We start from the raw sequence: 144179 nt of genomic DNA, 5'->3' as shown, positions 1-144179 counted from the left end.
TTTGGAACACATTCACACTCTTCCAGAGTGGATATAGAGAACATCTGCTTTTTGGTTCCTTTTAACGCTTTACCAAGAGGCACATTGAAATGCTAAAGCACTTTGTTAAGAAGAAAGCCATAGAATGTCAAAAACGTCTGTTACCCAACATTAGAAGCATCTCTTTCACCAAGTCTCAAAATGTCAATGAGTCCTTGCAATACATCCATTCTAAACAAATCTTGATTGAAGAATACAAAATCTAGTATTTGAGTCTCTAGTTTTATGTATACATCAACCGAATACTGTTGAAATAATCTTCCACTATGTAGAAGTTCATCTTCATCATCGCTTCTCATCTAAAATTTATAACAATAGTATTCTCGAACTGAAACTGCATCTCTCTTTCGTTTTCCTTTTTGTAGAACTTGATCTTCCATATCCAGGTATCCATCAACAGAAGTGAAATTTTTGATATTCGGTAACTGTTCAGACTCATACAAAACATGTTTTCTGCGAATATTTTCGGTACTGTGGAACTTCTTAATACCACAGTGCCATCCACTTTGTCCATATGGATACAATAGAGGATATTGTAAAGGATCATAGCATCCGAAATAATAGTTCACTCTTTGTGTTCTGTTACTGTGGGTATAAACTTGAACATGCGGTACATGAATAGCACCACCATCATTTTCGTCAACCCATATCGCTGCGACCTCAGTAGTACTTGGCAGATTAAATACTCGTTGATCCAATCCAGAGTCACATTTCAATGCGATGTGATGGTTCTGTAAGTTTGGAATCTCAGATAAAGTTCATAAAAATATCAAATATGGATTAACTCTTAGTATATCCATCAATTCCCTCACTATTGATTCATCTATTTTATCGGAGCAAGCCATTCTATTCGCAACCTCATTGTTGTTATCATAAAAATACAACTGCAAGTTTCTCGGCCCTCTCTCTGCAGGATATAAATCATCTATAAAGTGATGCATTTGCCCTTGAACTCTGAATGTATATACACTGCGATTTCTTTTGGTCAGATCTTTATCATAGCTAACACCAAGTGAGGTAAAAGCGAGCAGATTGTTATATGTTCTGATGTACGTTTGGAAATGCTTAAATTCTGCACAAGTTCCTACATATAAATTTCTCAGTGCAGGTGGCATAGGATGAGAAGTCAACTTAATTGTACCGCTACAAAACAAAATCCAACTGATTCATATTCAAACTTTTTCACCGAGCAGAATTCACAATTTGGAACATTTTTTAACGGAAAATAATCAGAGTGTAATTGAATAATATTAGTCATATTTCTCTTATTCTTTACTTGACCTGCATATGTCAAACAACTTTAAGAAACTGAAAAAGGAAGAAACAAGGAACAAGTTAGGCGAAGTTTTATGTTTGTACTAACCGGCTGTTGAAAGCCTTTCAAAGCTTGGAGCATGTGACTGATTTGAGCCGCCCGATATTGAACCTGATTCAGCACAATGTTCGAGTAAATCTGTATGCATAATAAACGCAGAAATGTAAATGATCAATGCGGATTAACAAGCTTACCTTTTTCAAAAACTCGGAAAGCATAGGCTACAATTTTTCCCTTTTGAAGCACATTTGGTGCCGTAAAAACGTCGCACGCAGTGACTACTATCACAGAAGTGTCTGTAAGAGAGACGCAAATAAAGCAAAAAGCAATTAACGAATTTAATGTCCTAACCAGTTTTTGAAATAGAAGAAGAGCATCCAACATCAGGATTATCCTGAGTAACACATGTTGGTTCAACAGGATTGACTGAATTTGTATTTGGAAGAAGTCGCTTAGTTGTTGCCTCTCTTCTTTGCAAGCGCCGATATAGCAAAAGTGTTCTTTTCAGCTACAGGCATATCGCGATATATTTCACGGCGTTTGACATTCTTGTCACAAGTCTCACCCGTTGTGCGAGGATTTTTTCTTTCTCTGTCCAGGATCCATTGATAAAGAAACCTGTTTTTAGAAGTGTCAGTACTCCAAACGCTTGAGCAACCTACACTGCAGTATAGATGTTTTTAAATGGGCGGAAGCAAAGATCAAAGATAGCGTAAATAAGCATCCAGCACATAGCAAAACATGAAGAGTGGAGACATGCAATTTCAGTTGTTTTCAGGCAGCACTGAAATTGGAGCGTAGGCAAAATCTCATCTAGTATAAAATACATTAACGATTTCTGATATTAGTTTTCATTTTGTTACTATAGGTAAAGTCAGTTTTTGTTGTGATTAGTAGGCCGTATACAAGCAATGAGATTCAAATATTTAAGAACTACAAAATGTATAGTACTTCTAAGTATTAAGCAAAGTCGGTTTAAGGATTGGGTAGTGAAGCATATCTCATCCAAAACACAGTTATCACATTTACCAACTTCTTTTTTTCTTTTTTTTTTTTTGCTCGCTACAAAAGATTAAGTTGTCCCTTTTGCTTTTTTCTTTCTGGTGTAAAGAGAACCTCACAGAAGATGCTCTATTGTTGAGGTTTTAGGTTCTGTCTAGGACTTCAGGTCTGTTTACTTTCTAAGTTTACACTTGAAATATGGTTTCAGTACAACCTATGTATTGTTTTGGATATTAAATATACATACATGTTATAATTTCAGGATCCCATATGAATCAAATTCTTACCCCAAGAAAACCAAAAACAAATGCTGTAGAAAATTTACAGCAAATATCCATTAGGATATGCATCCAAAAACCCACGAAGGAAATTGGCTGTATCTTTGATTTTCCCTTCCAAAAAGGAAAGAGTTAGTAAAATAGACGTTGAATGAAGTCATAATATTAAACATGTTAGAAACAGCGGAATCCAAACAGAAAGAACACAACAGAACTAGCCGGAGAAATTCGAAGAGTTATGAAATTTAACAAGGCCAGAGAAAGCAAAACAGATGAGCCAAACCAGAGGAGAAATTTGAAGAGTAAACACCTGTGAAAGTCGGGGAAAACGTGCCCTGTTGTTGCTAGGGTGGGAGTGGAGGAGATAAAACCAATTTTAAGATTAGAAGGGAATTAAATTAGATAACCCAAATCCCGAAAGTACCCCTACGACCGGAAGCAGCTGTCGTTAGCTGCTTCTATATAAGAGAAATAGTCAAACCTCTCTATAACAACATCGCTGGGTCTGAAATTTTTCAGCTGTTATGGAGAATGGTTGTTATATACCTATAACTGCATTGACATTTAAATAATATTTCGTTGTTATAGGAAAAAATGATGCATAAAATCTAATTTTTATTTTTAATTGTCAAAATCTAAGTATAATCACACTTTGTATAATGAAAGAAAATCGTTTAATGATGAATATATATATATATATTCATATAATATTTTTTTTGGTGTAATAGTGTATTAGATGATCAAATATTTGGTCAAAATCTCTATACTTATTATTGGTAATCATAAATATTCTATTTTTATGAAGATGGTTAATTATTACATTACCAAAAAAAGAAGATAGTTGTTATATGGGCGGTAATTTTACAAAGAGCGTACTGTTATAAAGTTGATTGTTGCTATTACAGGTGAAATGTTGTTATAGAGAAGTAAAATATAACATAAAAAATCGGTTCCGAAAAAAGTTGGTTGCCATCGAGAGGTGTTGTAATCGTGATACAGAGGTCTGACTGTAGTAGAATTTCCAACAAGATACTATATCACCCAGTTGAATACAGATTGTCAAATGAACTTGCAGATCTAAGAGCTTCGACAATGTCGTGTTTGGTGGTCGTCATAACCTCCACCGCCGGCATCAACTAGACTGGCGGCTTTTTCGGCTGACCTTGCTCGCTGTATTTTGTTTCTCGTAATTCTCAGATCTCGCCAGATTTGAGTGTATTTTGCATTTTTTAAGGTAATTGCAGTATACTTTTTGTATTTTCGCATGTATTTTATGTATTCCGAATGAGATTTTTTTCGCTAAATCCCTATATTATTTGAATATACTGAGTTAAATACAGTGTATAAGTAGCTACAGATAATACACTGTATTCATGTATTTTTTGAATTTTTGTTGTTTGAATACAACTCAATTGAATACAGTGTAAAAGTAGCTACAAATGAATACTGTGAATTGTATACAACCGAATTGGATATAGTGAACTGAATCCGAATACAACTGAATACATCCGATGGAAAACACTTTATAGCTACGAGCGGTAATTAATGAAACTATAGCTACACCTTGCAAGCAGCGTCCGAACTAGCTACGCTTATTTTTTTGAATACAACCGAATTGACTACAATTTGAAAGTAGCTAGGAATGAATACTGTGGATTGAATATAGCCGAATTGAATATAGTGAACTGAATACAGTCATGCAGTAAAGTGAATATGGCCGAATTAAATATAACCGAATACACATGACGGCAAACACTTTATAGCTACGAACGGTAATTATAGATACGCCTTGCAAACGTTCAAACTAGCTACGAATGAATATTGTGAGTTGAATATAGCCGAATTAAATACAGTGATTTGAATAAAGCCGAATACACCTGATGGCAAACACTTTATAGCTACGAATGCTAATTAACCAAACTATAGCTACTCCTTGCAAACAACGTCCAAACTATAGTCATTTGTGAAAATTTCTCAACTTTTTACTATTCCAAATTCCAATTTGCCATGTTTCAATGTTTGTTACTTTGCATTATAAAAGGAAGTGCGTGAAAGCAGAACTTATCATGAAATAAAGGTTGAATTACCAAAATAATCCATCAAAAGTTGATGGACTATTTTACACTTTATCATTAAAAAGAATTATCCCTTATTAAATGTTAAATTATTACTGTAAAAAACATTATTAATTGGTTTCCTATTAATTAAATATAGGAACTCTGATGTTTGAGGAGACAGTAATGCTATCTTTTATCAAGTGCTACGACTTTTCACCAACTCTACTTAATCTGCACTAAAGTTGTGCATATGACAGAATTTTTAATAATCTTAGCTAGAAAATGCTTGAAGATGGCATAGTGCCATGATTTTGGAAAATGCATATAGCAAAGTGAACTGCTAAAGAGTTTGAATGGAAATATGATGACCATAAAGTATGAAAAGTCAACTGAAATAAACCTTTAGATTGGTTAAGGTTAATCTTTATATTTATTGTTATAGTTTACTATTCGTTGTTACTAAATAATTTTTCTATCTTGCCAAACTGGCTTATAATGAGATTCACAGGTGTTGGAGATAGCCAATTTGGTTCTTAAGCTTGCTAGGGAGCATTTCAATTTTCCATTAGACGATGAACGACTGAAGGTAATTTACAGTTTTCATTCCACCTCTTCTTACTGTCATTACTTCACACTGCTCACCTTTCAATTTTGTGTTTCAGGTACATATTAGAGCTGATCTATATGTTGAAGATGATCATAGATCCATTCTGTCCAGTGTATCAGCAAAAATCGACATTCTCATTGTTGATGTGGCAGAACTGAGGTAAATGAGCCTATTATATTCACCATACATTTCTTCTTAATGTCTTTTCTTCTTCTCCTTCTTACCTTCTTCTGTAGCTACTCTTCAACTTTTTCTCTTGTTCATTTACATCGGAGGTACACAAGTACACGTGTATGCTTAAATACAGTTTAGCTCATTGAGCTTCCGTGATAAATATTCCCCTATTTCCAAAGCCCCCTAACAAGCTGCAGTTACCTACTGCACAACTATTACAGAGTAAATTTGTGAAGGATGAATTACATTGCTGAGGAGGAAGGGTGACCTTTGGCAATATCTGTCATCCATCGAGTTCCATTTCCTAAAAAAGAATGCATCATAATTTTGGTTTTGCTAGTACTGATACATATTTCTACTATTGTGAAATAAAGATTTCAACCAACCCATTGCAATCACTGAATCAAGAATCTGAATTTAAGATGTTATTTGCATCTCAGTAAATTGATCGTTAACATCTGAAACAAATTTAATCCTCAAGCTTAAGCTCATCATCTCTTAAAACAACTTTAGTGCTCTTCCCACTTCTTCTTTGCCAAAGCTTGAAAAAGGAAAAAGGACAGAAGCACTATCACCACAAGGGCAAGGTATACAATGAGTTATCGTTGACCCAGGTGTTACTGCTGGATGCAGCATGAGTATCTTTTCTGTCCCATTTTTGGGATCTGTATAATCACCTGAAAAGCCTGTGATGTATTAATGAGAAAAGGAGAAGTAGAGAAGAAAAGGAAATGATCTCCCTATAGAGATCAGGCCGCTCGTCTCTCTCTTTGTCTATTTGCTCTGCTTTTCTCTCTAAGGTTTTTTTTTCCCTTTTTCTGTCACTATTGTTAGGATTTGAATCCCAAATCCGACCTTTGTAAGCAGGTTTCCAGGAAAGATTGGAGGGTCACAGCTGGACCACTTAAATACCAACCTCCTTAGACAGAACCTACTTACGCCGTGATGTAAGCGAAGAATAAATAGCACACACAGATTTATAGTGGTTCACCCTCAATGTGAGAGCTACGTCCACGTTGCTGCTGCAGATTTTATTAAAGAAGAAATATTACAAGTGTTTACAACACTCAACCTCACAACCCCAATCCCAATTACACTCAAGAATTTTACCACAGAAAATTCTCTCAAAGACCTTCTCTTACTTAAGCCTTTCACTAAGAGTATTTCTCTTAGATTTTTTCTCTCTTGGGATGTATATAGCAAATGATCTTAATGATGTCTTACAATTGAACCATAAGCTACCTATTTATAGGAATGAATTTCCTATGATGAGGTAAGCGCTTACATCACAACTATTATGAGGTAAGCGCTTACATCACGACTATGTGAACAAAAGAATTGACTTGTTTGGCCAATTCCACACCTAACAAATCTCCCACTTGAAGACTAATTTTAATTTGTCTTCACACTTTGATCGATGCAGCAGCTCTTTCCTACTTTCATACTTCGTGCAGGCCAACTGAAGTTGAGCATAGCTTCAGTTTTTCTATCGTCACTGCCTTTGTCAGCATGTCTGCTGGATTCTGACTCCCTGCGATCTTCTCAAGCACTAGCGCTCCATCTTCCAAAGCTGATCTAATGAAATGGTACCGGAGTTGTATGTGCTTCGTTTCGAGCATGGTAGACCGGGTTCTTTGCCAAATGAATGACACTTTGGCTATCATAATATAGCACACTTCCCTCGTGGTCCTGATCCAATTCCTGCAGAAAAGATTGTAGCCACATCATTTCCTTTGTGGCCTCCGTCACAGCAACGTACTCAGTCTCACAACTAGAGAGAGCTACTATCTTTTGCAACTTGGAAACCCAAGAGATTGCAGTACCTCCGAAGGTGTAAACATACCCGGATGTGCTCTTTCTGCTATCAATATCACCACCGTTGTCAGCATCAACATACCCTTGCAATCCTGTTTTTGATTTTCGGAAATACAGAGCTGAACTCGAGCTGCCTTTCAGATATCTGAATATCCACTTCACAGCCTCCCAGTGTTGCTTTCCGGATTGCTCATAAATCGGCTGACAACTCCCACTGCCTGTGCAATGTCTGGCCTTGTACATATCATTGCATACATGCATAAGGTATCTTGTCCATCTGCTTCTTCTCATCCTCGGTTGTCGGCGACTGATCCTTTGACAACCGAAAGTGTCCAGCCAAGGGAGTGTTGACTGGCTTGGCATCATGCATGTTAAACCTTTTGATAACTTTCCTCACATATTCTTCTTGTGAGAGTTTGATGCCCTCCTTGCTTCGGTCGATTCTCATCCCAAGGATTTGCTTTGCAGCTCTCAAATCCTTCATTGCAAACTCTTCCGATAACCCTTTTTTCAACCGATCAATCTCCTGTAGGTTTGCTCCTACGATTAGCATGTCGTCGACATAGAGTAGCAGTATCATGTACGAGTCTTCAAATTTTTTGAAGTAACAACAGTGATCTGCCTCGCACCTTGAAAAATCAGCTTTCTTCATAAAGCTGTCAAACTTTAAATACCACTGTCTTGGAGTCTGTTTTAGTCCGTACAGACTCTTTTGAAGTTTGCACACCAGATTCTCCTTTCCTTTGATTTTGAATCCCTCCGGCTGTCGCATGTAGATTTCCTCGTCTAGATCACCGTGAAGAAATGCAGTTTTCACGTCCATCTGTTGCAGATGTAGATTTTCCTTTGCTACCAGCCCAAGAACAGTTCTGATAGTCACCATCTTGACTACGGGAGAGAAGATCTCCGTATAGTCAATGCCTTCTTTCTGTTGAAATCCCTTTGCAACCAGCCTTGCTTTATAACGCTTGCTTCCATTGGGTTCTTCCTTCATCCGATAAACCCATTTGTTTTGCAATGCCTTTTTATCCTTTGGCAACTCGGATAATTCCCATGTATGATTTGCCGATAGTGAATCCATTTCATCCTTCATTGCCAGCTCCCACTTAGTTGATTCATCGACTTGCATTGCTTCTTCATAACATTCCGGCTCCCCTCTATCAGTGAGTAGAATGTAGTTGAGGGATGGAGAGTACCTGTGAAGCGGCTTCCTGATCCTGGATGATCTACGCAGCTCTGTGATTGGCGTCTGTTCATTTGTTTCAGAATCAGCACTTTCATCAGCACCTTCTCGGATTGTTTGTTCCTCTGCCTCGGTTGTACCTGGCTGCGGCTCAGGTGCCGGAAAGTCCCTCAAATCGACTATTTCCGATTCCTTGTCCTGACATTCTGAATTCTTTTGCAGCTTGTCTTTGTACAGTACCTCTTCGTTAAAGACAACATTCCTGCTTCGGATGATCTTCCGATTTTGTTCATCCCAAAATCGGTACCTAAGCTCGGTGTCACCATATCCAATAAAGTAACACTTCTTTGATTTTGGATCAAGCTTGCTTATAGCCGTATCATCATTATGAACATATGATAAGCAACCGAACACTTTCAGAAATGAAAGATTTACCTTCTTGCCACTCCAGACTTCTTCTGGAATTCTGAAATCCAAGGGAACTGACGGTCCTCGGTTAATTAAGAAGGCCGCGGTATTGACTGCATCTGCCCAGAATGTCTTGGGCAGTCCAGAGTGTATTCTCATACTCCGAGCACGCTCGTTCAACGTTCGGTTCATTCTTTCGGCTACTCCATTTTGTTGCGGCGTTCCAGGAATAGTCTTCATCATCTTGATCCCATTATCGGCACAGTACCGTTTGAAATCACCATCGGTGTATTCTCCGTCGTTGTCGGACCTCAAACACTTCAACTTGAGGTTTGTTTCATTCTCGACCATGGCTTTCCATCTTTTGAATACACTAAACACATCGGATTTATTTTTCATAAAATAAACCCATACCTTCCTGGTTGAATCATCAATGAAGGTCACGCAGTAGTGTAATCCTCCAAGGGAGGGTACAGTGGTAGGTCCCCACACGTCTGTGTGCACCAATTCCAGCTTTTCGACCTTCAACTCTCTGCCTGCACTTGAGAAGCTTACTCGCTTTTGTTTTCCGAGAATGCAGCTCTCACACGTATGAAGGTCCACCGTCTTCAGCTCCAGAATTAAGCCATTTGTCACCAACAGCTTCATCCCCTTCTGGCTGATATGCCCCAGCCGACAATGCCACAAATCTGTCTTCTTTGTGTTGTCAACCACAGCAACAGTATCACGACAGCTAGTCGTCATGTAGAGAGTGCCAATCTTCTTTCCTCGGCCAACTACCATAGCACCTTTCGCCACCTTCCAAGACCCATTACCAAAATTGAGATCATATCCCTCATCATCAAGCTGACCTACTGAGATCAGGTTTCGCATCAGCTTTGGAACATGTCTAACTTTTGTAATCTTCCACGAGGATCCATTTGACATCTTCAAATTAATGTCTCTCGTGCCAACAACATCTAGCGGCTCTCCATCGGCTAAATAAACTTTGCCGAGATTCCCAGCCACGTAGTTTGTCATTATATCATGATGTGGGGTGGTATGAAAGGACGCTCCTGAGTCAAGCACCCAAGAGTCTATCGGGCTGTCAACCGATAGCAACAACGCATCGCCAATGTCTTCCATAGCAGCGTTGATTCCAGCCCCCTTGTTGTCCTCCTTCTTTGGCGCCCTGCAGTTCTTCTTGAAGTGACCTGGTTTTCCACAGTTCCAACACTCATGTGTTCGTCCTGGTCTGGATTGACCCCTGCCATTCCTTGACTTCGATCTGCCCCTATTTCGGTTGTAGTTTCTGTCATAATTTCTGCTTCTGTTTTCAACATTAAAAGCAGAACTCGTCGATGCCTCTCCAGAATCTGTCCTGCGCACCTCCTCAGCAAGGATACGATCCCTAACATCGTTGAACTTTAGTTTGTCACTACCGACAGAATTACTAACCGCTGCTCTCATTGGCTCCCAGCTATTTGGTAGGGATGCCAACAAAATTAGAGCTTGCACTTCATCATCGAAATCAATTTTTACCGATGACAATTGATTTACAATGGTATTGAATTCATTTACGTGTGCAGCAACATGAGCATTTTCCATCATCTTTAGATGAAATAGTTTCTTCATGAGAAATACCTTATTATTTGCCGAAGGTTTCTCATACATGTCAGACAATACCTTCATCATATCTGCGGTGGTCTTCTCCTTTGCCACGTTGTGAGCAACGTTCTTCGACAGCGTCAGCCGAATGACTCCCAGAACTTGTCTGTCGAGGAGATTCCAATCTGCTTGCTTCATCTCCTCTGGTTTCGGACTCAGAGGTTCATGAAGCTTTCTGCCATATAAATAATCTTCAATTTGCATTCTCCAGAACGCAAAGTCTGTACCATCGAATTTACCGATGCCGTGCGTCGTACCATCTTCGCCTCCCATCGTTTCTAAATCACAACACAACCTGTTGCTCTGATACCAGTTGTTAGGATTTGAATCCCAAATCCGACCTTTGTAAGCAGGTTCCCAGGAAAGATTGGAGGGTCACAGCTGGACCACTTAAATACCAACCTCCTTAGACAGAACCTACTTACGCCGTGATGTAAGCGAAGAATAAATAGCACACACAGATTTATAGTGGTTCACCCTCAATGTGAAAGCTACGTCCACGTTGCTGCTGCAGATCTTATTAAAGAAGAAATATTACAAGTGTTTACAACACTCAACCTCACAACCCCAATCCCAATTACACTCAAGAATTTTACCACAGAAAATTCTCTCAAAGACCTTCTCTTACTTAAGCCTTTCACTAAGAGTATTTCTCTTAGATTTTTTCTCTCTTGGGATGTGTATAGCAAATGATCTTAATGATGTCTTACAAATGAACCATAAGCTACCTATTTATAGGAATGAATTTCCTATGATGAGGTAAGCGCTTACATCACAACTATTATGAGGTAAGCGCTTACATCACGACTATGTGAACAAAAGAATTGACTTGTTTGGCCAATTCCACACCTAACAACTATAAAACTCCTGTTCTCTCTATGATAATATCGCTCTCTTGCTGCCTCACTCTAGAACTTTTTTCTCTTGTTGGCAGGGACTATTTTGATCATTTTAGGTGTCCTCATCGATATAAGAAAGCCTTTTCTTCGGGCAGGGAAAGATGCTCTTTTTGGTCAAGGCTTATTAGTTCTAAATTTGAAAACAAAAGAACATACCCGCAAGACTCATTCTACTCCATCCTAAAGTCGGTGAGAATTTTTGACCTTTTTTTCTAAGCTATTTGTTCTGTTCACCCAAGCTATTTTTCAAGAGTTGCATGTTATTTTGCATTTTATTGTTGATGGCAAAATTAGCTGTTTGCACAAATATGAGTTGCCATATGATTTTAAAATTCGCTTACCTACCTGACCAAAATGTGTTCTTTCTCTAGGTATTTCCTCAGGTTTACCACCTTCAGCTGGAGGAAGATAATGAAGTTATCTGTGCTCTAAAGATGAGGACTGACAGAGCACGTACTGTGGCCAATGGATTACTTGACGCGTCTGAACAAGTTTCCAGTTTCTTGAACCTAGAAAACGCCATGGGCCAAAAGATAATGGAACTCTTGAAGAGCATCAAAAGTTTAAGAGGATTTTATGCCATCAGTGATGATTTTTAGGCAGATTATGATCTTACTATTTGTTTATATTTTATATTTTAAACTTCATTTTGGATATGTATACCATTGGTCTTGTCAAAAGTAATGACTTCATTTGAATTCTTGATCTGCCTTTGTCTCTTTATTGTGGAGAACAAATCTTTATTGTGGAGAACAAAGCAGTTGGGTATTGTCTCTTTTGTTTATAGTGTATATCTTTAACAACATAAAGTCTCTAATTCCACATAATAATATTATTGCTATTTAGTGTTTTAAAAGGCGTTTTCGGGGCGAGCCTCAGGGCGAGCCCTGGGGCGGGGCGTACCAAAAATGCCCCGGGGCGATGGGTCGGGGCGAAAGTCTCCAAAGGCGTACGCCCAACAATTCGGGGCGTACGCCCGAGCGTTTGGGGCGAGTTTTTTTTGTTGGGGCGTAAGCCCAGAAAACTTCTTCAAACTAAAACAAAATTTGTTAAATAAGTCCTTAATATAATGCCCAAATTCTCAAAAGTCAACATGTAATTACTCAAATGTTTTAAAAAGGAATTGAAACATTAAATTTAAAAGTCAAGTCCTTTTTTTTATTGCTAGAATGCCTAATATATATTCTTTTCCAATTATTTATCTTGTTTTCTACTATCTCAAAAAATTAACGAGCAGTCACTTGAACTTGTAAGTAGCGTATAATAGATTGTTCTAATTAGTTTTTTTGTGGAGGTGGAGCATATATATATATATATATTACTTATTTATAGTTTTCTTCAATTTTTTACGCTATTTCACCTATTTAAAAATATTTATTATAATTATATCATTTTATAAAATACTAAAAATTAAAACCCCATGGGGCTTAAGCCCCTTGCCTCGGGGCTTACGCCTCACTGAGGCAGACATAAAACGCCCCGCCTTACGCCCTTGCCTTTTAAAACACTGTTGCTATTATTTAAATCAGTAAGGATTAATTCAAGTTAATAAGATGTTAACCATGTGTTTGCAATAAAATCTGTAGGATATTGTTGTATAAAATTAATTTACTAATATGAAAATGTGAGTAGTCTAATGCAAAATTCTAAAATATTTTTACAATAAAAGTAGACAATTTTTCTTTTTCTTTTTCACTTTTTTATTTTTATACAAACTACAATATTGTCTAAGCGAAGATTAAAATCATGAACTTGACAATTAATTAAAAAAAATAAAATTGGAGCCTCAAATTTTTAGGGTCCTAAAGCGAAAGTTTCACTAGTCTCCCCATTGAGCCACTTCTGAAGTGAACAAATGGATAAATCACTATAACGACATCATAATTTAGAAAAATGCAGTTCAAGTATTAAATTACAACTCTCCTTGATGAGCTTCTATTTTTTGAAACATATCCATAACAAACTCATTAAAAATATTGCTAAATACTTCTTCCTTTTTTAATAAATCACAAAGCAACTACTCCGAAGATAATCAAAGACAATAACTTATAAATCATTATAATGACATCATCATTTAGAAAAACACAATTCAAGTATAAAATTACAACTCTCCTCGATGAGCTTCTATTTTTATTGAAACGTATCAATAATAAACTCATTGAAAATATTTCTAACTACCTTTTTTATACAAGTCACAAAACAACCACTCAGAAGCTCATTTTTTGGCAGCCATACAAACGTGATGTATGTTGATTTACTTGGTTTAGAAACTCTGTTTTTGGGTAGGCACCAAAAGATCAAGATCTGATGCCTTTAGTAAATTTTCCAAACAATGCTAAAAAGAATTTAAACAGTCATTAGGCTGACCAGATTCGAACACTCGACCTCAATAGTAAAACTAAAGGCCTAAACTAGAGCGCCAACGGAAGCGTACTTTCATCAATTAGTGTCATTTTATTAATATATCATCGGTGTATGTTTTGGTTCGCCAGGTTATTTACATACATATAAATAAAAAATATTTCCAGCCAAGCGATGTCGGGTGACAGTGTGACACCCCCTAGTGTCACGTGCCTCCACCCTGTAGCTAGGAATTAACACAAACCAACAACATTGACATGAAAATATATAGTACAACAAATTATCAAAATATATGTCGGTTACTCTTCTCTTTCACGGATCTTCTCCTTTACAATTCCAAAGTAATTGACAAAGATGTTTCACTTACTTATTAGTATATTTTTGATAAGGTAAATATTTTATGTATGTATAATGAGAATTGTCATTGATACCGTAAGCAAATATCACAACTTGTCAGTCATTTCCTACAGATTTCATCACTCAAGTTAATAAGTAGTAGTAGTACATTTGCTTAGAAAATGAACTACAAAAAGGCATATACATGTTAGATTGACTTCAAACTGACCAAAATTGCATGACTTGGAGTAATAGAGGAAAACATAGGTTGTAGATGCAATAGTCTTGAATTCATCACGTCTTCACTCATATCCCACAACTTTCTTGCATTTCACAATGACATAGTTGAAAGAAGAAGCATGAACTACTGACCTCATCCTTCTTTTCTTTTTTGGATAAGTAGGATCCCCAGTGGCGGACCCAGGATTCTAAAGTCCTGGTTGCTCGCCTTTAACACAAATGACGGTCATCTAAAAATGACAAATTGGCCATAAAAAATTTATTGTGTTCAAGTTAGGGAACCGAAGAGGAGCAGGGGCGGATTTAGAGGCTACCCGGGGTGTTAACCCGAACATTCTCGGCAAAAAATTACAGTGTATGTATAGAGTAGATTTTTTGTGTTTATGTACATATATCAACTTTTGAATATTCTGAACAAATGCAAAAGATTAGCTCAAGTGATCTAGGGTGTTCAAAATGGAATCTAACATCCTAAGTTCGATTCCCAGTACCAACATTATTTGTTATATTTAGCTTTTGTTATTTTTTTCAAATCCCATGAGTCAAAATTCTGGATCCGACACTGAAGAGGAGGCAAAGGTTCAAAACTTATATCGACGCAATGCAAGTGATACATCTTCTTCCTTTTTTTTTTTTTTTTTTTTTTTTGCCACGATGAAGTTGACTAATTATAAAGGAACAAAAGTAAATAACTCAAAACACAACTTTTGATGTATGAAAATTGTATTTCTCGCTCAAGGCTTAAAAATTTTCGCTCAAAATGTTGTGTATGAAAACTGTATGAAATACGTATATCCGCTCAAAGCTTAGAATTTCGGTCATAATTTCGTGCATGAAAACTGTATAAAATCTGTTTGAAGTATGTATATAACTGTATAAAGTTCATGTTAGGTTTTTGAAAATTTAATATAACTACAACAACATTGTATACAACTTTCACACAATATTTATACAAACTTAATACAGACAATACAACATACAAAACTTAAAGTTCAATTTCCATACAAACTCACACTACAAGAAAGAAAACATTTGGCAGGAAAAAAAAATTTGTTGTCATAGTATTGACTATTGTTGCAAAAAGAACTTTTGGCAACAACATTTTTTTGTTGTTGCATAAACTTTTCTCATCGACTGTTATTGCAACGACATGCAACAATTTTTTTTATTGTTGCCAAAAGTATTTTTTGCAACAATAGTCAATAAATGGCAACAAACAAAAATTCATTTTTAAAAGTTTCATCATATATGCCAATAATAGAACTAAGTTATTGCCAAATTTTGAATTTTGCCAACAATGTTATTTTTGCTACCAAAGAGTTGTTGCCATCTTATAGTGTCAACATACAATTATCATACAACCTTAATACAATTTTGAATCGCACTTCACAATTTTGAAAATTTTAAACCTTTCAAAGGGAAATCCTTCTTCTCAAATCTTCCAATAATCTCACCAACCTGAAACATTATATTAGTATTAACGCTTCAATTCATTCCAATTCTTTTGCCTCTGAGTTCAAAATGCTAGATCTACAATATCTAGGAATAGTGACAAACAAAACATAGATGCTCTTTAAGAACGAATTACATCAAATAGCTAGGAATAACACCAGTGTAGCTTAGCAGAAGAAAAGAAAAAGAAAAGAAAAGAAACATAATTACACCAAATTCGAATCGAAGCCATAAGTTACAGCTGCCAAATCGACGATGCTCGTGTTTGCATGTCGATTAAGTTCAAAGATGAGTTGCCGGATTAATTCGTCGGATTTATCTACCGCACATATAAGTATCATAAATTTTTAATACAATTTTGAATCTCGTTTCGAAATTCAAAAAAAAAAAAAATCACGTTTCGAATCTCGATTATTGCAAGGATATCACGTTGTGTGAACAAAATGGAAATCTATGGTGGTGGGTCGTGTGAGCTACAGTGAAGGCAAAAAGAAAACATGTTGCTCTTTGTTTCTTCTCACTCCGAGTGCAGGAATCTTTCTCTCCCTATTTTCCAAAGATGTTGCGTGAATAGAAGGGGAGGGAAGGGTTTGGCTTTGTATTTTTCCAAATTCGTTATATTTTATAATTAAGTTGGTATGTTTTGTAAATAACAAAAAAATATCCTTATGTTTTGTAACATATTGTCTTAAGTAGTATTATTAGGTCGCTTTTTCTTTTAAAATTATTTCCTGATTGTTTGTTAAGGGTCTGTTTGGAAAGTCACATGGTAATTGAAATTGGTGTAATTACTAGAGTAGTAATTACACAGTATTATAATTACAATGACTTTTTTTTAATCATAATGTAATTACAGTGTAATTATAAGTGTGTTGTTTAGTTGCACAAGTGTAATTACACAGTTAGTTTAATTTAAAATAAAAAAATTAGAATTAATATTTAAAGATATGTGCCTTTATAAATGATAGTAAATTAGTTATTTAATAACACATTGTTTCTTGAAAATAAGTAAATTAATAATCATATATTTGTAAGTAATATTGTAAAAAACAATTGATATCTATTTTTCAAATTAATAATATTTTAATTTTAATTAATTATAAAACTTAAAAGCTGACTTTTAAAAATAGTATTCATAAATATAATGCCATAACATTATTCAAATGTTAAAAAAAAAATCTATCAATTGTAAGAGAAAAAAAAAGCATGCAATCTAAAATAACAAGTCAATAGTACTAAAGCAAATAAATTAAAATCGAAAATATAACCTAAATTCAAAATCCAAAAGATTTTTTTTTTAACATAATACTCTTATGTCAAATTCCAACATTATATAAGTAAGTTCTAACGTAACTTAAGTAAATATAATTCAAAGAAAAGGGAAAATATAAGTCTATAATCTCATTCACAACGAAATTCTACTTTAATAACGTCGCTCAGTATATGCCAAGTTTGTTAATGACTCATTCTTTCTAATTTTAAGAGGTGTAGTTTCAAAAATTAGAATAATAACACAGTTATGCTAAATGAATAAAATAATTAAAAATATACGAGCAATTACATGGAACTACAAAAATTTAAGGTTGGCAACGAGAAAAAAGGAAATGAAAGATAAATAATATAAAAAAATATATATTTTAAAAAAATAAAAATAATTAAAAAGTAAAAATAAAAAAGAAATGAAATTAAAATAAAACTAAATAGAAAGAAACTAAAAATGTAACCCTGTAATTATAGGGTGTAATTACACCCAATTCTCAGCCCCCCTTGAGAATTGGAGAATGTAATACACCCTTTCAATTACACTCAATTCCCACCTAACTGTGTAATTACTTGGTCAAATAAACAGGCCAAACTGTGTAATTACACCAAATTCCAATTACCTGGTGGCTTTCAAAACAGGTCCTAAAAGATATTTACAAACGTGGGTAGAAGTTCAGTAGTTAGTTGTTTTTTGTGGATTTGCATATTATTTTTGTATTTTTAAATCAGAAAAGGGCCAAATATATCCCTCGTTATACTTTGGGTTCAAATATACCCCTGCTGTTATACTTTGAGTCCAAACATACCCTTCCTCCGTTAAAATTGTCTAAGGTGGATATAAATCTGACGTGACACTGACAACTCGGTGAGGTGGGTCCACCTCACCGGCTATCACACTTGTGTCTCCATTCGAGTATGGAAAAATTAAATCATTTAAACCACCAAACAACATCTAGCTAGCTACACCCACCCACTCCGACTTGTTAGAAGTGCATATATTTGCAGAAATTTGCCGGTTTGCTTATCTTATACACAATTAATATGAGAATTACAGTTTGCTTTACTAGAATCCCTCTAATGAAGACTACAATCATTAATTTTATAATGACTTCCATTACAAATAAATCAAATTTGGACTAGAAAAGACTAAAAGATAAACTAATCTTGTCACGACCCAATCTAGCTAAGTTGCGTGGACACCTACCTTTCCCACCTCGGTAAGCAAACCCTTATCCCAACAATTGCAAAGTCATAAACAAACAATAAACAAGCGGAAGGGATGAAAATCACATAAGTCTGACGATAATCATATAGAAATGTGCGGAAGTAAGGAAATACATCAAATCCACCCAGAGTCTGGTCTAACCATACAAGAGCAACTAACTAGATACTACAATTCTGAAAGTAAGAAAATACATCAAAAGTCTAAATTTGTCTCAGAATATGAAATAAGACATAGATAAAGGAAGAATCTTCAAGGCGGCGAACGTCCTCGTGCTCACCCTGTAGACTCTAAACAACAACTCTCGGAACGACTATCAGCCACGAGAAACAGAGGTCAATCCCACCTGAAATTCTGCATTCACAAAAGAATGCAGCAAGTGTAGGTCAGTACAAACAATAGTACTGGTAGGTTTCATAGGCCGACTAGACCAGTGGACATATATAAAGACAATGAGGTAAGAGGAAAAATAAACCATAGAGTACAAGTCACGCTTCCAAGAAATCGACTCACATAATCAAGCCTTGATGTAACAACTAGCCCCAAGTGAAACAAATATCCAAGTATACCGAAAACCAAGTCCCATCAAGACAAATCAACACGTAGCCCATATCAAATACAATCCAAGAATATGACCAACATAGTATCCAAATTGTAAGCAACCACGAAGTATAATCAAGCAATGAAATATGAGATATGAATGCAATGCAATGCCTGTACTCTTGTACTCCGACAGCGGAATGCCACTACGCCTCGGCAGCACAACCCATGGGGGACCCGCGAAGTCCAAGCACCGTCACTCCGCACACAACTCAGAGGACCCAATTATCTACAAGCGTCGCAATGTTGGTATTCATTATCAACCCCTCCGCACAGAGCTCAGAGGTGACTTACCATGTTCCATAATCATCAATGTTCCTTCTCATTTCCATCAATAGTGCTAGTCACACAGCATAATAAGATGATATAAAATGAATATGGAACGATGCAAATACAAAGAATGAATAATATCAAGTTCAAGTTGTGCCACACATAGCACATCAATATCATCAACAAGTGATCCACACAGTAATCATAATGAATCTCCAATTTCCATAACAATACGAGCCAACTATCCCAAAATGGCTATACCAATAATGAGGCGTACACTAAGTACCAATATCAATATCAAGTAATTTCATCTTTCTGATTTACTCCCAATTCACAAACAATTCACCAATTTATATACAACGTACCAAATAGGGTCCTATGAAGTCTACATGCCACTAGCCCAATCAAACAAGTCACAAGCAATACCAAACCCTAAGACAACATCCAACCCAACTTCATACCCGAAGGTTTACATGAAATCTCCAAAAATATCATCCAAATATACGCTTCGCTAGTCGAAGTCTCTCCACAGGGGTAAATCGTAACCTACCTGGAAGGCCGAACAACAATAACACCAATAATCACTCCTTAGACTTCCCTTTCCTCTGAGCCTCGAGATAAAGAAAGTCTAGGTACATTCTAATCAAGAAATTAGAATCAAGAAGAACATCAAACGAACCCTACTTTTATTCAAGACCCAAATCCCCAACCTATGGAATGGGTTTTATGAACTAGAAGGGTTAAAATAGGAATCCAAAGGTTTCAGCATGAAATTAAAGCTCTAGGTGGTCAATTCCTATCAATAGCAAGCTCGAATAATCAACAATTTGCTCAAATTCGAATTCAAGGCAAAACCCCCAAATTTGGGAATAGTTCTAACTTCCGATTCCATAAATTAGCCACTAATTAGGAAGAGTTATGAAATAAAGGATTCTAATCATCAATTCAATGCTTAAAGAAGCTAACTCAACCAACAAATCATAATTTAGAAGCCTAGAAAGAATAACTCATTAAACCCACTTTTAATCTTCAATCACTTAATGAACTATCAAGATAAATGGATTCTACGGTGATTAAGAACAATGGAATAGTAAAGGGATTAGAAGAGCTTATCACCAAGAATTTCCTCTAAGAATACCCTAGAATTGCTCCCAATAGCTCATATTTCAGAATGGTAATAAATGAGGGATTAAGGGCTTTTAATACACAATTAATGAAATAACCATGCCCGATACTGTTTCGATGAGCAGCGGTCCCGCCTCGACGGTCACTTAGACCGCCGTGACGATTAGCCCTCAAAACACTTGGCCGCTGTGGTGGCCCATCCCGCCGCTATAGCGGTACCGCTGAGGCAGTAAGGGTGTTGCCTAAGAGGACACCAGCACTAGATTTCCCCCAAAAATAATCACAATCTCAATTCGAAATCCCACATAATATTTGAGGCCATCTGCTCGCAAACCACATACACAGACAAATAAAAAAAAGGCTACGAATGCACTCGTGGCCTCGGAATTCCCAACCGAGGTCTCGTTGACCAAGTCAACCCCCGATTCCTCAATTGCAACTTCCCAACCCAAGTCCCAAAATGCACCCGAGTGCATTGGGGACCGAACCAGATATGCACACGAGTTCTAAATGACTATCCAGACCTCTCAGAATCGACAGATTTTTAAAAAAAGTCCGTTTACACAAAAGTCAACTTGAGTCAACTTTTTTTCGCTTAAAGCCATTTTTTCCAAAAAGTCACCCAGATCAACCCCGAACACCTCGAAAAACGTGTCAACGATCCCTTCGAATCAAAAGTGAGCTAACAAGCTCGGGGCAGGGTCAGAAAGTGCCAAAAAGACTATAACGACCAAGCGAGTCGTTAAAAATCTTAAACAAAATCGGTTCAAATGTCATATTTTATTTCTTCTTAACAGTCAAACCCAAATTAACAGATACACAGTAGGATGCAATAAGTCCCATATTTTCTTCAGATCCACCCTAAATTAAACTTCCGTAATAAGAGAATGTTTTTAAGTGGAAATGGAAGAGGAAGATGAAGGTGAAGAAGTGGAAATTGGGGAAATTAACAATGGGATGGTGAGGTGGCATGTCACGGGGTTTTCACCACACCGAGTTGTTAGAGACATGTCAGATTTGATGTCCTCCCTGGATAATTCTAATGGGGGGCTATATTTGGACTCAAAGTATAATGGCAGGAATATATTTGAAGTATAAAGAGGGATATATTTGGCCCTTTTCCGATAGTACATGGGTATATTTGGCCCTTTTCCGTTTTTAAATTGAAAGCTCTAGATGGGACAACAACAACATACCCAGTGAAATCCCATAATGTGGGGTCTGGGGAGGGTAAAGTGTACGCAGACCTTACCTCTATCTTGGAAGGTAGAAAGGTTGTTTTCGAAAGACCCCCGACTCAAGAGAAAACTTGACAAAAAAGGTTAGATACAGACAATTAGATCAAAGCAATACTAAAATGAAAATAACGAGATAAACAAATGATAAAACAAGCCTAAAAAGGGGCAGTAGTAACCACGGATAAATATGGTAAAAAACATGATATAGCATTATGAAAAAAGGCAGTAACTACAATCGATACACAAATGAACTAATTGCAGTACAAGAAATAACAGAATGTAAAAGAAGTCGAAGGGTAAGAAACTATACAAGTAATACTATTACTACTACTATGGACCTACTACATAGGGTAACACATGGCTACCTACCCCCCTTCTACCCTAATATGTGTCCTTCATAGCCTCCTATCTAAGTTCATGTCCTCAGTAAGCTGTACCTTCACCATGTTTTATCTAATCACCTTTCACAAATATTTGTTCGGCCTACCTCTACCTCTCTTGAAACAGTCCATAGCCAACCTTCCACACCTCTGAACTGGGGCATCCGTGCATCTCCTCTGCATATTACCAAACCATCTCAACCTCATTTTTCGCATATTATCATCCACCGAGGCCACTCCCACTTTGTCCCTGATATCTTCATTTCTAATATTATCTCTCATAGTATGCCCGCACATCCATCGCAATATCCTCATTTTCGCAACTTTAATCTTCTGAACATTGGGACATAAATTAATATAGGAATATTATTGATATTATTGTTATTATTTTATCATATATCATATTTCATATATATAATAAGTCTCGCTCTTGGACTTTCCTCGAGCTTTTCGGTTGGTGGTAGTAAACTCGACTTTCCCGAAGAGGGAGAAACACTTAGTAACTTTTCGTAGTTCACGGGCTAAGACTTAGATAGACTATTTGCTCCTCAGGAAGAATGATAAGGGTTTGTGTAAGGATTTCAAGGTTATTCCGAGCGAGGGTCTTACGACCTAACATAAGCTCTTAGCGATAGATTTGGAGATCAAGAGGAAGAAGACAAAGAAAAGGGGTGCAGGTGACCAGCCTAGGATCAAATGGGCCAGCTTGACGGCGATCAGTACACTGTAGATGAGGAAGAAGTTGATGGCTATAGGGGCTTTGGGTAGGGGGGAGGGTAGTGGAGATGTGAACATGATGTGGGATATGACTGGTAGTTGCATTAGGGAAGCAACTAGAAAGGTGCTAGGGGTCTCGAGAGGTAGATTTGGTAGGCATTAAGGGGACTGATGGTGGAATGAAGAAGTCCAAGGGAAGGTAGAGGCGAAAAGGTAGAGTATGCAAAGTTGGTTAAAAGTAAGGACGAGGAGGAAAATCGAACGAATAGGGAAGGGTGTAAGATAGCGAAGAAGGAGGAGAAGTTAGCGGTTATGGCGAAAAAAATGGTAGCTTTTGAATGCATGTATGTTGAAGTTGTGGTAAAAAAAGAGTATAAGAGGTTGTATAGGCTGGACAAAAGATGAGAGAAAGGAAGGACCATGACCTGGATCAAGTGCAATGCATCAAGGAAGAGGACGACAAAGTACTGCTGGAGGAGGCACTCATTAGACGAAAATGGCAGTCTTACTTCCATAAACTCTTGAACGAAGAGGGGGATAGAGACATTGTGTTAGGGGATTTGGAGAACTTAGAGAGGAGTAGCAATTTTGGGTATGTTAGGTGTATTAAGCTTGAGAAGTTTAACGGGGATATTCATAGGATGCACAGGTGAGAGCACCCGGGCCTGATGAGATTCCTGTGAAATTTTGAAAGAGTGCAGGCATGCCAGGTTCAGAGTGGCTGACTCGGCTGTTTAACGTCATTTTTAAAACAACAAAGATTCTCGAAGAATGAAGGTGGATTAAGATTATTCTGTTGTAGAATAACAAGGGTGACATTCACAGTTGCAATAACTATAGGGATATCAAGCTGCTAAGCCATACTATGAAAGTTTGGGAGAGAGTGATGACGATGAGGGTGAGGAGGGGCGTGACTATTTTATTGAACCAGTTGGGGCACTCAACAACAGAAGCCATTCATTTTGTAAGGAGACTGGTGGAGCAGTACAAGGAGAGGAAGAAGGAACTTCACATGGTGTTCATTGACCTTGAAAAGGCTTACGACAAAGCTCTTAGGGAGGTTATATAGAAGTGCGTAGAGGCTAGTGGTGTGCCTGTGGAGTACATTAGGGCGATCAAGGACATATACGAGGGAGCCAAGACCCGGGTAAGGAGAGTGGGATGTGACTCGGAGTACTTCCAGTCGTGATGGAATTGCACTAGGGATCAACTCTTATTTTTATTTGTCGTAGTGATGGATGTTTTGACGTGGCATATCCAAGGAGAGGTACCATGGTGCTTGTTCCTTGTGGATGAGATAGTGCTAATTGATGAGATCAACAACGGAGTTAACGATAAGTTGGAGTTTTGGAGACAGACCTTAGAGTCTGAAGGGTTCAGGTTGTGTAGGACCAAGACTGAATATTTGGAGGGTAAGTTCAGCAGCTTGACCCATGCAGCTGGCGTGGAAGTAAGGCTTGACTCACATGTCATCCAAAATAAAGAAAGTTTCAAGTATCTTGGGTCTATTATCCAAGGTAATAGAGAAATTGACGATAATGTCACATATCATATTTGTGCGGGGTGGATGAAATGGAGGCTAGCATCTGAAGTCTTGTGTGATAAGAAGGCGACACCAACACTTAAAGGAAAGTTCTGTAGATGTGGTTAAACCAACTATGCTATATGGGGCAGAGTGTTGGCCAGTAAAGAACTCTCACTTTCAGAAGATGAAAGTTGTGAAAATGAGGATGCTGCGGTAGATGTGTGGGCATACTAGGATAGATAAGATTTGAAATATAGATATGTAGGAAAAGGTGGGAGTGTCCTCGATTGAGGACAAGATGCGGGAAGCAAGGCTGAGATGGTTCGGGCATGTGAAGAAGAGATGTGTGGATGCCCAGTGCGGAGGTGTGAGAGATTGGCTATGGATGTCTTCAGGAGAGGTAGAGGTAGGCTAAATAAGTATTAGGGAGAAGTGATTAGGCAGGACATGGCGTAATTACAGCTTACTGAGGACATGACCTTAGATAGGAGGTTATGGAGGACGCAAATTAGGGTAGAAGGTTCGTAGGTAGTAGAGCGTGTCTCGTGTGACCTTCCGTACAAGTAGGCATAGTATTACCTTTGTCATTTCTTGTCTTCGATTTGTTGCTACTATCTGATATCTCTGGTACTTCGATTATCGTATTAGTTTACTGCATTTACTATTACTTTTCTGCATAAGTGCTTATCTATACTATTTTACCATGACTTCTTTACTTTCTTCAATCTTTGTCTAACCTTTTTGTCATGCCTTATCTTGAGTCGATGGTCTTTAGAAACAGCCGGTAGGGGTAAGGTCTGCATGTAAGGTTTGCATACACTTTACCCTCCCCAGAGCCTACTTGTGGGATTACACTGGGTATCACTACTAAAAAAACAGGTTTTACCGACCTCAAAAAATGGTCATTTCCGACCTCATGAGGTCGGTTTTGGCCAAAAACCGACCTCAAAATCAGTTCAGAAAATAGTGGGTCGGAATTATTACCGACCTCATGAGGTCGCAAAAAACCGACCTCATGAGGTCGGTAAAGTTTTTTTAGCCGGGTATTAATTAAATAAAATACCGACCTCATTAGGTCGGTAAATTATATTAATAATATAATGATATGAGTTTACCGACCTCCTGAGGTCGGTAATTTATATGAATATATGATATATTTTGCATAAAACCGACCTTATGAGGTCGGTAATTTGCAATTTCTAGATAATTTTGCAGAAAACCGACCTCATGAGGTCGGTAATTTGCAATTTCTGGGAATATTTTGCAGAAAACCGACCTCATGAGGTCGGTATTCTAGAAAAAAATTGGTAGAATCTAACTACTATTCCAGCTGCCCCTGTCAAGATGAAAACAATTTTATATTCAACTAAATCCAACTCAAATAGCAGCCAATAATTCACCAAACTACTACAAATACATAAAACATTAAGCTACTTCAACAAACACATATACTACAACCACCAATACATCAAATTCAATTCGAAAATACGTCAAAGTTGAATCAAAACGTCATTCAAATATTCAAAAGAGACATTAAACTACTTCAACCTTTGCAAACATCCACAAAACATTAAACTAATCTACACTAAGTTAGTCTACAACACTAGACTACTTCACGCGGCTGCCATTCTTGTAAATCTTAAATGTTGGTACTGTTCTAACATTTTCTGTTGTAGCGATCGCTGGGCTCTCTTCCACATCCACCTTCAGTAGAAAACAAAAGGCAAATGTAAATTAATGAGTTTACTTCATTCCCCTGCTTGTGCAGGTAAAATCATTGAAAATGACAAAAACGGTCCTTTATATTTGGGAGTAAGTTCAAAATAGTCCCTAAAGTATGGTCTGATTGGTCCTTTAAGTTTGCCAAAAGTTAAACTTTTTTGGTCTCCGTCAAATATTTAACGAACTCTGTCCGTTAGATTTGACGAAAATTGTGAAAAAAAAAGATTTAATGAGAAAAAATAGAAAAGTCCCATCAAATCCTCGAAATTGCAAAAAACTGTACTAGACACCAAAAAGTAGACCAAAAAAAGCAAAATTTGCACAAAAAAAATGCACCAAACTCTAGAAAGAGACCAAAAATAGTTGAAACTCTAAAAACTGTACCTCCAGATGTAAGTTCCCGGTAAATCTTTTTATTTTTTATTCCATAGTGCCCATCAAATCTAAGTTTGATAAATATTTAATGGAGGTCAAAAGTGTTTACTTTTGACCCTCTTAAAGGACCAAAACTGTTCAAAGCATACTTTAGGTACCATTTTTGTTATTGCCTATGATTGTTTACCTTGAGAAAACTTATTAAAGGATACCTTCAGAAGACAATAAGGTAGCCAACCACGAAAGCATAGGAGTCAATATAAAGTATAGGGGTAGTATGAGAATTTCCACAATCACACACATGACACACATCAAGGAATTCCTCAGATTAGGTTTTTTCGTAAAATGTATGTAGCTTCTATATGTCATCATGGTACTAACAAGTGCAAACATGGATACCATTCCCCTAAATAAATGGCTTAACAACTTCTATTGTTTTTTCATTAGTGGCAATTTTTTTCTTATATTTGAAGTAACTGTAAGAGGATCCAATCACTTTAACTAGTGTAATCCGGGAAGGATACTAGCCAAATAAAATGCAAGAGGGGCCAGAAAAACCATCTGTTAGTCATTTAGACAGCTTTGGCTACTTAGATACTGTATTACCTAGAAGCGTTGAGCTACAACCATCAAGACCATCACTACTCTGTTTGCAAGGATAAAAACTATAGAAGCTAATGAATTCAACAAGAGTTTTACTTGTTATGGAACAACAATTGAGTTCCACCAATTAAAATTCAGCTATGAGTATATCTGTTCGCGGCCCGGAACTGCTCAAGACCTGAAACCAACTCCACCTCCCCACCAAATTTCATATTGCTTACATCTTCTCCGCGTGACTTTTTCAATGCAACTTGGGCATGGAATAATGATTCAGCAACCAGGGGAGGACCCATGTGTAAAGTTTGGGTGCTCCGGCACCCATTAAACTTAATCACGGAGTGTATAATTGTATAGAAAATATAAAGGAAACAGATATAAATAGTTAATAGAGCACCCCCGAACTCAAAATTCCTGAGTCCAGCACCCCCGAACTCAAAATCCTGGATCCGCCTCTGTCAGCAACCTCATTGTCATATGGAAGTTCCCTCCGTAAAACCTCGTAATCCCTCACAGCTTCAGCCCATCTTTTCTAGCTGTAATCCATTGAATTCAGTCAAATACATGATTTTTTTCTCAAACAGCAGCAACTAGCAAGAATAAATAAAAAGAACTCTTCTTGGAAAATATAGTAGCACTAATTAAGATTTAAAGGTGGCATGTCACCTTGGCATTTGAGGCAGCTCTTCGAAGAAGAGCTTTAGTATAATTTGGCTGAATAAGAAGAGCTTGGTTGCAATCATCCAGAGATTTTTCCCACTGTTCGAGTTTATACCAGCAAGCTGCTCTATTGCAGTAGAGAACTAGATTCAAAGAACCAAGCCCGAGCCCTTCACCATAAGCAGCACAAGCTTCTGTATATCTTTCAGATTTAAATAAATCGTGGCCACGAGCTCGAGCTCGCCCCACCAGCCTCACGTTTTTTAGTAAAAGAGAAACTTCAGCACTTCGAGGGTCAACTTGTGCAGCTCTCTCAATGGCGGTAAGTGCATTTTCAAACCTGCAGATATTCAGTGATCGGTTCTCTCATACACATGCTAAACCTCTTTTATTTCTACATTACTCCCACCGGTCCAAAATAATTGATGTTTTAGCCTCTAATAGTTGATCCAAAATAATTGATGATTTACAAATATCAAGAAAGTATTTAATTATTTTTTGCAAATTTGCCCTTGAATCATTGTAATTATATCAGCCTAAAAAGAAAAGAAAATCATAATTAAGGGCGTTTTAGTCAAAATCTCTTAATTTTTAGGAGTAAGTAAATGCCTTAATCTATGTGGCCAAGCCTAAAACACCTATTATTTTGGACCGGAGGAAGTAGAACCTATGCAGTGATAAACTCACCTTCAAATAAGCTTCCGCTCTACATGCAAATAGTTGTGAATTCAATATCAGCAATTCAGCACCAGCATTCGAATTTTCAAACTGACCATTAGAGATGCTTTATTACCTGAGGAGATACCTCGACTCCAGCAGTTGCTGCCTCGGCTTCTTTTAATGTACTCGTCCAATCTCCAAGTTTCCGGGCAGCAGTGCATTCACTGATATGTTTCTCCACTGCTTGCAACTTCTGTAACTTGGCTTGATCTGGCTTATGACCAAGGGAAAAAAAGTGACTCCTTGCACTTTCGACCTGTCCTAAACTGCAAGTTTTACAGGAGTGAGATTGCGCTGACAGTTCTAGGCAAAATAAGCAAGGCAAACTCCAATAATGGAAGGTTTAATTACAATCCGTAAAGAAACTAGGAGGCTTAATAATAGAACTTATGGTGGAAAGCTATTAATAATAAAGAGGGGAAAGGAAAGAAAGGGAAAATACTAACTTCTCGGAGCACAATTGAACTAAAAGAACTAGAAAACACCCTGTTCCACCTGCAATATAGACATAACGTTGAACTAGGATGTCTCCACCTAAGTTATTTGTCAACCATTACTTACGAGTCAAAGAGACAAAGACAGTCCACCAAGCCACAAAAGCAAGCCAATGCAGAAGTCACCCTAGAAGCTGAATGCAAATTGGTGTTCCGACAGGCTAAAAACAGAGTACTAGGAAATATAAAATGGGAAATGGGAAACAAAAATAATATATACGGAAATACAGCCCTATATACAAACAGACAAACACAGCGAACAAACCGAAGGAAACAATGACCACAAAAATCCGAAGACAAAACCATTAACTTTAAATTGTCCAAAATAATCAGATCGCTTTGATGGTAAAGTGCATCACATTGGCACCAATCAGCACAATTGTACCAATCAAGAAAGTTTTACAATAGCAAATAACAAGGCAATAAAAATAACACGTTTCCTGTAGTATCTAATATAACCTTCAGAGATTTCACCACATTCCCAACATTGGTGGTCAACAAACAAGCATATAGATACTAAAGATTTGAACTTTTTATATCACTTACCTAAGTAACAAAGATCCTAACCGCTGGTGTGCTCTAACATACGATGGATCCAACCGAATCGCTTCTTCACATTCCCTCACTGCTTCCCCTAATCTCTTCAGACCAATCAACGCAGCAGCTCGATTACAATGCAATGCAGCATTGCCCGGCGAAATCGCTATAGCTTTATCATAAAGATTCAAAGCTTCAACAAAATTACCCTTCTTGTAATTCTCATTCCCTATTCTCTTCAACTCCTCCGGATCATTTCTCAATTATTTTCTTTTTATATTTCTTTTTTTGTCAAAGTCCTACACGAACTTTACTAATATGACAAAATGGTCTACTGTTTTGGCCAGTTAATGATGCCATCATGCTCCAAATAAAGTTGTACAAAACAATGGAAGACAAAAGACAGTAAGATAACAATTACAGTGTTTCTAATTCCAAATTACATGATAAAAGACAGCAAGATAACAATTACGGTGTTTCTAATTCCAAATTACATGACGAAAGACGGCAAGATAACAGTTATAGTGTTTCTAATTCCAAATTACATTAAGCATCAATTCAACAATTAAAATAGAGAAAGCACATTTTGAGATAGGAAAATACACACCAGAAAGATTAAGGAGGCTGTCTACTAATCGTCAAAGCTGTCAATAGAGGCAGCAGCACAATGATCTCCTAAATCAAGCACAAACAACTGAGAAAAGAAAAGGAAAAAAAATAAGGGAAAAACTGGGTCAATTCCAGCCAAGGCTTTAACATTTTAGTTAGAGTAACAAAAAAAGGGGAAGTAACTTTGGGAATTAAAATGAGAAAGGAAATTAGTGAATCAAAGGAGAAATTAGGGCTTACCTAGAAGATGGAAAATGAAGGTGGAGAGCATTGGAAGAAGAGAAGGGCGTGAGACATGGGGAAAATGAAGTGAAGAAAGTTTGAGAACGTAGAAAATGGGGGAGAGATCTGCAAGAAGTAGTTACGGCGTGGGGTGACCGGCAGGAATGGCGGTGAAGTCGCCGGAGTTACTAGGGTGAGAGAGAGAGAGGGGGAGAGAGAAGTGAGAGGAGAGATGCAGAGAAATGGGAACGAGTTTAACTGGGTCTGGGTTTATTTTATTTGACTGATTATACCGACCTCACGAGGTTGGTATATTTAATAATTTTATTTTTTATTTAAAATAATACCGACCTTGTGAGGTCGGTATTCTTTTAAATTAAAAATAAAGTTATAATATTTATCATCAAATAAACTCCCGACCTAGTGAGGTCGGTATTTTATTTTTTCAAATTTTGGTATAATATTACCGACCTCATGAGGTCGGTTTATTTTAAAAAAAAATAAAAAAAAATATTACGACTTTACCGACCTCATGAGGTCGATTTTTTTCCGACCTCAACTGAGGTCGGTTTTTTGAGGTCGGTAAAACCTGTTTTTTTAGTAGTGTATGTTGTTGTTAATATAAGAAGAAATTACAACTATAATTGTGAGTCCAAAAATACGTACAATCCACAAAAGAACAGGATACCTAGTCCAAAAGCTCAAGTGTCTTCTTCCAAATGATGACTTTTTGTATAATTATGTATTTTGTAAAAACATTTTTGATTGAGAAATTAGAGTTGGTGAAGACCGTGATATTCTTTTCCTTGAGGGTTTCCACGTAAAATTTGTGTTATTTCTATTTCGTTATCAATGTTATAATTCTCATTGTCCCATAACACATTCAGCATTCCATGTTGAAATCTTCGTCCTAAACGGGCTTCAATTGCCTTTTACTAAGAATTTCTACGCTCTGATAGTAGAAACAGTCATTGGTATTAGTAAATCTCATTTCCACCCAAACAAATATAAAACGTTACGCAAATTTATTGAATGATTGCATGTTCTTACTAACTGTGACGGAACATCCTTCCATACACAACATATATCGTGAAGTCAACACGGCTGCACACAAATTAACTTGCTATGATAGTACCTGATGCTCACATGGACTAGCTATAGATGAAGATGCTTACTGGGATAGACTTCCTTTATTTGTTGCTTTACTTCTATGCAAAAACTCCTTAAGAATTGAAATCGCAGAGATCAATCCCCATTTTGTAATAACTCTTTAAACTCTCCTTATATTGCTTTAATAACTCTTTAAACTCTCCTTTTATTGCTTTAATTTTTAAGTTCTTCAGTTCAGCCAAAAAATAAGAAAAACGTGACTAGCAACATGGTCCCTTCAGCCAAAAAATAAGAAAAACGTGACTAGCAACATGGTCCCTTCAGCCAAAAAATAAGAAAAACGTGACTAGCAACATGGTCCCTACATAATTGGATATTGTTGACCACTATTCTTAAGGAAATTTTACAAATGGCCTACTTATAGCCTCTTAGCGAGTAAGCGAATATCAATAGAACTTGTGACGGTGATTCCTACACGTCATACTGCCTATTTGATATTTTTTAGATTTTAATCTGATGTTGATATTTATATTGAAATCTGATTAAATTTAATTTACATCGGAAAGACTCTTATTGAATGATGAGACGCTCTCTAATAAAGGTGGTTTTGTATCTAGCACGGCTTGAACTCGAGACCTGAAGAATACCTCTAATTAAGAATTAAGAAGTACTTACACTATTAAAAAAAAATCCTATTTTTCCACTCAAGTTCCTCACCGAAGAAGGTTATATTTTCGTACAAAAAAAGTACAAAGTTTTCTAGCATTTCAATGAAATGTATTTCTCATCATACATTTTCTCAATGAATTAATTTAGTAAAAATAAGGTGGCAAAATCATATTTAACACTAATTCCCAAAAAATCTCTGTTTAGTGGTGTTATCACTCCATCACAACCCTTACTTGGTCTGCCTATTTAATTTGCATGTACAGTCTTTCCTACCAAAGATAAAAGTAATGAAAAACAACAGAAGCATCAACTGGAGCTCATAGCAGGATCAGAAGGCAGGAAATCCAAGAAAAGAAACTCATATAAGCTTTCTTTAAGCAAGTTAGCCATCTTTCTCTTTTGCACTCTTTTTGTTTTTGCCTTGCTACTTCTTTCAGTGTGTTGTTAATTAATTATCTTCACTAGCTTAAAATTATTTTGTCATTAATTTCACTCTCAAGGTCTAATCACTTCATTTTCCCTTTTCCTCCTGGAATATTGACTTAGATCTATATGAGTTTTGTGAAGTATAGCTGACTACTAAAGAATTGTGGTAGGTAGACCAACGTTAAAATTGTCTTTTAACTCTAGTGAATCTGATGAATATCGAATTAGCATAGAGTAGAATAGATACAGAGGATTCATATAGTTGACTCCAACGAATCTGGAATTTAGGTGTAGTTATCAATTGAGTGGCTTTCAATTGGAATCTTGTTTTAGTGGGACTAATATATAAGTGGCCTTTCTTCTACTGATTGTTCTGTTCTGCTGGAAATGGAAATAGAATTTGATAGTATTGATCAATTTTACTAAAATTCTAGTGATTGGCGCGCTCCTTTTGACATGAAAACTATGTATCACAAGTACATCATCCCTGAAAGTGTAACATTTAGCTCATAATTCTTACTGTCCGACGATGTTTAGTGCAATGACAATCTATTCCATCTTTTCTGAAATTTAGTCTGCTCGTTACTCTTCTTAAGCTTAACTTTCTACCTATTCAATGTTACCAATGTTCTTGTCTTATTTTCCCCACGCATGTTGTGAAAAAGGAGCGTTTCGCTTCTTGCTTTAAGCGAAGCGGCCCTTGATGCTTTTTTCCGCTACGCGCTTCCAGAAACATTGATTTTCCCCTATTTTTCAGTGTGGATTGCACAAATAGCAGTAGCAGCATTAGTTGGATTTCTGGGATGGGCTTATGTGGCATTAATTATGCCACCTCCTCCAAAAGTTTGTGGCACACTGAATGGTCCTCCTGTGACTTCACCAAGGATCAAACTCAGAGATGGGAGATATTTGGCCTATAAAGAAAGAGGCATTGACAAGGAGAATGCTAAGTGCAAGATCATCATTGTTCATGGCTTTGATAGCTCCAAAGATGAAAACCTGCCTATTTCCCAAGTATGAAAACATTGTCAACGAAATTTTGAATCTGTTATTTTGTTACTCCCTCTGTAAGATTTTGACTTAGGGGTTAAAAAATGAAGAAGTAAATACACGAAGAAGTCAAGGGGTTCAGCATCTACGATATACACATAAAAAAATAATTTTAACCTTATATATACAAAGTAATTTTTCGCCGACGGGGTTCGGATGAACACCCTGGAGCCTACCCAGCTCCGCCCCTACCTCCGTCCCAAAGTAATTCTCACCTTTTTCTTCTCGAGAATTAGTTTAACTAATATGCAGAACTAGATTGGATTAAATTAATTTAATATTGAGATATTTGGAAACTATAATTACTATAAGTTGCAATTATTCTCATATTAATATGGTAAAAAATTACATCTTAAAATATTTGTCAAAGTTCATGTAGTTTGGGATTTCAGGAAGTAAAAAGTGACAAGTATTTTGGACCAGAAGGGATTGTTATTACTCCCTCTGTCATTTTTTATTTTGCTTAAAAAAGAATAAAACCTTCTTAAATTTAGAAATAACTTCAACTTTTTCATTTTATCCTCAATGGCATGATTTAGAAAAAAAATAAAAAAAAATAATGAAACCTTCTGGTCTATTGTAGAACTCTTAAATTTTGAGTTAAACAGCTCTGACTACTATATTTAGGCAAGACAACTTGACGAACAATGTTTTTCAGTGAGACAATTGATCATTCAATCTATTCTTTTTTTCGCACCTTGACTAATTTCAGGAGATACTTGTTATCTCCCACCCGTACAGGTACCTTTGTCCACCAAACATTGGACACATGGAAGAAACCACCTAGTGTTTTCTATTGCATATACCATTATATATACTATTTGTACAATCAAGATATGAATTAACAAAGTGACTCTTGGTTCTATGGTGTTTGGATGTTATATTTCTTTCTACTGGTTCTCATTTGTTAAGTTCTCAGGACATCATAGAAGAGTTCCAAATATATCTCCTATCGTTTGATCGTGCTGGATATGGAGAGAGCGATCCTAATCCAAAACGTTCAGTGAAGAATGACGCATTGGATATTGGGGAGCTAGCTAACAAATTGCAACTTGGAACTAAGTTCTATGTTGTTGGCTTGTCCATGGGAGCTTACCCTGTTTGGGGTTGCCTGTATTACATACCACACAGGTATATTTTCTTTGTACGTATGGTAACTGAATTTTATCCACAATGAAAGTAAAAGTCAATAAACTATTTTTTTCATCAAACTAAAATAATTGAACTGTATTTGAATTGCTCAGAAAATATAAATAACCGAAAGGTTAAATTTTCAATGTCTGGTTTTGACACGTCACTCCTCCATATCAAGCGCTTTCAACACTCTTTGAATTTAAGGTAAAGAAAATGAGAAAATGTTGTCGTGTAAAAATTGAACCCTTGATGATTTTTTTTAAATGAAACATAGAAAAAACGACCACAACACAGAAATCGTTCAATTCTACCAATATTTCAACCTCCGCAAATTACCCGTTTTCTTTTTTTAGCGTAATGTCTTTTGTCTAAATTATCTCAGTAGTCATGGAACTTCAGACATGGAATTAATAGTCTCAAAGCGTTGACATGGCATGTGACATGTCATAACACAAGGTCGGATGCTTGTGACCTTCCGATGCTGTATTTTATATTTTTTGAACAATTTATGTGTAGTGTAGTTTAATATAATACTTCTTTTTTTTTTTGTGATTTTACTGATTCTTGAAACTTTTACGGAAAATACTTATCACGAATACTGTAGGGAATTCTTCAACAATTTCATACCTTGAGGCATGTCAATTAAGATATTGTCCTTAAGGATATTTCACCCGGTTAAGGTGTATCCCCCAAAATTCAACGAGCTCTTCTAGTACAAAACTAGAAGTCAGAATCTAATAAAGATTTCTTTTGATATATAAAACCTAGCACAATAATATGGGAGGAAGAATATGTGAAATATTAAAATTAATTTTTTGGAAGAATAAATATCATAGATATTTAGAAGATAATCTAGAAGGTTATATTGGAATATCTTAGATATTTAGTTTACTTAGGAAAAATCTAAATGCTCTAGAATCTTAGATATTTGTAGTTGAGGATAGAATTATCTAGAATAGTCTAGTGTAGGATCTTGAATAATTATCCTAAAGAAAAATCTAGATATTCTAGAGTAGTGGTAGGAGATAAAGATGATTAGATTTTTCTTATGGATGGATCTAGAATAATATCTAGAAGCATCCCTAAACAAGTATAAATAGGGGTGACATTAGGCATTTGTAACCAACTCCAAACAAACCCAATTGTAAGTCATTCAAGCCAATTCAAGAAAGTCTTTCTTCCATAACCAAATTCTCCTTTCATAGCTTCCTCTTCTTTAGTTGAATCTTCCGATCTTAGTTAACGATCTTGGGCTAGCAGAAGGTTTCCCCGATTTACTTTTCTTCTGCTATATTTCTCTACATGGTATTAGAGCCTTACCCATAGCCGTAGTTGGCTTCTGGATTTTATTTCAAGATCGGGTTAGTGGTAGATTCAACTGGTTTCTCTATATGGATTTAAGCGGCCGTGTTAATGGACTGGGGATGGAGTTGTTGAATCAGTCCAATTACAAGGTATGGAAGACATGTATGGAGTCATACCTTGTGGGAGAGGATTTGTGGGATGTTGTTAATGGTAGTTACACAAGTCCTCCTATTGACGGACCGAAAAATAGCGACGCATGCAAGAAGTGGAAGCAAATTAATGCGAAAGCGGAGTTCATCCTGAAGAGGTCCATTTCTCACAACTTGTTTGATCATATTATTAGGTGCAAATCAGCTCATGAGATATGGAGAACCCTCGATCGGCTGTTCAACAAAAAGGATGAAGCGCGGCTACAGATCTTGCAGAATGAATTGGCTAACACCATTCAAGGTAATCTTTCTATTGCCGAATATTTTTTGAAGATTAAGAACTTATGTTCAGAGATCTCATTATTAAATCCGGATGAGGCTATCTCTGCAGCACGATGAGAAGAATTATCATTCGTGGTTTGAAGAAAGAATATATTCCTTTTGTTACATCAATCCAAGGATGGGCTCAACAACCATCCTTGGAGGAGTTTGAGAATTTGTTGTCATCACAGGAGCTACTAGCTAAACAGATGGCTAGTGTGTCTATCAAAGAAGGGGAAGGAAATGCTCTTGTAGCTGACAAGAGGAATTTTAAAGGAAGACAAAAGCGAAGTGGCTCAAGAGAGATGACACATTCTCAATTCCATGAGGGGTCAAGCTCGCCAAGACAGAAGGAAGAGTCTTCTAATAATGGTAAGAAGACTATTAAATGTTATCGATGTGGTGAAGTAGGACACATAAAAAGATTTTGCCGATCCAAGGAAAGCTACATGGCTCAAACTGAGAGAGCTCCTGAAGAAGAAGATTGAGGAAGGTGCTTTGTAGCTGAGACTCGAGTAGTAGATGCCTTGGCTTCTCTCAATTTCAAAAGAGGCTGGATCGTGGATTCAGGATGTGGGCACCATCTCACTGAAGATGAATCTAAATTTTTCAACTTCCAAGAAAACAATGGTTGTGATGTCATTGTGACAGCAGATAATACGGTCCATCCGTGGAGAAGGAAGACACTCAGGGGCGGATCTATTAAGGGTCGGGGGGGTGCCACGCCACCCGCAAGCCTCACCCGAAACTCTATGTATATATATGTAATATACAGAAGCTATGTACAAATATTTAAAGTGGCACCCCCACTACAAAGTAACCTGCTGGTGTCAGTGGACAGAGGCTTTAATTTCTGCTCTCTGGTCGCGGGATCGAGCCCCAGCGGCTGCATAATTTTTTATTTTTTTTAACCCGTGTTGCAGTGCTGCTCAACAGACACAATGAGCAGTAGCAATCTTTATTAACTTAATTTAATTTATTAATCCTTGACTTGTTTATTTCTTAAAGTTAAAAATAGAACTTTCCCTCTCTTCCTTCTCATTAAAAAAAAAGACACAAACCCTCTCTCTCTCTTCTCAATTCTCATAAAAGAAACAAACCCTCTCTTCTTAATCAAACCCTTTTCATTGCTCCAAAGCCAATCCCATTCGACAGCTTCCTCCGTTGACCCATTGTAAGGATCTTTTCATCTTTCTTTCTTGATTTCTTTTGAGTTTTTTTTCTTACAAAAATGCTTTTTTGTGTTAAAATTGTAATCTTGCTTGTGAGTTTTGTACATTTATGTATAAAAGTTGTCATTTTGCTTGTGGGTTTTGTACATTTACGTATAAAATTTGTAATCTTGATTGTGGGTTTTGTACATTTATGTATAAAAGTTGTAATTTTTCTTGTGGGTGTGTACTGTTTTATAGAAAAGTTGTAATCTTGCTTGTGCTTTTTGTAGAGTTATGTATAAAAGTGTAATTTTGCTTGTGGGTATGTACATTTTTGTAAAGAAATTGGCTTTGATGTAGTGAGTAGTGATTTGCTTCTTGGGATGGGTAGCTTGAATCCTATCAATTCTTTTGCTAATTTTGATAAAGGTAGAATCATGACTTTAGCAAAGTGTTACCCAGATGAGTTTGATGAACTACATATTCGAGATTTGAGTTACCAACTCGATACTTTCATATTTCATATGCGAAGTGGTCCAACTTGCAAGGAATTCGTGATTTGGCAAAAGCATTAGTTGAGGCAAATCTTGTGGATACTTATTCACTTGTTTATTTACTTGTGAAATTAATTCTGATCTTACCTGTTGCTACCGCAACTGTGGAGAGAGCATTCTCATCCATGAAGCGGATCAAAAATGAAGTGCGAAATAGCATTGATGATCAATATTTGAATGATTGTTTAGTTTGTTACACAGAGCGTGATGTATTCACAAATGTAAGTAATGATGTCGTCATTGATCATTTTCAGAAGATGAAACCTCGTCGAGGACAATTGTAAATGAATGATGGATATTTATGATATTAGTAATATTATTAAAAGTTTTATGCTTTTCTCTTCTGTATATTGCTATAAATAAATGTTTCATCGGAAAAGACGAATAACCCGAATCAAAGTTCGAAAAGACGAATAATCCGACCCGAAGCCCAAATTGATTGAATGACGCATGGCACCCAGAAACTTCAAATCCTGGATCCGCCTCTGAAGACACTGGTGTCATCAACAAGAAGCAAGAAAATTCTAAAGACGTTCAGACTAGTGACGTGGTAGCTGCTATCGAGGAAATCAATGAAGCAGATCCTAAAATTAGTAATAAAAGTCTGGACGTGGAGGATGTTGAAGTAGAACCTGAGCATGAAGGTTCTGAAACTATATATGAAAATGGTGACCATTCTAGAGAAAGCATTGAGGGAGTCGTAGTGGAAGTTGAGGTCTCTGGCCAATCATCTGTCATATCAGAGTCAATCACTAGCTCAGATCAAATACTGGAAGCAGATGGAGAAGCCGACGATCAAATAAATGAAGAGGTTGACGTTGAAGGCTCAATTTCATATGGAGAGACAGATAATATGGTTCTCGGATGCTCTGAAGCTGACAAACAGTTCATTGAGGAGCTGAAAAAGGAATCTGGTGGTGGATCCTACGGTAGTGCTGAGTCTTCGCAGGAAAGTAATGGTCAGATCGTCACCGACTCAGGTATTTCTCCATATAACACAATCTTCAAGGAGCTAAGAGAAAAAGGGAGTCTGGAAACTCAAGAATGTGAAACTCAGCATGAAGATGATTCACACGGTTCGCAAAGGGCAAAAAGAAATATTGTCAAGTTTGACTATAATAGAGATGAAAATTTTATCAAGACGTATTCATGTTTCTTTGGAGGCCCAATTATTAGCGGAAAATCATCATCATTTGAAGAAGGAAGAAGTGTCGAGAAAATGTTGTTGAGATCTTCACCATGGCACGCTCAAAAGCTTCGTTTGAGTTCTTCCACGACAAGCTCAGGATAGCTTCCAAAAAATTACTTTAAGGGGGAGTGTGAAATATTAAAGTTAATTTTTTGGAAGAATAAATATCATAGATATTTAGAAGATAATCTAGAAGGTTATATTGGAATATCGTAGATATTTAGTTTACTTAGGAAAAATCTAGATGCTCTAGAATCTTAGATATTTGTAGTTGAGGATAGAATTATCTAGAATAGTCTAGTGTAGGATCTTGGATAATTATCCTAAAGAAAAATCTAGATATTCTAGAGTAGTGGTAGGAGATAAAGATGATTAGATTTTTCTTATGGATGGATCTAGAATAATATCTAGAAGGATCCCTAAACAAGTATAAATAGGGGTGACATTAGGCATTTGTAACCAACCCCAAACAAACCCAATTGTAAGTCATTCAAGCCGATTCAAGAAAGTCTTTCTTCCATAACCAAATTCTCCTTTCATAGCTTCCTCTTCTTTAGTTGAATCTTCCGATCTTAGTTAACGATCTTGGGCTAGCAGAAGGTTTCCCCGATTTACTTTTCTTCTGCTATATTTCTCTACAGAATAGTCTTCAGAGATATCATATTTACCAAAAGAAAAAGTACTTAGATATGTATGGAGAATTAATCATTTTTTGAAGCAAGGGCCAATGAAGAAAATATACAGGGAACGAAGAGGTCATCTGGTGATATGAAAACTCCACAATATTGGATTGTGCTAAAAGCCATAAAGGCTCTTAAAATGTAATCAATTGTCTGTTACAACTTACCACACAAAACAGACGTTGGTATTGGTTTGAACCGATAATCATATATATATAAAAGCAGGCAAAGGGTCGGTGACGTGGTACTCTATCAAGCCAGCATTTGCCTTTATCTTTTTTTAAACTTTTTCTCCTGAAAAGATGCAAAAAAATGTGTTTCATTGGGACATAAAATGAACAGTCATCTCCTTCCGTTAAAAAGAGACACTCACCCTTTAAATTCCTCAAGACAAAAAATGAACAATCACTTCCTCTGCTCTAAAAGAAACGCTCTTTAAATATTAAACCGCCGGCCACTTAAATCTCTTTTAATTAGGGCTCTTCTATTCATCTTCCTTCCAAGTCTCCTCTTTAGTTTACTGCATGTAACACCTTCTTCTATTCCTCTTATTCCACAGGTTAATTTCTTCATTTGATCATAAATATTTTACATTCTTCCATACCTTTTTTTCTTCCACTTCTTTTTATTACTCGCCCGAGGTTAATCTCCTTCCTCTGATTTAGTGTTTTGTTAATTTCTCTCATGTTTAGTACACGTTTCAGGACAGCAAAATCTGGAGATAAGTACAAAGTGATTAGATTAATCTCAACAGTTCTGGCAATTGAACCTTCTTGTTAGGATTTAAATCCCAAATCCGACCTTTGTAAGCAGGTTCCCAGGAAAGATTGGAGGGTCACAGCTGGACCACTTAAATACCAACCTCCTTAGACAGAACCTACTTACGCCGTGATGTAAGCGAAGAATAAATAGCACACACAGATTTATAGTGGTTCACCCTCAATGTGAGAGCTACGTCCACGTTGCTACTGCAGATCTTATTAAAGAAGAAATATTACAAGTGTTTACAACACTCAACTTCACAACCCGAATCCCAATTACACTCAAGAATTTTACCACAGAAAATTCTCTCAAAGACCTTCTCTTACTTAGGCCTTTCACTAAGAGTATTTCTCTTAGATTTTTTCTCTCTTGGGATGTGTATAGCAAATGATCTTAATGATATCTTACAAATGAACCATAAGCTACCTATTTATAGGAATGAATTTCCTATGATGAGGTAAGCGCTTACATCACGACTATTATGAGGTAAGCGCTTACATCACGACTATGTGAACAAAAGAATTGACTTGTTTGGCTAATTCCACACCTAACAAATCTCCCACTTGAAGACTAATTTTAATTTGTCTTCACACTTTGATCGATGCAGCAACTCTTTCCTACTTTCATACTTCGTGCAGGCCAACTGAAGTTGAGCATAGCTTCAGTTTGTCTATCGTCACTGCCTTTGTCAGCATGTCTGCTGGATTCTGACTCCCTGCGATCTTCTCAAGCACCAGCGCTCCATCTTCCAAAGCTGATCTAATGAAATGGTACCGGAGTTGTATGTGCTTCGTTCGAGCATGGTAAACCGGGTTCTTTGCCAAATGAATGGCGCTTTGGCTATCACAATATAGCACACTTCCCTCGTGGTCCTGATCCAATTCCCGCAGAAAAGATTGTAGCCACATCATTTCCTTTGTGGCCTCCGTCACAGCAACGTACTCAGCCTCACAACTAGAGAGAGCTACTATCTTTTGCAACTTGGAAACCCAAGAGATTGCAGTACCTCCGAATGTGTAAACATACCCGGATGTGCTCTTTCTGCTATCAATATCACCACCGTTGTCAGCATCAACATACCCTTGCAATCCTGTTTTTGATTTTCGGAAATACAGAGCTGAACTCGAGCTGCCTTTCAGATATCTGAATATCCACTTCACAGCCTCCCAGTGTTGCTTTCCCGGATTGCTCATAAATCGGCTGACAACTCCCACTGCATGTGCAATGTCTGGCCTTGTACATATCATTGCATACATAAGACTACCGATTGTAGATGCATAAGGTATCTTGTCCATCTGCTTCTTCTCATCCTCGGTTGTCGGCGACTGATCCTTTGACAACCGAAAGTGTCCAGCCAAGGGAGTGCTGACTGGCTTGGCATCATGCATGTTAAACCTTTTGATAACTTTCCTCACATATTCTTCTTGTGAGAGTTTGATGCCCTCCTTGCTTCGGTCGATTCTCATCCTAAGGATTTGCTTTGCAGCTCCCAAATCCTTCATTGCAAACTCTTCCGATAACCCTTTTTTCAACCGATCAATCTCCTGTAGGTTTGCTCCTACGATTAGCATGTCGTCGACATAGAGTAGCAATATCATGTACGAGTCTTCAAATTTTTTGAAGTAACAGCAGTGATCTGCCTCGCACCTTGAAAAATCAGCTTTCTTCATAAAGCTGTCAAACTTTAAATACCACTGTCTTGGAGCCTGTTTTAGTCCGTACAGACTCTTTTGAAGTTTGCACACCAGATTCTCCTTTCCTTTGATTTTGAATCCCTCCGGCTGTCGCATGTAGATTTTCTCATCTAGATCACCGTGAAGAAATGCAGTTTTCACGTCCATCTGTTGCAGATGTAGATTTTCCTTTGCTACCAGCCCAAGAACAGTTCTGATAGTCACCATCTTGACTACGGGAGAGAAGATCTCCGTATAGTCAATGCCTTCTTTCTGTTGAAATCCCTTTGCAACCAGCCTTGCTTTATAACGCTTGCTTCCATTGGGTTCTTCCTTTATCCGATAAACCCATTTGTTTTGCAATGCCTTCTTATCCTTTGGCAACTCGGATAATTCCCATGTATGATTTGCCGATAGTGAATCCATCTCATCCTTCATTGCCAGCTCCCACTTAGTCGATTCATCGACTTGCATTGCTTCTTCATAACATTCCGGCTCCCCTCTATCAGTGAGTAGAATGTAGTTGAGGGATGGAGAGTACCTGTGAAGCGGCTTCCTGATCCTGGATGATCTACGCAGTTCTGTGATTGGCGTCTGTTCATTTGTTTCAGAATCAGCACTTTCATCAGCACCTTCTCGGATTGTTTGTTCCTCTGCCTCGGCTGTACCTGGCTGCGGCTCAGGTGTCGGGAAGTCCCTCAAATCGACTATTTCTGATTCCTTGTCCTGACATTCTGAATTTTTTTGCAACTTGTCTTTGTACAACACCTCTTCGTTGAAGACAACATTCCTGCTTCGGATGATCTTCCGATTTTGTTCATCCCAAAATCGGTACCCAAGCTCGGTGTCACCATAGCCAATAAAGTAACACTTCTTTGATTTTGGATCAAGCTTGCTTCTAGCCGTATCATCATTATGAACATATGATAAGCAACCGAACACTTTCAGAAATGAAAGATTTACCTTCTTGCCACTCCAGACTTCTTCTGGAATTCTGAAATCCAAGGGAACTGATGGTCCTCGATTAATTAAGAAGGCCGCGGTATTGACTGCATCTGCCCAGAATGTCTTGGGCAGTCCAGAGTGTATTCTCATACTCCGAGCACGCTCGTTCAACGTTCGGTTCATTCTTTCGGCTACTCCATTCTGTTGCGGCGTTCCAGGAATAGTCTTCATCATCTTGATCCCATTATCGGCACAGTACCGTTTGAAATCACCATCAGTGTATTCTCCGCCGTTGTCGGACCTCAAACACTTCAACTTGAGGTTTGTTTCATTCTCGACCATGGCTTTCCATCTTTTGAATACACTAAACACATCGGATTTATTTTTCATAAAATAAACCCATACCTTCCTGGTTGAATCATCAATGAAGGTCACGTAGTAGTGTGATCCTCCAAGGGAGGGTACAGTGGTAGGTCCCCACACGTCTGTGTGCACCAATTCCAGCTTTTCGACCTTCAACTCTCTGCCTGCACTTGAGAAGCTTACTCGCTTTTGTTTTCCGAGAATGCAGCTCTCACACGTATGAAGGTCCACCGTCTTCAGCTCCGGAATTAAGTCATTTGTCACCAACAGCTTCATCCCCTTCTGGCTGATATGCCCAAGCCGACAATGCCACAAATCTGTCTTCTTTGTGTTGTCAACCACAACAACAATATCACGACAGCTATCCGTCATGTAGAGAGTGCCAATCTTCTTTCCTCGGCCAACTACGATAGCACCTTTCGCCACCTTCCAAGACCCATTACCAAAGTTGAGATCATATCCCTCATCATCAAGCTGACCTACTGAAATCAGGTTTCGCATCAGCTTTGGAACATGTCTAACTTTTGTAATCTTCCACGAGGATCCATTTGACATCTTCAAATTAATGTCTCCCGTGCCAACAACGTCTAGTGGCTCTCCATCGGCTAAATAAACTTTGCCGAGATTCCCAGCCACGTAGTTTGTCATTATATCATGATGTGGGGTGGTATGAAAGGACGCTCCTGAGTCAAGCACCCAAGAGTCTATCGGGCTGTCAACCGATAGCAACAACGCATCGCCAATGTCTTCCGTAGCAGCGTTGATTCCAGCCCCCTTGTTGTCCTCCTTCTTTGGCGCCCTGCAGTTCTTCTTGAAGTGACCTGGTTTTCCACAGTTCCAACACTCAAATGTTCGTCCTGGTCTGGATTGACCCCTGCCATTCCTTGACTTCGATCTGCCCCTATTTCGGTTGTAGTTTCTGTCATAATTTCTGCTTCTGTTTTCAACATTAAAAGCAGAACTCGTCGATGCCTCTCCAGAATCTGTCCTGCGCACTTCCTCAGCAAGGATACGATCCCTAACATCGTTGAACTTTAGTTTTTCACTACCGACAGAATTACTAACCGCTGCTCTCATTGGCTCCCAGCTATTTGGTAGGGATGCCAACAAAATTAGAGCTTGCACTTCATCATCGAAGTCAATTTTTACCAATGACAATTGATTTACAATGGTATTGAATTCACTTACGTGTGCAGCAACATGAGCATTTTCCATCATCTTTAGATGAAATAGTTTCTTCATGAGAAATACCTTATTATTTGCCGAAGGTTTCTCATACATGTCAGACAATACCTTCATCATATCAACGGTGGTCTTCTCCTTTGCCACGTTGTGAGCAACGTTCTTCGACAGCGTCAGCCGAATGACTCCCAGAACTTGTCTGTCGAGGAGATTCCAATCTGCTTGCTTCATCTCCTCTGGTTTCGGACTCAGAGGTTCATGAAGCTTTCTGCCATATAAATAATCTTCAATTTGCATTCTCCAGAACGCAAAGTCTGTACCATCGAATTTACCGATGCCGTGCGTCGTACCATCTTCGCCTCCCATCGTTTCTAAATCACAACACAACCTGTTGCTCTGATACCAGTTGTTAGGATTTGAATCCCAAATCCGACCTTTGTAAGCAGGTTCCCAGGAAAGATTGGAGGGTCACAGCTGGACCACTTAAATACCAACCTCCTTAGACAGAACCTACTTACGCCGTGATGTAAGCGAAGAATAAATAGCACACACAGATTTATAGTGGTTCACCCTCAATGTGAAAGCTACGTCCACGTTGCTGCTGCAGATCTTATTAAAGAAGAAATATTACAAGTGTTTACAACACTCAACCTCACAACCCCAATCCCAATTACACTCAAGAATTTTACCACAGAAAATTCTCTCAAAGACCTTCTCTTACTTAAGCCTTTCACTAAGAGTATTTCTCTTAGATTTTTTCTCTCTTGGGATGTGTATAGCAAATGATCTTAATGATGTCTTACAAATGAACCATAAGCTACCTATTTATAGGAATGAATTTCCTATGATGAGGTAAGCGCTTACATCACAACTATTATGAGGTAAGCGCTTACATCACGACTATGTGAACAAAAGAATTGACTTGTTTGGCCAATTCCACACCTAACACTTCTTTCTTCAGTTTCACTCTTTTACTTTTCATTTTTGGTTCTTTTATTCTAATTGTTGGAAATTTTTTAAGTAATATTCTAGAATCTGTTGGAGTGTTTTGTTGAGGAGATTATTACAAAGCAGACTTTGGTATATATCACAATGAATACCATTAATCTCTTGACATGGTTATTCTTTTCTTAAACTTTAAACGATTATTATGCTATGTTATACAGTTAACAAAACAATACTACATAGTTTTTCCCTTGATTATTACTATAAGACCTTTATATGCTTTTTGATGTTAAAATATGCATCTACAAATTGTGTAAGCAATCTACTCTTAATAAGGACAAGTGCAAGCAAAAGTCGTTTTCCTATTTGTATTTGAAGTAAGGCACTTAAATCTTTCTGAGATACCATGAGAATCGAGCGTTTCTTTTTATTAGTATTATTTTTTGCTTCTTCTTTCTTCATGATTTTGCTGAATATAACATTGATAGCAAGTGTTTAAGAGGAGGCGTAAACCTCTCTTTCTGGTTTAGTTCGTTCTTTGTGCTACGATTTTAGTTTTTTATAAATAGTTTTGATATATTTCTCTTTTAAATGTATGATTTGCAATGTCACTGATTTTTCTTAAAAATCTTTTGTATAAAGCTCCTAACTTCTACGAGTAGCTATGACATGATTGCTTTTGTTAAACATTCTCTTCTTAGGTTTGCCAGTATACACTTCATCATAGGTCAGTAAAGAGTGAACTTCAATTTGGTGCGACCTTACATCATCATATCTATGTGAATGATTTTCCTTGCCTCCTTTAAGCAAGAAGAAAATTATAAAACATTAAGTTGAACATTCTGATAATAGGGGTAACTAAAAAAAAAAAATACCTATATGCATATGGCGTGTACTTAAAGTACATTGATAAAAATCATGTTATAAAATTTGTCAAATATATAACCAAACAGATTTATTTTTCTTCAGAATCTTTCATTCTTTGTATGTTTTCAAGGGGAAAAAAAACAAAGTTTAAAACCTCAACGTTGAGGTGTATAATTTCCTGGAATACATAAAGTCCAAAGGCTAAAACTTTTATGTATGTTAACATATACTTGAATACATGTTGAATTGAAGTGTGTAAGTCCTTTTTTTCCTCGAATACATAAAGTCCAAAGGCTAAAACTTTTGTCTTAATTTTCATGTTATTTAACTTTACACATATAGTTAAATTTATCTTGTACTATTGATTATTGGAAGGAAAAGCAGTAGACCAAATAGTGAAAAGATGAGAATAAGACTAAGGGGAGATTCGAGGATAGGGACAAAGGCGTCCTTATAAAATGGTCACTTGATTTAAATTTATTCGACAAAAATCTATTTAATTATGACATCTTCACCACATTCAACATGTTAACTTTTTTTTACTTTGGATACTTAAATGGCTTAATTTTACTCCATATAATTGATTTTTATGTAACAAAAAAAATATAAGTAATTGTTAATTTTTCTTCCATCCATAACTAAAATGAACATCTCTTACAAATATGCTTCAGTTACAATTAATGTTATTAATGTATTTCAAATTTACTAATTAAAGCAAAATACTTTTCCTCTTCTCCCTTTTCTCAGATTTTCTGTATTTCTTACTAAATTTTACAAATATGTTCATCCCATTTCTAACTTCCCTTTATTGCTTTTCTGTCACGGCTAACATTCATGTCCACGTGGATATTTTCTTGACGCAATTCGAATTGATGCCTTTGTGTATTTAAACATCATGAGAATTTTCAAGAAACTTTGATGGACTTTAAAAAATTACTCCGTATTACTTTAGTTATTAGAGTGAGAAGAGTATTATTTTGTAGTGTGCCTTTATTTTTCTCTTTTTATTTTGTTAATCGACGATTTTCGTGAGTTTTATATCAAACTTATTCCCCCAAAGAGATTTGAAACTTACATACGTGTGGTATATTCTTATTCACTATTTCTTTCCCTTTTCTCCTCATATTTCTTCCTTTTAAGTGAAACAAAAAATTTTATGCTTCATAATATCTTAGTTATGTTTTTTGTGCATTTATTATACGATACAAGCTTTATTCCCTTGATGCAAACAAATATTTTTAGTTAAATATAGGGATTAATGTTTGTACCTTCATTTTACTTATCTACATCAGTTTTTTTTTTGTATTTTTCATTTTTCTTTCATTAAATTTATGTTTTTTGTATTTTTAAGAAAGAAATTTCACGACCGCACGAAGCGCAGGTAACTATACTAGTTTCTTATAATTATCCATTAAGGCTATTTAAGATATTAGCCATTTAAGGTTATTCAAGATTAATATCAAAGATGATAATTATCCTTTTGAGGTATTAACATTATTTTTTCACCACTGCTATAGTAGATGAAGTTAAGTTTTTCTTTCGTAAAATTAACTCGAGCAGGTTGGCTGGAGTTGCTATTGTAGGTCCATCCGCGAACTACTGGTGGACATGTTATCCTACTAAACTATCAAAAGAAGCTTTGGAAATGATAGTTCCACAAGACAAGAGGACATTTCAAATTGCACACTATGCCCCTTGGCTGTTTAATTGGTGGATGAATCAAAAGTGGTTCCGTTCTTTAAGTGTTATGGAAGGTAATATGGCTATTTTCAGCAAAACAGATTTGGAGATAGTGAAACAGTTGTCTGAAGCCCCTAGTCTTGGTCAGGTAAATGGTTTTCTCCCTTTTTTTTCTTCTTCTCATTTCATCTATAGAACTTGTATGCATTTGCCTAAATTTATTAACTTATCCATTTGTGCTATCTGATCTAAATGCATCTTTTCTGTGGTTGTGTCAAATTGAATCTCTGGTTGCCTGTTGCATAGTTATGAACTAGAGATTACAAACGGACTAGTTGGATCAAAATTGGGCAGGTCAAAACGGATATTAAACTAATAAACAGGTGACAACCCATTTCACTCCAAGTTTGCTTGGGTTGACATGCGTAAAGTCAAGATGGGTCAAATGACGGTTCATATCCCAAATCGCACAACATGATCCGACCTCCCATCATTTTTGAATTCGCCTTTTTGAAAAGAAGAAGTGAAAGTTCACGTATTTTAATTTTCTTAAATATTAACTTGATTTTGGATGTCCGGATTTGGGTTGCATTTTGACATTTGGGTTATAATATTTTAACCCAATTGTTTGGTAGGTCATTTCGAGTTCAATTTGTTAGGTCAAGTCAGTAACAAGTCATAATCCAATCTGTTAAACTCGAGTTGGTTATAAAAAAGGGTTAATTTTTGCTAGTTCTCATTTAAGAATATGAAGAAAAAAAAATAACATTATATCAAATGTTATGTGTACTCTCTCTTTGGAAAGAATTCCCCCAAAATCTGTCCAATTTTTGATTGTGAAGATAAGCATGTTTTCCCATTCTGTTCTTCTTTTTGTGTATATGCAGGGGAAGGCGGGTAACATTGTGAATGAAATTGTTATAGAAGATATATATGCTCCATTTACATTTCACCCGTTAAATCGTACAACTCTCTTATCTAAAAGTTTAAATTATTACTTAATTATATTATATATCTCAGCACGTTTCTTCACGAGGGGACTTGATTCCTTTTAACAGGTCAGATACAAGGAACTATCTTTTTTCCCTTTTAGATGGTTGTGAGATTTGAATCCTCGGCCTCTTGCCTGTGCTGATACCATATTGAATTATGTGACCTTCACATCTAAAGATTTAACTTGTCGGATAAACTACACTTCTAGTCATTAAACTATACTATGAACTCGTTTGGATTGGCTTATAAGTTGCTCAAACCAGTTTATAAGCCATTTTTAACTTATTTGGGTGTTTGGTAAAATAGAAAATAATTTAAATTAAGTTAAAAAGTGCTTAAGATAAAGTCAAAACCAAGAAGTTGCTCAACCCAACTTTTATTTTTTTGTGCTTAAAAGCCATTTTGATTTGACCAACAATTTTACGCTTTTATCCCTTATATTTTATATTAATTCCAATACTACTTTTACTTCTAAAAATTCTTTAAGCATTTTTATCCAAACACGTAACTGCTTATTTATAAAAAAAAAAAACTTTCAGCACTTAAAAAGTACTTTAAGCACTTATACTTAAAAAACACTTTTTTCCAGCTAATCCAGACGGGCTTTCTGTCTCAATATTACTGTTACGAGTCTGAAAGTTTTTGTTTCTCCCTGTAGGAGAATGTAACACAGCAGGGGAAGTTCGAATCTTTGTACCGGGACCTGATAGTAGGATTCGGCAAATGGGAATTTGATCCAACACAAGTTCCTAATCCTTTCCCAGAGAATCATGAGGGTACTGTCCATCTTTGGCAAGGTTATGAGGACAGAATTGTACCAAGAAAACTCAATCAATATTTAGCAGATAAGCTTGGTTGGATTAAATATCATGAAGTTCCTGATGCTGGGCATTTCTTATTTTACAATCCTACTATATGTGAAACCATCTTGAGGAAACTTGTGAATGGATGAGTAGAAAACTTTATGATGAAAAATGTGCTCCCTATGTTTATATAGGTGGATGATTTTAATTTTCAACAAGCAGGTTGATGGGAGAAACTGTAATACTAATATTTGTAAAAATTCACTAGCTTTTGTGATAAATCAAAATAAAAAAGCTAGTACAACATTATCTACTATATTTCCTGGATATATGTGTTTCTTTGGATCACCTACTCTTTTTCCCTCCTTCCATTCAATTCTCTTTGATGTTTCCTTTTCATAATGCATTTGAATGATCACATTTAAATATAAATGAACTATGGCTAATTTTGGTTGCTTTAAGTTTGATACTACGATACCCTTTAAACCTTTTGGGGTTGGAAAACAATACCTCTTAGTTTCATTGGAGAAGAGAATCTCACTTAAGGTCTCACTTCTTGTTCATGGAAGTCTAATTTCTATTATAAATATTGGATTTCATTACCAAAGCTCCGAGTGCAATTTAATAACGCTTATTCCCCTGTATTGCCAACGGTGCAGAACTGCTGCCAAAGCTTAACCTTTCCATACAGGTGCAAGAAAGGGAAGTTTGATAGATCCTGGAAGAAAACTTCTACAAGGTATAAATACTAGGAATTAGCAGCAAAAAAAAAAAAAAAAGGAAGAAGAAGGGAAAAACAGGAGACCGGGGCGGGGGGAGGAATTTGTTTTTATGTCTTAGAAACTATATCAAAACTTGTAATTATATGGTTGCAACATTTTTAGACCATGTAATTCTCCTGTCCCATCTCTTTTGCTGGTGCCAAATCATTTGTGCTAGTGTTGGTAATGTAGTCTTCACAATAAGGTATTATAAAGCATTAATATTTGTTTGGCAGCAAGAAATATTTACTCTCATTGCTAGTTGAGTCTTTACTGAAGTTGGTTCTTTAATTGGTGGACTAATCAAAATGAGATGATTTCAATAAGCACTTGTTCTAAAGCTAGTATTTGACTATATAAGTTAATAAAGTTAGCATGTGTGCCTAGGTAATTCTAAAGCTGTTGCTGGCTACTTCTAAGAAATGCTTCTAGTCATTATAATTAGTATTTGTATCCAAAGTCTAATTCCAACAGAGGATTAGTTTTAGTATATATATATATATATACAGTCATTCCCCTCCCCTTGTACATCAGAGGTTAGGTTTAGGCTATTGAGTAGAAAGCTTTGGAGCTTTATATCTTGAGTGTTCGTATCTTTATCTTGAAGGTAAATACCTTCTCTTGTTGCAAAAATTTATGTATTCTTTTAGGTAAGCAATCCTAGAGATGCTTTAAAAGGTTTGAAACAAAAGTTGAATTAACTTGGAATTACTTGCTCAAAGAACATCAACAATGGAGATTAGGCTTAACATATGTTGTTTCAAGTTTCAACTATTTAGATATCGATGATTATGTTGAAGTACCATCTCATCTAAAAATCTATGCTGTCGGAGAGAGTACGCTATTATTTACCATTCTATGAAATGGACCTTGGATCTAACTCAACTCCAAAAACTAGTTCATCAGGAGAAGATTGTCCAAAACTAAATACGGAGACAAATAATCCCATCTCACACTGATGTGAGACTCTTTAACATATTATAAATACTTCATATAATAGGAATCTGTCTAAGGACACTCTTAACTTATTGTAATTAGTTTTATGAAACAGTACATAATTTGTTCTTCCACAGCTAGATTATTTAGAGAGCAGAGCAGAAACAAGTCATACAATCTTGCTAATAACAAAAAACTAGTCTCTGGTACCATGAGCAATGAAAGAATCCATCTCCATCCTAGAAACAGCACCATCCATCATGGATTCTCTAACTTTTTTACCAAGTTCCATGGCTCTCATCCTCATTTCATCTCCCTCTGGTGAATTCATCAATTTCCTTACACAATTTTCAACTATTGTTGAAGTAACCAAATCGTCACGATGCTCCCAATCCTTCACAACAATGCCAATTTTAAGAACATTTGTCACTAACACTGCATTTCTAGGCTGATCAAAACTCATAGGCCATGAAGCTATTGGGACTCCCATAGTAATACTCTCCATGCAAGAATTCCATCCGCAATGACTCATAAAACCGCCTGTCGATGAATGTCCTAAGATCTCAAATTGGGGTGCCCAATCTTTTATAATAATCCCTCTTTCTTGTATTGTTTCTTCATATCCATTAGGGATTTTGACCTTTTCACCTTCTTCTAACAAAGCATCTCTCACTACCCAAATGAACTTCTGGTCACTTTTTTCTAATCCCATTGCTAACTCTTTGATTTGATCACTAGATAAAGAACTTGTTGTTCCAAATGAAACTAACAACACAGAATTTGGTTTTTGTTTATCAAGCCATCTCAAACATTTGTGACAATGATCTTTTGAATCCTTTTGTATTTTGATTGGATTAAAAGGACCAAGAGCCCATTGGTTGCCTCTTCTTAGTAACCTATGCAATTTTGCAAGAATTTGAAGATATGGCCCCTCAACAACTTTGCATGTATCAAATAAATTTCCAGAGCAAATATTGTGATGCTTATCTTGCATGCTAATAAAATCCAAGAATTCATGTGTGAAACTACTCCCAAGGGATGGAAGTTCTTGTGGAATTTTAAGAAGTTCCCTTGCAAATTTCCCAAGAAATGTAGGGAGATGGAGAAAATTTTCTATGCCTTCCCATATAATGGAACTTGTGGTAAAAGCAGAGACTGCATGGAAACAATATGCCTCAACATTTGGCATAGAAACTATATCTTGAACCACAAAAGCCATTAAGCTATCATAAACAATAACCACTCTACTAGTTGTGGTAGAGAGTTCATTTAGAAATGCAATTAATGGCTCTCTCAAGGTTAAGGATAAATCAAGTGTTGATGCTATGACTTTTGACATGTTTGAGCAAGGAGATCGTACATTATAAGATGAAGGTAAATGTATTTCTTTGAATAAGATGTTAGGATGAGTGGTATCGGTGACAGGATCCCAACCATGGATGCGTAATTTTGCTTGTCTGATAAAAGCATTAAATCCAACATAATGGACTTGTAAATTGTACGATGACACGAGACGAGAGAGATGGAGGAGCTGATTTAGATGTCCTTGAGCTGGAAAGGGCACCATCACCATTACAACATCTTCTTGTTTGGTGCCATTTTGGCCATGGTTTGCTAGAGAAGTAGCATTTGTGGCCATTGCAAGAATTTTATGAGAACCTCATCTTTTGTTCGTTGTTGTTTCAGTATGACTTCAATAAAATGTAAGCTAGGTCTTGTTATACTAATCAGTAAAAAAGTGCAATAATAAGAATTCATATGTATCACATTGCATGAGTAAAAATTTACATGAAACACTGAAAAGCAAATCTCTAAATGCATATGAGATAATTAGATTATGCATGTTTTAATCATGTCTATATTGCATGATTACATCAGGAAGATATGGAAGTCTCGTCATATTGTTGACAATATGCTTAAAACATGTGTCAATGTAACTTTGCAAGTGCAATTATTTGGTACTTGTGTACAGGGGTGGGCGTTCGTTTTTTTCAAACTTCAATTCAGCTATTTCGGTTTCGATTTTTTGAAGGTGGACACCAAACACCAAAACAAACTAGTTCGGTTCGGTTATTTCGGTTTCGGTTTTTTCCATTCGGTTTTTTTGATATGATATTAGAAGCGATTCCATTTACACTAATTCATATTCTCAAAAGCAATAAAACATAAAACTGATAAATTGAAATCAAAATCAAACAAACAAGATACATAAGAACAGAAGACCATAACCATGATATAGGAGTACTAGGTGTTATATACAAACAGTAAGAATAATTAAGAAAACACATAAAGGACATACATTATCCTAAAGACACATCCTAGTCACCTTCCTTTGTTAAGGATATTACAATTGGATTTTTTTGGGCTTGTTACAATTGTTTTTTTTTTTTTTGCTTAAACTTAATGGGCCTGGACTATTTTAATTTTTTTGGGTAATCCATTAAATTTCGGTTTAAACCGAAACACCGAAGAACCGAACTCTAAAAACTGAACACCGAAGTTTCTAAAAACATAAACCGAAACTGAACCGAAAAATTGAAAATCGAATTAATTCGATTCGGTTTTCGGTATTTATGCCCAGCCCTACTTGTGTATACAGTACTCCCTCTTTCCGTGTCGATGTAAATCAATATATTTGATAGTTTAATAATTTGAAATTTATGATTTTAAATATTTGCTAATATTTGTGTGGCTATAATTTTTTTTTTAATTAAGGGTAAAAGGATCAATTTAAAATTAAGTTATTTCAATTTTTCTTTTGATATTCTTTTTTGGAACGAATTAAGAAAGAAATAAGAAATACATAAACTGAAATTGGAGTAATTATTAACATATATATGGTAACATATACTTTGGAATGTTCTAGTACAGTACATTAATCTAAAATATTACGTAGCACCGATTTAAGATCTGGATTAATTATAAAATATTTTGTTTCCTTTTATTCTTATTTTTCTTGTATATTAGTACCAATGTATTCTCTTATTATTGAATCAATGAGTTGAGATATTCCTCTGTGAAAATAAATAAGAATAAGAAGTTATTTTGAAGAAAAACGAAAACGGACAAATCTTTATTAGATCCTTAATTAGATGTTACGAGACTGTTCTGTGGAAATCAAGAACGGCACAACTTGCACATTCTGATTTCCGTCATAGAGATACACTCAAAAACTCCCAACTCCAATTTTCTGTATATCCTTGTTAATTATCCAGTTAATTAATCTCATATTACTTCCATTATTTGATTTGTCCAAGGTAAGAAAACTATCTTTTCACCAAAAGAACTTAACAAGAGCTACATAATTGTATCACAACTAACCTGGTCAAATTTGCTACGTATCTGCAGTGCTACGTACTTTTTGTCAAAAAACAGCATATAAAGCGTGTCATATTTTCTTAGTGAGGCAAAAGCAAAAAGTAAGATAACTACTATGGGCTACATTGAATATCAAACGCAATGTTTAGCATGGGGGGAGTTAGATACCGGAAGGCGGTTCCTTCGAACTTCCATAGTTGAAAAATTATATTATATATACAAGAATAAAATTATTTTTTAGACATATATAATAGATGTTGAATCCCCTTTATTCTTTCTTATATTATTTTGAATCTCCTGAAAATCATGATGGCGATACGTGATGCTCTTCTTCTTGCCACACTCAGCATCGGCCCTTTGATGCTCTAGTAGTATATTTGTTTTGTACGCTGGACAAGATTAAAAAATAATTACATTCTATCAAAAGTCTTGTCACTTAAATCTGTCAAGAGAAGAAACTTCATATCTTTGAGCGCATTTCCCCAATTATTAGATCTTCGTCATGCTTGTGCCTTTCGTTTGCTAAGAAGTCGGCACATTGATTCACCTCTCTCCACTTGTATTTAATAGAGGGCTTGCCGATATTCAACAAATGTCTACCATCTTCAACTAATGGCGTTATGTGAACATCATAATCTCCAGTTGCCTCATAAATGTTGAGCCCAAGTTTCAGAAAACTCCAGAGGTGTTCGGATTTGAGACGGATCTAGAATTTAAATTTAATGTGTTCAATAACTGTTTTTAAGGTTCTTTGCACGGATCAACTTAATGTTATTAGAATTTTATCAGTTCAGATTTTAATATTCGTTAAATTTTTAGTGGGCTCCAGTCTCCACATATATACTGAAATACAAAATTCGTTTAAACCCACACGTCAAGCAGATCCTTCATTTTATTTGACTAGAGGGTGTATGCCCGTGCTGCGCACAGGCCCAACACTTTGAATTATAATGTATTTATATATATGTAATTGTGTATAATTGTAAAAATTTATGTATTGAATAATGTTAAAAAAAAGTGAGCCCCACCCATATATCATATAGAACAAATAATGTTAAAAACAAATATTGTTGGCCTCATAATTCTATGGTGTGTATATATATATATCCATTCCAATTTAAGAAAAAACTTTGTGGGCCCCATAATTTTAATATGTATATAATATATGTATATATAAAAAATTGTGGGCCTCATAATTCTATGGTGTATATATATATAAAGTTTTAGATACGGAGCACAAACTTTAATGTTATATTAAACGTGTTTTGAACATAATATATGTATATTTAAAGAAATTGTGAGCCTCATAATTCTATGGTATATATATATCCATTCCAATTTTAAAAAAATTGTGGGCCCCATAATTCTAATATATATATATATATATATATATAATAAAGTTTTAGATACGGAGTTGTGGGCCTCATAATTCTATGGTGTATATATATATATCCATTCCATTCCAATATATATCCTTTATTATATATATATATATATATATAATAAAGTTTTAGATACGGAGCACAAACTATAATGTTATAATAAACGTGTTTTGAACATAATATATGTGTATATAAAGAAACTGTGGGCCTCATAATTCTATGGTATATGTATATATATCCATTCCAATTTTAAAAAAAAAATTGTGGGCCCCATAATTCTAATATATATATATAAAGTTTTAGATACAGAGCACAAACTACAATGTTATATTAATCGTATTTTGAACAAAATATATGTATCTATATTATATGCATAAAAATAGTACAAACTAATAATGTCCAAAAACAAAAACTGCACCCCATAAAGGGTGGACCTCATACTAAACAACATGAAGCAATATTAAAAAAAAAGGACAAAAAAAAGTGGAACCCACCATCTCCAAACTCACTGTAAAAAAAGTGCTCATACTAAACAACATCAAGCAATTTAAAAAAAAAAAAAAAAAAGTGGAACCCACCATCTCCAAACTCACTGTAAAAAAAAAGTGGACCCCATATTAACAAAATCAAGCAATATTAAAAAAAAAAGTGAACTCCATATTAAAAAAAAAAACTAATGTAAAAAAAAATGCAGACTTTGTATTCGTAGTAAACACTAATATAATAAATTTTATAGTATAATAAAGTTTTAAATACGGAGCACAAACTACAATATTATATTAATCGTGTTTTGAACATAGTATCCCATATTAACAAAATCAAGCGATATATAAAAAAAAACAAAAATTAGCCCAATCGGCTCTTCTTAATAGTAGAAATATAATAAAGTTTTAAACACGGAGCACAAACTACAATGTTATATTAATCGTGTTTTGAACATAGTATCTTATATTGACAACATCAAGTAATATATATATAAAAAATTGTGGGCCCCATAATTCTAATATATATATATATATATATATATATATAAGTTTTAGATATGAAACACAAACTACAATGTTATATTAATCGGAACACAGTATATGTATATATATTATATGCATAAAAATAGTGCAAACTAATAATGTCCAAAAAAAAAAAAAAAAAAACTGCACCCTATAAAGGGTGGACCTCATACTATACAACATCAAGCAAATTAAAAAAAAAAAAAAAAGTGAAACCAACCATCTCCAAACTCACTGTAAAAAAAAAAAAAAAAAAAAAAAAAGTGGACCCCATATTAACAAAATCAAGCAATATAAAAAAAAGTGAACCCCATATTAAAAAAAAAACTAATGTAAAAAAAAGTGTAGACTTTATATTCGTAGTTGTCACGCCCCGAACCATGGCCTGGACGTAACACGGCACTCGGTGCCTGACTGCATGTGACCGAGCGAACCACATGGCTTGCTGAACTATCATGAGGCATAACATAAGCGGAATATAACGTGAATGCATAATGAGCCTTTATAAAACATGATAAGTCGTAATACTTAATAAAAATACTTGTTTAAACATGAGTGCAGAAATAACATGAATGAACCAAAAATGGTTATACGACTCCGAATGTCTGACATAACATAACTGACTTGTCTAGTCTATGAAACCTCTATCATGATCTGACTAGAAAACATACTTACTGGGACAAGCCCCCCAGCATACCTTAGATACATAACTAAGCATAAAACAAAAGTTGACTAAACCCCGAATGAGATGGGGCTCACCAATAAGCTGATACGAATGTTGTCTTACTGAGCAGATGTGTCGTCCTGTATATCAGTACCTGCATCGTGAAATGCAGGCCCCCGGGCAATAAAAAGGGGACGTCAGCACATTGAATGTACTGGTATGTAAAACAACTGAAAGAAATAACATGGGACATAGAATAACATGATAAGAACTGCAACTGAAAACCTGGGCATGAACCTGAGCATGAGCATGAGCATGAATACATATATATATATAAAACATGATAAAAATATCATAAGTAGGGAGAGCATTTCATAAACCGACATATCATAACACCACGTGGGAACGTGGAGTCTGGTACCTCGCCGGACCAGCTGAGCCCCTATACCTTGCCAGGGTATAAGGTAGTAACGTACCTGATGGAACCATTCAGTGTAAAATTAAGGTATCGTCCTAACTAGGCGGAGCGATCCTTGTCCTATGGTAGCTACATAGTTTTAGGCTATCTGAGCCTTCTCGGTAATGCGTGCAACTCCCAAAAACATGAACATAACATAGTTGGCTAAGAAGCCCATGATTTTCGTGAATTAACTTGTAATCATGATTCCACGAAATAACTTGTAACATAGTTTCATGAAATAGCTTGTAAACATGGTTTCATGAAATAGCTTGTAAATATGGTTTCAGAAAATAACTTGTAAATATGATTTCAGGAATAACTTGTAAACATGATTTCATGAAATAACTTGTAAATATGGTTTCATGAAATAGCTTGTAAATATGGTTTCAGGAAATAGCTTGTAAACATGATTTCATGAAATAGCTTGTAAATATGGTTTCATGAAATAGCTTGTAAACATATTCTTGATTCATGAGTAATAACAATAGTTCATAATCATATATGTGTAATTGACTTGAAAACATGCTTGTAACTTGCAAAATAAAATCATTAAGTTTCATATGAACATAATGAGAACACATGAGGAAGAATTCATGATTCATGGATTAAGCTAGGATTCCTAATATCCGTAATGGAAGGTTAGGAATACAACAACGAATATAGATACAAAATTCATGTACATAAATACTTAAATATGGGCTACCAATATGTTGGGTTTAATGCCCTAAGATTTTAACTTCATGGATATCAAGGAAACGAAGCATGGGGAAGAACATAGAGATTCCCTCATGTGGATGGAAGTTCTACATACCTTAGTTGTTCCAAAACTTGAATTAAAGACTTGGATTTTGAAGAAGATTTCCTAAATCTTGATTCTTGAATCTTGAGATGGGTTTTCTTGAAAACCCTAGATTAGGAATGATGATTTCTTGTTTAGATTACAAGGATATATGTTAGAATTGAGTTGGAATAATTAGAATTGACTTACCTTGGTGTTCTTGATGTTGGAGGAGAGTAGGAAGTCGTTTTAGGGTTTGAGGGAGTGAAAAAATAATGAGTTGAACTGATATGGACGAATATATAGTGTTCTGGAACATTGCAATTTACGTCCAGCAAAATACTGGCCGTATTTCAGTTTACGGGTCGTAAACTGACTTTACGGGCCGTATTTTGCCCCATGGACTGCACTGCATCTCTTCAGTAAAATGGCCATAACTCTTTGTACAGATGTCCGTTTGACCCCCGTAAGATACCGTTGGAAAGGTATTTCAATGCTCTACAACTTTCATCAAGGAAGTTTTCCCAAATTCCAAACACGGTTTGCAATACGGGCCGTAAAGTGAAATACGGTCCGTATTTAACCCTATGACCTCAAAATGTCAAATTCCAGAATGTTCAGAAATTCTTGGTTTCAGTTCACGACTTGGTTTACGGCCCGTAAAGTGAAATACGACCACTGTTCATGGGCGTAAACCACCATATCACGACTGAACGGAAAACATTCAATTCCCACATTCTTTATCTGATTTTCTAAGTTTAGGATCGTGGTCAAAACTTTCGTTAAAGGCACGGGGTGTTACAGTAGTAAACACTAATATACTAAAGTTTTAAATACGGAGTACAAACTACAATGTTATATTAATCGTGTTTCGAACATAGATGTGTGTGTATATATATATATGCATAAAAATAGTGCAAATTAATAATGTTAAAAAAAAGTGCGCTTCATATTAAAAAATCAAACAATATTCATGTAATTTTCAAAGTATCTCATTAAGTCGATAATGATGGATTCATTGCGACGTGCGTGTCAACCCATTAGTAGGAGCAAATGAAATTACTTTCCTTGAAAAAGTTAAGAAGTCAAATATTTATATTTTAAAATAAGATAAAACTTAATTACTTTTTTATTTTTATTCTTAGTATAATAAATGTGAAAAGAGATTAACGTCGTAAAAAATATATAAAATGGAGATCAAATAATGAATAAGGTAAATTAGTCAAATTATAATTCTAATCGACGTTTTCTTAAAAAACCATCCAAAAGACAACATTTGACAAGTAAAATGAGCTAAACCGAGAATATTTACCAAAAATTAAAAAATAGTATTTCTTCATTTAAATAGAAAATCAATTTTTATTTTGTTTCGTTTTAAACATGTAAAATTAGTTTAATAATTGGAATTACAATTATCCAAATCAAAATTTGATAAAAAATAATAAGTATTTTACACCTTTAAATTAATCGAATTAAAATTGAAAGTATCAACTGATGCTTAAATATTGCTATTGGTTTATCTCAAAGAGAAAAAAATAGTTTCCTTTTAAACAAGTTTTCTCTTTTAAAAAATATTAATAAATTTTCCGATTTTGTATTCGTAGCAAACATTAATATAATAAAATTTTAGATACGAAGCACAAACTATAATGTTATATTAATCGTGTTTTGAACATAATATATAGTGTATATATATATATATATAATCACTATTTAAAGACAACTACTTACACATAGTTGCACTATGTTTATGCATATAATATATATATATATATATATATATATATATATATATATATATATACATGGGACACTATGTTCAAAACACAATTAATATAACATTGTAGTTTGTGCTCCGTATTTAAAACTTTATTATATTAGTGTTTGCTACGAATACGCACGTGGCAATGAATCCATCATTATTGACTTAATGAGATACTTTGGAAATTACATGAAACACGATTAATATAACATTGTAGTTTGTGCTCCGTATTTAAAACTTTATTATATTAGTGTTTGCTACGAATACGAATCCATCATTATTGACTTAATGAGATACTTTGGAAATTACATGAATATTGTTTGATTTTGTAATATGGGGTGCACTTTTTTTTGGACATTATTAATCAATTTGTTTTTAAATTGGAACGGATATATATATATACCATAGAATTATGGGGCCCACAATTTTTTTTTGTTCAAAACACGATTAATATAATATTGTAGTTTGTGCTCCGTATTTAAAACTTTATTATATTAGTGTTTGCTACGAATACGCACGTGGCAATGAATCCATCATTATTGACTTAATGTGATACTTTAAAATTTACATGAATATTGTTTTATTTTTTAATATGGGGTGCACTTTTTTTTTTACATTATTAATTTACACTATTTTTTTAATATTAGTTGTTGTTTAATATATATGGGGCCCACAACTTTTAAAAAAAAATTGGAACAAATATATATATACCATAGAATTATGGGGCCCACAATTATATATACCATAGAATTATGGGGCCCACATTTTTTTATATTAGTTGTTTTGTTTAATATATATGGGTGGGGCCCACATTTTTTTTTAATTAATTTGGAAATGGACGACGAAAGTGAGTTGGACGTTATTGCCGTTTAGGATTTAAGTCACATTTTAGGTGAATGAAATTGTGCAAGTAAAGGGTAGCTACACAGGCGATATTGTAAGTAACAATAAATCCTGAAAAAGATAATGTCTAGGGATTTCCTAAAAGATGAAAGTGAATAAATATGAAGGTAAGCATCTAATGAGAAATGATAGTTAGATAAACATAATATTGCAGGCCAAACTCACCAACCAAGGTTCTTCAGACAAACTTTTTTAGCGGGTTTAAGATATCTTTGAAAGAAATGAGAAGTTCAAGCAAATCTTTGATCAATTTATGCTCTTCCCAAAACCAACGTAAAAATCGTTCACTTTGACAATATTTAGGGATGATTTAAAATATCCAACAATAAGAAGATTATTGTAAGTAATGAGGTAAGATAGTATAAGACAACTAAAATAAGTTTGCACTGTTTATGCATATATACATTTGTCTATTACATTGATGATTGCACTGTCATATATACATCATTTATACTACATATTTACAGAAAAAGTACTTAGTGGTTATCCTGCATGTCGTAGTTGTGCAACGCCATGGTTGACAAAATACCTGTAGAAATTTGTTGTTAAAATTAATGCACGTTTTCAAGTGATGGATGTAGAGAGTGTAGTAGTAGTGCAATTCAGCTAGTTGTGTCATGTACCTTTTTAAAGCAGGGGGCGTCACATATGGTTGTAATGTAGCTTTTCAAAAAGGCAGTCTTGAAGCAAAAAGATAGTAGCTTGACAGTGCATTGACAAAAAGATGTGCTCCAAAAACTTGTTGGCAAAACCTGATAACAAAATGATGCTAGGTTTGGTTAGGAATGTAGATGTTGAAAGTATACAAATTACCCATGTACCCAGAATAACCTAAAACTTCAAAAACTGAAACATCATTTCTCCCAAAAAAAACTACCAATTACAGTTTTAAAAAAAATGGAACTTTAAAGTGACCTCTTGAGTAATAGAATCCTGTTACTTAAATGTGCAGAACTTAGTTTGTGCATAGTTTTTGTTTGTATGATTTGATATCATCCCACATCAAGGCACGACCAACTTCAAAGATATTTCACAAATTTCATTTCTTAAGCTATGAAATTAAGTTCTTTATGTTCTATTTCAATCCCCAAAACTGAAATTTGAACAAACTCAAAATCATCACGGACTGGTATATATCAGTATAACTTAAAGATTGTCGAATAAGCAGTCAGATTTACCAACAGCTTGAAGATCCATCCGAGAATCAACATTCATAAGGAACTTTTGACCAAGGTTTTGATTCACTATATGGGTATCTCTGTTTTGAAACTAATGAAGGAAAGCATATTCAGCAAATCTCTCATTTTGGGATCCAAATTATAAGTCTTTAATGTCTCTAGTTGTTCAAGTAATGAAAGAAGTTAGTTTTCTATATGCACTGCACAATACAACATAAAACTTACTATCTACTCTACAGCTCTTCGTAGGAACATTAATGTATCATTAATGGGCTAAACTGTACGTATCTAAATCAGCCAATTCTTGAAACAGAGAGCAGTAAAGAGTAATCCCTTGGTTTCCAAATATGCAACATTTTAGAGGCCAAACATATGCTCTTGTTCGGAACATATAACTTGTTGTAATAATAACCATTCAAGTTTCTACGAATTCATTATTGAGCTTCAATAACTTGCGAGTTCTTCAGTATTTTATGATCAATTTCGCATGTAAATTCGCATGGCTAAAAGACTCTTTCACTCTTGTGATACCATAAACATCCCTTAAACTTTAAAGTGATCATCTTGTCCATGAATTAGAAGAAGAAGAAGAAGAAAAATATATACCCATCAAACTTTCCAATGTTAACAAACTGATACAACATAACTCAAATTAACACAGAGATTTAGAAAGAACAAAAAAAATGAAGATGAAGAGAAGTGGAAGAAATTTGGGCAAATATTAAGAGAAAGGATGTTGAAATAGCAGCAGTAATTTCCAGAAATAGCATGACAATTGTCATATAGACCAATAGCTTAATCTAACAATAGTGTAAGAACATCTCTTTACGTCTATTCAGAACTTATATCAGTGTGTTTTTCATAAAAATATATGGAATTCAAAAATGGCAAATGTATGGTACACTGCCCTTATACTAAAACCTTCTGAGCCAACACTAATTACTCAGATAAACCATATGCCAACTAAAACAACACAAAGTATCGCTGTTTTTCCACAGGTTTTCTATCTTGCACATATGTTCCAGATGTACCATAGAGATCCATCAACACATCAAATTGCAACTTTAAAATTAGAGTGTTGTTTTTAGCGAATGAAAAGCATCTGTTATGTATTTCTGTTGGCCATTGCCAACTTGTTTTTATCAAGTTTCTATTAGTATAGCAAAAAATAAACAACCAAATAATGGTAACTTTAATAATGGTAATAAGTAAGGAGAAGATTCAGCTGTGTGTGAAATTGTAAGACTTACATTTCCAGTAGCTTTCACTCCTTTTTGAGAGGAGTCTTGGTTTCTGTTTTCTGTCTAGTGCTGGAAGGTGTGTCTTTGGGCAGGTTCTGCTGATTCGTTCGGTCAAAGCTAATCTCCATAGCCTTGCGCTTGCTTGTTTCAGCAGTGCTGGTCATTGGTGCAGTTGGTGATGGTTGGTTTATAAGTTCTTTTTCCTCATAATTCATGATAGCTAGCCTATCTTGATTTTTGGAAAATAATCTTTTCATTTGGATTCTGAAAGTCTTTCGTCCCAATTGTTTATGTGCATTGTCAAGAAGCAGCGCTTTTCTCTGCAGCGAGAAAAAGTTAGTTAGTCATGATGATTGTCATAAGTTTATAAATTCGATGATATAAAATACCTGTGCATGGCAGATGTCATAAATCTCTTGTACAGTGAGGTTCAACATCTTCGTTGCTGATTGATTCGAGATGGAGGCTACTGTGCTACCAGTGTGATCCATGACCATAACTTCAAATTGGATTCTGTCATAAAGTTAAAAAAAAAAAACAATTTCAAGTTTAATAAGTGGCACCACGGGCCCAAAATATGTTAATCATTTTATTTTTATGCACTAATAAGGCTTCTCGAACATGTGTAAACATCATTTGAACGATCATATTCCAAGCTTAAAACGCGATAATCTTTACAACTTTAGATATATAAACTTAAAAATATTTCTAGGAAATAATAAATGAAGTTCGGGAAATGTTCGTAGAGTAGTATAGTCTTTAAAATTTCATATATATAAATGGTAATTATATATAAGAAACAAAGACCCACTTCATTAGAAATAAAAATCATTCAATACATCACTACAAAAATAATGTAAGTGTAAACGTCTTTTAGTATTTCTTTAAAGGTTGAATATTTGTCGATGCTATGTTTATCAGTAATACCTGGGAATAAGTTGGGTGGATCTTCCACATTGGATGCAATAGATTGGCCTTGGTGTAGTAGTTCTTAAAAATGGCAATTTACAATCTGAGCACGCCATGGAGCAGAAATGTTGGTCTTCATTTATCAGTGAAAGTTGACCGTCAATATAGAATATTTGTCCCTGTAAATTAACAAATTGATTTAGTTTTTGTTGAGTGAAAAAATAGTGGCAAAGAACTTCACTACTGCTTTATACAAATTGATTTAGCTATGTTAGAAACTTTTAAATTCTCATGCAAACGATCAAGAATTGTCATCCTAGTATGCCGACACATAAAAATATAAGTTCTGACCTAGTTTATTATAACCAAAATGAAGACAGATCATTTCAAAAGCTCAATTGTGCCCCCTTTTTTCCTGTCTAATGAAGGCAATTTAAAACCTTACAACATAGTTATTCCAGTGAGCCAACAGATGAAGTTAAATATCAATGCCTTTTTACACCAAAATGAACAATAGGGTTTTTTTTTTCAATTCTAAAATATATTATTTCCTTTCTTTAGAAAACAAATATGTAATAAATAATCTCTGAATAAGAAATGTTTCAAATGGAAATAATAAACAACTTAGTAATTTTTATATTGATACTATTGATCTTAAAAGTTTTGCACCCCCTGTTAAAGTTTTAAACAGAATGTACCTGTGGCTGTATTTGGATATCGGATATGAATATTGATTCTTCTTCAAAGGGAACAAAAAGAAGAGTGCCTTCGGGGGACATGCTTCTAGCTGTGTACTCAATGAGTTGTCGTTGAATTGTTTTGGCCCTGCAAAAAATGTAGTTTCAAAAATGTTGTTGTGTCTGAGTTGAATCCTGTAAAATTAAGACAGTTGTGCATATTTTTGAAGAGTCTAAATAAGTTATCGGAAACAATTGTTATAAAAATTGTATTGTCAGTACCATGCAACTAATGTGGTAGCCTGTGGATATGTGGGATGTAAGAGTATTGTTGTGTTGTATCTGCTCCATATCCCTGCATGGATATGGATATTTATTTTTGGTTAATTGTTAAGTGTTTAGGGGGAAAAAAACCATAATTCTTCATGTATTTTACCTGATGATGATTTTACCACTCTTCTAGCCAGAAAGACGGGATAGTGTTTCACTTTCTCTGAAAGTTCATTTCCATAATGTTCGACAGAGTCCTCCCAAAGTGTTAGCTTTTTAGGCCTTTTTCTGTGGATGATACAAAGCAGATGTTTAACCATTTGAATTGATGTAAACTTCATCAAAACAAATTAACTATAGTAAAGAGAAAGTTCTATTCATGATCAACTAATCTTTTTTTTCTTTATATAGTAAAATATACACATTTGACAATTATGTGAACCGTAATTCGGTCAGTCCCAATTATCTATTTCAAAACTCTGAAATCTGATTTCAATTTTATTGTGTGGAACAGATGTTTTTGCAAATAATTGCTACCATGAGAATATAAAATGATGTAAAAACAAGTGAATATTGAAATTAGTTAGTTGGGCAATAGTCAAGATAGTATAGACTTACTGAGTATCCATAATGATGAATTCCTGAAATTTCTTCCCATTTGATGCGTTACTTGCAAGTCCAGCATTAATAAGTAGTCCAAGGACATCTTTAGATAAAAAAAAACACAATAAATGAATAAGTAAAAAATAGAGTGTGAATTTGCAAATGAGATATTGAAGGTATTTTAGTTACCAAATTCAAAATCTTTCATTTGATGCTCAATAGCCTCAAAAGGGGTGATAGCCAATCGTGTTGGCGGTGGTAGTGGATTATCTGGAGGAATGACTTTTTCAATTGGTTCAACAATAGTATTTCTGTCAATTGTCCAAATGTATTTGTTGAACGGATTAGCATATGCAGGATTCAGTTCTTTTACTTGTGCAACTGACACCAGGTATGTTTGGAATGGTTTGAAATACTTGTCAAATTGCATTATATCAACATTCCAATTGATGGCTTGAATTTGATTTTCCTGTAATCAAATAGCACATAAGATTATGATTAAATTGTGGAAACATGTATAGTTTGTAGAGTGTAAAAGCGATAAAGGTACCTCTTCGTCTTGCAAAAGCATCAGTTGGTATTTTCCACTTTTATCTTTCTTGTCTCTGGGAGGATATTTATCTACTACTTGAATTTTGCATATCCAATCTTCAGTTTTTGGAGTGATTGACTTGATAGTAGATTTAACTGCCATCTCAATCTATTTTGCAATTACATAACAAACAGATGTCAATACAATATATGTTATATTAACAAATGATAGCAATGACAATGTTCTATACACTACCAAAAAGTAAATAACAACTATTGTGTTGTACCAAATGATAGGCTCAATCCACAGAAAAAGCCTTTTCAATCACTTCATCATAGACTACATTATAAGTAGAGTGATCGCCGTTGTCCTCAGCTGTAGATGGTCTAATTAATACTTTGACACAGTTAGAATTTTTGGCTCGTGATAAAGCGACATATAATTGACCATGGGAAAATGGTGGCTCACATAGGTAAATACCAACAAAATCTAACGTTTGACCTTGCGCTTTATTTATAGTCATGGCGTAACATAATCGTATTGGAAATTGTGTTCTTTTAAACTGAAGAGGTAATTTTTCATCTTGCGATGTTAGGAGAGGGATTCGTGGAATGAATACATGTTTGTTTTTAAAATCACCACTTGATATTGTTGCACTGATGATATGACTTTTGAAATCGTTACATATTAATCTAGTTCCATTACATAGACCATCACAAGGATTTAGATTACGTAATAACATAATTGGACAATTTTTTTGTAATGTCAACTTGTACGGAGGTAAACTTACAGGATTTAAACTGTGCATGAAATCTTCATATTCGCTTTGATCTTTTGGATCAATTGTTTCATCAATAGCCAAATAAATTTTTGGAGGGGTTGGGTATTGTGTTATTAACATATTGTTAATTTCATCAACAAAGTCATTTTTTGTTGTTAAAACAGCGCGAGAAGTAATAAATGAAGCATCTGAATGATGTACATGTAAGTTGGGATAAGTAACTCTAAATAAAAGTTGCAAGGATTCTTGTTCGGAAGTAAATGGAATAATTAAAGAATGAGGAATTGTAATTTTTCCTTGAGTATTTTTCTTTTCGCTTCCATTACCAATTCTCATTAGGTATTCACAGAAAGCAGGATCTGTTTTTGCACGCATATTTTCTGTTAATTGCAATTTTTCAAGTTGATTCCAAATATCAGAGCACAATAAACTCTCACGAATAAAATCTTCTTTTTTCCCACTACGTACAACGGGAAGGGTCTGTCTAAAATCACCGCTAAAAACAACTACTTTTCCACCAAATAGTATATTTATCTCCATTAAATCTTTTAAAAGTAAATCTAAAGCCTCAACCATTTTCTTTTTTGCCATTGAGATTTCATCCCATACAATTAACTTAGCGTCTCGAACCAAAGAAGCTAATGAACTTTGTTTGCTTATATTACAATTAAAATTTTCTTCAATGTCAATAGGTATTTTAAAGCGTGAGTGAGCAGTTCGACCACCGGGAAGGAGTGAAGCTGCAACACCTGAGCTTGCTGTAGCTAAAGCTATGAACCCGCTATGTCTAACAATAGCTAATAAAGCACGATATAAGAAGCTTTTGCCTGTTCCACCGGGGTCATCAATAAAGAAAGCACCCTATTTGATTGAAAATATTCTTTCAAGTATGACATGGTAAGCTCTTTTTTGCTCGTTATTTAATTTTTTTTCTAATAATAAATCTTGTTCACTAACTTTAATACTTCTTTCGAAATGAACATCTTTAGCTTCTTTTTCTATCTCAGGGGGTTTTATCATTTCTGGTATAAGTTGGAATTCGTTGATATCATGACCCATTGAATGTAAAATATCATTAATATGATTTAATACTCTAAAACGTATATCTCGTGTGCCTAAGTTGGTATATTTATAAAAATCCTCAGACAATGGTTTCTCAAATTTTTCCCACAATTCTCTTGGATTAGTAGGATTGCAATAAATTAATAATGTAGCAAATAAATGCCTCAGACTGTATGGCATTCGATAGCTTATAGCTTCAGACATACATTCTATCAAATTGTTATCGCAAAGTAAGAATCCTCTTTTTTCAGCTGATTCTCGAAATGTATTGTATAATATTCTATTTACAGTTCGCAAATCTTCGTAAGATTTTGGTCCTCTAACATTCATTAGTAGAAGTCTAAGATAATATCTTTCTTCTTCTGTTGGATGACATGTTACAACACGACCAATAACTTTTCCTTGCTTGCGACGGGACCATGTTTTATCTGTTGACCACACAAAGTATTCTGGAAATTCTCGATATAGTAAATTAAGGTTTTTAGCATCTTCATCTTTAGCATTCATCAAGAAGAATTTTGTCAACATTGTTTTTCCGATCGTAGGATTATTTAGAATTTTAGTAATGTTATCAGTACTTTTGAAGGAAACAAATTGTTGTCCTTCTAAATGTACTTGAAGGTGATATACACTTGGAATCATTTCACTGATATGAAAAGCAAATATACGCCATGTAGCTTCTGGTGGCGATACCCATCTAGCAGATTGATATTCTTTTATTTCATCAATTTCTATATTTGTATCATTTGAATGTACATTAAACGCAATTTTATCATGTCCTTTGCAGATGTACTTATAAATGTATTTAATAACTTTTATATCTGAACAAATCTCTACATTTATATGACAGCTAAATTTACAAAGTAAATATGGATTATAAGGAACAACCCATGAATTATCAATTAGATGTTCTCTAATTTGTACACTCTTTCCGGTATTTCGTCTTTTATAAATTGGATATGAATTTTTTCCCTTGGTTGTTTGTTCAGCAAACTCTTTTGGATACTTAAATTTGCAGTACCCTTTCTTTCTAGTACACATACTTGCTGGATTTAATGCACCACAAGGACCGTGAATCATATGTTTTGTAACAAGTGCATATAATTCAGGGTTGGTATCAGGATTTGGTAATTCAGCACAAACATATTTGTCGTATGCTTCAGGAGTTAATAACTTGTATTTTTCATCTAATATGATGAGAAAATGAGCATGTGGAAGTCCTCTTTTTTGGAATTCTACAGTATACATAAATGCCGCAACTTTACCAAATATATTTCTTCTTAAGATGTCCTTTTTTAACTCTTCTAGTTTTGCATGAAATATTCGACTAACTAAATCCGGTCTATTTTGTACTTCATCTGTTTGTAAGATATTAGCTTTTATTTCAGGCCATGTAGGATTACATGTCATAGTCAAAAATATATCAGGTTTTCCAAAACGTTGCACCAATGCAATAGCATCCATATATCGACGACGCATGTCTCGTGGTCCTCCTGTAAAGCTGTGGGGAAGATATCTATTTCTACCTATTTGCGAAGCTTCTCTTTCGCCATGACGTAGCATATCTAAGAGTCCTTCTAACATATCTATTCTAAATAAATCTTGATTAAGCGAAGCGAAATCTAATCGCTGGCTTTCAATTTTAATCCATTCATCTACTACATATTGTTGAAATAATCTTCCAGAATGCAAAATTATATTTTCATCATTTCTTATTTGTAGTTTGTAACAATAATACTCACGGCAAGAAACTGTATTTCTTTTGCGTTTTCCTTTTTGCATGTTTTCAGCTTCCATATGAAGAAAACCATCTATTGAACACATATTTTTTACATTGGGCAATTCTTCGTGTTCACAATACATTAGGTTGTTGGGTCTCACATTTGAAGGTTTTATTTTTTTAATGCCACAGTGCCATCCATTTTGACCATAAGGCAATAGTAATGGATATTGTAATGAATCATAACAACCATAATAGTAATTTACTATTTGACTTCTATTACTTTCTGTATATATGCGAATATGTGGTGCAGATACACAATTATTATTATCATTTTCTACCCATATCCCACCAACTTCTGAAACTGTTGGTAAGTTGTAGATTCGTTGATCTAGACCAGCATCACATCTAAGGGCAATGTAGAAATTAGACAATTGCGAGATGTTTATTAAAGATTTCAAAAATTTAGAGTAAGGATTGTAAGACTTTAAGATGTCCATCAAAGATTTCACAATTTTTTCATTAAGCTTGTTTGAACATGCCATTCGATTTTGCAGTTCGTTTTCACTGTCAAAGAAATACAATTGTAAGTTCTTAGCCCTTTGATTAGTTGGAACCAAATCATTTATAAAATGGTACATTTGTCCTTGGACTTTGAAGGTATAAACTCCATTAGTTCGTTTTGCTAAATTTTTATCATAAGTTACTCCGAGTGAAGTGAAAGCGAATGTGTTATTGTATGTTCTAATGTAAGATCGAAATTCCTTTGATTCCTCAGTGTTTCCTAAATACAAATTTCTTAACTCTTGTGGCATTTGATATGAAATTAAGTGAATCGAACCATTACTACAACAAAATGCAGGCGGTTCATATTCAAACTTTTTGGCTCCACAAAATTCACAATTCGGAACATCTTTCAAGCTAATATAGCTGGTTTTTTCTTCTGCGCTACTTAAGGTACCAACTTGATTTGTAGTCATGACTGGATTTTTACCATGATGTATAAGCTTTGTGCCTGACGACGATCCTGTTTATTCAATAAACAAATTTTTTTAGCTTAAGTTATTTTTTTAACTCTTTCTGCATATTAAACTTTAACATAAGCACAAAATAATAGGCAATTTAAGCAATGTATGACAATTATTATTTTTAGTGAAACGGTTGGAACCAACCATGATTTGTAGTGATCACTGACTTTTTACCATGATGTGTAGGCTTTGTGCCTGACGACGATCCTGTTTATTCAATAAACAAAACTTTTTAGCTTAAGTTATTTTTTTAATTAAATTCAGAAATTGTAGAAAAACTGCTTAACCTGTTTCACCAAGAAGCAGTGACCGTCTTACAACAGACGAAGCCTGCTCTGCGAAAGAAGTGCTAACTTCAAAAGATGATGGATTAACTGAATTGGCTAGAACTGAATTGTCATGCAGACATTGCTTTTTTATTTCATCTTTGTTTCCTCGTTGCCGAGCTAAACATCTCTCCTTTCTTTCAAGTGTCATTAGCTTATATAACTCTCGTCGTCGAGCTAAGCATGCCTCCTTTTTTTCGGGCGCCATTAACTTATATAACTCCCGTCGTCGGGCTAAACATGCTTCCTTTTTTTCAGGTGACATTAGTTTATATGACTCCCGTTCCCTAGCTCTTCTCTTAGCATTTATGGTTTCAGGGGTTTGATCTTTTCTACATTTATCGTCTGACATTGCTGCAATTTTTGTAATATTTTTTGTAAAACAGTTTAATGAGTGCGATATATTTAGTTTGACGGTATAATTTTATGAAAACAACTCAAACGAATGTAGAGTACATATTTTCTATACTCAAATTAAATAAACAACAAATAAAGAGACAACCAAATCCCGTAACGACAAAATAAATTGAAGAAGCAATTTGACAATAATCTAACAATGCAGAAGAGTGACACTTACTTAAATTAAAGAGGCTGAACACACATATGTACACAGTCACTGCAACACAAAGTTAAACCTACAGCAAATAAGATCAAACAAAATATAGCAATCCAACTATTAGTAATATATAAAACTTATTATTATTTTTTAAAAGGCAGAAATAATTTAAGATGAAAAATTTACCTAAAATCCAATCAAGAAATTTCACCAACACATTCAACCAACTTTGTCAATAACATAAAGAAAGTTCCAACTTTATAGTAATGGCAGAAATCAAACAACATTAACACTATTATGTTTCATCGCTGTTCAATCTTTCTTCGACTCTATTCTCTACCCATATTCCTTATCCAAATGCTTCTAAAAAAGGTGCTCTGTAAAATGAGCTTTGGGTTATTATCAATTTTCATGGAAGGCTGGAGTGAAATCTAAGCTATATAAAGTACCCACTATCTCTTTTCTTTCAATTTCCAGCCTTTTGTCAATTTTTCATTCGATTGAGTTCATTTTTTTTTTGTTTCAACTTTGCTGTTTTGTGGGCACTTTGAATGCCGCAGCCCTCTTAGTCTTCCCTACCCTTGCTCTTAACCCTATAATTTCATGGTGTAATTACACCCTCTCAATTAAACTCAATTCCCACCTAACTGTATAATTACTTAGTCAAATAAATAGGTCAAACTATGTAATTATACCCAATTATAATTACTTGGGCGGCTTTCCAAACAGGCTCTCAGTTCCTTTTATCTTTCCCATTTCATTTCCATTACATGACCTTCCTAAGTCCGAAAGATAAAACAAAACTAAACAGAAGAAAAAACTTTCTCACCTACCACACCCCCAAATCTCCTGTATCAACAACAAAAAGGCAAAACCCAAAAAAAAATGGACTTTTGCAAAAGATTCAAAATCCACTAAACTAACAATATTCCCAAATTAATCCAACAAACTCTTCACCTGTAACTATAAGTACCCTATCATTTCTTTTCCATAATTTCGTTTATTTTACATTAGAAAGTTGAAGAAGCTTTAAAAAATTGGATCAAATAAGGATTTTCCTCACTTTTAGTAGTTGCCATGCTTAGCAATGTAAAAAATATATCAAACACGAACTAAGAAGTTTAACCATGAAACAGGGTTTTGCATTTTACAAATGGTGAAGAAGCTTGAAGAAGCTTTAAAAAATGCTATCAAAAGAAGAAACGATGCTCAAATTAGAAGAGTTCAAAAATTAATACCTGATATATGGATTCTGGATTGAAGGTAATTAATATTTCTACCCTTTAGAAGTGAAAGCAGCTGAAGTGGGTATTCTACCCTTTAGAAGTGAATCCTTTAGAAGTGTATTAAAAAGGGGGTCATTGAAAAATAAAAATATGTGAGAAGTTTCTGGATTGAAAAAGCAGATCAATAAAAAATATGTGAGCCCATAATATTTTTGGGCTCACAAACGGACGACGAAGGTTCTCTTAAACTGGCTCTTCTAAAGAGTGTAAATGTATCAAACGGGTACACATACAATCTGTCGTGGGCTCCATTCTTATATAGTTTACTCACTCTATCCTAATTTATGTGATATTTTTTTTAGTCAGTAAAAAAGGAATGGCACATTCGTATACTTAGTAATAATTTATTTTATAAATTTTTCATTTTACTTTTAATGAGATGATTTATAGTCAGATAAATATTCATGACTTGTTTTATACCATAGTCTCAAAAAATTTCATTCCATTTCATTTCGTAAACTCTGTGTTCAGTTAAATACCATCATATATATTGCGACAGAGGAGTACAAGAATTAAGTCATCGCCCACCTCGGGATCCATTTTTTGAGAGCTGGCTTCAGTTAATAATTCTTCTCTTCCATATGTAACGAGATCTTTAAGATATATAAAATTAAGATATCGTATGGAACAATAAGTGTTCTTTAAATATATCATCAATAATTTATGGGTTAAGACAATCTTCTTGTTATTTTATTCAACTAGAAATATAATGACACACGTAAACAGATGTTGGAATCATTTAAATAAACCTATATAAGAACGTCGTATCAACTAATAAGTGAGAAACAATAAAAGTAGATGAATTGTATAACAACGTTCTGGTTTTAACAATATAATGATCAATTATTATGCAATTATGAGCTTAAATTCATTTCAGTTCATCTATCGAATTGGTTGTTTTCTTTCTCAGGAAAGCTGAGGGACAAAATGTATAAGATACTAAAATCTAAATAATATAATAGCCTTGTATACAAGGTCTTAGTATGTTCTTGATTTCTAGAAAATGCAACATTTCAAAAAAGTTGTCCAGTATTTGCCAAGTTGTGCTGGCGTTTGGCTGATAAATCTACAAAAAATTCCAGCCAACCAGTTGATAATAAGTCTTTTAGAATTAGGCTACGTGATGGAAGATATTTGGCTTACAGGGAAACTGGAGTTCCAAAGTAACATGTCCAGTTACAATGTGATTGTTGCTCATGGCATTGGCGATTCCAAGGAAATCAACTATCCAGAATACCAAGTACGTACTTAATCATCTTACAAATTACAGAATTATTGTCAGCTAAGTATCTCTGTATTTTACGTTGTTTAATTGTTTGACTACCTTATTTGAAAGTTATTAGAGAAGGTGCACCTTTATTTACTTAATTATGTTTTCAACACACTTCTCATAGATTTGATTTTTTAGTGAGAACGGATCAGGTGTGTTAGCCTCTAAAAAGTGATTTTAGGATTCTCAATTGAATTTGTTTGTTTAGTAGGAAAAACAAGTGAATCATATCCGATCACATGCTATTTTGAATATAGTGGTGTGATACCGAAGACTACAAGCTATAATGACAATGAAAATAAACTGTTCGGAGATAGTGTATGTAAGGATTTGTGATAAAAGCTTGAGAACACAATGGATGTTTTACAAGTTCTCCTTGAGAGAAAAGTTGTTAGAGTTATAAGTCTCAAAGATGAGATGACATGGTTCATTCCCCTGGAAGGTATATTTAACAAAGCTAAAATTAGACTTTTCAATTCTAAAGTACGGATGATGGGATGTTCACATAGTGCCAATGTTCTTTCATGTTGCGGAGCGCAATCCGAGGCTGACAGATGTGTCGTTGGTTGGTGGAAATGGAAGCCAGCGTGACAAGCTTCCGGACCCTAGTGTTTTTTTTTCCTCGGACCCTTATGTGTTCGCTCTGATGTTCCTACCAAACCATGACTCCCTCCGAACGGTACTCCCAAGATCGTGCTTCATTCTCCATGTGGCGCGTCTCGATAAACTACCATCTGTCTATGATTTTCCCAATACAAGGTGGGTTTGGATTTCAATAAATGAGCGGGTTTTAATTTAATCCTAAATTTAAAATGTGGCAAGCTGAGATGACGACATGTGGCTATTTTAAAAATTCAAATTTGATCCAGGCTAGTCTGTTATTTTCAGGCGTATTTTTGAGCCCAAAACAAAAGTTAAGGGTACATTTTGAGACCAAACGATTGACAGAGGATATTTGTGATTCATTTTCAATAGATTAGAGATAATTTTTTATTCATTTCCGATATTATTAAATCAGGTGATAATGTGACTCGATCCTAGGACCTTTTCTCAAAACCGATATTGAATTGTGTGATATCTAAAAGTTTAAGATGTAATGAAGGCACACTTTATTTTTGGTTATTTGAGTAAGCTTGTGAGATTGATTGACCACCTTATGAGTATTTTTTTAAAATTATCTATAAGTTTGCTAATTGATAAACACAAAAAGAGTACTTTATGAGCCGAAATAAGTTATAATCCATAAGTTAGTTATATACAAGTTTTTTCGATCAAGTATTTTACTATTTTATCCATAATATTTGTGTACTCTCCTAAATATCCTTTCACAAATAACTTCTTTTCTTTTCCATTTTCGTTGTTTGTCATTATTCAGGTAAAGATCAATACGTTCAAATTTATATTTTTGTTAATAACTTTAAGGATATTTCCGTCATCTTGCCAAAAAGTATTTATTGACACTTTTTTTTTAACGAACATGCCATATATTTATTACTAATTTCAGCAATTTTATCTAAACGTGTATGTATAAAATCAGGTTTAGCTGTTGATACATCAACTACTTCATTTAATTATGTTTCCTATGAACTAAGAGATGAAATAGGAATATACATGGTCCAATATGATCGACCCAGATATGGAGAGAGCGATCCGAATCCAAACCGCTCATCCAAAAATGAAGCTACTGCTATTGAAGATTAGCTGATCAACTAGAACTGGGACCCAAGTTTTACATGATTGGGATCTCTCCAGGATGTACTCAGCTTGGAGTTGCCTCAAACACATACCACATAGGTGGAACATTTATTTTTTCCCCAAAACTTTTGTCTAAGAAATGGTCACATTATTTTGATAAAGTAATGTTTACTGACCACTTTTTGGTGTTGTCTTAAAATTAGTCACTGTCATGAAGCTTCAATTGTGGAATTTGAAGTTTTATGACTATTTTTCAATTACATAAACGGAAAAGTGTCTACTTATGAATTTTAACCCAGTATTTTGGGTAATGATGTTTGCCCAAGCTTCTGAGAAGCCAAATGTATTTGGTCAAGCTTTTGAGGAAAAATGAATGTTTTTGAGTTGTAACAGAATTTGTTTTTCAAAAGCTAAAAAAAATAATAATTCTTCAGAAATACTTTTGGAACATTGGTCAAGCACAAAGTATTATTCTTTCTATTAGCAAAAGTGTCTTTCAAATTAATTATACAAATACAAACAACTACTTAACCGTATTTATTGGCATAGCAGGCTAGCAGGAGTGTCTCTTGTGGTGCCACCAATCAATTACACATGGCCTTCACTTCCTAATAATCTTATAAAGGACGACCCTAAAAGGAAAATGGCTAGAAAAGTGGTCTGGTTGGGAAGCAATGCTCCTCGACTATTTTACTTCATGCATATTATTTTGATGTCTTGGCCTAATGGTAATGGTCAAGACACAAAGCATCTCACCAAACATGAAATTGTGGTTTTGAAAAGTCGAGCAGAGCATTGGTTGGTCGGTCAGGTAAGAGTTTCTAGCTAGTACTTAAGTTGTGTTACTACTTTTTTTGGGATTCAACTTAGTAAATTTTCTAAAAGTAGATATATACACACAACCCAACAACACTTTGCATAGCCAATTAATGCATGCACTTTGACAAAACACTTACAACATACAATATGTCAGGTCACTCATAGGAAGATTGGGTTTTCTTGCGATTGTGAATTTTGGCTTCAATTTAAAAATGTTCTCGGGGCTTACTTCCCAAATGAGTGTCCAGAACGTTGTGTCTTACCCCTACGTGAACGCCCCGAATATTGGGACTTATAGATTATGTTACTCGCTACAACAAATGTGATATTTAGCTACGAAATCATTAGCTACAACATAAAATTTGTCACTAATTTTTCACTTTTTGTGACAAAAATTACATTTTGTCTTTAAATACATGTATAGGAACCAGAAAGACGATACCGTAGAACAATGTGGTAACGACAAGGGCAGCTCAATAAAATTTATGGCCTAAAGCCAAATCTTAATTAGAGACCATAAACATAATTTTTAACAAAATTCATATATACTTTTATTTGAATTTATTCTTCTAATTTTTGAGATAGAAAGTCATTAATTATTTTAATCAAATATATAATTAAAATCAATGACAATATATTCAGTACAATTAATATATCTTTATTTGAGAAATTGTTGATATTAGGTAAGACATTATTAATTTTAATTTTAAAATATTGGTTTCTATTGTGTCAACAATATACAAAATTGTACTGTAAACAAATTGTACAGATCAACAATTCGCTGATATTATACAAACAAATACTTTGATTCTATAATCTCAAAGGACTTGCTGCCACACCCTAATCCTGATAGAGTGTGATGGGCACCCGACCCCACACTCGGAGCTGAGCGAACCCGCTGACTCTTATTACACACACACTTGCTTGGACTTCTAACTCAAATTAAATGAAATACATAATAAGAGCTTTCAGAATCATTCTTTTTATCGTTCTCAAATCAATCAAAGTCTGTAACTATATGGAGTCTGTAACATAATATATAAAAACACATCGACTGGTGAAGCCGCTTACAAGACTGACATCCTATACCCTCGACTCTGTCTGCAAAGTCTCTAACTTCGAACAAACATCATAGCATAATACTCTGACCCGGCAACACTCCAGGGCAAATGGAGCTTGCCAACTCCGCTAGAATATCTTCTATAATGGCTTCTACTCATCTGGGTGTACCTGCGCGGCATGAAACGCAGCCCCCGAAGAAAGGGGGCCAGTACGGAGTATGTACTGAGCATGTAAGGCATGGAATACAGAAAAGAGAATCATAGCTGAAACAGAGATTTATCAAAATCAAGTATGACCTTTTAAAATATCAAAGCACTTGCCTTTTGAAATGAAAATCATGTATGTCATCATAAATCATAAATGAGAATCATGTATGCCATCATCATATATCATATATCATATAACGTGCCCCGGCCCTCTAGTGAGGGACGCGGTGAGTAAGTTCATGCATGTCATCACCATATATCATTTATACATAGAACGTACCCCGGCCCTCCATTGAGGGACGCAGTGAATGAAATCATGTATGTCAATGTCATGTATCATATATGCATGTAACGTGCCCCGGCCCTCTATTGCGGGACGCGGTGAATAAAGTCATCATATGTCATCCTGGTCACCACCCCGTCATCATGTCATCATATCATATATAACCGGCCCGCAAGTGAGAGGGACGCGGTGAACAATGCAGTGGAGTACGCACGAGAACATAGCCTGGCCCGGGACGTAGTGGAGGATACATTAAGGCATGCACGAGCAGAGTCGTGAGAAAACTATATGCATGTAAAACAAATTTTAAGACTCGACGGGTACGTACATAAATCAACACTTGAGAGTCATAAACACGTTTCAAGTCAATCCGAGTTAGTATGAAAAAGTTATGGACGTTTTAGTACAGAACCTTCTACGAACGTTTCAGAAGCCATTTTTGGAAAATCAAAGCAACAATCATGTTAGGTACCTTTCGAATATCGTTATGGATCAAATCAAATAGAGCTTTTGGAACCATATGTACGTATCAAAATATATCAAAGACTCAATGGAATAATCAAACGTGCTATCATTTGAAAATCAAGACATTAGTCATATCAATTAGCTTTCGAATGCCATTCGGAAACATATCAAATAGATCTTCGGACATCATAGATATGCATCAAAACCATATGAAATAGCTTATGGAAGTCAAGAATATTAGCCATCCTAGTGGTTCTAAGAATAGGAATTTCTTTGAAATCATACATATACGTCATCTGCTCGTTTCATAAGGATCATGCCAAAAGAAAGAAAGGGTAAGCCTTACATACCTGTTCCACGCCCTATTAGCTACGCTTATTCATCCAAGCTTGCTAGTCTACATTCAAGAAGATTTACATAATCATTAGATTCATTGTCATACACTTGCCTTAGCTTCTCAAATAAATTCACTTATAGTCTGCCGGAATTTCGGCAGCATTTCCCCTGTAAATACAACCAACCCCGGGAATTCAATTCGGCCAAATCATCAACAACAATACCAACAATCATATTTCCAACTCCAACAATCAATTCAAAGTGCATTCTAACACTGGCAACCCTTTCTACACAATTCGACGGCATTTCATTTACAATCAATTCAACCACATATAGTCAAGCTAACACCAATGATTCCATATTCAAGTATTAATCCGAAATCATTCTAACATGATTCAAGAACACTTCGAACAATTTACATAATATTCAAAACAATCCAACCAACATATCACTTTACCCGAAATCTTCCAAATTCAACAAGAACAATAACAACACATTTCCTTTCCTTCCAAATTCATAAACTACACCAACAATCTATACATCAACATCTTCATTCTCATAATTATGAGAAATCATACTAATGTCACATTAACTTCTTCAACAATCCCACAACAATTACAACTTCATTTCAAGCCATCAAATCTTCATTTCTATCATGGAATTCACAACAACAATAATCAAATTACTAAATAAAATCAATTCATCTTTTCTACACAATACAATCCCATTCGGCCACCACCAATATACACATATTTCATGAATTTCATCCGTTTCTACATGCTACAATACTCACAAATCATCCATAACACAAGTAAAAGAAGATTGAACACATACCTTTTCTCCACACATCTTCTTCCTCGGCTAGAGTCCACAACTCGCACAACGAATACTTTGCTTACTCCAACAATTTCTCCATGTTAAAGAGGACCTTCCAATTAGTTGGAATACTAGAAGAAAATAATTTTTCTTGATCAATTTCCATGGGCTCAATTTTGGGAGCCATGGCCGAATACCCTTCTCTTTTTTTTTTTTTTTTTCTCCAAGGTTCTAGAGTTAGAAAAAAAATGACTAATAAGTCATATATATATATATATATATATGGCCAAGGCCCACTTCAACTTGGACGGCCACATGGCTATTTCAAGAACTTTTTTGAAGTTTTGTAAAATTCCCATTTTGCCCCTAGCCTTCCACAATATTACCATGAACCACTTTGTGAATTTCCCTTTTTACCCTTGGCCTTTCTCAATATTTCCATACTAATAAACAACTTGTATATTAAAATAATTTTGGAAAATAGTCTTACCCTTAACTTACCACGACTTCCTCGAAATATCCGAATGTACAAAATACGGGCTATAACACTTACTCTCTGGCTTATGAATAAATCCAATGTAACAAAGAAAAGTACTTGATTAAAAAAAATTGAAACTAGAAATTGAACTCATTTTAAATGGGATAAACGAATGGATCTATGTGGAGGATTGAGAAAAAAAGAGAAGTAAATGCACTAATTAATAAAAGATAAAAAATTATTTTAATTTTCTCACTTACTCAAAAAATTTAAACCAAATCCAACCAAAAAAAAACATAAAGTTTAAAACCTTCTAATATTAATAAATAGATTAATATAAAAATTTGGGGCCTAAAGCTAAAGCTTTAGCGGCTTTATGCTTTGGCTGACCCTGAGTAACGACATCTACATTTTATGATAAGGCAAGTGTCAAGGCAAACATAAAACATAATGTAAGGCGGGGTTGTGATTCCACGAAGAGAAATTATTCGAAGATAACATGGACTTGCAATCCTATACTTGGTAAAGGTGTTTAATGTTTTATGTATCTTTAATTAAATATTTACCACCAATGTGAAAATCGAAATATATCAAAAAATGAAAGCACTGATGAAAGAAATTAACACCCTATGATTTCAAATAATTATGATAAAGGCACTATAGTTGTCAAAAACTGTACATACGGAAGTGTAATTTTAATCTTTTCAGCATCGGTGGATTCTCAAGATCCACTACAAATTTCATTACCACCAAATTCCTCTCGAACTTCAGACTGAGGATATAGCGAAGCATAACCTCCCATAGGCAGAGTAGATGAAAAAGATGTTCAAAGTATTCCAGACTAAAATATAATAGAACACTGAACTATAAGAAAGAGACCAGACCCTGACGAAGATCCAACCGTACATCCACAAGTGACGACACACAAAGAGCATGACTATGTCGACAATGCCATCAATCAGCATTTACACCCCTATATTATGGGAATCCTGCACTTACACCCTCTGTAAGATATATTCAAAACTAAGTGTATTGAAATATAATTATTAAAAGATAAATTAGAATTATAAATAGAAACTTTTTTTAATGTAATTTTAAGATAATTTTGAAGTGAAAGAACAAATATACAAACTAAAATAAAAATCATATAATAAAATATTATAATTAATAAAGATACAAATAACTTACATGTTAAAGTGCGAAAAAATTGTTACTATTAATAGTCGGTATATCTTTTAAGTAATTAATTTGTGTTCATTCCTTATTTATAAAGATACATGTTTCAAAAACATCTTTATTATAATCAAATGTGTGAATAAAGATATCCATTTTTTTTTATCTTCTTTATGAATCATAAATTTAAAGGCATAAAACTTCTTATTTTATAATTTTACTTTGCTTTTGAATATTATATTTAATTTATGGATATCAGTGTAAGTGTAGGATTACTATAGTATCAGGCCTAACAGTGTTTAATTTTTAAATGTGTATCCAAAACTGAGTAATATTATAAGAATGTTTAGTGTAGTTAGCCTTATTATTTATAAAATAAATAATTATTTCAATGTCCCTTTTGTGTTTTTACTCTTTTTCAGATTAGCACTAATATTAAGGTGGTAAAGTTCCCTCTTTTTTCTTTTCCCAAATCCCTCTTTTAATATTCAAATAGTACCGCCTTCCCCCATTTTCTCCCCCATAATCTCCACTGCCTATCTAATTTACATAATATTAACCTCCAATGTTTACCTCTATTTAATACTACTTCTTTTCATTATATTTCAGCATGGGATGCACAAGACTATACCGTCATAGTAAGATAAAATCCTCCTTCTCTTTACTTTTTGAAATTAAGAAAAAAAAATTGAAGGTGGTTTTTTTTTTTTTTTTTGGGTGCAGTATATGCAAAGGAATGCAAAAGTGCAGAGTTTTGTTCTATCAACACCCATTTCGAATTCATTCATTGGGATTGAATTTTCAAAAAAGTGTGAAGTATTTTTCGGGCGGGCAATCGCTGCGCGGAGGGGTGTCTCATACAAGAAGATTTTCAATTGAATGTTGAAAAGATGAATAATCTGCTATTTTTTTTTTTTAGATCATGATATCAAAAATTGCACTAACATCATCTATTCTTTCCTTTTCACACAGGTACATGAAGGTGGAAACTAATTCAAGAGTAACAATTTTAGATGAGTGAAGCTACATGAGCAAGCAACATATTTGGTCTTTTAGTTTATCAATATTCATGTATTGCAATTACAGTTTCATGTTGAATAGATTTAATTTCATTATTATTTTTTAAATGTAAGGAATTTGCAATGAGATATTATCTCAATATAATTTTAGTCATTCTTAATGAATTTTTTTTAGTACCTTGCACGTTATATTGTGTTATCCTCATTTTGTATATTAAAGAATAAAATATATATTTGCTTAGTTGACTTAATATCTTTATACAATGGATTCTATTTTTATTTTTAAATCCTTAAGGGATTAATTTTGACATAATGAATAAATTAGTACCATTTTTAGGAGAATCATGTTTTCGTCACCAACAAATTAGTTCGTAGTAAATGATTATATTTGGTGACAATAATTTATCCTGAGATTATCACTAACAATCACAATTTACAGTGACAATTTTGTTTTGTTGGTGAAAGCAATATTTTTAGCGACGACATGATAATTTTCAACTACAAGATTTTTTTGTCACCAATTTGTATATTTAATGACGAAATATTTTTTGTAGATAAAAGATAGCTTTTAGTGACAAAAGTACTGTTTTTCCACTACAAATACATATGACTTTAAAGACAACCGTGATTGTCTCTAATTAAAATAAAAGTTAGTGACAAGGTTGTTTCGTCGGTATTAATTGCCTTTTTAATGACAAAAACACACTATCAACCACAATTTTTTATATATTTTTTTTTGTGTTCGTCATAAATAGTATGCCTTTGGAGACAAAATGGAATTTTGTAGTTGATCCAACTTCATTTAGAGACGAACACTAAGTTGTCTCTGCATACATTTAGCGATCCACATTTAGGGACGAATGGTTGACGAATTTTTTTTCGTCGCGAAAGGTTTTTGGTGACGAAATATGAATCTTTAGCGACAAAATAACTTGTCCCTGATAATTAAATTTGTTGTAATGAGTATTTCTCTGTGCTCTTTTTGTGCCCCTCGATCGCCCCAGAATCACCACGAAAACGCCTTTTAAAATACTGATATTTAATACTACTCCCTCCGTCTCAATTTATGTGGCATTGTTTGACTTGACATAAAGTTTAAGAAAGAAAAAAAAGACTTTTGAAACTTTTATGATCTAAAACAAACTTTAGATATTTGTGTGGCTATAAATCATTTCATTAAGAATAAAATGGGAATTTTAAAGTTAAATTATTTCTAATTATAGAAAGGTGACATTCTTTTTATGACATACTAAAAAAAAGGGTGTCACATAAATTGAAACAGAAGAAGTATAATTTTTCGACAAAAAGTGTTCAACCGACCACCTTTCGGCACATGTAGTTACGTCTCTGTACTGAAGGGATTTGAACCCACAACTCCGAAAGAAAAGGTCACCAAGAGCTAACCCTCATCCCTAGTATTTTGTGAGATACTAAAATCAAAATCATATAGCTTTGGCTATAAAATAATTAGTAGATTTAATTTTGGGAAACTTACCAATACACACGATTCGTCCAAACATATTTACCAATATGGACGAAATATACACAACCTATACATTGATTATGTATATTATATGTATAAATATACAAAATCTATAGATTTGGTCATATTTTGTAAACTAGATCACTCAAAGGCATTAGATTGTAATTTTCCCTATAATTTTTGCAGGAGCGTATGAGGAGGAAGGATTTTGACTCGGTTGTTGGTGACATTGTTATGACTTTTGGAAAATGGGATTTTGATCCATTGGCACTGACAAATCCTTTCTCACAAGATGGAAATTGTGTTCACATTTGGCAAGGCTATGAAGACAGGTTTGTGCCTTTCCAAATGCAGAGTTATGTTGCCAAAAAAACTGCCATGGATAAGGTACCATGAAATTCCTTATGGAGGTCACTTTCTATTGTATGATAAAAACTTTGGGAAGCTATTTTGAGGTCTCTACTGCTTGGTGATGGTTCTAATTAATTGCATGCCCTCAAACTAGATGACTAGCTAAACTAATTTAGTTAGTGAAAATCAGACGAAGCAGGTTTCTTTAGTTTCTCTTTAGACTTCTTTTGTGATATCCAATACTCTTTTTTTTTTTTTTTTGGGTTGGGGCAGGGGGTGGTCGATGTTGTACACAGTAATATTATAATGAATTTTTATAATATTAATGTTATTTAACATATTAAAGTAGGTTACTCCTTTTTTTTTTTTTTTTTAAGTGACATTGAATTGTAATGCAGGTACTTTAACTATTTAACATATGACTCTTTTAGTATAGTTTTTTTTGTTGTCGTATCACCGTTTAAGTTTGCGATTATTAGTGCATGACTTTCTGATTATTTCAATCCCAATATGGAGGAGGTTGTCCCCCTACCAAAGTGGTCATGAAAAGTGTTGAGGCTCAAGTCATGTCTAGGCTAGGTTTAGGGCTTTTCCTCGAGAGTTTTCCCGATTTTGGACAATTCAAAATGTTGTTATTTTGGTCCAACCATTTCTCACTAATAGGCCTAAGCTATTTTTTATTTATTTATTTTATTATTATTATTATTATTTTACTTGCAAGAAAGTATTGAGTTTTTAGGAGTTTTTCACTACATAGCATTCCAACAAAGCCCACAATAAAAAATAACTTTAGCCTTTACATTTTATAAATTTTAACCGATATACAATATATAATCACTATATAATTAGTGTGTATACATTATATGTTGGGCTACACATTTGTTATATACGCAACGACTATAAGCTATTACACCTGGGTGGGTAGAAATTCTTTTAGGCGACTTGATAAAAATATTAAGATCCCATAAATAATTATTCGGCATGCACTGGTATTCGATGACTGGAATTTATAGCATATAGGCGGACGTACTATATGTAAATGCCTTTGTCTTCTTACTCATATATCCAAATAGTTTTAACCTAACTAAGACATTGTGCAAACTGCAATTTATCATGAATTAAATGATAATATTATATTGGAGCTATACTTTTGAGAATTTACTAGTTGATTCATGACTATTTGACAAGCAAGCTTAGATTTTATCGAAAAGAGTTATTAGACTCATGGAAAATGCTTTCTACAAACTAGTAGGGGTGTTAATGGTTTGGTTTGAGTCGGTTATTCTCTAAAGATGACCAAATAATTGTTAACACCCAATTTTGTCCCGCCTCTCCTCCGAAATACCTATTTACGCTTCTAATATTTTTTGAAAAAAAAAATATATATATTATATTTACTATGATTATTAGCCTTTTATCAAAGCCGGTGTTTCATTATTATTACAGTTACTAATTATTATTATTATTATTATTATTATTATTATTATTATTATTATTATTATTATTATTATTATTATTATCATTTCGGCATTTTTACCAGCTTACGCACACGCATCGCATTTATCTTTGCATAATTAAATAATAGTATTTATTTCACTGTGGATTTTCAAAAATATTGTTGTACTGCTATTATAACACCATATGACTTTATTACCCGAGTCCTAATAATCACACATTTTGTATTAAGCAATATTTTGTCATCCTCGGTATATCATTAATTAAAATGGGTCTTTTATTCAAATTCAGAAGCCAAACTATTTCATGCGCTCAGTCCGTATTTTGACTTACCGGGCCCCAAATCAAAGTCCGATCAACTCCTAAATATTTTTGGACTAGCCCATATCTCTTATCTCAATTTTTAGAATAATCTGTGTTTCAATTTATTAGTCTATTCTTTTAATACCCGGTCTAAAAATTGACCCAGTCCATAAATGGACCGGGTCTGACCCGTTTCGCACAAAATAAGGGTAAAGGGTTTCCCCTCATTTTCTCACCCCGCCTCCTTCTTCGTTCCTTTCTTCTCTCTTTTCCTCCATCTCCGCCTCCCTTCTCTTCTCCACCTCCCCATCGCCACCACCTCTACACCACCATCTCCTCACTTCTCATCGCCACCCACCGTTTCTCCCTCCATCGCACACACCCCTCACATTCTTCTTCTACCTCTGACGCCTCCATGCTCCCACGTTATCATCCACTTCATCTCTGACACCTCCCACGCCTCTCCCATACCGCTGCCATTTCCACTACTCCACGCTCACTGTCACCCCACTTAATTTTGTCCCCCACCACGTTACACCACATTCCTTCACTCGTCTGACACCATCTCCACCTTCTGTTGTTCCCCGCTCCCTTTCCCTTTATTCAACACAAAATACATGGTAGATCTATAAATGGAGAGGAAAAACCCCCACCCCTTGGCCCGGGGAAAAGAGAGTCTGAAAACCCCCTAAGAATCGAAGTGCTTGAATCGCCAAATTTCTCTAAAAGATACGAGTCTTTAATTGTTCTAGTTCCCCTGTTAAAACCTCGGCTTTCGATTTGCTCGATATCGTCATAAATATTAGATCCTATTCTTTTTTTTTTGCTGTGGATATTCGTCCGAATCCGAACATACACGAGTTCGAATTTCAAAGTGTTCGAGCATAGATCGAAAGCCCGTACTCACTTCGCTGCACACAAAAGAGGTAAACCCCAATACATTTTTTTACTCATAGTCCTTAATCTCTGTTTTGGTTAATATTTAGTGTATTCTGCTATATGTTTAGTCGGTTATGTAATTTCTTTGCCTTCGCGTTATTTTTGATGTTTGGGAGCTGTTAGGATAGGATATCAATCGGTAATTGAATTTGAAAGATGACTATTGTAGTTCGGATGTTTAAGATTGAATTTACAAGACTCAGGACACACTCAAAATCGAATATACATGGGATATACAGTGGGTTAACAAGATAAGAAAAGATATACATTCGATATACACCAGATACACACCTCCTGATATGTATATTTTAGGTATATTGTATATATGTTTAAAACAGTTCTGAACTATCCCTCTTTACTCTATTTGTTCTAAGTAATGTACCCTGCGACGAATGTAATCTGCTTAGATTTAAATACGAGAAAGTGATTATACAACCTGTCGATGTTGGTTGCTGAAATCTGTTTGGTCTTGTTCTTTTTCATCATTTTCCAATTTGGTGGATAGTGTACGTGTTTAGTTCAGTTGTCATTGGAGTTAAGGGATTAGTTTGCTCCTCCTTCATATTTTAGAAATAAGGCTTGTATGAAATTTATGATTCTGTTTTAGTTGTGTAAGGATTAAATTCAGATGATGTTGTGCGTGTTTCCCAGCTGGTTTCTTTCTCTGATTAAGTTGTGATGAAATACGGGGGTGTGAACTTAGATGCTTATTTTCAGTATTGCTTTTCTTATTCAGCCTCCACTATGTTGTCAAATAAGATTAAGCATAAAACTGATACAAATTATTAGTCAATATATGTGCACTAATCTGATTCATGATATGTCAATGGCAGTTTAAAGTCTGGCCTGTGCCTAAGTGATGTTGGAACTGCTTTATACTTGTTTGACTGTTCAGTAGCTCACTTAAGGCTAAACATTTGAGTCTTATGAGTTGAATGCTTACCCTGTTTAATCTACCATTATTTTAGTTTAGCAGTTTGGTTATGGGCAGTATGGGTCATACTAATATGGTAGTATTAATGTCAGCAAGTCTTAATAGGATTAATAAGAATGTGAATTCAACTTCAATCAGTGCATAAATATATAGGGTCCCTGATTTAAAAGATTTGAGCTCGGAATGTTTTCTGTTTGTGCCTCTGTCTGCACCTTGTTTCATCTGAACTTACTCTTAATGAACACCTATTCCTTTGCATATAGTATGACTTCATTCGCATCATAATCTGGGTACAGTTGGTTAGCATGTGTATCTTACTTTGCTTCACTTCATATATATACTAGATACTTTCCCATCTGTTTTGCACCCTTCACGCAATGTCTTGACTTCATGGCCTATTTTGCTTGCTGGAATCATCCCTCGATATATTACTGTGTGTTGATATGCTCTCTAATGTGACCTTGCCTATATCTGCCATACCGACTTAAGATTCAGCATGACCTCTGATTTGGGGTGTTTGCCTAAATCCTGTGCACACATGATCTCTGTGAGGACTCTTGTTCTTGGAGAGATATCTGGAAGGTCATGCTTTGGCTTGGGACAACCATTGATATAGACTACCAGGATGTCCTTATTTTGTCTCTTCATAGTAACTCAGTTCTCCACCAATCATAGCCTGTTATTGCATTTCATGCTGAAAGTATCTTACCTGATGATTTCAACTAAGTTTAGTATGTTTCTCCTGCATTGCTTATAGCTGCATGTCTTCTTTGATTTTGTCTGTTGCATGCCTATGCATTTCTGAGCCTAAGTGTGCCTTAATTCCGGACTGCTATCATTTTAATTGGGATTGCATCTATTTATTTGACTGTTTTGTTCGGTATCTCGGTTTCACTGCCCATTTCATTCGTTTCAAGTGTTATCAGTTCGATGGCCAGCTCTCTGTTTTTGAGTTGAATGTTTCATTTGTACATGAATATTTTGTCTTTAAGTTTCCCATGCGTGATGATCGTGCACTAATCCTTTTCCTTTTCATTTGTTGCATGATCATCGCATACGAGTCCGAGAGACTCGTCCACTTCCGCATCCGATGTTGGGCTAAAGCCCAACGAAATCCTCTCTCTGTGTCAGCCCAATCCGTGGCCTGCAGAAGAAAAAAAAAAGAACTGGGCCGAAGCCCACAGCAACAGCAGTCTCAAAAAATGGGCTGGGCCCATTCGATATAATTAGCTTTTTTATTTTTATGTGTTTAATATGTATCATGCGACTAACTTTTTATTTTGTCTTTATCCTGTCGACTTAGATGAACCTTAGCGGGTTAGTTCGATATAATGGGTAGTCAACTTCAGGAAAACTAACTATTAATTTCGTAGGTTTCGTGCTCGTTTCTTTTATTTTATTCGTCTTTACGTCAAGACTATCTAAATACTCATAATATTTATTTTAAGAATAATTGATTTTTTTTCAAAATAGCCTGACCCTATATTTTGAATCAACAAATCATACTTTATTATACTAGGCGTTTTAAACGCTATTAACACGCAAAAAATAGAAAATTAAAGGATATTTCACAAATATGTCTTTAAGTTTAGTTCGAATTATGCACACCTTTAGCCGAATGTAGTTAATAAAACATAATCTTGTTTATACACCTCAAATGCAAAGTCAATTAACACTCCATTGTTTAGTTCGTTCAAATATTTATCGTGTAAGTTCGCATCTTCTTCTATTTTTAGGTAGCATCATATTTTGCAAACTTCATCTTCATGCCACTTCCTTTGAAACTATTATTAACGATTATAAATTTTATTTAAAAAAATAGCATCCTAAGATTCCCTTTTATACAAATATTAATCTTGTTTTCAATAGTCTCTCATATTAAGTCTTAATAACCTTTATAAGTCTTATTCTAAAAGGCATTTAAAGTTTTTTTATACAATTTATTATATCTTTTCTGTAAATATTATTTCAACTAACATCATTTTATTTTAAAAAAAATAAAAAAAAAAACTCCAGCAATATCTTAAAGTCATTTTCTAAATTTTAAACCTCATATTTAATCTCAATTAATTAACCTAAGTTTGGTCGGATAACCGTAAGTTAACGGATTCTAAAGGATGCCTAACCCCTTCCCTTTAGGATAATATAGAGCCCTTACCTAGAATCACACTGGTTAAGCAGACTATTAATTAAGGTTTAGTTTTGACCTGGCCTTAAGTTAACCTCTAGGTGTCCTAATTCACCGTTAAATTAATTAGGTGGCGACTCATTTAAACAAATAAATAGGAATCACCAATACGTCATACTCTTAATTTCAACCCGGTTAAAATGGGGTGTGACAATAATCTTAGTAGATTTTTCAAATGTTAGAATCAAATCAAATCAATTAAGTCGGTTTTTCATTGCTTTGGTTTTTTCGGGTTTTTCGGTTTTTTATCAGTTTTTATTTAAATATATGACAATATACGTCCAAGCACATATTAAATTGATTATTTTCTAGCATAACACTACCAAATCAATTACTCCTATTTGAGAAAAGAAAGAAATATAAACCTAATCAAGTTATATATGGAAAGAAAAATCAAGTTATATGTGTACTTTCTCCAAATTTTGTATGCATCATCTAAGAATTTAGCCATTTTCAAGGAACATAAAAAAAAAAAAAAAATTCTTACAATGAATTTGTTTTTGTGCAATAAATTAAAGATCTAGTTGTGATATATCAAGATATCTTGATGAATAATTAAAGGACTCAAAAATAAGTTATTTTGAACAAGAAATAGATTCTTCGAATTATCAAAATTAAAATAACAAATCAACTACAAAGTAAATACAAAAAATGGATTACTATAAAGGCAAAAACATAGAATATGAATCAAGAGTGCAAAAGATTAATATCGTAAAATTTCAATCTTTTCTATAAAAGTGTAAATATATATATATATATATTTATATTATCGATTTGGTGCGGTTAAGTTTTGCTTAAAATCAAAATCAATTCAACTTTTGTTAATGAAAAACCAAAATCAAATCAAACTAAAAAGTATTGGGTTTTTTTCTTCGATTTGATTCGATTCGATTTTGGATTTGATTTGATTTTTCGGTTTTCCGTGAACACCCCTGCTACAAAGGGTGTGTTTGCTTACGTTTATCTATTTGTTGTACCTCTTCTAGTTGTCCAATAACAAAAAGTATTTTGTGATCATATATTTCATGTGGTGGGACAAGCTAAGTTTTTCTCCTGGCCCGACATTCTAACTGTGACCCATTTCATCACACAAACGAAGACGCCAAAGAATATTCTTATAGTGGTATTTAGGTATAAAGTATAAACCAATTACAGGATTCGAATAATTAACAAAACAATTATTTGTGTAGTGGCATATACGTTTATACCATGTGGGGCGGTTTAACAAAGCCGATGACCTAAAGCAAAATTATATGAAGGGGCCTTAATTTCTTTCTAAATGTCTTTCATATCTATTTTTATTTAAAGTTTATATATTTTAGTTTTTTTTTTTTTAGAAATAAAGTTGTTAACAACTTTTTAAAATCAATTTATTCTAGTTTTTTTTTCAACTGACGATATAACTAATCAATCACATGACTAAAATTTTCTCTTGTTATTTTTTTTCAAAATCTTGCAACTTTTATCTTAAAATATTAATCTCTTCATTATGTGTCTTATAAGTTAGTACTATTTAGAGGCTCAAACATATTTTCTTGATCATGACTTTTCAAGTACTATTTATATATTTCGAATCGTTCACTATTGTGTATTTATAATACTTTTTATATAATTTTTAAATATGAAAACGTTATTTTCAAAAAATTGAAAATTTTATATCCGAATTGAACATTAATTAATTTGATCCTTGTATTCCAAAATCAAGCCACATAAATGAAATCATGAGGAGTAAATTGTTTTTCAAGAAAATTAGCCATAACACCTACAATCATTTTTTTTTTTTTGAAAAAAAAAGGGGGCCCCAAAAATTTGGGGGCCTCAAGCCTTTGCCTTATTGGCTTTAGGCTAGAACCGGCACTGTGTGCAAGATGAATCAAACTAATCTAACTTGGATGTACGTGTTTTGTAAGTTACATATGGAATTATTGAGATGAATTAAAGAGTTGTTGTCAACAGCTTTCTTGACCAATTCAAATTTAAATTCTCATACCAATATTTATTGCTCTTTGAAAAAAACATACAATTTGTTGGACAAAGATAACATATAATTCGCTGGTTAAAAGAAACGGACAATATTTTGTACATCTTTGTCATAACAGGAAAAATCCTATATAAACCGTACCAAACCATAGTTAACTAATAGAATAAGATTAAAATATATATTAATTAACCAATATATGATTAAGTGATAAAAGTGCATGTAGAATACACATGCCCCGTTATTAATTGGTTTGATTTGAACGTCAAGTACATATTACGTTACTCTCCTTTTATGCAATTGGCCTATTGCATATGTTATTTGGTTGTGATTATATTTACAGTAGATCGGTAAAATGTAATGAATGAGATCAGTAAATAAAATATATGAGATCTTTATAGGATTGTTATTTTTATTCAAATGTGTTAACTGATTATCGGAGATCATTCCCTCCCACATTTTACCTTTTCTTTCCCTTTAAAGCGAATATATTAATTATGATATACTACTTTTTCTTGTAAACTTGTCTGCAATTTTGCATCAAGAGCTATTACATGTAATTCCAGGGTAAGGTTGAATATGCGTTTGAAACGATGATATACATGATCAGAGCTTGTTAAATAGTTAATAGATAAAGGTGACACAAATATAAGACCGACAGGCAATATCTAATTAAACAACCGAATTCTCTAACGGCATTTTTTCACAAATAAATATATAGGTTACTGATATGCTTGAAATTTAGGTTCCTAAAGTTTTACATGTTATTTGGGTGGGGGGAGGGGGTTTCTGTTGGCTGAATACATTGACAATTCCTTATATTTGTCATTTTCAGTTAGATATTTGAATTATAGCATGTTCCGATTGAACACCTGAACACGAGATAAAGTGTTCCTATTAAATACACTTCCGACTCAAGATTTTGAAAAAGCTTCTGCGCTTGTTCTCAAGTGTCTATTACGAAGATAAGTTAACCACTTAAAATATATCACCTCCTTTAGTTATACACGTTGTCTCAACAAGCCGTAAAACCCCAGGCTCGTTTCAATTGACGTTGTATAATTAAAGGAGGAGACATATTTTATATGATTAACTTATCTACGTAATTGACGTTTAAGAACACGCGCAAAAACTTTTTCAATGAGTCAGAAGTGTCTAATAGAAACATTTTATCATATGTTCGGTGCTCAATTGAAATATATATAGTGTGTATATATATATATATATATATAAAATTTAAATATTTAAATAAAATTTATTGATAAATTTAAGGAGTTAACAATGTATTCAATCAAATCTGTTTATCAGTTGCAATAGCAATGCTACTATAAACAGTAAGCAAGATCATAAACACAGCTAGCTACTCAATTATAAAGGACAGCTAGTCCCACATGATAGCATATCATTGAATCCAGCATGTCCAAAATTGGCTGCCAGTGAGATCCCTAAAAGGGGACATAAACCAACAAATATTTCCCTCAATTAATACCACATATTCAAGTAGGCGTTGACATGAATAGTTTGGTAAAATTAAAAAAAAAAATAGTATTTGAAGCTAAGTTGAAAAAGGATTGTGTTTAGACTTTCGACATGTATTTTACTTGAAAAAGATATTGAAATATTGTGAGCAAATTTTTTATAATTGAAAAAATGGTTAGAATTAATTTTTCAAACTTGAAAAACTTAACTTCAAGTTAGAGTGATTATTTAACTGCAATATATTACCAAAGTAGGCAGTTTTGAAAGTAAAGCTCAAAAAATTCAATAAAACATTTGTTAGAGAAATTGAAAAAGAAGAAGTTAAAACTAAAAGCAAAATTCACCATTTTGGCCTAGAAACGATTGTAATAACAGTACTTGGACTTCTCTTTTATAAGATGTTCAAAATGATAACTGATTTTTGAACTTCTAATATTAATTGAAATGAGAACAGTTGGTGGGAAAAAAATGGCGAAAAAAGATGAACGAATTTGTTAATCTTTAATAGAACTGTAGGGGCAATATAATAATTCAATTTGAAGGTAAAAACTTCTCACTTTTAGTATAAAATAAAATATGATTAGATATAAGTAAATATTTTTTGGACAAGAGAAGTCTTAATGCTTAGTGCAAAATTCATTGGAGATGCAATCTTTCAAGTTAAGATACCTGTCTCTCCAAGTTGAAAACCAAATTAAGCAGCAAGTTGAATCTTCCCTTAGAAACATTGAAAATCAGTTTAGAAGTTTCCAATCAATAGATGCAGAGTATACTTCAGTCTGCATCCATCAAATTTATACACAAGCATGTACATGTACATGTACATTTTCTTTTAAAATTTAAAGCAATGTGCCGCGTGCACATCTTTATGAAAAGTTACGCACCCCTCGAATTTAAAAAGAAGGGCAAAGGTGCAAATGTATTCCTCAACTTTGTCATTTATATCAGATATAAGTTGACATAATGAGATAGTCTCCATAAGGAATATGCCTCATCTGGAAACCCGAAGTGAGTAGAATGATCGTCGAACGAATCGTGTCAAGTTCAATTACTATCGATTAGGCGATCACAGAAAAGCTATAAGATCATACCCAGTTATGTGTCATAAGGGTAGTGCCATTGCACAAGACTCTAATCTTTAAGGTGCTCGCAAAAGACTTAGCGTACAACCGTACTATGAGTATTTTAGGACGAATCTAAAAAAAAAAAAATCAAGTATGGGAAGTACAACTCATGATTTAGGTAGACGAGAACTAAGGTGAAAGAATTTCATTCCTCGTTAAAAAGGTGGTACATATATACTTTTATCGTTACACAAATGGTGTAAATATACTCTTTTCGCTGACATAATTTTTTTAAAAATCATTTAGCTTATTTTTAAATTAAAAAAAAAACACGTGGCTTTAAAAAAATAAGTCTATCCTTTTTTGTAGTAGACTTAATTTTTTTAAAGCCACGTGGTAATTTTTCTTTCTGGTGGGTTGGGTCTGGTTGGTTTAAAAAAATGGGTAGACTTTTTTTTTAACAGCCACAGAGATATTTTATTAAACGAATCAGACAGGACCCACCAGAAAAAATTACCACGTGACTTTATAAAACTAAGTTTAACAAAAATATGGGTAGACTTATTTTTTAAAAAGCCATGTGATATTTTTAAAATTAAAAAATAAACTAATTTTTTTTTTAAATCTATCAGCGAAAAGGGCATATTTGCATCATTGTGTAACAGTAGGGGTATATATGTACTACTTTTTTCATAAGGGGCATATCTATTTTAAATGACAAAGTTGAAGGGTATATTTACACTTTTGCCTTAAAAAGAAATGGACAAGGATAAAAAGTATTAGAAATGACTGGTACATATCCTCCTACCATCTATTGAATCAAATTTAACCCTCTTTCCATCTATTTGGTCAAACTTTTGATGTAATACGTTAAGAGCATTTCACCAATTTAAGTTTTGGAATATGCTTTAGGATCTTTTTGTAAAAATTAGGATAGCGAACTTGTTTTTAATGCTCATTTACTATTAGAAGAAAAACACACACACACACAAAAAAAAACAAAAAAAAAAAAAACAAACAAATATCATTCTCATATACTTTCTGTATTTCAAAATGTTTATCTGGTTCTGATTTGACACGAAATTTAAGAAAGTAGAGAACTCTTTTAAATCTTGTGATCTTAAATTAAAAATATGTAGAATGTACTTAAATGCTCCTTAATCTTATGGTCTTAAATATGCCGTGTGAAAAGTTGGAATAAAAGAATTACCAAAAAAAATAATAATTTTAAACGCACTAAAAAGAAAAGTAAGATAAGCATTTTGAAACAAAGGGAGTATATTTTTTTGGTACATTGGAAAAGGGAAAAAAAACATTACATTGGAAAAGGAAAAAAAAATATTTTCATGTACTCCCTCTGTTCACTTTTACTTGTCCATTATATTAAAAATAAATTTTCATTTTTATTTGTGCATATCAAGAAAAGACAAACTTTTGTTCTTATTTTATCTTTAACATTAATTACTAATTTCAAATAATTCTCTGAGTCTAATGAGATTGTACACTAATTAATATAAATATTATAATAAAATATATATTTTATTTATTAATTTTTAAGAAATGTACAAAATTAAAAAAATATAAATAACAGTGAACAGAGGGAGCACGGAGACACACACCCCAAATGAGATCAGCATCCTCTATATTTTAAAAGATTATTCAAAACTTGAAAAGACAAGGCTTAGCAAAACATTCAGATGTAAATTACCCGTGCACAACTCCATTTGCACATGCTCTGTCCCCATTGTCCAGCAAACATATTACTTTCAAGAACTCAACTTCCATTCAGAGAATAAAAAGTTAAAGACCCAAATTTGGATTTTCAAGAATCTAACCAATGAGCAGCCAAGGCTAGTATTAAAGTCTTGATTCTTCAGAGCAGTTTTTATTCTTCTTTGGTAAGTTCAAGTCAACCCCATTAATTGAAAGGAAGTTCCATATTTGGCTGGTCGGTCAAAAAAAATTACATTCGTTAGCCAAATATACAAAAAAGAATTACACTATTATGTATAAGAAATGTACTATGGAGTATATTTTTTTTTATATATATATTATATATACGTTATATTATTTTTGTGGGCTGCTATTTATGTCAGCTTCTCTTAATTGAATTCATGTGTTGAACTCGATTTTGACTTTGATTTTTGCAGAAAATGGTTTTCAGAAGAATTCTTGTTCTGATGATGGGTTGTTTAGGATGTGCTGATCAGCAAACAGAACCAAATGAAAATAATATGGAATCCAAGTCATCAGTTGTAGATGAAACTGCTATTACTACTCCTAGAGTTAGACTTAGTGATGGGAGATACTTGGCTTACAGAGAAAGAGGAGTACCAAAGAACAAGTGCAAATATAGTATCATTATTGTTCATGGCTTTGGCAGCTCCAAAGATATGAGCTTTATGGCTTCTGATGTAAGCACAAATAACTCTCTCTATCTTTCTCTCTCTCTCTCTCTGAATTTTGAATTCATTATTTTCTAAAGAGGTTAGTAAAGTATCAAACTGATATATATTTGAGAATTGGGTGTTCAATATCTTGAAATTGTCATGACCCTTAAAAAGATTCTTAAAATCGAAGAGAAAGGGTTGAAATAAAAAGATCTAGAAGTGTTTAATAGTTCGTCAAAGAAAAACAACTCCTTACGTCTCAATTTACGTGAAGATGTTTGACTGAGCACAGAGTTTAACAGAAAAATGTAGACTTTTGAGACTTGTGGTATAAAATAAGTCATAGGAATTTTAGGGTAAAATGAGAAGTTTAAAGTTAAATTATTACTACTAGATATAGAAAAATGTTATTCTTTTTGGGAGGGATACAAAAGTAAAGAGTGTCACATAAATTGGGACAAAGAGAATATAAGCTTTTGAGCTACCCTGTTAGGAAAGTTGCTTCCATTTGATAACTTGAGTTGACTTCAGGACAAGAAATTATTCAAAATGTTGGTTGATGAAAGGGATGCAATCAACCAGTGCTAATGCAACGATCCCATGAGAACTGCGAAGTTTAGCGTGTTTGGATAAGAGTAGTAATAGGATGGATGAGCCACTAGGAGTCCTCCCCTGTTGACATCAATTATTTTGAGATTGAAGTGTAGTTGATCCATTTTCTTTTTGGGAAATTGACATAAATAGCCGCCCACCAAAATAATTACTGGCATATGTATATTTTTTTTTGTATATTAATGCATAATATACCTACTTTATACATAACTAGTATATATTTTTTTTTGTATATTTGGCTAGAGGCTGTAATTATTTTCGGCCGAGTGGCCAATTTTTATCGGTGTTGTTTAGCGTTTGAAATTCCTTCTTTTGGTTAGGATTTCCAGCAGCAAGCTAGAAAGTGTTCTCTTTTTTCTTTCTGTTTTGTCCTGAAGGAATGTGATTCTTAATTTGCATAATTCTTTTGAGAATGCTCTAATAGTACTTTAGTTCTCAGGAACTCCTGGATGGAATGGGGATATACCTTCTGATTTATGACAGAGCTGGATATGGAGAGAGCGATCCAAATCCAAAGCGCTCGGTTAAAAGTGAAGCATCTGATATCGAAGAATTAGCTGATCAATTGCAATTAGGATCTAAGTACTATGTTATTGGCGTATCGTTGGGATGTTACCCTGCTTGGAGCTGCATCAAACGCATTCCTCAAAAGTAAAATAAAACTCACTTCAGAAACTTTTAGCTTTCTGTTTTTTTCTTTTTCTTTTCTATAGTTTAGGCCTAAGAAAGGATGGAATTAGCTACCAACTTTATCGCTAATCCGTCGCTAAATTGCTCGTAACTAACAGACGTTTTTTTGATAATCCGTTGCTAAATAGAATTAGCGTCGGATTTTGCTGTTTAGCTACAAAATTTGTCCTCCCTAATTTCTGTTTTTTTTAGTAGTTATATTGCTTAGGATTGAAAAATATGCTGCTGCAGGCTTGCAGGAGTGGCTCTAGTAGTCCCGTTTGTCAATTATAAATGGCATTCACTACCTGATGATCAAACAAAGGATGATTACAGGAAACAACTCTGCCGGTTGGCGCTTTTGCTCACACGCCATACTCCAGGGCTATTACATTGGTGGTTCACTCAAAAACTGTTCCCATCAGCTACTGCTCTTGAAGCAAATCCGACATTTTTTTGTGATAAAGATTTGGATGTCTTGAAGAATACACCAGGATATCAATTGTTCACTCAGGTAAACTTCATCAGCTATGCCCAAAAAGAGAAAAGGAAATAACGTACACACACAATCGACTTTCTTAACTCAAATTGGATCAAGTTATACTTGTTCAAGTTGACTCAGTAGTGATATGAATAAACCTTATTTGGCCACTCTTGTGAGCTTTACCAATATGGTTAATCAATTCACTATAAAAAAACTAGAATTAGCTACGAACTTCGTCGCTAATCCGTAGCTAAATTGCATGTGGTTAACGGAATTTTTGGGGAATCTGTCTCTAAATAGGATTAGCGACGGATTTTGTTGTTTAACTATAGAACTTGTCCGCGGCTAATCCCGGCTTTTTTAGTAGTGATATTCCATAATGAGTAATATTGTTATACCCACTCCAGCTCCCCCCGCTCCCCCTTAATATATAGTCCGATTGTTCTGTTCCAATGGTTTCATCTCTACAGGAATCAATACGAAATAAGAAGTATCTCAACGGATCCGAAATACTCTGATATCTGGTTTGTGACTAGTTTTACTTGTATTAACAGGACGGGCTAAGGAAACGGAGGGTATTCGACTCCCTTCGTCGCGACTTTATTGTGGCGTTTAGCAAGTGGGATTTTGATCCACTGGAGCTAAGTAACCCGTACCCACAAAACGAAAGCTCTGTTCATATCTGGCAAGGTTACGAGGACAAGGTTGTGCCTGTTCAATTACAAAGATACGTCTCGCAAAGGCTCCCTTGGATTCGGTATCATGAAGTTCCTGATGGTGGTCACTTGCTTGTATATGATAATGTTGTGTGTGAAGCTGTCTTAAAATCACTTTTGCTTGGTCAAGATCCCTCATTGTACAGGCCTAAATTAGCTGACTGAGTATTAGTTCATTCATTGTACCCAAAGATGATCTTGTAAGTTAATTGATTTCTAGAAATTGATAAAAGTGTGATTGGTTGCATTTTTTACTATAGTGTATAGAACTTTTATATTAACAATGCAATATTGCCCCGGATATATCAAGTCATTACTTTATTTCTCAGACTAATGTATCTGGCTTGCCTTGAGTTACTTTTTGTTGTAGATCAACTTAATGTGATGGGATAAAAAACTTATATACCGTCGAGCAAGCTACCATTGATTTGTTTATTCTTTGCTGCCCTATCAACAACTACAAACAGTTGTTTAAAATGCTAGCCGATATCAAAGTTTGTTTTCTAACTTATTATGCAGTGGAATATGCGCCTCTATGGGGACATCCCATAAAATTGGAACAATACACAAAAGATTAACATGACTGTTATGAAAGACTGACATGCACAGATCAAGAAATGGTCCAAATATATACAACTGGATATACGGATCTCAAGACTAGAATTCAAATTCCATTTCCTGGCATAGCTATGGCCAGTGGCAGAGCTAGGATTTTACTAAGAAGGTTCCAAATTATAACAAAGTAAACACACGAAGAAACAAGGTTTGTTGGGCGGGGGGGGGGGGGGGGGGGGGTGGTGTTTCAACATCTACTTTATATACATAAAAATAATTTTAATCTTATATATATAGTGTAATTTTTCGCTGAAGGTGGTTCGGACCCTTACTGGCTCCGCCTCTGCCTATGACCTATGATGCTTGAAACATTCTAATATTTTTGTCTCAACTCCACAGAGAATAATGCCAGAAAAGGAACTTGACTGGTCTTCTTCAATGACAGATGTGTTCTTGATTCTCCTTTATTATGACATATTTAATCAAGTAGTGGACTTCCATCTTTAGGTAAGAAGACATGCTGCCCACAAGTGCAAGAGATTTCCCTTTGTGACAAAATGAATTTGCTATGTAAAAGAAAGGCGATAAGTAACTTCTTTTCCTGGTAGAAAATACATGGAGAACATGTGCCATTTTGTCCTTGGAATTTCCTCCTTGTATCCTTCCACCATGATTGTGCCCATCCTGGAACATTTCAAGCAGGAAGGGATCGTTTGATTCAAAGACAAGTTACGAAGGAATTAATAATGTATGGATTAATAATGCCACCCAACCTCTTAAACTAAATATAGCCGCCATACGTATAGTATATGTATAATCCATGTATAATATATATATAACCAAGTATAATCCGTGTATAATCTATTCATACCTGCTAGAAAAAGTAAATAGTGAAACTGGCGGGCTATTTTTGTAAAGATCAAATTAATTCTATTGAATTTTGAATTTGTTGTATAATTTTTGAAATAACAACGGAACATTTGATTAAAAATTTTAATACATGAAGTTTTGTTCTGCAGATTAGATATAGGTGTCACACCTTAAAACTGGAAGGATAGACCAGCACACGATACCTTAAACTCTTCATCGAGCAAACCACTAGACATGACCTTCTAGATGAATCTCAATGCTATGCTTTGAAATAATATAACCATGCGAGACCTCAAATGAAATGACAAATAATATCACTAGACCCCCTACATCTATGGAACCTCTATGACATGATGGTTAAAGACTGTTGGTCATAGGGGCCCCGCCATATATATCCAAATTTATACATAGAAAACTGTCAAATGTCTAGATTGCATGGTATAAAGTGACTAAGTGAGGCTCACTAAATGTTCAGAATATGCGGGGGAGCCTAGCAGGGAGTAAGCTCGTTCAACAGATCAACACATGCGATTACAACATGATTGAAGGTCCCCGAGAAGGGAAGCGAGTACGATGATAAAAATTGTATCACTGACTCCCTCACAAAAGGATGGATGATACGAAATACATAAAAAGTTAAATCATATATAACTTTTTTTTTAACAATAATCATATATAACTACATGAAAAATATTTAATAAGTTTAAACTTAAACATTTTCATCGACATGATAATATATCTCAATAACTAAGGAATACATAAGCTAACTGACTCAAACTGTCCAGTCTTGGGTATTGGATCGACTGGACATTATATCTTGTTCTGGTTGTATTGGGTTCATCTCTCAGTTAGTTTCTTGAATGCATAAAAAACCTCAATGATGCCAGTTTATTTATATTAATATACGCACTTAGCCACACTCTGATTTACACTCTGGGATATAAGGTTATTCGTAATGGTATACAACAACAAATATATATATATATATATATATATATATATATATATATAAACTCATTGGTGTCTGCTTATTCATGTTGATATACATAATTATTCATTCTCTGATATTCACCTAGGGGCCAGGGGTACAAGGTTATTAGTAATGATATACAACAACACATGTAAGAAAATTTAATTGATGCAGGTTTCATCATGTTGATATACACATTTATTAACTCTTTTGATATATGCAGTGGATACACGCCAAAATCATGTTGATATACACATTTATTAACTCTTTTGATATACACAATTCAAATTTGTATTGAAATCATGTATTATCATTCACCTTTACTGTTATACATTAGCGGATACACGCCAAAATCTAGATTTTTTTTTTCAACTCAATGTATACACGAAAATTCATATCATTGTGTAGCAATGTTGGTGCAAAATTCTCGTCAACCTTGTAATGAATTTCTAACGAATTAACTCCGATATCCACCCTCAATTGTTTTGCTATTGTATTTGTTTACCCCTTAAGAAGGTAACAATTGAATTTATACGCGGTTAAAGAATATGTGGTGTAATCTGTTGATCAAATAATGCAACATGTAATGACAATCAAGGATATGTAATGAACAAGAAAAGGAATAGCCTTAATCGTCAGTTGATGGACACCGTGAATTGATCCGGTTCAGAGCAATGGGCTTGATGCCAGAGCCAAATCTTATCAATAACTTAAGAACTTGAGTGGTTACAGAGTAAGAATGTAAGAGTCATGAGAATCAGATGCCCCAATGAGAGGATTCACCTCTATATATATAGTACAAGAGTTAGAGCTCTAAATGGTAACTAAATTTGTTAAGGAGATAGTGATCCCAACGATCTCGGGCGCCTCAACAATTGATAGCGTGACGACCGACGCAACGGGCGGCGAGAAATTCGTTACAAGTCGGATTTCTAGCGTTCGTGTCAACTAGCGTCCCTCCGGTTTATGATCCCTCGGGCTTTATTCTATCTGACTGGTTGAACCCGAACCACTGTTACATGTCAAAGCCAACTCTCATACCTTGCTCCGATCTTCTGTCAACGGACCCAAACATTTTATCCCGGTTTATACCGTATACAGATGGTCCCTCCATTTCCCGGTGGAAAGCATTAACTCCGGGGAATGGATTTGAACCAGAAACGAAACCGATCCATGGTGGCAACACCGAAGGTCCAACTCCGCCGCCTGAAAAGACATTCTTTAGTTCTGCACTCCCCGCTGCCTGAAAAGACATTCTTCAGTTCTGCACTCTGTGTCACACCCCTACGAGGAGTATGACGGGCTCCGACCCGCAGGCCGGGAACCACCTGACTTATCTGTCACTTTGAACATTATAAACTATAACTCAAAGAACACCTGCACGGAGAAAAGGCCCAACATAGAAATATCTGATCATTCAGCATATATGTTCATATGCGGACCGACAAGGTCGCCACAACATAATGTATATCATAAAGTCGGCAAGGCTAACAGTAAAGTATCAAGAGCTCCAAAATAAGGCCGACAAGGCCACCAATATATTATACAACAATATGAACCGGTGGAGCTATAAAACATCTAAATGTACACACACGTCTACGAGCCTCTACATAGAATACAAATGATCATAAAGACAACTCCAAATAGACTGCAACTCTGAAATAAGTGGAGTGCTTCTGAGAATCTGCTGATAGAACACCTACGGGTCTGGTCCGTCTCCCTGCCTACCTGCGGGCATGAACGCAGCGTCCACAAGAAGGGAGGTCAGTACGAAAAATGTACTGAGTATGTAAGGCATGAATAACAACATAATATAGATATGGAAGGTAACATGAAATAAGAGAGATAACTTGTACATCTGGATGCCTCATCAGGCGGATGTCATGCATGCTCAACTTTAAAAAAAAAACTTTTCTTACATACATATATATAATATCATCATCATAACGTACCCGGCCTTTTCAGGACTCGGTGTGTAACTACCCGGCCCTTTCGGGACTTGGTGTGTAACGTACCCGACCTTTTCGGGACTCGGTGTGTAATACCAACTGATCAGTGGTTGCACAATAGGTGTCGTACCCGGCCGACTATAGTGCGGCTCGGTGTAGTAAAATATACATATATATATATATATATGTATATATATATATATATATATATATATATATATATATATATATATATATATATATATATATATATATGTATGTATGTATAAAGCATGCATGAGAGCCAAATAAAAGCTATAACTACTTCGGAGTGACATAAGGTCGGTAACCTCCGATTTTCATTATGGAATTATCATCATCGCTATATCTCACCTTGAAGGAACAATTATTATAAGGTGAAATCAACAACAATGAATAAAATCGACAAAATCATGAAATAATCTCAATAATCTCATAATAGTATTAACATCATAAGCTTTGGAATTTCTAGAATTAAAATCATCATCATCATAATCACCATAGAAACATTCTCATCTTTAACATCGTCATTCATATTGTAAAAACATGTCCGTTGTTGTTGTCATAAAATCTTATAGAATCATAAATCTTTGACTCGGAAAATAGGGACATTTTGGAAAATATTTATAGATTATCAAGAAAGAAGTCATGCCTTTGAATCATGAACTCTATGAATCATGAATTTCTAGCTTTTGAGAATAAGAATATTCTTGGAAAACATTTATGGATTCACATAAAGTGATCATGGGACATTTGGAAAACACCTATTGGATTCATAAGAAAGGAATCATGCCTTTAGAAGAAAGGGACTAGCCTTAACATACCTGGAAGATAACTTCTTGACTCCAACTTACTTTCTGTCTTGCAATTCACTTAAGATCATTCGTAGCCTCGTAATCTACATATACATCCATTCATACTATTGTTAGGCTCATCGTCATACGCTCGTCTTAAACCCTTAATTTAAATCCATTTAGAATCTGCCGAAATTCGGGCAACATCTCTCTTGTTTATATGCCTAGCCCGAAATCACAATCCAATAACTAACAACAACAACAACAATACCAACATCACAACAACATTATCAACACCAATAGGCTCCATAAAACATCTCACACGATGTTTTCCAAGTTTCTCAACTATCCAACTTATTATACGACTATGTAATAACTTTATCTCCGTAAATAAACTGAAATTAATATTAATAAGGAGAGATTCATACCTTATTATTTCTAGAGCAGCAATATGTTCAATATTTACTTTGAATCCTAGCCAATTTCGCCGCAAGACAATACTATAATCACAACTGCACGTTACTTGGACCTCGATTAATACTCCGTCACTTGAAATTACTCAAAATCCTCACTTTTGTGATGTATATTTGCTCTCTTATACTTGCTGATTTTTCTGGAATATTTGAGAGATTTTTATGACCAAAAAGAGGGATTTTAACCCTTTTATAAGTGGGTAAAGTCGGTGGCACTGTAGCAGCGCTGTTTCTGCTATGTCTCTGAATTTGTAACATCCATAATTCTCTACTCCGATGTCGTATCGACGAGCGGTTTATTGCGTTGGAAACTAGACTCGACGAAATTCATTTTAGGCTTTTGAAACACCTTAAAGTTCCCCATATACCTAGAGATATACCCCTCCAAAGTTGACCCAAAATTCTGTCCTTAATTCTGCCAACTTGTTTCAAATTTTCGACAAACTTATTTTCATTGATTTGCTTGGTCCTGGAATCTTCTACAACTCCCCTTGCATGATATTTATCACTAATCATACTTGATAATGGTCATGTCCTTGTGTTTCAAGATTGTCCTTCTCGGTTACGACTTACGAAATCGTAATTCATCCTTTACTTCATTGTTACGTACATCCCATGGCTTGTACCTTCCAAAACTTCATGATACGTCTCTGATACTCCATTACTACGATGAAGTACGTGGCATGCTCATGCTCTGAAAGTGCGGGGTATAACACTCTGCACTAGGTTGATTGCTCATTATTACACCACTGTAGCGATCAACCTTGGAAACCGTTTGACATCAGGACTTCTAACCCTTCAACTTCAAAATTTTTGTGTATAAAAGGTATGCGCTTCATTCTTATTTAGCCATGCACTTATTTTCTTTATACAACAAAAACCCTATAGAAAAACCCATTATCAGAGCTTTTGAAATCTCTTTCTTCCAAACCCTTTTCAACAATGTCTTCTATTCCCCTACTAACTCAATCTCCTGCTAATCCCGTATCGCCATCTCCTTTTTCACCACAATCTCTAATGGATGCTTCTAGTTCCAAATAAGATCTTGAGTTTCTTGCTGCTGACATCCTACCCACCGGCTTTAATTATCAAGATGATTGCAGGGTTTCCAATCATCTCGAGTCCGTCGAGAACTTTGAATCTTTTGTCGATGCCGCCACTATCCCTAAAGTTTAGGATGACTGTAATTTGGGTACGGACTACGTCTTCCAGGTTCGTAATGAGATAAGGATGAATCATCACATTGCAAGTTACTCTTTGGTTTACACATACCCTTTTGCAATCGGTTACTCTTTCCCCGTTCCTCAAGTAATAGAAGATTTATGTCATCGCTATCGAATTTGTATCGGACAACTTGCTTTGAAAATTTGGAGATTTGTATAATGTATCAATCTTTTGGATAACATATCCGAAGTTTCTTTTACCCTCGACCATTTGATCCATATCTACGTCCCTCGAGTTATTCGAGATGGTCTAGTGCATCTGTATCCTCGTGGAAGACGAGGTCTTATTGACCTGAAAGATAACTATGATAGAGGATGCCTACACCGGTTTGTGATAATCCGGACGAATCAACTCCTTCGCCCTTTGTCAGAATCCTTTCCTGAAGTGTGCAACCCCACTCCGGTCTCAGTTGAACCGGAGCTTATAATAAAAAATTTTGACTGGGTCGTCACGTTGCTTGGAACTTCTCGTGACCTGACTCGCTCTTGGAGAAGTATTTCCTCCGAATGGTGGAGAGGGAAGAATCATGGTAATTTTCGATTTTCTTTCACATTCACTCGCAATTTTCATTCGTTGTGTATCTTATGCCTGTATTCTTACTTTTAGGACTTCCAACGAAGAATCTTACCTTGAAGAAAAAGATTGCTTCTAAGGAAGATGCTGTTGAAGATACTGTTCCTTCGAGCAAGAAACGGAAGCAAAGAGATGCTCCAACCATCCCAGTTTCTTTCGCAGGAATTGGATCTCGATTTCGATCTCGTCAATTATTTTTAGAGGCTAGGAAAGAAGCTTCTCAAGGGAACCAAGCTCCCATAGTCATTCTTGATGATGATGAGCCGCCAGCCGAAGTCAATGTTGTCATGCAAAACAGTCCCAGTGGTGACTCGGCCATGCCATCTGCTGAGTCGCTTAGAGAGAATACATTACCTTTGGGTGAAAAAGCTTCTGTAGGGTCTTCGCCTCGTTCTCATTCCCAACGAGGCATGAATCTCCATGAAGAGATCGAGCGCCTCCGAGGGGAGAATAAAAGACTTAAGGCCAATCCTTGGAATTCTAATTTTGGCAGATCCGAAGGATGAGTCTGCTGAGATGTCCGAGATCACAAATCAAAGCGCATAACCCTCGGGTTCATCGGACTACTCCCCCCCCCCCCCCCCCCCCCCCCCATGTTTTTGTTTCAGACCATTTATTTGGTCATATTTTTGTGTGGTTATTATAACCGGGAATGTTGCACATCTTTTAGTATACTTTAGCCAATGAATTAGTTTTTACTAAGTTTCTTCTTTGATTATGAATGCATTTGTCAGTTTTGTCAGTTTCCTCCTAACCGAATAGGATTTTTTTTTGTGCATGAACTTTCTTTTTGTCTGAAGTTTTATCGGAATAATGAGAAGTGGAATGTCGGTCTCGATATAACCTTCCTTTGTAAATTTCCTTTTCAAAAAAATGAGCGGGAAACCAAACGTCACATCATGTCACGTCGTTCGGACGTGTCACACGTGTGTCCCTCTGGTTGGATGCCTCTTCGGTTACGAAACAGAACTATTTTACTCGCTTTCTATAAAAGCCCTATTTTTCACTTTTTAACTTTTTACTACCCGATAATTCTATCTCCGAAATCTTCCAAATTTCATCTTTGCCTTTAAACTTTCGTATTTCATCTTCAAATCTTCATCTTTCACATCCAAATCTTCATCCAGTTTTTTAGTTCTTTACCCAAATTTTAAAATCTGCATCAGATCATCTTCATTTCCTTCGAATCTTCATAAGAAATGGTTTCAAATTCAAGATCCTCTTCAAGAACTGCTTCTCCGGTTGCCTCTCCCTCTCCGGCGACCGATGTCGTTGCTGACCCCGTGGTCGATACTCCGCTCGAACCTCATGCCCAAGACGTCTTGCGCTCACGATATTATTTCGATGCTAAATTTGTGCTCGAGAAACCTTTGATGAAATCTGATCAGGGCTTCGATGTAAGGCGTTACCCCTCCTCGATCCAGGAGACAGATCTTGCTCGAGTTCATTCTGATTGTGGTTAGACGAGTAGACTCTCCTAGATCATAGTCCTAGGACATATGACGATGTGACTACCTACAAGGAAGGGTACTCGAATGTTTACACCTATCCCTTTACATTCAACCTCGAGCTCCCCATCGATCAAGTCATTCTTGATATGTGCAAGACGTATAACTTGTGTCTTGCACAAATTGGTCCTAATTTCTTGCGGATCATCACTTGCCTCCGTCACTTGGTGAACAACGTCAGTGTGAACTTCACTTTGCATCACTTAATCCGGCTATACAGCCCACGGGTTTTCCGTGGTGGGATCATAAACTCGCGAAACGAGGAAAACATCTGATACTTTCCTGTGTGGATGAAAACAGAGACCGAGGATGGGTGGAGCGCTTCGTCCCGATTAAAACCGTGAAGATAATCTGGACGGGATATATGCCTTTCCCCGAGCAGTGGAACAATAACCGTATGTATCGTGGAACCTTCGATTTTTTCCTTTCCCTCATGTTTTTAGTTATTCATCTAATTCTTCTTGTTCTTCAGCCATCGCATGGGTTCCCAATGACATGGTGAATTTCTCAAAGTGGGTAGAGGACATTCTTACCCAGTACCCGCACGAACTACGGACGTGGAAAGATAAATTCGAGAATAAGTGGGTAGCAAAAAACCATGGTAAGTCTTTTACTTGTTTTGTTTGGTTTTTTTCTTTTACTCGATGTTTCTCCTAACTGGTAATTTTTTCATAGGCCTTCCGAAAGGCTCATCCATTCTGAGGCCTGCACAAACATGTGCTCCCCTCATGCCGAGCTTTGTTTTTGATCCGGCAAGCTCGGCGAAGGCTATTGCTGAGGTAAGGAAAAGGAGAAAACAAAGTAAGTATTCCAGGCCCCCGAAGTCATCTTCGGATGGTTAAAAAGAAAGAGAAAATCCAAGGCTGCTGGTAGCTCCTCTCAGGTTCGGAGTTTAAAAGATACCACCGAGGACGATATTATCATAGCGGCGGTCCGTCCTGATGCTGCCGCTGCTACTACTGCTGAACAAAGCCTGCTCCGGTCAATAGGATGGAGAAAAACGTAATGGGTGCGACCGAACCCATGGCCGAAGGTATGGCAAAAAATATATCGGTCCCCAACTTAGAGGCCATACCAGATTTTGGCCCGTTACGAGTTGTCGCTCCCGAGGGCACCATTTTAATTAAAAACAACTCGCCTTCGGGTGAAGAGCCTGCAGCCAAGAGGTCCAGGCAAACTGAGGCAACTCCTTCTCACTCCTTCGAGCAGGAAGACTAAGGCAATATGCTCCTCGCGGAGGGAGCTGCTTCCACGTTCGCTATTATGGCAGGTGCCTCAGTGTTTGTCCATCTTGCTATACCACAACAGCCAAGGAGGTCCCCGAAGGTTACTGAGTTTGGCTCGCGTGCCTATCTTATGGATACTTTTCTAGCTCCGAGCGCAGACTCGAGCAAGACAAAGTCAGTCACCATTACTATCCTGGAGGATACCATTTCATGTCCCGACCTATTGGAGTGTCCAGCTATCTCCGACCTCTAATATTTGACTCCGACAAGAAGAAGATGGAGGGACTATCTTGGAAATGTCTCTTTAACGAGGGCATGCATGCCTTCAACCTGGTAAGCCTTCTATTCTCTTTTTATTTATCCCATATAATTTTCGCGAATTATTGATTCTGCTTTTGTATTCTTTTTTGCAGTCCGTTGTATTACTGAATGAGGGTTTCGTTCGGCCCATGAAGGAGAATGAGGATTTGCGGGGTCCATTGGATGCCCAAAGACGAGAAACGGTAAAGTTCAAACTTCTCCTATAGCAGAAAGAAGACCAGCTGCAACGGATTGGTGACCCCTCGGCCCTTAAGGCCGAGCTTGATGCAGCTAAAGAGGAAGCCCTCCACACCAAAAATGACCTCGAGGTCAAGGCTGGGATACATGCGGATCTCGAGGCTGATAACGAAAGGCTTATCCGAGAAGCCGAAGCTTTTTCCAAACTATTCGAGTAAAAGGTAACGGTCATCGATGAATTGAGGTGAGAGTTCGATTCTTTTAAAGTCAAGGCTACTAACCTTGCTGACAAATTTGGCCGGATCAAAACTGAGTGAGTCTCCGAGAAGGAAGCCTTGAGAGTAGCCTAAAAGAAGGCTGATAGCCCGGCTGAAGCCCTCGAGGCGCTTACGGTTTGGCTCGAGCATGCTACTCGAGACCTCGATGGCCTGAGTCACACAAGTGCCGAGCTGACGGCCCAACTGCAATATGCCTTAACCGAACGGGACCAGGCCCAGGCTAATGTTGAAGCGGTCGATGCCCGCTCTGTATTAAAGTTCAAGTATATGAAGTGGAATACTCGAAGGCTCACTCTAGAAGAAGTTCAGGGAGAAATCGATGGTATTGCCACGAAGATTGAGGAGGCCGAGATAGTCGAGGCCGAGGCTCGAAAAGCATTCCTTGGGGATAGCTGGGAGGATGATCTTGGCTCTGATGACTTGGGTTCCTCTTCGGAAGATTAAGTAGGCTCCTAAATAGCTTTTGTATTTATTTTTTGTCTTTTTTTTTCATTGCCAAGGCCTGTCTTCAGCCTTTTGTACATATGCAATGAAAGTTTCTGTTTCATTGATGTTTATTTTCTCAAGCATTTTTCCGCTTTTGATCCTTAATCAATAGTTGATTTCAATATTTGATCGAAGGTTGATGAGTCAACTTGGACTGATGTTTTGTCCGAATATGTATTAGGTTCGACCTTGAATAAAACTTCATCAGCTTTTGCTTTAACGGAACCGACTTTAAGTCAAAAGTTTTAGGTTCGTTAGATATCGTGCCTTTTTCTGCCGGTGATTGTCTTTTGAAGACTTACATGTAAGGACCTTACTTTTATGCTTGTGAATTCGGACGTCTCCAAATCACTTCGGGCATACGGGTTGAAGTTTTAACAACTTTCAACTTTTTAGGACTTATTTAGTCTTTAGACTTAGTCTTTACGAATTAGGCTTAGTGCGCTTGAAACTTTAACACCTTTCTTTAAAAATTAGGCTTAGTTCGCTTGAAAATTTAACGCCTTTCTTTACAAATTAGACTTAGCTCGCTTGAAGCTTTGACGCTTTTGTTTTAACTCGTATGTTTTACGACGGCAGTCCCCAGTCAAGGGTTCTCAGGAATGCGTTAAAAATAAATATTCGCGCAATAGTATAATTAACACGGGTTTAAATCGAAGTGCTCTTCTCATTTCCAACATTTGTATCGTACAAACGGTTGTGGGTCAACTAATTTGATATTTTTTGCCTTTGCCGTAGCAAATAACTAGCGGGGCACGATTCATTCAATCGTTTGACCCTTAAAATAGGTCCTAGTGTAGAAATTTCAAAAAATACAAAAGGTCTGGCCTTGTTGAGCTATATCAAATCTATCGAGGGTATGGTAGTCCCCTAATGTTTGTGTTCGAAGTATAAGAAGAAAAACACTATCGTTGATGCTGGGCAGTCCCCAACGCTTGGCTGTTCTTTGATTATGAAAGTAACACGCTGTACATTGTTGCCTCATTAAAAACCTTGATGGAAAACCCACTTTGGGAAAAAATCGAGCTAAGGGAAAAGAGTGTAACACGTGTTTTTAGACCTAATTCTAGCCTCTGTAAGTTTGCTCCGGTTCGTACCTGCAAGAGTTAAGTGAGCAATTTTAAAGAATTCACGGAGGGTGAGTGATTCATACCTTAGCAATAGTATCTTTTCCGGTGCGCCACGTTCTAATTGTTTTGTACTTGTTGGCCATCTTCTGATTCCAGTTGGTACGAGCCTTTACCGGTTATCCCAGTTACTCTATACGGTATCTCCCAGTTTGGACCCAGCTTCCCCTCGTAGGGATTTTTGGTGTGTAAGGTGATCCGTAGGACCAAGTTCCCGACCTGGAAGTGTCAAAGATTTGCTCTTTGGTTATAGTATATTCCCATCCGTTGCTTTTGTGCTGCTAAACGGGCCAATGCATTCTCGCGAAGTTCATCCGTTAAGTCGAGCTTCACGGCCATGGCCTTGTTGTTTGATTCTTTCATTGCATACTGAAATCTTAGACTCGGTTCCCCAACTTCGACAGGAATTAAAGCTTTAGCGCCATAAGCCAAGGAAAATGGTGTTTCGCCAGTGCTCGACCTTGAGGTCATTCTATAAGCCCACAATACTTCTGGCAAAACCTCTTTCCACCTGCCCTTGGACTCATCTAATCGTTTCCTTAGATTCTGAATTATCGTGTTGTTTGTTGACTCTGCTTGTCCGTTTGCACTTGGATGATACAGAGTTGACATAATCTTCTTGATTTTCAATCCTTCGAGGAAATGATTGACCTTGTTTCCAATGAACTGTTGGCCTATGTCCCACATTATCTCGGTGGGAATACCGAACCGACAGATAATATGATCTCAAATGAAGTTGATAACCTTCTTTTCCCTGAATTTCTCGAAAGTATGCGCTTCGACCCACAAAACTAGTCAGTCATAAACAATATGAAACGAGCCTTACTGGGTGCCCAAGGTAATAGGCCAACTATGCCCATTCCCCATTTCATGAACGGCTATGGAGATAATACCAGATGCATCAATTTCCCGATTGATGGATCATCGGAGCATGCCTTTGACATTCATTGCACTTCCGAAGAAAGTTCTTCGCATCCTCTCCCATATGGTCACAATAATAACCAGCCCGAATCTATTTTCGAACCAACAATTCCGCCCCGGAATGATTACCGCAAGTCCCCTTGTGGACTTCGTGCATGACGTAATCAGTTTATCCGTGCCCCAAACACCTAGCCAAAGGGCCGTAAAATGATCGTCGATACAATTTACCTTTGACCAAGTAACACCTTGCAGCTTTGGTCCGAAGAGCCCTAGATTCCTTAGCATCCGTTGCAGTTTCTCATCTTAGAGATAATCAATGTACTTGTTGCACCAGTCCCAAGTCAAGCTTGTTGTATTTAACTCGGTATGGATGCTTTCTACCGTTGAGTTCATCAGTTGAACAACCGTTCCTGAATTAACTTCCTCCGCTCAAACTGACGAACCCAAGTTGGCCAATGCATCAGCTTCGTTGTTCTGCTCCCTTGGGACATGCTGCATCGTCCATTCTTTGAACCGATGTAAGATTACTTGGATTTTTTCCAAGTACTTTTGTATTCTCTCGTCTTTAACTTCAAAGTCCCCGTTTACTTGGTTAACGACTAGAAGCGAGTCACACTTTGCTTCGATGATCTCTGTTCCCAAACTTCTGGCCAGCTCTAATCCTGAAATCATAGCCTCATATTCAGCTTCATTGTTAGTCAGTTTTATGATATTTATGGACCGTCGAATGATATCACCTGCCGGAGCCTTAAGTACGATTCCTAGCTGGGACCCTTTCACATTCGATGCTCCATTCATGTGGAAGGTTCAGACCCCCGAAGTTTTTCCCGAGGTGAATGAGAGTTCTTTTTCTACCTCGAGAACGATTGCGGGTGTAAAGTCTACTATGAAGTCTGCCAAGATTTGAGACTTTATAGCCGTTCTAGGTTTATACTCGATGTCATAACCGCTAATTTCTACCGCCCATTTTTCTAACCCACCAGACAATTTCGGCTTATGCATGACGTTTTTTAGTGGGTATGTGGTTACTACGCATATAGGGTGGCATTGGAAATAAGGTTTTAACTTCCTAGATGCATTTAACAAGGCTAAAGCCAATTTTTCCAAGTGAGGATATCGTTTCTCCGCATCCCCTAAAGTTCTACTTACATAATAAATTGGGAATTACGTACCTTCCTCTTCTCGAACCAAAATGCTACTTACCACGACCTCGGACACTGCCAGGTACAAATACAGCTGTTCATCTTCCTTCGGTGTGTGCAACAAGGGTGGGCTCGACAAGTATTGCTTCAACTCTTCCAAAGCTCGCTGACACTCCGGTGTCCACACGAAGTTGTTTTTCTTCTTCAGCAAAGAGAATAACCGATGAATTTTATTCGAAGATCTAGAGATGAACCTGCTCAGAGCTGCAATCCTCCCAGTTAACCTTTGGACTGCTTTTACATCGTCGACCACTTTGATGTCGTCAATGGCCTTAATGTTTTCCGGATTGATTTCGATTCCCCGATTTGACACCATGAAGCCCAAGAATTTACCCGAGCCCACTCTGAAGGCACATTTGTCAGGGTTCAACTTCATGTTATACTTGGGCAATATATTGAAAGTTTCTTGCAAATGCTCTAAATGGTCCTCTGTTTCCAGGGACTTAACCAGCATATCATCAATATAAACCTCCATTATTTTCCCTAGTTGTTCCTCGAACATTCAATTAACTAGGCGTTGATAAGTTGCTCCAGCATTTTTTAGTCCGAAAGGCATTACGTTGTAGCAGTAAGTCCCATATCTAGTTATGAAAGAAGTTTTCTCTTGGTCCTCCAGGTTCATCCGAATCTGGTTATACTCAGAGTAAGCATCGAGAAAACTTAGCATCCTTTCGGAGTGACGTAAGGTCGTAACCTCCGAATACATTATGGAACTCGTATGGAAGCCAAGAAAAGACTCAATAAAAGTAATCATAATAATGTCATAAGAATCATTTATAAAACATATCACAATGACTAGGAATCAATCAATATCTTAACAAGGAACACTTATATCATATTGGAACAAATAGAGTGGAGTATTACGCTATGCACGCTAATATATTTCTAGGATTCGTGCCAAGGAAAGTGGAGATAGCAACACCTTACATACTGTAGATGTCAAGACATGACTTGAAGGAATTCCTTATCTCGAAGCCCATCCTTCTCTCGCACCTATACGAGCATGTACAACCTTAGTTAGGCTTCAATTTGTTGGCATCTAATACTTGGGTGTTGTATACTCAAATTAATTTGAGTTACGGGAATTTGGGCAGCATTTCCTCTATTTATACTACGTCCTCAAAATTATAACAACTACAAAACAAACACCAATAACATTAATTTGAGTCAATACCCATACTACTTCATCCACAACATTCACTACGAGGCTTATTCCGTCTTTCACCCAGTTCGACGTAATACACGTTAATCTACGATTACTACTACGAATTAACTTAAATTATTGATAACAAAGGAAGGATTTTACCTCAATTGGCCTTGATAACCTATAATACCACTCGAGTTCGAGGTTTTCGCCCACTCCACAATGACACAATGATGGGATCAAAATCTACAAAGCTACACGTACCTCCCGAGCTTAGCTTGATGTTAGATCTCACAAATTTGAGCCAAAATTTGATGTACAAATTTTGGAAGGGTGTATATATGTGTTGCTGATATTTTAGACTTGTGAAATGGTTGAAAATGAGGGATTATGAGCCTTTTATAGAGGTTCAAAGTCGGTTGAGTTGGTTCCAACGACTCAATCTTTTGCCCTTCACGTAACCTCCAAGCCTCTGGCAGTCTGTCTTGAAACGTTCATAACTTCCTACTCCGATGTCATATTGACGAACTAGATTAGCTTAGTTCATTGCGTTGCGTTGGAAACTAGATTTCAATGAACTTCGATTTGGATAGCTTAGTCACTCCATAACTCCTCATATGCTAAGAGATATATCTCACTCAAGTTGGACCAGAAATCCCGTCCGAAATTCTGCCAAGTTTTTTCCAAAGTTTTGACAACTTAGTTTCTTCAACCTGATTGACCCCGGAACATTTGGGTACTCTCCTAAAACTTGTTAAAGGTATTTATTATCCTTATAAGAATTCCATAGCCCCTTTGGGCTCACGTTAGTCTGCTCATGGTACTAGCGATTCGAGATTTCCATGGTGTAACATCATTTCGTTTTTCATCCGTTTGACCTCCAATCCTCCCGACACTTCCCATATATGATCTTAACTACTAAGTATACTTAAGGGAGGTCTTATCCCTTGGTTCTAAGGTTGTCTATCCGGGATGTAACCTAAGGCATTGGAGTTCAGACTTTGACTAACTCCTTTTCGATAGCCCACGTTATACCTCCTGGTTCATTGGTAGGACTTACCTTTCCTCATGCTAGTGAGGTCTATATCATAACATGACGTCACACATACGTATGGGGTGTAACAATTACGTTATGAATGCACTTAATATTTCAGAGTATTATCCATGCAACATATATGTTGACAGTCTTACAGTTATAGGAGACTCCGGTATATCGTTAAAAGAAAGGATTGAGTCCATGTCACAGAGAAAGGCTTCAATTGTTAGAAAATTATAACATGGATGTTTCATAGCATACACGAAAGGCTAATGTAATATAATACCCTGAGCCGCATATTGGAAGATAGCTTAAGCCTATGTAAAGGTTGTGAGGGAAGAGGACGCTCGAGAGTTACATCAGCTATGTAAATCAGGAGTCCGATTATTAGACCCAGATGATTGTAGAAATCATGACTCAGAACATTGCAGCATCACTCTTAATAGCAGAAGTACAAGACAGATATACATTGGCCTATACTATAACTGCTCTACGATAAAGCTAGTCAGAAGGGTACCAACCTTAGAGATAACAAAAGATGGAGCAGAGATGACAAAATAATTATGTACCCCGACTGTTGCGGGACTCCGAGACATTAGGCGAAGGAGTATCATTTTTACCATTCGAGTAAAGAACACAAATGACAGCAGAGTTGTAATCTAGAATACTGCAGAAATAAGAAGACATGATCTGAGACGAGCGATATCATATTATCGTTACTTCAAATATGATCATGTACTATAAAGTATAACATGGATGAATAACTTCCCACATCGATCGTTCAGTTCAAAAGTGTCTGTTAGGACAAACTATGCTAAAAACAGAAATGCGCGAGCTATTACAGAAGTCCAACAATTTAAAATATCAAGAACATGTGTGAGCTAAGATGACAAGTCAAGTATAATTTATTACGAGACCGGGATAAGTCAGGAGGATTGAATACAAGATTGAGAAGTTGAAGCCTATCCTAAATCACTCACTCTACAAGCGGAGCAGAATATATTTGTATCTCTATACAAAGTGCGAAAGAAGGGTTGAATAGTAATGTTACAAGTACCAAGCTGATAACTAAGCTTAAAAAGGTAAAGCGAGAACTATAAGAACCAAGGTGAGGATTGTATTTTGTTCTAAGAGAATCGGTACACGAGTCCCTCGGAGGAAAAATATCACAAGAGACCATTATACGATGGCTGTCACAACCCAACCGGAGGGCCATGACGGGCACCCGAAGCTAATCTACCGAGCACATCTTATCATACTCTCATAATCATATCTATCTGAGCCACATGGCTAACTTATAATCACCACGAAACCAAAAAGACACAAGTTCCATCGAACATAAGCACATCTATATAAACATCACTAACTGTGCCCATATATACAAGCCGACAAGGCTATGGGATATCTAACTATATACATTTGTCTACGAGCCTCTACATGGATTATGTAATATCATAAAGACGGGACAGGACCCCGCCATGCCTGTATATGTACACAAAAAGAATAATACCAACTACTGCAGCTCCGGATCAAATGGAGCACTTCTATGCAATCACCGATGAAGCAACCTAAAGGTCTGGTCTGTCTCCCTATCTACATGCTGACATGAATGCAACGTCCACAAACTATCACGACCCATCTAGGGGGCCGCGACGAGCGCCCGGTGCTATCCCACCCGGGCACCCCCTTGTCTTACTCTTATGCTTACATCTAGGTGAGCCACATAATTAAACACATAATCCTATTCATTCATCATACTAGTCCCATTGGACAACAAATGCTTTTATATCATCGTTGGCATCTATGCCATATCAATGTACATGAGCCGACAAGGCTATCAAAATGATATACAAAATATGGGCTGACAAGGCCAGACATATCTAACCATATACACATGTCTACGAGCCTCTAAGAAGAGTATAACATATCACATGAGCGGGACAGGACCCCGCTATGCCCATAACTATGTACACTAAAGAATAAGTACCCAAAAGCTATGGCTCCGAATGAAATGGAGCTCAGCTATGTAGTCTCTGAAAATGTAGCTATGGATCAAGCCAATCTCCCTGTGCTCCTGCGGACATGACGCAACGTCCACAAACAAAAGGACGTCAGTACGAAGAATGTACTGAGTATGTAAAGCATGATCAATATCAATATAGAAGCATAATGAACTACATGAAAAATAGCACAAGATGGGAGATGGTAATATCCTCGTCATAGGCACTTACTTGCCTTTCATAGGGCTTTCTATTTCTAATGCGTATTTGCGTGCTTACTCCAAATCGTATTCGTTCCATATTTGTACTCATTTTCATATACATACCCTTATTCACGTTCATATCATATCATATTCGTATTCATACTCGTATCCATATCATATACATAATCATATCATATACATAGCATACTCGACCATGCAGGATCGGTGTTTCATACATACTTGGCCAACCAAGGCTCAAGGTTACTCATACCTGGCACTACCAAGGCTTCAGGGTTGCATCTACCTGACCCTACCAAGGCGTCATAGTTATCCGTACCATCTGCAGAGGTGTGCGCGCGTTACGTAATCATATACATACTTATTTACATATCTTACCCGGCCTCATAAGCTCGGGGTTCCATAATAGTCATACATAGGCACATATACATAATAGCTCATAAGCATCTTTACTATTTACATCATTATCACAATCGTCATCAACATCATTGTTACTATTATCGTCATTCATCACATTTATCTTTATAGGCTTACTCGTCATACGATGGATTTAGTGCAATCGTGGCGTGTCAAGGATCGTGAGCTTACTAGCTCAGAAGATCAAATCATTTGAAGGATATCATAGTCTCATAGAAGATTTAGATATTTGTCCAAAGAATCATGCCTTATGAAAGAAGGGTTAGCCTTACATACCTTTCTGTTGAACTATTCTACACTTGCGTGTTCTCCTCCAATGCTAGCGTTTCTACCTTCATTAAAGTCATGCTATCATTAGAATCGATAGCTAGCACATATGACTAAAGCTAGAGAAAATCTGACAACATCTCCTCTATTTATACGACATTCCTCTATAGCGTATATCAACTCTCAAACGTCGATAATACATTCACGATACTATAACGATGGTCGTTATTCATCCACATTATCCAATTTTGCTTTCAACTACTCTTATCCATGGCTATAACACATGACTACGTCCATTTACATACATTGCTCGCCTTACGTTCTCAACATCATTCATAGCATATTTACATCACAACACATTAAGAATCATAACTCAATTCAAATTATTTCTCAAAATGGTACTATTCCACATTCATGACCCATTTTTCTATACCCCTCTACAATCCAAGTACTTCAACTCTCAAATACCTTAAACAACATAGAAATACCATAAATCTTACCTTAGATGTCGTAGGAACAAGCCTTGGTTGATAATACTCCACTTGAGCAAAACCCTAGTTTATCTCCATTGGGATTTGTTGACTTGTATGATCTTTAATGGGTTTCCTTACACTTGATTTACTTAGTTTATGTTGTTGATCACTAATAATCCTTGAATTCTTATGGAATAAATGTAGAGAGATGTTTTAGAGAGAAGGGGTAAATTGTGGAAATGAAATAATAGACTTGGTCCCCTTTTAATAACCCAAAATCTGATCTAGAATGAACAGTCGTCGAGAGTGCACAGTGGTCGTAAACCCAGTTTACGAGCCGTATTACAGTTTGCGGTACGTATTCTGTGGGAGTATTTACGCATAACAGAACCAGAAAGTATGCTGGGGATCATGGTGATTTACGATCGCAGTTTACGGGCCGTATTTCAATTTACGGTCTGTATCCCAAGTCGTATTTAACCATTTGAACATTTGACAGAAAGTGGAAGTTTTTGAAGTTGAAATACGACATGGCAGTTTACGGGCCGTATACCACTTTACGTTTCGTATTTCACTTTATGACCAACTGACCAAAGTGCAAACCTGTGACTTTTCCACATTCTCAGAACTTATAGCTAGTCATTATGGATCATAACCTATCTCCCATTGCAATTGCCTTCGGAATCTTACTTAGGGTTGTCAAACGTTGTTCCCTTCTTATTACAACATCGTATACGATATGCCTTTTGTTAGCCTATCCACTGTACGTTCACAGGGAAATTTTCAAGGTGTAACATTCTCCCCCCTTTGGAACATTCGTCCTCGAATGTTAAACACTCGGGATCCTGCGAAAATTTCGCTAGAGTTTCCCCTGTAATTTGGCACTACCAACCTTATAGTCTTGACATCTCATCTTGGAACTCTCCCAAGGGCTGAAATAAATGCGGGTATCTGGATCGCATACTTTCTTCCGCTTCCCATGTCATTTCCTCTCGTTTACTGCTTCTCCATAAAACCTTAACTGAGGCCACCTCTTTGTTTCTAAGCCACCTTACTTGCCTATCTAGAATGGCAATGGGTACTTCTTCATAAGTTAACTTTTCTGTCACTTGCACATCATTTATTGGCACGATCTTAGTAGGATCTCCAACACATTTCCGAAGCATCGAAACACGAAAAACTGGATGGACTGACTCCAAATCCGGAGGTAAATCTAGCTCGTAGGCCACTTTTCCTATCTTCCGTACAATCTCGTAAGGTCCAATGTATCGGGGACTAAGCTTCCCTTTTTTGCCAAACCTCATTACACCCTTCATTGGTGACACTTTCAAGAATACCCAATCTTTCACTTGGAACTCTAAGTCTCTTCGACGATTATCCGCATAGGACTTTTGACGACTTTGGGCTGCTAACAACCGATCTTGTATGAGCTTGACTTTCTCTATGGCTTGCTGGACCAAGTCTGGCCCTATCAGTTTAGTTTCTCCTGTCTCGAACCACCCAATTGGGGATCTACACTTTCGCCCATATAAAGCTTCATACGGTGCCATTTGAATGCTAGAATGGTAACTATTATTGTAAGCAAATTCAATGAGTGGCAAATGGTCATCCCAATTTCCCCCAAAATCTATCATACATGCCCGTAACATATCTTCATGAGTCTGAATGGTGCGCTCAGCTTATCCGTCAGTCTGCGGGTGAAATGCCGTGATAAGGCTCACTTGGGTCCCTAAACCTTCTTGGAAAGACTTCCAAATATTTACTGTAAACTGAGTTCCTCTGTCTGAGATAATAGATACTGGAACACCATGGAGTCTCACTATCTCTTTAAGATAAAGCATTGCATAATCTTCTGCCACATAGGTCGTTCTGACTGGTAAGAAATGAGCTGACTTGGTGAGTCTATCCAAAATCACCCATATGGAAACATACTTACGTCGAGAACGGGGTAAGCCTGTAATAAAGTCCATGTTAATCACTTTCCACTTCCTTGTTGGGATTTCTATAGCTTGCAATAATCCACCCGGCTTTTGGTGCTTGATTTTCACCTATTGACAGTTGGGACATTGAGCTACAAATTCCGCTATATCTTTCTTCATCCTATTGCACCAATATAAAAACTTAAGATCATGATACATTTTCGTCGCACTGGGGTGAACAGAGTAACGGGAACAATGAGCTTCTCTCAATATCTGGTGGCGTAGACCTGCCACATTAGGAACACATAATCTGCCTCGACATTGGAGAACTCCGTCTCCTGAAAGCTCAAATGATGACTCCTCTTTCTAAGGGAGTGTATCTCTGTAATGCCTTAGCATGGAATCCTCGTATTGTTGCTCTTTCACTTCTGCTACTAGCGACGAGACTGCTGAATTCTGGATAGTAGTTCCCTGGCTACCTGAGCCCACTACTCGAACTCCTAGGCTAGCTAACTGCTGGAGCTCACGGGCCATTTCTCTTTTCTCTGGTCGTACATCACATAAACTTCCCATAGATCTGCGGCTAAGAGCATCAGCTATAACATTTGCCTTTCCGGGGTGATATAGGATATCAACATCATAATCCTTTAGCAATTCCAACCACCGTCGCTGCCGCAAATTCAACTCTTTCTGTTTGAAGATGTACTGGAGACTCTTATGATCTGTGTAAATATTCACATGGACACCATATAAATAATGTCTCCATATCTTTAATGCATGAACCACTGCAGCCAATTCTAGATCATGGGTCGGATAATTTTGCTCATGTTTTCATAATTGCCTTGAAGCATATGCGATTACTTTACCATGTTGCATCAATACACGACCTAGCCCAATGTCTGAAGCATCGCAATAGACAACATATCCTTTTAATCCCTCTGGAAGTGTCAAGACTGGGGCGGAAGTCAATCTGCTTTTCAACTCTTGGAAGCTACATTCACAAGCATCTGTCCATTGAAACTTTGCCGATTTCTGGGTCAACTTTGTGAGTGGTGCAGAAATAGAAGAAAATCCTTCAACGAATCTCCTGTAATAACCTGCTAAGCCCAGAAAGCTACGAACCTCCGTAGGGGTTGTGGGCCTTGGCTAAGTCTTCGCGGCCTCAATATTTTGACTATCCACTCGAATACCATCGGCTGCCACAATATGTCCCAGAAATGTCACTGAGTTCAACCAAAACTCACATTTGGAAAACTTTGCAAACAACTCTCGAGTTCGAAGAACTCCAAGGACAGTACGCAAATGATCTGCATGTTCTGCCTCAGATCTAGAATATACCAAGATGTCGTCGATAAATACGATCACAAATACATCCAGAAAGGGCCTGAACACATTGTTCATCAAATCCATAAATACTTCCGGTGCATTAGTTAGCCCAAATGACATTACCCGAAACTCAAAATGACCATATCTTGTTCTAAAGGCTGTCTTAGGGATATCTTTCTCCCTAACTCTCACTTGATGATATCCGAACCTTAAATCAATCTTTGAAAACCATTTGACACCTTGTAATTGATCAAATAGGTCATCAATCCTCGGAAGAAGATATTTATTCTTAATCGTTACCTTGTTCAATTGCCGATAATCAATACACATTCTTAAGGAGCCATCTTTCTTTCGGACAAACAATACGGGTGCTCTCCACGGGGATGAACTAGGCCTAATAAAGCCCTTCTCAAGCAAGTCCTTCAATTGCTCCTTTAACTCTTTCTGCGGGATCCATTCTATAAAGAGGAATAGATATAGGCTTAGTGCCTGGAAACACATCAATGGAAAAATCAATCTCCCGCTCGGGAAGGAGGCCTGGAAGCTCTTCCGGGAACACATCCGGAAATTCGTTTACTACGGGAACTGACTGAAGAGTCGGCGATTCGGCTTCTACATCTTGAACCCGAACTAGATGGTAAATGCAACCTTTCGTGATCATTTTCCGTGCCTTTAGATAGGAAATAAAGCTACCTTTTGGTGACGCCGTATTCCCTTTCCATTCTAAGACTGGTTCTCCCGGAAATTGAAAACGAACCATTTTCATTTTGCAATCAACATTGGCATAACAAGAAGCCAACCAATCCATGCCCATAATAACATCAAAATCCACCATTTCTAGCTCATGCAAGTCAATCATGGTATGACGATCACAAATCACAATTACACAATTTCTATATACTCAACTAGCTATTACCGATTCACCCATGGGTGTAGACACCTCAAAAGGCTTGATCGACTCCGGTTCGACTCTAAATTGACCCGCAATATATGGAGTAACATATGACAATATGGAACCCGGATAAATCAAAGCATATACATCATAAGAAAATACCGATAATATACCTGTAACCACGTCAGGAGAGGACTCAAGATCTTGGCGTCCAACCAAAGCATAAACACGGTGCTGAGGACCGCTAGAACTCTGCCTCTACCATGGCCGACTGGCGCATGTGAACCTGGCCCCATAAGGCGTACAGACACTGAAGATCCGACTACCGACCCTGAAGGAAGGGTCCTACCTCTACTATGAACTGAGGGGCAATCACACATAATATGGCCTGGTCGACCATATGAATAGCAAACATCTGAACCCATTCGGCATCGACCCCAATGCAACTTCCCACACTGGGAACATCGTGGTAGGGGTGGCCTTGCCTGACCTGAATCGTCTCTAAACTGAGACCCCAAATAGCTTTGACTCGGCCCGGAACGAGGAAGTCTATCGAATCTCTGGCCTGAAAACCGTGGAAGTGCATTAGTCATAGAATAGCCTGAGTGCCTAGAAATTTGCGATCTGTGCCCACCTCTGAACTCACTCATCGGGCCTGCAGATCTGACCCTCTTTCTATGACCCCTATCTTGCTCGCGTTCACTTCTCTGCTGTTGTAAACTTTCTTCTAGGTTCTGAGCATGAGCCTGGATGCGTGCAACATCTATGTTGTCCTGAAGGGACGCAGTCAAGCACCTATCCATCAAATTTGGCCCTAGGACTTTACCAAATCGGTGCACCCGGTCACCTATGTTCGCTACCATGGCCGAAGCATACCTAGCCAAAGAATTAAAGCGGAGACTATACTCTAGAGCACTCATGCTACCTTGCCTCAAATTTAAGAACTTATCGGCTCTAGCTCGCCGAACTTCTGGAGGCATATAGTGTCGGAGGAAAGCATCAACAAACTCTTGCCATATCGGGGGTGGTGCATTGGCTCCCCGTGAAGCCATCCAAACTGTGTACCATTGGATCGAGACATCTCTCAATCTATACGACGCTAACTCCACCGATTCGGTGTCCGAAGCATGTATCAATCGAAGTGTCCTCAACATACCATCAATGAAGTCCTGAGGGTCCTCCTCTGGCTTTGACCCAAAGAATTTCGGAGGGTTTAAAGTAATGACGTCACGGGCTCTTGCACTAACAGCCCTGTCACCTTGCCCTGTACTTTGCCGCTGAGTCTGGGCAGCAACCAACTGAGTAAGCAAGTGTATGGCCTCTTTTACATCTTGACCCGAAGCATCCAGTCGAGGAGCTGGAGGAGATGGAGTTGGGGCTGAGGCTCCCTCACGCTCCTCTAATATAGGTACTGAACGGGAGGACTGAGATTGAGCCGCACTCTGGGACTAACTTACCTCTACTACCGGTGGCGGTGCTTTTTCAGCTCGCTTTTCTGCCACCGTCTTGTCCTTTTGGGCTGCTGTAGTCTTTCTCTTTACAGGCATTTCTGAAATACACAACACACGATTAAGGAACAAGAATTTCTTATATCATAGCTCTATCGCACGAGTCTTATGAAGAAAGAAGGTCACTTATTCCTAAAATGTCCACAGCTTCTTGTTTATAAGTGTGGCGCGCAACACACCCATAACCGAGACTCTACTAGACACGGCTAGTAGACACACCCTAGGACTGAACTGCTCTGATACCACTTTTGTCACGACCCGTCTAGGGGGCCGCGACGAGCGCCCGGTGCTAGCCCACCCGGGCACCCCCTTGTCTTACTCTTATGCTTACATCTAGGTGAGCCACATAATTAAACACATAATCCTATTCATTCATCATACTAGTCCCATTGGACAACAAATGCTTTTATATCATCGTTGGCATCTATGCCACATCAATGTACATGAGCCGACAAGGCTATCAAAACGATATACAAAATATGGGCGGACAAGGCCAGACATATCTAACCATATACACATGTCTACGAGCCTCTAAGAAGAGTATAACATATCACATGAGCGGGACAGGACCCCGCTATGACCATAACTATGTACACTAAAGAATAAGTACCCAAAAGCTATGGCTCCGAATGAAATGGAGCTCAGCTATGTAGTCTCTGAAAATGTAGCTATGGATCAAGCCAATCTCCCTGTGCTCCTGCGGACATGACGCAACGTCCACAAACAAAAGGACGTCAGTACGAAGAATGTACTGAGTATGTAAAGCATGATCAATATCAATATAGAAGCATAATGAACTACATGAAAAATAGCACAAGATGGGAGATGGTAATATCCTCGTCATAGGCACTTACTTGCCTTTCATAGGGCTTTCTATTTCTAATGCGTATTTGCGTGCTTACTCCAAATCGTATTCGTTCCATATTTGTACTCATTTTCATATACATACCCTTATTCACGTTCATATCATATCATATTCGTATTCATACTCGTATCCATATCATATACATAATCATATCATATACATAGCATACCCGACCAAGCAGGATCGGTGTTTCATACATCTTGGCCAACCAAGTCTCAAGGTTACTCATACCTGGCCCTACCAAGGCTTCAGGGTTGAATCTACCTAGCCCTACCAAGGCGTCAGGGTTATCCATACCATCTGCAGAGGTGTGCGCGCGTTACGTAATCATATACATACTTATTTACATATTTTACCCGACCTCATAAGCTCGGGGTTCCATAATAGTCATACATAGGAACATATACATAATAGCTCATAAGCATCTTTACTATTTACATCATTATCACAATCGTCATCAACATCATTGTTACTATTATCATCATTCATCACATTTATCTTTATAGGCTTACTCGTCATACAATGGATTTAGTGCAATCGTGGCGTATCAAGGATCGTGAGCTTACTAGCTCGGCAGATCAAATCATTTGAAGGATATCATAGTCTCATAGAATATTTAGATATTTTTCCAAAGAATCATGCCTTATGAAAGAAGGGTTAGCCTTACATACCTTTCCGTTGAACTATTCTACACTTGCGTGTTCTCCTCCAATGCTAGCGTTTCTACTTTAATTAAAGTCATGCTATCATTAGAATCGATAGCTAGCACATATGACTAAAGCTATAGAAAATCGGACAACATCTCCTCTATTTATACGACATTCCTCTATAGCGTATATCTACTCTCAAACGTCGATAATACATTCACGATACTATAACGATGGTCGTTATTCATCCACATTATCCAATTTTGCTTTCAACTACTCTTATCCATGGCTATAACACATGACTACGTCCATTTACATACATTGCTCGCCTCATGTTCTCAACATCATTCATAGCATATTTACATCACAACACATCAAGAATCATAACTCAATTCAAACTATTTCTCAAAATGGTAGTATTCCACATTCATGACCCATTTTTCTATACCCCTCTACAATCCAAGTACTGCAACTCTCAAATACCTTAAAAAACATAGAAATACCATAAATCTTACCTTAGATGTCGTAGGAACAAGCCTTGGTTGATAATACTCCACTTGAGCAAAACCCTAGTTTATCTCCATTGGGATTTCTTGACTTGTATGATCTTTAATGGGTTTCCTTACACTTGATTCACTTGGTTTATGTTGTTGATCACTAATAATCCTTGAATTCTTGTGGAATAAATGTAGAGAGATGTTTTAGAGAGAAGGGGTGAAGTGTGGAAATGAAATAATAGACTTGGTCCCCTTTTTAATAACCCAAAATCTGATCTAGAATGAACAGTCGTCGAGAGTGCACAGTGGTCGTAAACCCAGTTTACGGGCCGTATTCCAGTTTACGGTCCGTATTCTATGGGCGTATTTAAGCATAACAGAACCAGAAAGTATGCTGGGGATCATGGTGATTTACGATCGCAGTTTACGGGCCGTATTTCAATTTACGGTCCGTATCCCAAGTCGTATTTAACCATTTGAACATTTGACAGAAAGTTGAAGTTTTGGAAGTTGAAATACGACATGGCAGTTTACGGGCCGTATACCACTTTACGGTCCGTATTTCATTTTACGACCAACTGGCCAAAGTGCAAACCTGTGACTTTTCCACATTCTCAGAACCTATAGTTAGTCATTATGTATCATAACCTATCTCCCATTGCCATTGCCTTCGGAATCTTACTTAAGGTTGTCAAACGTCGTTCCCTTCTTATTACAACATCGTATACGCTATGCCCTTTGTTAGCCTATCCACTGTACGTTCGCGGGAAAATTTTCAAGGTGTAACACAAACAAAAGGATATCAGTACGAATAATATACTGAGTATGTAAGGCATGAATAGTAGCATGACGAAAGCATAAAGATAACATAAAATAAAGAGAGCAATTTGTACCTCATAATACCATACCTCTTAAGACGATTGTGATACAACTTAACCTTTCTCTAGAGGAAAACTTTCATACATATACATATACTATACCATACCCGACCACGTAGTTTGGTGTCACCCCTACCTGGCTATATCAAGTCTCCATATTGTCCGTACACAACCGTAACAAGGCTCGATGTTGTCCATACCCAACTACAGTGGTGTGCACGCAATAGATATCATACCCGACCATATAAGCTTGGTGTTACTACATATATGACATACATAAGCCTCCAAAGGAAATACTACAACTCTATCGAGGTGACATAAAGTCGGTAAGCCCCCGATTTCTATTATGGAATCACCACCATCATTATCATCATCATCATCATCACCATCATCGCTATGAAGAGCTTTCATCAATAATATCTTAAGAATCTTGAAAGTCATAAGCTTCTAGCATCTTCTAGGAATAGGGCATTACAGATATTTTAGATGGATTCACAATAGGGAAATCATGCCTTTAGAAATAAAGAGTTAGCCTTAACATACCTTTATGTCTCCTTATTTACTTAACGTTCTTCTCTAAAGTTCGCAAAATCTACATTCAAGAAGATTCATACTCTTAAGTTCAAACTAGTATAATCAACGAGCTAACGAAATTTGGGAAACACTTACCCTATTTTATCGACTTTAACAATATTACAAAAAACTCCCAAACAACAATAATAACATCCACAATATCATAATCAAGAAGTTATATTCAATTTAATCTCAAATTTATCCAAAATCCCTTTTCAAGTTCATCTCATGGTCATCTTCTTTACTTCAACACTTTATAACTTCTCCGCTTTAATTCTTTTCCTTTCCAAGAGTTACTAAACCTTTGCATCAATTCAATCATGTAAATAAGATGGAGAACGTAAATTATAGTAGAGAAACTTCACCTCACTCAACTCCTTCCAAGACCAAGTTCTTCACAACTTTGGAGAGAAACAAGAACAATCACCTTCCATGGATTATCTTGAGGTTTTGATGTTTGATCTTCTCTTTTGATGATATGGAAAGTTTTGGAATGTTATGGAACCTTCAAGAAATCTCTAGAGATGTGGGGAAATAAGTGTGGGAGGTTGATATGAAAATGGGATCTTTTGGGATTTAAAAAGGTGTCAAATTCGCCCCCTCCCCCCCACCCCACACCCCACATCAATTTGCGGTGGAGATGCGGCTCAGCGTATTGGATATGCAATCACATATCCCCTAATATCCTTAGGGAGGAGGTTGGGCAGTGAGGCCAGCCCGTTTGGTGAGTTGTCCACAAACTCCGATTTTCGGTGAAAAGTGTTCTTTTTGATTCGTTTGACCTCCAATCCTTATGGAACCTTCTTGGAACTTGTATAAAACTTCATGAAACATCTAACGGACCCTATAGCTCCCCCTCAAGGTAATTATAAGAAATGTATAACTCAAATGATACGAAATCTTCCCAAAACATGACTCAAATTCCAATTTCTTCAACGAACTTACTTCTGCCAATTCATGTGACTCCCAAAACCTTAAGGTACACACTTAAAGTTATCCAATGCCCTCCTTAACATTATAAGGGCTTCATTTCCACTTTAGGCTTGCGTTAGTTTACTTATAATGCAAACGACATGAAATTTCCAAGGTGTAATAATGGCCAAGGTGGTAGAATAAAAATTCCTAAAGTACGAACGTGTGGAAAGTCATAGACGACTGGGTATTGACGACTGGGTATTCTTAAAAATGTCACCTACAAAAGGCTCCATGAGTTTCTTTCAGAAGGAAAAGCTTAGCCCGAGATATATAGGGCCTTACAGAGTCATTCGACAGATAGGTAAAATAGCTTATCAGCTTGAATTGCCTCTAGAGTTAGAGTCAGACCATTTGGTTTTCCATGTATCCATGCTATGGAACTACATTGGAGATCCTTCTCGGGTTGTTCCAATAGATGACATTCAGATTACAGAGGATCTGTCCTATGAGGAGATTCCACTGGCTATTTTAGATCGACAAATCCATATGTTGAGGACCAAAAAGGTAGCCTTCGTGAAGGTATTATGGAAAAATAAGAACGTTAGAGAAATGACATGAGAGGCCGAAGAGGAGATGAAATCTAAATACCCCCACTTATTTGAAACTAAAGATATGGCTTGAGATAGGATATTACAACCCAGCCCGATTCAAACCAGTAGGTCGTGAGGTGAGCTCTTATTTTTGACTTGCAGTACTTATGATTGACGGTCGTGTGAGGCCAAGTGTTTCTATTTATAGATATGAGCCATGTGTGGCATGTATAGTATATTTTCTAGTTGCGTGCTGGTTGGTTTTAGTCCATTTTACAAAGGAGACTTTGGCGACACTTTTGCAAGTCTCTAAGAGTTAACATTCCAGGACGAATATTCCTAAGGGAGAAGTATGTTACACCCTATAATTTCATGTTAGAATGCATCTGAAGTGAATCAATATGAGCCAGAGAGTTTAAGGACCTTTATAAAGATAATGATGGGTTAAAACAGGTGTTAAAGAAGTATCGTGAGGGTTGGAGGCTAAATGAATCAAAGATGTTATAACCCATACTTTTGGGGGTAACAGTAGGAGTTCTTGATATGATAAGGAGGTTGTGTTTTAAGGTAATTGAATCATATAATATTTGTATGTTAAGTTTTTATGTCAAACAAGTTGGAAAAGAAAAGTCGGCAAAAGTTATTGCAAGTTATGTTCATAATTTTACTGAAATTTGGGTCTAATGTCACTGAGGTTTTCTCCCAATATATGCAGAGTTAAGGGGTGATCCACCCACCAAATTGAAGGTCTACAAGTCTAGTTTTCTAACACATCAAACCGTTTACCAATTATACATTGGAGTAGATATATATTCGCGTTTTTACGAGACGGCGCAGGCAGCCCCTTTGGGACCCACTTAGGCATTGGAAAATTATCAAGTTGTATAAAGTGGTAGAATGACTTGGAGACCTCATTTTTTGTCCATATCAGTTCCTATACACCCTAAAAATCTCTCTAAAGGGTTCTCACATAGTTCAAGAAATAATCCTAATGTGCTCAAAGTTAATCAAACACTAGAAACCTTGTGGTATTCATACATTTGTTGTTCTTCTTCTAGTGGTTGATTTGGGAGATTTCTTCATTGTGAAGTAAGCTTGAGTTGGAGCTGTTCTGGCTGATTGAAGGTGAGATTATGACTCTTCTACTTGTTCTTGAGCTTATCTAAGTCATAGTTATCTTGTTGTTAAAGAACTTGTAAGAACTTGTTCTTATAGTTGTTGGACTCTTTTGGGATGTTTTTGAACTATATTGTGGCTAGAAAATTATGGAAAACAACTTGGATTTGTTGTTGTTGATCTTTTTATTATGATTATGGACAAAGGAAGGTGCTGATTGTGGCTATGAGATGAGATCGTCACTCAATAAGTTATATTCTAGTTTTTTTTTCGGTTACGAAAGTCCTATTGTCGTTTATTGTTGTTGTTGCTGTGCCACTGATTGGATGATTATGAGCTTAATTCTAAGTTAAATTCATGGTTGTTTTACATGGGAAGGGGGCTAGTTATGTGTTGTTGGTTGTGTTGCTCGATTTGAAAGAAAAGAAAAGTTGGAAACTTGTCGCTTAGTAATCTGAAATCGATCTTGTCGCTCACTACTTTGTTTTTGAGTTGCTAGTTGGTTATAGTCATTATTATACCGATTGTAGGATTGTGGAAAGTACTAGAATCAGGGAAGATGCTTCCCATTTTAATATAGAATAAGCTTATCATTAGTTGTATGATAGTTGTATCTTTCGTAGTTTAACGATAGCGTCATTATCATTGTTGTAGATTAAGGCGCGACGAATTGAGTTCAACATGGTTATTGGACAGATTGCTATAAGGTATGTAATGGCTATCCTTTTTCTTTCATTGGCGTGAACCCGTAGTAAGTAAGAGTTGGGTTAATCTTATACGAGAAACACATATTGTATAACTCGTGTCTCAATAGGTTTTACATTTTCCATATACTTCCATCATATCTTCTACTATGTACATGATATACAACATCATATACATATGTTTTCTATTACCTAGCCACTTGGTGTATGAGAGATGTTATTGCCTGGACACATGGTCAGTGAGATATACTATTGACTGGCCTTACGGTCAATGAGACTTTTCTATTACCTGGCCACTTGGTCAAGGAAAGATATTATTGTCTGGCCACTTAGTCAGTGAGATATACTATTGCCTGACCTTACGGTCAGTGAGAGTTGTCTATTGCCTGGCCACTTGGTCAGTGAGAGATATTATTGCATTGCCACTTGGTCAGTGAGATATACTATTGCCTGGCCTTACGGTCAGTGAGAGTTTTCTGTTGCCTGGCCACTTGGTCAGTGAGAGATATTATTGCCTGGCAACTTGGTCAATGAGATATACTATTACCTGGCCTTACGTCAGTGAGAGTTTTCTATTGCCTGGCCACTTGGACAGTGAGAAATATTATTTCCTGGCCACTTGTCAGTGAGATATACTATGACCTGGCCTTACGTCAGTGAGAAATATTATTTCCTGGCTACTTGTCAGTGAGATATACTATTGCCTGGCCTTACGGTTAGTGAGAGTTTTTGGTTGCCTGGCCTTACAGTCCGTGAGAGATACACTGAGCCCTATATGTGCTCGACTAGCTATAATATTACAATATTGAATTGTATTGAGTCAGAATAGGTGAGTATACCTCAGTGCATTGCTTGGCTTCCAGATTACTATGCATTTCAGTTCAATTTTAGCTTTCAGTTATTATATTGGCTTACATACTCGGTACATTATTTCGTATTGACGTCCCTTTTGCTGGGGGTGTTGCATTTCATGCCCGTAGGTTCTGATAGATAGCCGGATAGACCTTCCTAGTAGACAGAGCCAGACATCAGCTTGATTGGTAAGCTCCACTCATCTGGAGTTACTAGGTTTAGATTTTGAAGTCCTTTTTGTGTATACAGACTTGATGGGTAAGTCGGGACCCAGTCCCGATCATGATACTATTCTGTTATCTCTAGAGGTTTGTAGACGAGTCTTGTATACTTTGTAAGTTAGTGTAGCAGCCTTGCCGGCCCTAGTATATGTCCATTCTGGTAGTACTGTTTGTAGATGTTCGTGGCAGCCTCATTGACCTGCACAATCATGTAGATATAGTTTTGGGTGTGATTACCCTTCAAATGAGATAGATGTGATTCACAGATGGTTCAAAATGCGGCCTTGTCAGCCTAGATTGGTATTGTTTGTTCGCAGGTTGGCCTTATCGGCCTAAGTTGAGTTTTACCTTCAGAGTTCATAGTTACAGAGTGGTATGCTCGAGTCAAGTAAGGCACTGGGTGCCAGCCACGCCTCCCAGGTTTGGGGCGTGACATTAGGACAATCATTCCAATGACCGTCTTGACCACCACATATACTACAAACATTCCACTCAAAGGATTGGGAAGGTGCACACAACCCATTCCGGGAAATATTATGATAGTGTTGCCACAGATGGGTCCTCCACAATTAAGACAAGGATCACACAAATAAGAACAACCAACATTCGACCAATTTTCGCTCTAAGATGTCATGTCAAGAATAATAATAATCCAAATATTAAATTAAAAACAAAAATAAAATAAAAAACTTGAATAGACCAAAAAAAGTCTTATATAGATTAACTTGTTAATTTCTAAGTCCCCGACAATGGCATCAAAAACTTGTTGCTCTCAAACATGCACGCAAGCGTACGTGATCGTACAAGTAATATAGTTATTTTAGAAATCAGATGTCTAACCCACAGGGACTTATGATTAACCGTCAGCTAAATTAAACAATCTGAATTATCTACACAAGAGATGAAATCCATAGCTTGTAATTATAAACTAACTATAAATAAAAGAAGGAAAATAATGAATTTCAACCAAGAAAGAGAATATTTTTATTTTATCAATGAGATGAAATCGATATAGGGATATGGGCTATCTAACAATCACATTGTTTTCTTCAATTGATTCAACTTCTTAATTTATCTAGTTTACTAATTGACAGGGTTGATATTACAACTAAGAATATCTCGAGTCCTCTAGCCACCTATTCGTATTACTTTCATGCCTATATATCTATGGTCATAAACCTTAACACAAATGCATTTATATTTCCTGTATATTAACCAAGTAAGGCGAACTAGGTATATCTTATATCCTAGACGCAAATCTACTCCCGAATGCCGAGGGTTGAGATCCTTCTCTACTTAACCCTAGCTCTATCTTAGAATTCCTCTCCCGTGTTCAAGCTAAGATTCGTAGATAATATTCGATTGCTGATCAAGCAAGCAAATAATTAAGCTCAGGATTACATGAATAAACCAGTACGATGGACTAATTAATTGAAATCAATATTTGAATAACAAACGTTCATAGAATAACCATAACCCTAGAACGAAAGTTTAGCTCCTCATAGACATGGAGGAAATAAAAAAATCATCCAAAACATAATATAAATATCGAGTATTATGGAGAAGAAAAGGTAGAACCCAATAAACTCCGGCCTCCAAGGTGGCTTATAGCTCTCTCTAGGTCCAAAGTTGTGTAAAAATCATGCAAAGGGTCTTTTTATAGTGTTGGGAATAATCCTCTTAAGCCCATCCAAAATGAGTTAAGACTTAGAAAAATATTTTGTTCGGCATGCCTAGCTCGCTGAGCGAGGGAGCACCTCGTTGTGGCCTTCGCTCAGCAAGGTGTCCCTCTCATTTTGCACTTAGTGAATTTCACAATTTTTCCTTTTGCACCGTGTAGCTCGCTAAGAGAGCAATAAGGCGAGCATACCTCTCGCTCTCACCTTCGCTCGGCGAGGCTTCACCTTCACTCTATACCTAGCCACATTCTTGATCTTCCACTTTTGCAACCTCCATCTCACTGAGTGAGAGCTACTGCAAGGCAGGCCTCGCTATAAGCTTCGCTCAGCGAGGCCACTGCTTCAATCCATACTTAGCAATTTTTTTCTTCATTTTCTTATTTGCTGCATCTTTGGCTCTCTAAGAGAGCACTATAGCGAGGTGAGGTCGTGATTTGAGCTTCGCTCAGCAAGGTCTCATCTCATTTCACTTCCGAGTTGACACATTTTCCATGTACAGTACCTATATGCATCAATAACGCCCATTTTAGCTCCTAATGGAAGATTCAACATTTGTTAGGTGTATTTAGTACATTTAGTCCTCTAAACAAGGTATAAACATGGGTAAAATACGACGGTTAGGCGTATAAATACACCTAACATCATAGAGATCAACCCGAACTCCTTTTCTTATCCGATTAGAATCGTGTTGACTCCTTGTTCAATTCTAATTCATTTTTGTTATATCCCAGCTGAAAACTTAATAATAATATAGGATAACTATTCACATTAATCACATGTCAATTTAGCAATAAATTAAATATTTAACAAATTATTGCTAAATTCCTTTTTCCTTATCCTTATTATTTCTTGACAACTTATTGAATAAAACACAATTTTAGGACAAATGTATTTTATTTATCATCATCAGAATCATACTCAACAATAACTTATCATAAGAACTGCTAAAACAATAGTCTTTACCTCTAAAGCTCTTAAAATGTTATCAAGATCAAACTTAATTAACTGGTTGTATATCAGCCTTAGTAAACCACTTGAACCAAACTTACAAATCAATAAGTACTTTAATAATTTTGAAAGAGTAGATAGCTTAGTTTCGGAAACCAAATCATAATGCAAAACCTTATTATAGTCTTCGAGCTTCCAACACTTAGCTGGGGTCATTTGGTAGAGTGTATAAGAATAGTATTAAATCGGGTGTCTTAGTAATGCAGAGATTAGTTATGATGAGATTTGTTACGCTGAGATTAATCGACTGTTTGGTGTGATGTGTTAAAAATAACATGCATTGCATAATTTCTAAAAAAAAATTATTTGTTAACAAAAATGCCCTCCACAGTCTTTAGCTTTGAGGGAATTCAAAGGCAATTTTGTCTTAACCATGCTTTTCCATGTATTAATGATCTTGGTATTGCTAATACCGTGGTTTGTTATGTATTAATTATATATAGGATAATACAAAATGTGTGGTATAACTAATACTCTCTCCGTCCCAATTTATGTGGCAGTTTTCGCTTTTTGAGAGTCAATTTGACTAAATTATGAATTGGACCCAGTATTTTAAGATTAAAATTATATATTTGAAAATTAAATGAAAACTACTATAGGTTGCAAATTTTCTCATACCAATTTGGTGAAAAAACACATCTTAAAATGTTGGTCAAAATTCATGCATTTGAATCTCGGGAAGTGAAAAAGTGTCACATAAATTGAGACAGAAGGAATACTTGAATAAGTTATATATATGTTGAAAAAGTATACCAAACAAGAGATTAGTAATATCAATGCTAATACATGTATTATTTTCTCTAATACATCCTACCAAACGACCCTAGAGTAATCTGGTTTGAGAGAGAAAGCTTTGTTGCCCAACTCTACTAAGGGTTGCTCGGTTGAAGAAGAACAGGAAGTCCTTCAATTGGGGTGGGCATGGGATCATATTCTATCTTCTCGTTTGGAATCAGTAGTTTCCATCTGAAATCTTTGACCACATTGTGGATATAAACAAGAATCTCTAGCCGTGCAAACTCTTTCCCCAAGCACATTCTAGGCCCTCCTCCGAATGGAATATATGAAAATGGTGTCGGCCCTGCTCCTTCAAATCTTGAAGTATCAAAGTCTTTAGTGTTTTGAAACAACTTAGGATCCATGTGTGTTGCAGGGGCATTCCAATATATCTGTCGCATCAGACCAAGGCATAGTGTAATAGTTGCAAAAAAATGTGGATATACCATTTGTATGTAAATCTTTATCTAAGCAATTACAAAGAAGACATGCGCTTGCAAGAAACCGCTGATTAAAAACACGTAATTACTTCGTTTTGTAACTGTTTGCACGTGGGGTTGAGGATTAATAGATCACATGGTGAGTTTTCTGTCTTTCACTATTGCGGTGGAGGGTTCAAACACCATCGATAGCATAGTATCTCCTTCCCTTTCCCCTCCCTCCCCCTAATGTAATAAAATAACTTTTTTAAAAAAAAATAAATCCCTCGTGTATTTCACTTCATGCTATTCAATTTGAACATAAGATTTGGATTACACAAGAAGTCTGTAATTTCAAAATTATGCCTTTGACTTTGCACTTAGAATCTACCCTCTTAAAATCCTACCATATAAATACCTCTTTGAACACGTAGCCCCTATGTAACTAAATTTGAGATATGTGAACTGTACGAGAGCATAAATAACAACAGCCGTGAAAAATAAAGTATAAAGCAACTAAAATAAATATTGAAGTACCTTCCATCCTTTTGGAATGCTATAACCTTCGTAGTTAAAATCCACCAGCACTTCTTTGTAACTTCCAACAATTGGTGATGTTAACCTGAGAACTTCAGACACTACATCCCACGTATACTTCATCTTCTGTATGTCGTCCCAGTTCAAGTATTCCCTTCCTCCTTTTGATGATGCAATCTCCTTTTGTTCTGTTCTCGTTATCAAGAGAAAACATTACCTCTATTGTTAGTTGAACCTTGATTCGAGAAATTTAATACTAATAATTGATGTATTTTATTTTATGTGACAGTGTTTGACTGACCTTGCAAAACGTTCTCATAAACATGAGGCAACTCCGCAAGGTACTTCATCACCAATGTTATAGTAACAGTAGTGGTGTCATGGCCAGCAAATATCATCATCAGGATGTTATCCACTACCTCCAGTTCAGACATGAATTTACCGTTCTCGTCAGGAAATAGAAGTAAATGTGACAGAAGATCTTGTGGAGGAGAATCTGATAATTTCTGTTCTATAGCCTCTCTTCTCTGCTTCACAATAAACAGAAGTTCTTTTCGGATAGTGTTTGTTGCTCTCTTTGCATGATAAAATGTAGTTCCAGGAAAGTTTAGGGCTATAGATATGACTCCTTTCAAGAAAATGTTGAATAGATTGAAAAGCTTGGAAATTCGGTTTATGTCTTCAAGGCTCATGAATAGGCGACATGCCAACTCAAATATGTGTAACTTGACAGTTGGGAAAATTCTCAGCTCCTTTTTGCCTCCATATATAGACAGAGAAAGTTTCAACATTCACATACATAAACATGTACCAGTAGCAAACATCACTTCATAAATTTGATGATCTTAATCACATACTCGTTACACGAGACATATCTCCACAAATCAAAGCATTTAAATTATAGGTTGTGCAAAATATACTGGACAACTAAACAAATGAAGAATTGATAAATTAACTTTATGACACGAACTTATATTTTTTAATATCTATAATTCGACACTTGGTTCTTAAGTGTCTTATGGCGAATTGCAAAAATTTAGCAAACCCTAGCAATTTCAATTAAGAGCCTGTTTGGATGGGCTTATGCCTATAAGGAGCAAACAACTTATAAGCTAAAAAAAATAAGTTGCTTATTTTTTGTGGCTTATAAGCTGTTTTTAGCTTATAAGATGCTTTAGATAAGATAAGTCAAATGGACCCAATTATTTTTTTGAGCTTATTTTAAGCACAAAATGACTTTAAGCTGGCCAGTCAAACATTCAAAAAAGCTGAAAACAGCTTATAAGCAACTTATAAGTCAATCCAAACGGGCTCTAAATTACATTTGGAATCTCACAATTTAAAAGTCAAAACTCAAAACATCAACCGATTTGGTGCTAATTTTGGAAAAAGTTTCAATATCTACCCACCCCGGTGATATAACTACCTAATAAAATTTTCACTTAGATTTTACTAGTTTGGTCGGTCGAGGCACTTCATCTTTAAGAAAAGAGTACAGTAATATTTTTTTCGGGAATAAGCTAAGGCAAAACAATATATTCATACTTTGAACTTATGTTATCACTACATGTGAAACATTTTACTTTCATTTTGTTTGGTTGAGGTCCTTCATGGTGAAGTGGATAACAAAGAGACAACACTCTTCTTTACCAATTTTCATCGATCGTTTTATTTTTTGTTACAACGCAATTTCTATCAAAATGCAACGAATTTCAATAGTATTCTTTTTTTCCTTTTGGTGTAGCTATAGCACTTTAAAACATGGATTTGTTGCACTTAAAAACATGCATTTTTTTTATTTTTAAAATCCATATATGCTACTCCTTCCGTCCCAAAAAGATTATTTTAGTTTGACTTGACACAAAGTTTAAGAAATAAAGGAAGACTTTTGAAATGTGTGGTCAAAACAAGCCTTAGATATTTGTGTAGTTGTAAATCATCCCATAAAGTTAAATTGTTTCTAAGTATAGAAAAGCGTCAATTTTTTTAAGACAGACTAAAAAAGAAAGAAAGACAAATTTTTTTGGGATGGAGGAGTACAAAGTATACTCATCTATATTTTTATTGTAAATTTATTGTAGCAGACATAATAAAATCTATGACAGTCCAAAACAAGTACTCGAATGCATTTAGTACTAAAAGGAGTTTAACTTCTATAATTGACACCCAAGAGGTACCACAATTATTAGAAATCGTACATCACAAATGAGATCATTGATATAAAAATGAGGCAAGTATAGCCTATACAACAAAAGTGTAAAATATTTACACTACAGTGTATATAAGTTAAATTCAAATTAATAGGGTGGAGTATATTGTAAGGACCCATTTGGTTGTTTTAAGTTTTAGAACCCTTTTCTCTATTTGAGACTTTCTGTAGGTTCATTTTAATGTTTAATGACTTGTGGGTATGGGTGGCAAGGTGTTGAGGGGCTTCAGTGTGTTTTGGAACACGAAAAATAAAAACTAGTGGCTTAAAGCTTATAGTTTTAACCAAAGTCAACATTTTGGGTTAATAGACTTAGATTCATTGTTAGAAGATTCCTATAGGTTTATATGACAATTTAAGACTTATTTGGATTGTTTTGGTTGAGACCCAAAGATTCGACTGGGATTTGGATAGCAAAAACAGATCTGAACTGTCCATAATTTTTTTTTGTTGTTGTTGTCGCGAGTGCTACCGCGCACAATGGGTGCAATCGCATTGAAGGGTTGTGGTTGGGCAATGCTATCATTCAAGGAGTCCGCATTCGCGCAAAAGGACTGGCCGGCATAGCGGCGCTATAGCGCAAAGGCCTAGCTTGGCACGCGCACAAGGCGCATGTCTCTCAAAAGGATCCTCAAGCACTGGGCGCCATCGCGTATGGGCATTGCGGTTATGCTGAAGGACATGGGCTGGCATTGGGTGCTATTGCGCTCCCCAGGCCACTGTGATTGCGCTAAATAGGCTTCATGTATAAAAAAGAGGAGTGACGGGATTTTAAAGTTATTTCACCATTATTGGAGTTTTGGAGGTCAGGATAGATGGGATGAAGTGCGAGAAACTATTATAAACATCGGGTGAGTGGTTTTATCACGTATTTGGATGATTAACATAATTATCCATGTGTTTGTTGGCTCATGAGATTTGATTGTGAAAACTGGGATTTTAGCTCTAAAGTTAATAGTGTGAACTTTTAGGATTTGAGGGATGATTTGCTATCAGATTTGAGTTATAGCATAGAAAAGGAACTCGTATGAGTATGGATAATGTGTTTATGTAATAAAGTTAAATTTTGACCCAGTGTTTGGATTTGACTTTTTGACCGGGCTATTTTATATTGTAATATTAGTATTGTTGGACTCGTTTAACTCCTTAGAGTACATTTTTGGATGCTTTGATGAAGGGAAAAATCGTTTGTGGCGTTTGAAAGGCTTTGAATTTAGGTAAGTTAAGACATTGACTTTGATGGGGAATTTTTCTCAACTAAATGAGTAATTAAAAGAACTAAGGGTATGAGAGTAACATATAGGCGAGGTGACAAGCACTTACGTGGTTACCGAGTGTCATGTTCAGATATTTTTGAACTTATATGCTTATTATTTTGTGCTACTTGATTTTGAAATAATTATCTGAGCATATTTTAGTGATTGAGGTAATAAATGTAGCATTGATTCACATGTTGGGGGTACTATTCTGAATATTTCGCGTACTTAATGATACTTGAGCTGCATAGATTTATTTATGGACCGCTTATATGACATATGACTGCATATGTAATTCATGTTTATTTCATGGTATATATTTCGAACTTTCTAAATGTTTGAGGTGATTATGGCCCTATGGGACCTTATTCCGGGCAGTGTGGTATAACTATGGCCGATGAGATTTTATTCCATCAGATTTATATGATGATTATTTACATGATGGGACATTCCGTGCAGGCGTATGGACAACATGGTCATCCCTCATGAGTCATTGGCCGAGCAACTCCCAGCCAGACCAATGTGAGCACAGAGTGCTAAAAGCACTAGTTTGTGACAATTGTGGTAAAGAGTCAGCATCATATGCATTGCATCACGACTCTTATATGTGAATATCATCTGTATATGCTGACTTTGTGCATTATTATGCAGTTTAGATGGATCTGTGGATATCATATATATATATATATGTGTCTGTGTCTGTGTGTGTGTTGATTCTGCGGATTATTATGTTATTTAAATTAATTTACCTTGTGTGCAGTAATTTCTTTATCTGTTGAGATCATATAAACTTAATTGGTTGAATGGCAATATTTTGAAAGACCAACATTCGCCACTACCTTGTTAGTGTCGGACAACGATATGTGGTGGGTATGTGTTGTTTACGTACTCATACTATAATTGCGGAGTTTGATATCATGTCTACTAAGTTGCTATTAGAGTGTTAGAGTGAGCTGCTTGGATGATCCGCAGTAGTGGACTCCCTCTCTGTCTTTTCATTTCTTTCTTATTATCTGCTCAAACAGTGTATTGTGGACAAAGTTGTATTTATTTTCGGTTTTGTAGAACCCTAGACTCATATCGCCAGGTTTTGAGATTTTATGTATTTCTTCGACACTTATGATAGTTCAAGACATCTTTTATGAACTATTATTGTGTCTTTTTTCTAAAAATAAATAAATTATTGCATAGGGGTAGGGGAAGAAGAAATGAGGGAAGGGATTACAACGTGGGGATTCGAACTATCACCAACAAGGTGAAAATTCAAGTAGTCAACCAACTGAGCTATTAGATCCCTACGAACTATTACTATTTCAAATGTTTATTTTTGTCTTTTATTAACGAAAATTGGATAAAAGTGAAATTGGTATGTCTACCAGGTTGGAGTGTCACCACAATTTTTGAATTCTGTATCGTGACTTGAAAGTAAAAGAAAATCTTTTCCAAGTTTCTTATGTTTGGTTAGTTAAAATTTGGAAAAATATTTTTTTTAGGATAGCAAATTTCTTACAAATAAGGAAAATGACTTCTCTTAAATTACGAAAATCAAGTTGCATAAGTGACATTTCATACTAATTGTCTTCTCCCCAGCCTCAAACACTGCCCACCCCCCATAGCCCCCATCCCCACACCTAACCCTCACCTCTGATCCTAGTGTTTGTCTAGATTAATATACCAACGCTTTTGAAATAATATGTTTTGGTTACTT

General features: G+C 35.9%; 7 protein-coding genes, 1 non-coding gene and 2 pseudogenes across 9 annotated transcripts in view; 4 read left to right on the top strand and 6 right to left on the bottom strand.

The window, feature by feature from the left end:
- Positions 1–125: 125 nt before the first annotated feature.
- On the bottom strand, positions 126–2694 carry LOC132628387 (uncharacterized). Its single transcript, XM_060344170.1, has 6 exons — positions 2644–2694; positions 1920–2012; positions 1706–1862; positions 1549–1635; positions 1403–1465; positions 126–1123 (listed from the first exon to the last, which is right to left on the bottom strand). Exons 1-6 carry the CDS (start codon positions 2692–2694, stop codon positions 798–800), a joined length of 777 nt encoding a protein of 258 aa, XP_060200153.1. The 3' UTR covers positions 126–797.
- Positions 2695–25568: 22874 nt separating this feature from the next.
- Positions 25569–31083, bottom strand: LOC132628386 (TPR repeat-containing thioredoxin TTL1-like; annotated as a pseudogene).
- A 954-nt stretch (positions 31084–32037) lies between these two features.
- On the top strand, positions 32038–50507 carry LOC132626251 (uncharacterized). 2 transcript variants are annotated; one of them, XM_060341059.1, is made up of 5 exons: positions 32038–32248; positions 33055–33311; positions 34267–34478; positions 48131–48398; positions 49902–50507. In XM_060341059.1, coding segments are annotated over exons 1-5 (1032 nt in total). In that variant the 5' UTR covers positions 32038–32247; the 3' UTR covers positions 50196–50507. The 2 variants fall into 2 exon arrangements, with proteins under 2 accessions (XP_060197042.1, XP_060197041.1); XM_060341058.1 differs by having other exon boundaries at positions 32048–32252.
- A 1368-nt stretch (positions 50508–51875) lies between these two features.
- LOC132628385 (zeatin O-xylosyltransferase-like) lies at positions 51876–53382 on the bottom strand. The gene has a single exon (XM_060344168.1). It carries the CDS (start codon positions 53380–53382, stop codon positions 51940–51942), a length of 1443 nt encoding a protein of 480 aa, XP_060200151.1. The 3' UTR covers positions 51876–51939.
- Positions 53383–62517: 9135 nt separating this feature from the next.
- Positions 62518–73037, bottom strand: LOC132629356 (uncharacterized). The gene is made up of 5 exons (XM_060345030.1): positions 72922–73037; positions 65364–65524; positions 64826–64949; positions 64446–64756; positions 62518–62769 (listed from the first exon to the last, which is right to left on the bottom strand). The coding sequence occupies exons 2-4, from the start codon at positions 65459–65461 to the stop codon at positions 64460–64462; spliced, it is 519 nt and encodes a 172-aa protein (XP_060201013.1). The 5' UTR covers positions 65462–65524; positions 72922–73037; the 3' UTR covers positions 62518–62769; positions 64446–64459.
- On the bottom strand, positions 66029–72914 carry LOC132628384 (uncharacterized). Its single transcript, XM_060344167.1, has 10 exons — positions 72306–72914; positions 72163–72225; positions 69166–72017; positions 68218–69069; positions 67446–67595; positions 67085–67364; positions 66911–66998; positions 66459–66580; positions 66305–66377; positions 66029–66170 (listed from the first exon to the last, which is right to left on the bottom strand). Exons 1-10 carry the CDS (start codon positions 72694–72696, stop codon positions 66029–66031), a joined length of 5013 nt encoding a protein of 1670 aa, XP_060200150.1. The 5' UTR covers positions 72697–72914.
- Positions 73038–75021: 1984 nt separating the features above from the next.
- Positions 75022–89260, top strand: LOC132628382 (uncharacterized; annotated as a pseudogene).
- Positions 89261–97614: 8354 nt separating this feature from the next.
- Positions 97615–101179, top strand: LOC132626250 (uncharacterized). Its single transcript, XM_060341057.1, has 5 exons — positions 97615–97880; positions 98133–98396; positions 99424–99635; positions 99906–100167; positions 100692–101179. The coding sequence occupies exons 2-5, from the start codon at positions 98136–98138 to the stop codon at positions 101016–101018; spliced, it is 1062 nt and encodes a 353-aa protein (XP_060197040.1). The 5' UTR covers positions 97615–97880; positions 98133–98135; the 3' UTR covers positions 101019–101179.
- Positions 101180–101382: 203 nt separating this feature from the next.
- LOC132629507 (U6 spliceosomal RNA) lies at positions 101383–101485 on the top strand. Its single transcript, XR_009578280.1, has one exon. It is a non-coding gene; the product is annotated as a U6 spliceosomal RNA (small nuclear RNA).
- A 36489-nt stretch (positions 101486–137974) lies between these two features.
- LOC132626249 (beta-amyrin 28-monooxygenase-like) overlaps positions 137975–144179 on the bottom strand; it is a 6934-nt gene continuing 729 nt past the window's right edge. Inside the window, exons 2-4 of the mRNA XM_060341056.1 lie at positions 139308–139766; positions 139007–139194; positions 137975–138442 (exon numbers count right to left, since the gene is read on the bottom strand). Of these exons, the coding sequence (XP_060197039.1) occupies positions 138143–138442; positions 139007–139194; positions 139308–139766 (947 nt within the window). The 3' untranslated portion in view covers positions 137975–138142. The remainder of the gene's footprint in view (positions 138443–139006; positions 139195–139307; positions 139767–144179) is intronic.

This window comes from Lycium barbarum, chromosome 2 (genome assembly GCF_019175385.1).
Source record: "Lycium barbarum isolate Lr01 chromosome 2, ASM1917538v2, whole genome shotgun sequence".
Lineage (NCBI taxonomy): Eukaryota > Viridiplantae > Streptophyta > Magnoliopsida > Solanales > Solanaceae > Lycium > Lycium barbarum.
Note: the sequence above shows the minus strand (reverse complement) of the source record. Positions and strands in the feature narration are given on the sequence as shown.

Coding starts and splice junctions, on each gene's coding strand:
- LOC132628387 (XM_060344170.1), bottom strand. CDS start 2,694: ATGGATATTTGCTGTAAATTTTCTACAGCATTTGTTTTTGGTTTTCTT. Junction 2,013..2,643: donor TTGTTTTTGGTTTTCTTGGG/GTAAGAATTTGA, acceptor ACTGCAGTGTAG/GTTGCTCAAGCGTTTGGAGT. Junction 1,636..1,705: donor TTCTTCTATTTCAAAAACTG/GTTAGGACATTA, acceptor CTTCTGTGATAG/TAGTCACTGCGTGCGACGTT.
- LOC132626251 (XM_060341059.1), top strand. Junction 33,312..34,266: donor AAAACCTGCCTATTTCCCAA/GTATGAAAACAT, acceptor TTAAGTTCTCAG/GACATCATAGAAGAGTTCCA. Junction 48,399..49,901: donor AAGCCCCTAGTCTTGGTCAG/GTAAATGGTTTT, acceptor TTCTCCCTGTAG/GAGAATGTAACACAGCAGGG.
- LOC132628385 (XM_060344168.1), bottom strand. CDS start 53,382: ATGGCCACAAATGCTACTTCTCTAGCAAACCATGGCCAAAATGGCACC.
- LOC132629356 (XM_060345030.1), bottom strand. CDS start 65,461: ATGGCGTGCTCAGATTGTAAATTGCCATTTTTAAGAACTACTACACCA. Junction 64,950..65,363: donor TCCACCCAACTTATTCCCAG/GTATTACTGATA, acceptor ACTTTATGACAG/AATCCAATTTGAAGTTATGG. Junction 64,757..64,825: donor ATGACATCTGCCATGCACAG/GTATTTTATATC, acceptor TTCTCGCTGCAG/AGAAAAGCGCTGCTTCTTGA.
- LOC132628384 (XM_060344167.1), bottom strand. CDS start 72,696: ATGTCAGACGATAAATGTAGAAAAGATCAAACCCCTGAAACCATAAAT. Junction 72,226..72,305: donor ACTGCTTCTTGGTGAAACAG/GTTAAGCAGTTT, acceptor TTGAATAAACAG/GATCGTCGTCAGGCACAAAG. Junction 66,378..66,458: donor AGTGGTAAAATCATCATCAG/GTAAAATACATG, acceptor ATATCCATGCAG/GGATATGGAGCAGATACAAC.
- LOC132626250 (XM_060341057.1), top strand. CDS start 98,136: ATGGTTTTCAGAAGAATTCTTGTTCTGATGATGGGTTGTTTAGGATGT. Junction 99,636..99,905: donor ATCAAACGCATTCCTCAAAA/GTAAAATAAAAC, acceptor ATGCTGCTGCAG/GCTTGCAGGAGTGGCTCTAG. Junction 100,168..100,691: donor GATATCAATTGTTCACTCAG/GTAAACTTCATC, acceptor TTGTATTAACAG/GACGGGCTAAGGAAACGGAG.